This window comes from Saccopteryx leptura, chromosome 1 (assembly GCF_036850995.1).
Source record: "Saccopteryx leptura isolate mSacLep1 chromosome 1, mSacLep1_pri_phased_curated, whole genome shotgun sequence".
Taxonomy (NCBI): domain Eukaryota; kingdom Metazoa; phylum Chordata; class Mammalia; order Chiroptera; family Emballonuridae; genus Saccopteryx; species Saccopteryx leptura.
In genome coordinates this window covers 297,361,330-297,487,895 of record NC_089503.1, presented here as the reverse complement: position 1 = coordinate 297,487,895, position 126,566 = coordinate 297,361,330, and the positions used below count along the sequence as shown (strand labels likewise).

The 126,566-nt window shown below is 38.6% G+C and overlaps 3 protein-coding genes and 1 long non-coding RNA gene across 10 annotated transcripts; 2 read left to right on the top strand and 2 right to left on the bottom strand.

The window, feature by feature from the left end:
* The first annotated feature begins 1,612 nt into the window (after positions 1-1,612).
* Positions 1,613-28,685, top strand: ACTR6 (actin related protein 6). Its single transcript, XM_066356935.1, has 11 exons — positions 1,613-1,754; positions 4,846-4,963; positions 5,499-5,567; positions 7,456-7,579; positions 8,711-8,846; positions 8,937-8,993; positions 15,581-15,679; positions 15,772-15,850; positions 23,188-23,359; positions 25,125-25,263; positions 28,131-28,685. Exons 1-11 carry the CDS (start codon positions 1,687-1,689, stop codon positions 28,258-28,260), a joined length of 1,191 nt encoding a protein of 396 aa, XP_066213032.1. The 5' UTR covers positions 1,613-1,686; the 3' UTR covers positions 28,261-28,685.
* A 956-nt stretch (positions 28,686-29,641) lies between these two features.
* Positions 29,642-33,815, bottom strand: LOC136385746 (uncharacterized). Its single transcript, XR_010747865.1, has 2 exons — positions 31,508-33,815; positions 29,642-31,258 (listed from the first exon to the last, which is right to left on the bottom strand). It is a non-coding gene; the product is annotated as an uncharacterized lncRNA (long non-coding RNA).
* A 1,835-nt stretch (positions 33,816-35,650) lies between these two features.
* DEPDC4 (DEP domain containing 4) lies at positions 35,651-61,665 on the bottom strand. 2 transcript variants are annotated; one of them, XM_066357144.1, is made up of 9 exons: positions 61,474-61,665; positions 59,874-60,285; positions 58,788-58,933; positions 53,847-54,033; positions 50,780-51,003; positions 50,049-50,191; positions 49,832-49,957; positions 45,405-45,483; positions 35,651-37,690 (listed from the first exon to the last, which is right to left on the bottom strand). In XM_066357144.1, exons 1-9 carry the CDS (start codon positions 61,595-61,597, stop codon positions 37,515-37,517), a joined length of 1,617 nt encoding a protein of 538 aa, XP_066213241.1. In that variant the 5' UTR covers positions 61,598-61,665; the 3' UTR covers positions 35,651-37,514. The 2 variants fall into 2 exon arrangements, with proteins under 2 accessions (XP_066213241.1, XP_066213247.1); XM_066357150.1 differs by lacking the exon at positions 59,874-60,285 and having other exon boundaries at positions 61,474-61,611.
* A 71-nt stretch (positions 61,666-61,736) lies between these two features.
* SCYL2 (SCY1 like pseudokinase 2) lies at positions 61,737-118,607 on the top strand. 6 transcript variants are annotated; one of them, XM_066357086.1, is made up of 19 exons: positions 61,737-61,952; positions 65,131-65,261; positions 75,285-75,487; positions 82,910-83,067; positions 84,561-84,705; positions 90,927-91,076; positions 92,624-92,845; positions 93,274-93,390; positions 94,003-94,128; positions 95,340-95,516; positions 97,523-97,645; positions 99,693-99,806; positions 103,843-103,975; positions 106,252-106,370; positions 110,500-110,600; positions 112,259-112,325; positions 112,470-112,562; positions 113,633-113,752; positions 115,374-118,607. In XM_066357086.1, exons 3-19 carry the CDS (start codon positions 75,311-75,313, stop codon positions 116,016-116,018), a joined length of 2,787 nt encoding a protein of 928 aa, XP_066213183.1. In that variant the 5' UTR covers positions 61,737-61,952; positions 65,131-65,261; positions 75,285-75,310; the 3' UTR covers positions 116,019-118,607. The 6 variants fall into 6 exon arrangements, with proteins under 6 accessions (XP_066213183.1, XP_066213142.1, XP_066213159.1 ...); XM_066357045.1 differs by having other exon boundaries at positions 112,467-112,562; XM_066357062.1 differs by having other exon boundaries at positions 65,131-65,269; positions 112,467-112,562.
* Positions 118,608-126,566: the final 7,959 nt, after the last annotated feature.

Below are 126,566 nucleotides of genomic sequence, written 5' to 3'. Positions count from 1 at the left end.
TTGTAGTAGGGTATCTTATCAATTTAATATTACAGAAAAGAGAATGACTAAAATTTGACCAAAGTAATTTTGAACATTCAGTGTCTTTCTTGATAGAAGGAGCCATAGGCACCAATGGAATCAATTGAGTGCTTGATTTCAAAGAGTTTGCCATCTCTATTCAAGTTAATAGAGAATGATCATATGTTAAAAGGATGATTATGATGATGGATTATGATGATGGTGGTGGTGATCACTACCAGGTACTTGACTTCTACCATTTATTCTTCATAAAACAATTCTGCAGGTAGTGTTCTTAATATTATTCCATTATATTGATGAAGAAACAAACGGATATAGAGAAGTTAACTAATGTGTTCCAGCCATCTAGTGGCATAGCCAGTATTTGAGCTAGCAGTTTAATTCAGAGACTGCACTGTTAACCATCTCTTTGATATCAGTAATAGTACCTAATTCAGAAATTGTAAAGATTGAATTAGTTAACACGTGTAAAGCTCTTAGAACAGCTTACCCACACTCATTAGAAGCTATGTATTAATCATTATCATCTTCATTGCCCATGGTTACACAGCTATTTTGTGGCTGGGTTTGAATTTCAATCCAAATTTCATTTTCCTAACAATTATGATACACAGGAGTTGACCAAGAACATTATAGGGACACATAGGAGGAGCACCTAACTTTAGGAAGGGAATGGAGACTGTGTCAAATGTCCAACAGATATTTTATTTAAATGTTTTTAAATGTATTGATTATAAGGAGGGAGGGCATCAATATGTTGTTCAACTTATTTATGCACTCATTGGTTGATTCTTTTATGTGCCCTGTCTGGGGATGGAACCCGCAACCTTTGTGTATCTGAACAATGCTCTAACCAACTGAGCTAAGGGGCCACGGCCGAGAAGAATTTTTTTAGATAAGAAAAATACAGAGCCTGACCTGTGGTGGCGCAGTGGATAAAGTGTCGACCTGGAATGCTGAGGTTGCCGGTTCAAAACCCCGGGCTTGCCTGGTCAAGGCACATATGGGAGTTGATGCTTCCTGCTCCTTACCCCTTCTCTCTCTTCTCTCTCTAAAAGTGAATAAATAAATAAAATTAAAAAAAAATACAGAGCTCTGTCCTGAAGAACAAGTAGACAGGGTAAGTATGTCTGAGTAAAAAAGGAAGGCGCTTGACGAAACAGCATATTTGTAATTTAGGGTAGTTGGATCCTACTGTAGGATGGGCAATGGCGGGGAGTGAGGCTGACGAGACCTTTTATCCTATACAATGCTAAGCATGGTTTTGCATTTTATTCTACATAATTGTCACTGTCTGAAGAATACTATCCAAACACACACACACACCCACACACCCACAGCTGGTTCGCTTCAGGGATTAGAAGGAAGTTACAGTAGCGAGTCAAACTGTGAAGTAAAGGGAAAATTCGCAATGGGCTAAAGCAGTTAGCAGTTTCCGCTTTGGGATCTTGCCACGTCGTAAATGGTTTGGACTAGAACGCACAGTGCTGACTCTGGTTGATGAGAAGGCGGCTGGGCTTGCCTTGCTTCCGGGCGTCCTCCGTTGTTAAGGGAGACCGGAAGCGCGTCCTTAAGCTCCACCCAAGAAAACCATAGAGTGCCGGAAAAAAAACGTGAGAAGAAGGGTCGAAAAGAGATAGCAACCGCTGCATTTTTCGTGCTAAAATGACGACGTTAGTGTTGGATAACGGAGCCTACAACGCCAAAATCGGTTACAGCCATGAAAGTGTCTCGTAAGTGCTGGTTTTCTCCGAGGGACAAGGCGTAGATGCCTAGCAGTTTCACACTCTGGACTGCGCTTCATCTTTGGGACGTTAGTAAAAGGCCTTTATCCAGGGTTGCGGGTTAGATCCCCGGTTGGAGCACACAGAGGAGTCAACCAATGAATGCATAAATAAGTGGAACAACAATCAGTGTTTCTCTCTCTTAAATCAATAAATGGAAAAGGGTGGTGGGGAAGGTAGAAGGGGAGAAGGGGGGATAGATGGTGATGGAAGGATACTTGGGGCGGTGAACGCAGGGTGCAGTGTACAGGTGATGTATCATGGAATGGTACACCTGAAACCTATGTAATTTTATTAACCAGTGTCACCCCAATAAATAAATAAATAAATAAATAAATAAATGGTCAGTGTCCTCGGGATGGACCTAAACTGAGACAGTGGGATGTTCTGGTTGGAAACTGGGATTTAGATGTTAATTTTGGGCTCTGCGGTCCCGGAAGTGGCACATACAGTTTAGTTTTGGAACTGGAAATTGCTAGGTAAAATATACTGCTCACAAAAATTAGGGGATATTTCAAAATGAATATGAAGCGATTAAAAAAAGCATTTGGTTTTTTTATATAAAACAAGAGCATCAGAAAACAAAGTCAAGCCTGACCTGTGGTGGCGCAGTGGATAAAGCGTCAACATGGAAATGCTGAGGTCGCCGGTTCGAGGCCCTGGGCTTGCCTGGTCAGGGCACATGTGGGAGTTGATGCTTCCAGCTCCTCCCCCCTGTCTCTCTCTCCTCTCTCTCTCTCTCTCTGTCTCTCTGTCTCTCTCCTCTCTAAAATGAATAAATAAAAATAAAAACAAAAAAACAAAAACATCCTAACTTTAAAAAAAAAAAAAAAAAAGTCAAAGTCAAAGAAAGTTTTTTGATTATGCAAATGAGATGCAAAACCAACTTTTATTTCATTGGTGAAAATGCACTATAAGGCTGAAAGTATTGTAGTATCTGCACGGTCCCTGATCCCCTAATTTTTGTGAGCAGTAGGTTCCTAGAGAAGCGATTTGGGACTAGGGGTGTGGGGAGCAGGGGCATACCCAAAGTTCATGAATCTTCAGGAGTCGTGCGAAATATTTTGTGTGTAGATTCATTTACTTGGAGACGCGATTATAGCTTTCTTCATACCCTCAGATAACTTCCTCCTTCCCTTCCCCTGCCTCCTCCCCAAATGTAAAGATACTGTCTTAGTGGCGGGAGAATTTGAAAGCTGTGTCTAAAACCCATCAAAGTAGTCATTGGCTGACCTGGTTGATTCTAGAGTCAATTAAAGAAATGCTACCATAGCATTCATAAAATATACATTTTGCATAAAGAATAAATAAATTTAAAGACATGCTTTTCTTCTATCATATTCACAGAGGATTATTTTCTTTTCCTTCTTTACTTTTTTTTTCTTTTTTAAGAGGACAATCCAACTGCTTAGGAATATAAATTGTTAGTCTTCTGGAAAACATGTAGCAATATGTATCATTATTTTATCCTTTGACATAGCAATTCTATTCTTAGTTACCTAAGGAATAAATTAGAGATGTTGATATGCATAATTACAGATGCTCTGAATTATTTATAAACTTTGTGTATGGTAGCAAAAAAAAGCACTAAAATAATGAAGACTGCCAAATTGATTAAATTGTATAATTGTGCACCTGAAACCTGTATAATTTTGTTAATCAATGTCATCTCAATAAATTCAGTTAACAAATTTTAAGAATTCTAATACAGCCATACAGTGCAGCTTTTTTTTTTTTTCCCCCTGTGACAGGGATGGAGAGAGTCAGAGAGAGGGACAGACAGACAGGAAGGTAGCTAAAAGAGAAGCATCAATTCTTTTTTTTTTTTTTTTTTAATTTTTTTTTTTAATTTTTCCGAAGCCGGAAACGGGGAGAGACAGTCAGACAGACTCCCGCATGCGCCCGACCGGGATCCACCTGGCACACCCATCAGGGGCGACGCTCTGCCCACCAGGGGGTGATGCTCTGCCCCTCCGGGGCGTCTCTGCTGCGACCAGAGCCACTCTAGCGCCTGGGGCAGAGGCCAAGGAGCCATCCCCAGTGCCCGGGCCATCTTTGCTCCAATGGAGCCTCGCTGCGGGAGGGGAAGAGAGAGACAGAGAGGAAGGAGGAGGGGGGGGGGGTGGAGAAGCAAATGGGCGCTTCTCCTATGTGCCCTGGCCGGGAATCGAACCCGGGTCTCCCGCACGCCAGGCCGACGCTCTATCGCTGAGCCAACCAGCCAGGGCCGAGAAGCATCGATTCTTAATTGCGGCACCTTAGGTGTTGTTCATTGATTACTTTTTCATATGTGCCTTGATGGGGGCGGGCTATAGCAGACTGAGACTGAGTAACCCTTTGCTTGAGCCAGGGACCTTGGGCTCAAGCTGGTGAGCCTTTCTCAAATCAGATGAGCCGGAGCTCAATTTGGCAACCTCGGGGTATCAAACCTGGGTCCTACGGATCCCAGTCTGATGCTCTGTCCACTGCGCCACCGCCTGGTCAGGCAATGCATCTTTTAAAGATCATGTATTTAAACATAGAGAAAAATGTACATGTGTGTTTGATTGACAGTGACTCTAGTTTGTCTTCCTAAACATTGTAAACTCATGGTGGATAGCAACCACATTTAAAGCTACTTCCTACTTCTCTATTTCTATAGCATCTTTGCTGATTGAAAATCTTTGACTTCATGGAAACTCAATTTTATGGCCAGAATTTTGAACTTGTAACTCTTTCACCAAAATGTTACTAACAATTTACAAATTAAAGCCAGAAATATCAGGAACTTTACCTAGGTCCCATTTTCATCTTTGTGGTGGCAGAACCAACACCAGCCTGTAAGGATTTCTTGAGGATTATTTGAGAAAAAAAAAGGGTCCAGTATAGAGCCTGGTATATACTAGAACCGTAAAAAAAGACATTTTAAAAAATTATTTGAAAGCAATGAGAAACATTGGTTTTGGGTAGTTTTTGGCATCCAGGGTGGAAGTTAAGTAAATGGATTTGTAGTAACTAAGTATTTAAGGAATAATTATATTAATTGAATTTTTGTTTATAGGGTTATTCCTAACTGTCAGTTCAGGTCAAAAACAGCACGTCTTAAAACCTTTACTGCTAACCAAATAGATGAAATAAAGGACCCTTCTGGACTCTTTTACATCCTTCCTTTTCAAAAGGTAATTCAATTATATGTCATTTCTAGCATTATAGACCTAATTTAAAGGTAATTTAAAAATGTATATGTAAGATTTTGTATATATGGAAATATTTTTAGATATCTGAGAAAAAGTCACTTAAATTTTCAATAAGATCTTATTAAAATGAAAATTTGAAATTGTCTTATAAAAAGTAAATGACCATGATTTAGTTACTGATTGTGGTTATGGGTACTAAAGTTTGCTTCTTTCTGTTAAAGCTAAATGAGATAAAAATATTTTAAAAAGATAAATGAGATGAACACATTAAAGAAAATAAGTAGAGAAGCATGTATACACTTTGATATACCTTTTCAATCCTTGAAATTTTGGTTATTAATTTGTAATTTTTGAACTTTTATAAGGAAAATAACATAATTAATTTGAAATTCAAACAGCAGTAGATTGATGAAGGTAACCGTAAAGAGATAGCAGTGATTTAAAATATATTAATCTTGCTTTTTAAAAACTTGTTCAAATATTTTTGATGATTAAGTTTATTTTAAAACCTTTTTAGGGTTACTTGGTGAATTGGGATGTTCAAAGACAAGTTTGGGATTATCTTTTTGGAAAAGAAATGTATCAGGTAACAAATTAGAGTATGTATTCAATTTTTTTTTTAATTTTATTTATTTTTTATAGAGACAGAGAGTGAATCAGAGAGAGGGATAGACAGGGACAGACAGACAGGAACGGAGAGAGATGAGAAGCATCAATCATTAGTTTTTCATTGCACGTTGCAACACCTTAGTTGTTCATTGATTTCTTTCTCATATGTGCCTTGACCGCCGGCCTTCAGCAGACCGAGTAGCCCCTTGCTGGAGCCAGCGACCTTGGGTTCAAGCTGGTGGGCTTTTGCTCAAACCAGATGAGCCCGCACTCAAGCTGGTGACCTCAGGGTCACGAACCCAGGTCCTCTGCATCCCAGTCTGACGCTCTATCCACTGCGCCACCGCCTGGTCAGGCTATGTATTAAAATTTATTTTCATGTCTTATTCAAATGAAAAATTAAAGCTTATATTTTAAGATTTATAAACTTTTGAATATGTTTCAAATATATATATGTTAATATTCTTTGCCTAGCTTTGATTTTCTAAATATTAAATACGTGCAAGTGAACAGAATTTCTATATTGAAGTGGAATTTGAGGTTGAGAAGAATTAGTCTGTATGAAACTTAAGATTAAAATTTTTACTTCAGATTTCTACTATTATTAGACCAATTCAATATCTTAATTTTATTTTCACAATAAAATATTTTTCCTATATATCTGAATGTGTGAATACTACAATGTGAGAAATTTTGGGGGTTTAATGTAATGTGATTTAAAATATACAGCGAAAATGTTCAAATTTTAATACTGCTTAAGATAGTGTGGCTAGGCCCTGGCCGTTTGGCTCAGTGGTAGAGCGTCGGCCTTGCATGCAGGAGTCCCAGGTTCAATTCCCAGCCAGGGCACACAGGAGAAGCGCCCATCTGCTTCTCCACCCCTCCCCCTCTCCTTCCTGTCTGTCTCTCTCTTCCCCTCCCGCAGCCAAGGCTCCATTGGAGCAAAGTTTGCCCGGGCGCTGAGGATGGCTCCATGGCCTCTGCCTCAGGCGCTAGAATGGCTCTGATTGCGGCAGAGCAACGCCACAAGATGGGCAGAGCATCGCCCCCTGGTGGGCATGCCAGGTGGATCCCAGCCCGGTGCATGCGGGAGTCTGTCTGACTGCCTCCCCTGTTTCCAACTTCGGAAAAAAAAAAAAAAAAAGAATGTGTGGCTAACCTGTGGTGGAGCAGTGGATAGAGCGTCGACCCAGAATGTTGAGGTCGCAGGTTCAAAGCCTCGGATTTGCTGGCTTGCCTGGTCAAGGCACATATACAAAACAACTACAAGCTGATGCTTCTCATGCCTGTCCCTACTTTCTCTGTCTCTAAAATGAATAAATAAAATCTTTAAAAAAATTTTTTAAATAGTATCTACTTTGTAACATTGTTAAGAATATTAAATATAATAATTTTAAAAAAGAATGCTGGAGAGAGTTATGTAAACATTAAATATACTCAAGTTTCTCACCTTTTATCTTTTAAAAGCAAAATAACAACAGCCCAATGCTTATAGTTATATCATTCATTACTTTTGCATTATTATCTTGGAACAATTTATAGTACCATTTTAGCAATACTACTATTAAGACAATTAAAACTGAAAAATAGTTAAAGAACATGAATTCTGTAACCACACTTCCTGTGTGCATATCCTAGCCATGTCACTAAATAGTTATATGAACCTTGGTAACTTACTCAGTTTGCTTACCTATTTGTGTGCCTCTGTTTGCTTATGTGCCTCTGTTTGCTCACCTATTAAATGGGTATAATAAGACCTGTCTCCTAGGATTTTTATGAGAATAAAATAAGTTTGTTTATGTAAAACATGTGTTTATAGTTATAACCATGTAGTTATAAAACTTTTGGGGTTTTTTTCCTCTCAGGTTGAGTTTTTAGATACTAATATTATTATCACAGAACCATATTTTAACTTTACTTCAATTCAAGAATCAATGAATGAAATCCTATTTGAAGAATACCAGTTCCAAGCAGTATTAAGAGTAAATGGTGAGTTAAAGTTTTGGTTGAAATTGAGTTATGTGGCAATGGATGTGAATAGGATAAAGAAATACAGTACTTAAAATCCAAGACTATTGGGTGACATTCTTTTAGATGTGAAGAAAATAAAACATGGAGTTTAAAAACTAAATGGACTCTTAGAGATTATTTAGTCAGACTTCTTTCATTTTTTTTTACTAATATATTTCTCCACTTATTTCTAACCTCTAAAAGTTATTCTAAGGTATTTATCTTTTCTGTTACAATTGTGTTTGCTACTGTTGTTACTGTTGATTGAAATAATGCTAATCATTCAGGCTGCCAAGATGAGGAAAAGCAATCTGTAAATATCATTCAGAAGTAAGTTAATTAATGGTTAGAATTATATTATATGGCTGTAGAATGAATGTATTCAGATATTTAGCTTGCAGAATTTAAGTCTATATAAAGCAACAATATACTACTGTATAATGGCTAAGAGCTGAGTATCTAGAACAGTGTTCTCAACCAAGGGTGATTTTGCTCCTCAGAGGTCTTTTGGCAATGTCTGGAGACATTTCTGTTTGTCACAACTGGGATAGTGCTACTCGCATCTAGTGGGTAAATGACACAGATGCTGCTAAACATCTTACAATGCACAGGAAAGCCCCAACAACAAGCAGAATCTAGCTCAAAATGTTAGTACTTTCAAGGTTGAAAAGTTCTTCCCTAGAGTCACAATGCTTCGGTTTGAATCCTGGCTCCATTAGTTTCTCATTGTGTGACTTTGGGCACATTATTTGACTTCTCTGCGCTGCAGTTTCTGTAAAATGGGATTGTTGTGAAATTAAAACGCATATTAGTGCCTAATATGTAATGAATGATTAGTAAAATTATCTGCTGTTACAGTAATTATTATAAGCTGTGAAATGAATATTTACCTTTAAAAATTGATCACAAATTTATCTTATATTTACCACAAAGACTGATGTTTTCAAGTTTAAACATTGCAAAGAACTTCTGACAATTCTGAATATTATAAATTACATTTTACTTATAAATAAAAAAATTTTGTCTTTGTTTGCCGTAGTTTCTATATTTATTGCTTTAAATTAATTATACTTAATGTTTATTTTTCTCTTTATCTTTTTTTTTTAACAGCTGGGGCTCTCAGTGCACATAGGTATTTCCGAGATAATCCTTCTGAATTATGCTGTATCATTGTGGATAGTGGGTATTCTTTTACACATATAGTACCTTATTGTAGAAGTAAAAAGAAAAAAGAAGCAATTATTCGGTGAGTTGCATTTAATTTTTATGTTATTTCCTATGATAAAAGTGAAAAATGTGTGATAAACTGATCCACATTTGCATTCTCCCTTTTTAGGATAAATGTGGGAGGAAAACTCCTAACCAATCATCTAAAGGAGATCATATCTTACAGGTAATATTTAGTTTTTGTTTTGGGGAGGATGGGATGCTGGCAACGAACTTTTTCAAGCAATTTAAAATTATTCTTTACCTCTAGTTGTAGTTTCAGGGAGCATTTCTGTACTGTTACTGCTTAAAAAACTATGTCATACATAAATGTCATACTAATAATGCTTAAGTTGAAAAGTTTTTGAGCATATAAAATGGTAGGGTACAACAAAACAAGATGTTTCTAAATTTTATAGAAATTAGTATATTAGTAATAGTTTAAAATGATAAGTGTTATACATGTGCATTATAAAACAAATTTTTTTTTTTTTTTTTTCATTTTTCTGAAGCTGGAAACAGGGAGAGACAGTCAGACAGACTCCCGCATGTGCCCGACCGGGATCCACCCGGCACGCCCACCATGGGGCGACGCTCTGCCCACCAGGGGGCGATGCTCTGCCCATCCTGGGCGTCGCCATGTTGCGACCAGAGCCACTCTAGCGCCTGGGGCAGAGGCCACAGAGCCATCCCCAGCGCCCGGGCCATCTTTGCTCCAATGGAGCCTTGGCTGCGGGAGGGGAAGAGAGAGACAGAGAGGAAAGCGCGGCGGAGGGGTGGAGAAGCAAATGGGCGCTTCTCCTGTGTGCCCTGGCCGGGAATCGAACCCGGGTCCTCCGCACGCTAGGCCGACGCTCTATAAAACAAATTTTAAATGTGTTTGAAATAAGGGTCTAAAAAGAAAATGAATCTCTGCCTCTACTTTCTTGGCTTTCTTTTTTTTTTTCCCCCTTAAGTGAGAAGCAGGGAGGCAGACAGACTCCTATATGCGCCCCAACCGGGATTCACCAAGCAAGCCCCCTGTGGGGTGACGCTCTGCCCATCTGTGGCCGTTGCTCTGTTGTTTGGCAACCAAGCTACTTTAGCACTAAGGCAAAGCCATGGAGCCATTTTCAGCACCTGGAGCCAACTAGCTCCAACTGAGCCATGGCAGTGGGAGACGAAGAGAGAAATAGAAGGGAGAGGTGGAGGGGTGAAGAAGCAGATGGTCGCTTCTCCTGTGTGCCCTGACTGGGAATCAAACCCAGGACATCCACATGCCGGGCCGACGCTCTACCACTGAGTCAACTGGCCAGAGTTCTGCCTCTCCTTTCCATGTCTCATGTCAGTATAATATTTGAACTGTATTTATCTTTATTTTTTAATTTCTATAAACCTTAATAATATATTGACATTTCTGTTTCTGGATTAAATGCTATTAGTTGACTGTCCACTATTAAAAGATGAGAATTAGTATACTTAGCCACCTTCCAACTCTTCTCCTGGTTCTTAAAATTTATTCATGCTATTATTTTTAATTTTATTGTCTTTTTTTTTTTTTTGTATTTTTCCGAAGTTGGAAATGGGGAGGCAGTCAGACAGACTCCCGCATGCACCCAACTGGGATCCACCCGGCATGCCCACCAGGGGGCGATGCTCTGCCCATCTTGGGGCGTCGCTCTGCCGCAATCAGAGCCATTTAGCGCCTGAGGCAGAGGCCATGGAGCCATCCTCAGCACCCTGGCAAACTTTGCTCCAATGGAGCCTTGGCTGCGGGAAGGGAAGAGAGAGACAGAGAGGAAGGAGAGGAGGAGGGGTGGAGAAGCAGATGGGCGCTTCTCCTGTGTGCCCTGGCCGGGAATCAAACCTGGGACTCCTGCACACCAGGCCTACCACTGAGCCAACCGGCCAGGGCTTTAATTTTATTGTCTTTAAAAATGTAAGTAGAATTCTTAAATCTCAATTTCATGCTACATTAACTTTGGCTGATATCATATTGTCAGTATGTTAGCTCCCCTCTATGTTACATGAGAAAATAAGTGAATCTACATTTCCTCTTTCTTCCCTCCTTTACTTTCTTTCTTCTGTCAAATAGATGTACCATTACTTTTAAATTAGCTTTATTGAGATATAATTCATAAACCATACAATTCACCCCTTTACAATGTACAGTTTCAGTGATTTTTAGTATATGCATCCATCATCACAATTAATTTGAGAACATTTTTATTACCACCAAAGAAACCCACTCCCAGTATCTTCAGTCCTCATCCACCCAGCTCTGGTACATTTAAAGAAACTTTCTATTTGAAAGAAATAATGATAAACTCAGAAAGTTGTGAGAGTAGTGTATAGAGCCTGGCATACCCTTAGCTATATCTAATATAACTAGTATGATTTCAAACTGATAAAATTGACATTGGTACAGTGTTGTTAACCAGACTACAAATCACATTTAATCTTTACTAATTTTTATATACATTTGAGTAGGTGCAGTTTTTTGTGATTTTATCCCATGTATAGGTTTAGGTAAACACCATCACAACCAAGGTACAGAACTTCTCCACCACTTCCAGGAATTCCTTCGTGTTACCCCTTCATATTTGCTTCCCTCTTCTGTCCCTCTTCCCTGGCAATTACTATGCTTTCCATTTCTTTAAGTTTGTTATTTTAAGTATGTTATAGAAACAGAGTCATATTTGTAATCTTCAGCATAATACACTATATCATTTCTTTTTTTGTTGTTTTATACAGTTCTCTCAAAGGTTTTTTTATTATTTTTAAAAATTTACTGTGTTAACATGATTCAAGTCCATTTCTTTTTAATTATTGAGATTTACAACTTTTTTTTCAATGAGAGGAGAAACAGTAAGGCAGACCTCCTCAGGCACCCCTACCAAGATCCACCCAGCCTTCCCATCTGTGGCTGATGCTTGAGTACCAGCTATTTTTAGCACCTGAGGCTGATGTACTGCAACAGAGCTGTCCTCAGCACCTGGGGCCTTCCTGCAATGTAGCCACTGGTGCAGGAGGGGAAGGAAAAAAGGGGGGAAAAGGAGGGATGGAGAAGAATATGGTCACTTCTGCTGTGTGCCCTGACTAGGAATCGAATCTGGGACATCCACATGCTGGGCTGACACTCTATCCACTGAGCTAACTGACCAGGGCCAAAGTAACATTTTTACAATCCACATTATTGGAATTTTTTTCAAGAGATAATGTTGTAGATTTGTGATATGGGCCTTTTATTTCCTGCTGATCTTAGCACAACTTGAAATAACTTTTCTGGTAAACAGTTTGACAGTATACCAGGAGACTAAGAGAATTTCATATTGTATATCCGAGAGTATGAATAAATAATGAAATAATCAGAGATATAGATAAAAAAATACCTATATTTCATTGATCCTAAGTTGTATTTTTTTTTTTACATTTTTTTTCTTTCTTTTTTTTTTTTTTTTTCATTTTTCTGAAGCTGGAAACAAGGAGAGACAGTCAGACAGACTCCCGCATGCGCCCGACCGGGATCCACCCGGCACGCCCACCAGGGGGCGATGCTCTGCCCATCCTGGGCGTCGCCATGTTGCGACCAGAGCCACTCTAGCGCCTGAGGTAGAGGCCACAGAGCCATCCCCAGCACCCGGGCCATCTTTGCTCCAATGGAGCCTTGGCTGCGGGAGGGGAAGAGAGAGACAGAGAGGAAAGCGCGGCGGAGGGGTGGAGAAGCAAATGGGCGCTTCTCCTGTGTGCCCTGGCCGGGAATCGAACCCGGGTCCTCCGCACGCTAGGCTGACGCTCTACCGCTTTTTTTTTACATTTTAACCTTTGAAATTCAAGTGACTCTTTCAATCACTGGTACCTTAGATTTGTCACAGTTTAATTAGCATTTTTTCTTCTTATTGGTACAGTTTTGCATCTTGGAGAAGGTGGTATATGGTGTATATGATGATGTTTGTTAAAAGCAAAAAGGTGGAAGCAATAATCATGTTTTTTTATTTATTAAGTATAAGAACTAGGCTAAACACTTTACATGAATGATTAGAATGATACACTTATAGCTGTGTTAAGTCATAGAGTTCTTTTTTTTTTTTTTTTTACAGGGACAGATTGAGAGTCAGAGAGAGGGACAGACAGGGATAGACAGACAGGAACGGAGAGAGATGAGAAGCATCAATCATCAGTTTTTCATTGTTACACCTCAGTTGTTCATTGATTGCTCTCTCATACGTGCCCTGACTCTGGGGCCACAGCAGACCGAGCAACCCCTTGCTCGAGCCAACGACCTTTGGTCCAACCTGGCGAGCTTTTTTTTTTTGCTCAAGTCAGATGAGCCTGTGCTCAAGCTGGTGACGTCGGGGTCTTGAACCTGGGTCCTCCGCATCCCAGTCCGACACTCCATCCACTGCGCCACCGCCTGGTCAGGCAAGTCATAGAGTTCTAAAGAGAGAAAGTAACTTGCCTACTAATTTGGTATTAAACTTGAGTCTCTGGCTCCAAAGTCCATGTTTATAAACACACAAGTATTTTTCCTTCCTGATCTAAACTTCAACACTAGAGACATTGATAAATACATTTTAATAGATCCCTTTGATTGAACATTTTAGGGCAGTAAAAATCATTTTTAAAAAACAAGAACATAGGCCCTGGCCATTTGGCTCAGCATAGAGCATCGCCCCAGCATGTGGAAATCCTGGGTTCGATTCCCGGCCAGAGCACACAGGAGAAGTGCCCTTCTGCTTCTTTACCCTTCCCCCTCTCCTTTCTCTCTCTTTATTCCCCTCCTGCAGTCAAGGCTCCATTGGAGCAAAGTTGGCCTGGATGCTGAGGATGGCTCCATGGCCTCCCCCTCAGGTGCTAGAATGGCTCCGGTTGCAACGGAGCAATGCCCCAGATGGGCAGAGCATTGCCCCCTAGTAGGTATGTCAGGTGGAACCCAGTCAGGTGCATGTGGAAGTCTGTTTCTCTGCCTCTCTGCTTCTCACTTCAGAAAAATACAAAAAAAAGAAAAGAGCATAAGAAAATGTTCATGAAGGCTGTGGTCGGGTAGCTCCGTTGGTTAGAGTGTCATCCCGATACACCAAGGTTGCAGGTTCTATCCCAGGTCAGGGCATATACAAGAATCAACCAATGAATGTGTAAACAAGTGGAACAACAAATTGATATTTCTCTCTCTTAAATTAAAAAAAAGAGATGTTAAAAAGATAATCTTTAGTCTAAAACATAAAAAGTAAACATGTATATAATCTATGTGCAGAGAAAAATATTCAAAGAAAATTACTTTATATATTTTTTGTTTATTTATTTATTTATTTATTTATTTACAGAGACAGAGTCAGAGAGAGGGATAGACAAAGACAGACAGACAGGAATGGAGAGATGAGAAGCATCAATCATTAATTTTTCGTCACGCATTGCGACACCTTAGTTGTTCATTGACTGCTTTCTCATATGTGCCCTGACCACGGGCCTTCAGCAGACTGAGTAACCCCTTGCTCGAGCCATTGACCTTGGGTCCAAGCTGGTGAGCTTTGCTCAAACCAGATGAGCCCGTGCTCAAGCTGGCGACCCTGGGGTCTCGAACCTGGGTCCTCAGTATCCCAGTCCAATGCTCTATCCACTGTGCCACTGCCCAGTCAGGCTTTTATTGTATTTTTAAAAAAATCTGTATGTTAAGTCTGTTTTCTTTGATTCACTCATCAAATATTTCTTAAGCATCTACTATGAGCCTGGTACTGTGTGCTGATTCACAATACTTCTATAATCAGAAAAGAAAGTGCAAAGATGTAAGGCAAGATTCTCTTCAGAATGGTTGGAGAGAAAAATTTGCTCTTTAATTAGGTTTCAATTTCCTTCTGTAAACTGGACTTAACATACCTCCCCATGTATAAGGCACTCCCATGTATAAGACGCACCTTAATTTTGGGGCCCAAAATTTGAAAAAATATGCATTACATAAAGTTATTGAACTCAGGTTTTACTCATCATAAAATTCATACAACTCTTCATCACCGTCAAAACTCCCATCCATTAGCTTGTCCTCATCTGTGTGTATTGACGAATCACTGTCTTCATATATTGCCTCATCCTCTGTTCCATCTGTGGCATTTGAAATGCCACATTTCTAAAACCACTGTATAAGATGCACCGTGTTTTTAGACTCCAAATTTTTCGGAAAAAGGTGTGTTTTATACATGGGGAAATACAGTATGTTTGCCTTCAGAAGGATATGTGGAGATTAAATAAGATAATGGAAATAAGTATTCCATAAGGTTATAAATATTTTACACATTCAAGAATTTACTAATTAAGAAAATTAGTTACATGAAAATTTAACTCCAGAGCCTGACCAGGCGGTGGCACAGTGGATAGAGCATTGGACTGGGATGCGGAGGAGCCAGGTTCAAGACCCTGAGGTCGCCAGCTTGAGCGCAGGCTCATCTGGTTTGAGCAAAGCTCACCAGCTTGGACCCCAGGTCGCTGGCTCCAGCAAGGGGTTACTTGGTTTGCTGAAGGCCCGCAGTTAAGGCACGTATGAGAAAGTAATCAATGAACAACTAAGGTGTTGCAACACGCAATGAAAAACTAATGATTGATGCTTCTCATCTTTCTCCGTCCCTGTCTATCCCTCTCTCTGACTCACTCTCTGTCTCTGTAATAAATAAATAAATAAATAAATAAATAAATAAATAAATAAATAAATAAATTTAACTCCAGAAAAATATATTCTAAATGATAATTGTGAGTTATATTTAAATTGTTTCCATTTTACATTCTACCACTTTTACTTCTGTTTAGGCAGTTACATGTTATGGATGAAACACACGTGATTAATCAAGTGAAAGAAGATGTATGCTATGTGTCTCAAGACTTTTATAGAGACATGGATATTGCCAAGTACGTATTGGTAGTCTAAGAATTGGGAAGTTGATTCTTGGGAATGTTATACATAGTTAAAATATTTCATAAGTGTCTATTTTGTTTCCCAGGTTGAAAGGAGAAGAAAATACAGTAATGATCGACTATGTTTTGCCTGACTTTAGTACAATTAAAAAGGGCTTTTGTAAGGTAATTTGAAAAATCTTTAATTATATTTTTTTCGGTGACCACCTCAGCTAGATTTGGAAGGAATGCCACTGGGACTGGCAGAATTGTTGATGATGGCCTTCCTGGAGCCAATTCTCCAGGCATGGGTGCATAAGTGATTAATACAAATCTCATTAACGTTATTTAGAAAAAGAACTGTCTGCTGAATGATGATAGCATGTGGAAAAATCTGGAGATAAACAGTATCGTTACTTGTATTGTGGTTAACTTTTCTGTTCACATAAGAATTAGTTTAAATCCAGTTAGAAGTTGGGTACTTGTCTGAGGTGACTATTACTGATACAGTTGACCCAGGGCTGAATTTTACTCATGTTTGATCTACTATAATCAGACTGTAGTTGGAAAGGGCAAAATCCAATGTTCTTCGAAACCGTTAAAAAGCAGTTATCTTGGATGTGAAAATAAAGTAATTTCTCCTTATCTTTGATCAGCTCAGGTAAACTATCAGTTCTGCCTTTGGGAAAACTGTGAAGTTTGCTCTTCTAGTGACTGGCTTGATAAGGACTGCTAGGAAGTTAAAAAACTTTGGTTAGAAATGTAGGCATATTTGTACAAGGAAACATTTATGATAATATTCATTGCACTATATTTAAAAGAGTAAAAAATTGGAAAGAGCTTAAATCTCTAGGTCGATACTGGAAATATCAGGGCAAACACTTTGTAATACATATGATTGACCCCTATGCTGTACACCTGAAACTAATACAAACTAATATTGAATGTAAACTATAATGGAAAATTTTTTTTTTAAATTAAGAAAATTGCAGCATATTTGCCAAAGTACAAAACTAAGTTAACATTACAAAAAATCCACTAATGGAGCCTGACTGGCGGTGGCACAGTGGATAGAGTGTTGAACTGGGATGCAGAGGACCCAGGTTCGAGACCCTGAGGTCGCCAGCTTGAGCGCGGGTTCATCTGGTTTGAGCAAAGCTCACCAACTTGGACCCAAGGTCACTGGCTTGAGCAGGGGGTCACTCGGTCTGCTGAAGGCCCACAGTCAAGGCACATATGAGAAAGCAATCAATGAACAACTAAGGTATTGCAACAAAAAACTGATGATGATGCTTCTCATCTCTCTTTGTTCCTGCCTGTCTATCCCTCTCTCTGACTCTTTGTCTCTGTAAAAAAAAAAAAAAAAAAAAATCCACTAATGGAAAAATAAATAATTTTTTTTTTTTTTCTGAAGCCAGAAACCGGGAGAGACAGTCAGACAGACTCCCGTATGCGCCCGACCGAGATCCACCCGGCACGCCCACCAGGGGGCATCACTCTGCCCACCAGGGGGCGATGCTCTGCCCCTCCGGGGCATTGCTCTGTTGCGACCAGAGCCACTCTAGCACCTGGGGCAGAGGCCAAGGAGCCATCCCCAGTGCCTGGGCCATCTTTGCTCCAATGGAGCCTCGGCTGCGGGAGGGGAAGAGAGAGACAGAGAGGAAGGAGAGGGGGAGGGGTGGAGAAGCAGATGGGTGCTTCTCCTGTGTGCCCTGGCCGGGAATCGAACCCGGGACTTCTGCACACCAGGCCGACGCTCTACCACTGAGCCAACCGGCCAGGGCAGAATAAATAAATTTTGGTATATTCATATTATAAAATAAAGCAGTAGTGAAAATGAAATGTCACAAAAAGATCATCATGGAGAAGTCTCACAAACATGTTTCTATCTAAAACACTTAAAACATCATGATGAATACAAGTAAGTTTTTGAAGGCTATGTACAGTTTCAGACTATGAAGAGTAATAATTTGTTGTTTAGGACTATATAAATATGAAGTAAAAGTATAAAACTAGGTATATGAATGATAACACCAAATTAAAAAGGCAAGTGTTAATTTATCTGTAAAACTGCATTAAACTGGTTGATAGATACACGGGTTGTATATAATTATTTATACTCCTTTGCATTCCTGAAATGTAAAAAAAATTGGGGGGCTAGATTATTGAGGTGAAATGCAAGTCAGAATGTAGAGAATGCTGCCCAGTGCCTTATAAAATCGAAATCATCCTAATGTCCTCAATAGCAGATCATTGTGGAAGGACATAGGCTGTCTTTCAATAGTGGGAATTGGCACAGAGTATGGGATCAGGTTGCCTGGAGGATATGAACTAGGGAGAGAAACTGGAAGCCCAAGTCCTACTCTGCATATGGAAAGTGTGTTTATCTTTATAGACTGTTCCAAATATATAGCTATCAAGCTGCTTTCTCACTAGGTGCATTTGATTGTCCTTATATATTATAGCTGTTTAAAACACTCCAGTGATATAAAATGCCTTATGATTTATAACACTTTGTAGAATTAATGGTAGATGTAAAGTAATCCATATTTCTATGGATGTGGACCCTGAGTAAAGTTTTTCAGTTTCTCCAAACTCATCTGATCATAGGAATCACCTTGGAGAATAGTCTGTATTCATGGTTCTCAGTTCCTGCCCCTGGACATGCTTAGTGCCTGAGTTTGAAAATGTAAACTTAATAAAAACAGAAAAAGTCTCTTCCAGATGACTGGACTGTCAGCTGGGTTTGGAAATCTGTTTTTAAAATGTAGTTCTAGCCCTGGCCAGGTAACTCAGTTGTCCCAATAGGCCAAGGTTGTGGGTTCAAACTATGGCCAGGGTACATACAAGAGCCAACCAATGAATGCGTGAATGAGTGGAACAACAATTTGATATTTTCTCTCTCTAAAAATCAAAAAACAATTTATTATTTAGTTCTCCCCTGCTCTGCAAATGACAACTTGTCTATTTATTGGCCATTATCTGCTAAACGATGCCAGTTTCCTCTCTGCCCAATCATAAGCCTGTTTTCTCAAACCAGCACCTTTCATAGTGAGCCAACAGAGTGGTCTTTACGTTGGCCATTGTTTTACTGCTTGTCCTTGGAGAAAGAAGGCAGAAGCCACTTTACGTTGTTTTCAGCTCTTTTATTGGCCTTTGGCCTCCTGATCAGAATCCTGTTAATACACTGGGCTTCATTAACTCTGTATAGATTTGTTATTGCTTGTGTACTTCAATATCAATTGAATGATCAATCAGTTGGCCTGGATTTTTGTCAGATGATGGAGTGTTACATTGAATGTTTATTTTTAAAAAAAGGTGTCCAATTTTAACTCTGTCAATTAGTGTTAAAATTTATACTTTATTCATAATACATATTGAATGTTTCACATCTTAATAATTTTTAGAATTTAGAAAGTTATATTTTGCACATTAGGATTACTCCTAAAATGTATATTAATTTAATATTTGATTAACTTGTTTTCTTTGTTGCCTGATATGTAATAACTTGGATGAGAGCTGATAAATGTTTATGAAATTAGAAAAATAATACTACAGCCCTGGCCGGTTGGCTCAGCGGTAGAGCGTCGGCCTAGCGTGCGGAGGACCCGGGTTCGATTCCCGGCCAGGGCACACAGGAGAAGCGCCCATTTGCTTCTCCACCCCTCCGCCGCGCTTTCCTCTCTGTCTCTCTCTTCCCCTCCCGCAGCCGTGGCTCCATTGGAGCAAAAATGGCCCGGGTGCTGGGGATGGCTCTGTGGCCTCTGCCTCAGGCGCTAGAGTGGCTCTGGTCGCAACATGGCGACGCCCAGGATGGGCAGAGCATCGCCCCCTGGTGGGCAGAGCAGCGCCCCTGGTGGGCGTGCCGGGTGGATCCCGGTCGGGCGCATGCGGGAGTCTGTCAGACTGTCTCTCCCTGTTTCCAGCTTCAGAAAAATGAAAAAAAAAAAAAAAAAAAGAGAAATAATACTACATACAAAGAAATATTTGAGAGCCTTTACACTTAGGATATTGTTAAAATTTGGACCTTGGTAGCTTACTCAAAACTTATTTTTAAATACTTGGGGGATAATTACATGTTGATTTTTCAGTAATGATGGTAGTAACAATAACAACAATAAGGACTAAAATATTGTTATGCCTGGCCAGGTGGTGGTGCAGTGGATAGAGTGTCGGACTGGGATGTGGAGGACCCAGGTTCGAGACCCCGAGGTCACCAGCTTGAGCACAGGCTCATCTGGTTTGAGCAAAGCTCACCAGCTTGGACCCAAGGTCGCTGGCTCCAGCAAGGGGTTACTCGGTCTGCTGAAGGCCCATGGTCAAAGCACATATGAGAAAGCAATCAATGAACAACTGAAGTACCACAACAAAAAATTGATGCTTCTCATCTCTCTCCCTTCCTGTCTGTCTGTCCCTCTCTCTGACTCTGTCCCTGTCAATATATATATATATATATATATATATATATAGTTACTGATCACAACTGGTAGAAGTTCCAGGATACTTATTAAAGTATAATGCACTTGACTGGCCTAATTGAGAAAAATGGCTTCATAATTAAGATTATTACTTTCTGCAGAGCCATTATAATTTAAACTGATCATTTCTTTCATGGCAGCAGAATGAAATTTATGAGGGTTGTGCAGTATAGCCACTCCCAGCAGCCCTTATACATTCCTCCATTTGTCTGTGTCTAAAACAAAAATCTTTTTTGGAATTGTACTCTTAAAAGCAGAAAGCAGAAACTATTTGTAGTTCCAGATTACATATTAACAGTTAATGGTTTTAGAACTCACATTGAACAAGGATATTTGGTTTTGGCCCTTTTCCCTAGTTAGAAATTTAATCCAGGGTAAGTCACATGATCCTCTGTAAAATCAAGGCAATTGTCTAGATAACCTCTAATGTTTTCTCAACTGAAATTCTCCAAGTCTGCATCTATTTCAAATTATTTTGAGTGTTGACAAAATTAGTTGTGTCCTTTCAACACAAGCTAATACCACTTTTCAATGAATTTGTAAATTTATAGTAAATATTTTTCATTCTACCTAAGAAAGAATACTTTATAAAGAAATATTTTTTTGCCCTGGCTGGTTGGCTCAGTGGTAGAGCATCGGCCTGGTGTGTGGGAGTCCCAGGTTCAATTCCCGGCCAGGGCACACAGGGGAAGCGCCCATCTGCTTCTCCACCTCTCCCCCTCTCCTTCCTCTCTGTCTCGCTCTTCCCCTCCCGCAGCCAAGGCTCCATTGGAGCAAAGTTTGCCCGGGCGCTGAGGATGGCTCCTTGGCCTCTGCCCCAGGTGCTAGAGTGGCTCTGGTCGCAACAGAGCAATGCCCCAGATGGGCAGAGCATCGCCCCCTGGTGGGCATGCCTGGTGGATCCAGGTCGGGCGCATGCGGGAGTCTGACTACCTGTTTCCAACTTCAGAAAACTACAAAAAAAAATAATAATTTTTTCTTTGCTAATATAACAATAGTTTAATTGGGTTAGAAGTGTTTGTAGTTTTCCTGTTCTTCCTAAATTACTGTTAATATTGTTTAATTTTTAGGATATCATTTCAAGCATGGAATTTCCAAATGATAAAAACTTTGTTGGCTTACATGCTATTGTTCAAGAATTTATTGAGTACTTATTGTGTATCAGTACTATGCTGTGCATAGTAGATATGTGACGGCGTACAATATAGTTTATCAAGGATAATGTAGATTGATAGTAGAGAATAATGGAGGGACCTTTTATTGGGAAGTCATAAAAAGCCACTCTGAGGCCTGACCTGTGGTGGCACAGTGGATAAAGCGTCGACTTGGAAATGCTGAGGTCGCCGGTTCAAAACCCTGGGCTTGCCTGGTCAAGGCACATATAGGAGTTGATGCTTCCAGCTCCTCCCCGCTTCTCTCTTTCTGTCTCTCTCTCTCCTCTCTAAAATGAAAAAAAAAAAAAAAAAAAGCCACTCTGAGGAAGCTGAATCTGAACAGAGATGACATTATATTAAGAAATCCATAGTCTTTTGTTAAATCTTATTTTTCACATTTTATGTGTAGTATTTTGTATTAGTTTCCAGTATACAGTACAGTAGTTAGCATATTCTTTACATACTTTTCCGTAATTATTGACATTTTTATATATTTTAAGTTTTTTGTTGTTTTTTTTTGTATTTTTTCTGAAGCTGGAAACGGGAAGAGACAGTCAGACAGACTTCCACATGCACCCGACCGGGATCCACTCGGCACGCCCACCAGGGGCGACGCTCTGCCCACCAGGGGGCGACGCTCTGCCGCGACCAGAGCCACTCTAGTACCTGGGGCAGAGGCCAAGGAGCCATGCCCTGGCCGGGAATCGAACCCGGGTCCCCCGCATGCCAGGCCAACGCTCTACCGCTGAGCCAACCGGCCAGGGCTATTTTAAGTATTTTTATATAACTAAAGGATTAGGATATGTTCCACTATGGGAGGAAAATTGCATTTATGAGTCAAATGAATGTCTGTAACTGAGTCTAGAAGAGCTGAAGATTCTTAGTAAAATTAAGAGGGAATATTACTTTAAATCTTTTTTTTTTTTTTTTTTTTTACAGAGACAGAGAGAGAGTCAGAGTGGGGGATAGACAGGGACAGACAGGAATGGAGAGATGAGCAGCATCAATCATTAGTTTTTCGTTGCGCATTGCGACACCTTAGTTGTTCATTGATTGCTTTCTCATATGTGCCTTGACCGTGGGCCTTCAGCAGACGGAGTAGCCCCTTGCTCGAGCCAGCGACCTTGGGTCCAAGCTGGCGAGCTTTTTGCTCAAGTCAGATGAGCCCGCGCTCAAACTGGCAACCTCGGGGTCTCGAACCTGGGTCCTCCACATCCCAGTATGACGCTCTATCCACTGCGCCACCGCCTGGTCAGGCAAGAAGGAATATTATTTTAATAAGGTGGAATATTGTAGATTATTTCTTCTGGCCCCTACAGGAACATAGTCACAGATGGGTGGGTTAGCAGAAAATAAATAACGAGAATTTTGGTGATAATGTCCATTTATTTGCTTAAATCATTTGGAAACAGATTTTGTACTAGAGATTGAATAAGTAATAAATTTTAAAATGTTGGCTTTTCACACATGGGAAAGGAAAATCCTAATAGAATGGAACCACAGTATTCAATTAGCATCTAACATCGGGGAGTAAAAGTAAATAGTGGAAGAAACATAAGACTGTTTTTATTGAGAGTATGTTCTTTGTTCTCTAGAAACCTGAATCAGTCTGTTCTTATAGGTAGATTAATAAGTTCTCTCTCATCTGTTCTCCTTTCTGTTTCAAAATGTGTGGAATAAAGCCAGATTATCTTGGGGGAATAGCTATATTAGAGTCTGTAATTATGTGTGTAGTTTAGGCAACAGGAGAGAAGACCACTTTTTTTCTAATTTTTGAGAATTGAAACTTCCAAGAACATGTTAATATATTAATATTATATATTACTAAATGTTATCAGTCGTGTGAGCTAGATAACGTAGCTTATATGTTTTATCTTTTTTTTTCTTTAAGCCAAGGGAAGAAATGGTGTTAAGTGGAAAATATAAATCTGGGGAACAAATTCTTCGTCTGGCCAATGAAAGATTTGCTGTTCCAGAAATACTCTTTAATCCTTCTGACATAGGCATTCAAGAAATGGGAATTCCAGAAGCTATTGTCTATTCAATTCAGAACTTACCTGAAGGTACATCATTAAAATATTGAGTAGTAATGATATTTATAAAAAACCGTAAGTTTCTGTGAACTGTAAAGAAATCATGTGTTTTTTCTAAATAATTTCAGGAAATGACATTTTTTTTTATTTTTGTAGAGATTTCCCGATCCATTAATGTATTTTAGTAATTCTTTATTGGTCTTAGATTATAAATCTGATATAGGAAAAGTCCTTATGGGCCACTTAAAATTGAAGAAATTTATTTCTCCATGAGTATTAAATTGCCATATCCATTTTAGAAAAAGTTTTAATGGTTCTCAGCTGTTGGTGGGACAAGTTTATTCTTCCTGTTTATATTTGAATTGATATGCAGGAAGTTAATTTTAATTGAGATCGAGTAAGGTGCTTCACAATAATGTCTAGGTTCTCCTGAATCATGATTTAGCTGATGTTCTAGAATTTTAGAGTACTTTTATATTTTGAAAATGTCTTTTAGTTCATAAGGAACACTCTAGGCATTGGAGAAATTCTAGCATATGCATATCCTTTCCTCCAATATGTGAAAAAAAATGATGAAAAACAAAGTTGCATGATGTAAACATCTTTATATAATTATTTCACTATTTTCATATTAATATTTCATACTCATTTCACACTTCATATAAATTTACAGTCATGAGGCATACAACATTTTATAGAACACTCCCTTAATGTCATTCCAGGAGACTCAATGTCAACATATGGAAACTCATTCATTGTTTTGTGAACAGAAGCATAAGGTTGGAAGGCCAGTGCTTTATAGTAATTCCTGACAAATTTCCCAGAGGTGCTTAGTAGGCTTTTAATACTAGATAGCCATATGGCACTTGATGTTTGCCATTAGATAACTTTAGTGAGTGTAAAACATAAGATCTTTTTTAAAATTTATTTTTTTTTATTTTTTTATTCTTTGTATTTTTCTGAAGCTGGAAATGGGGAAGCAGTCAGACAGACTCCCGCATGCGCCCGACTGGGATCCACCGGGCACACCCACCAGGGGGTGATGCTCTGCCCATCCGGGGCGTCGCTCTGTTGCAACCAGAGCCACTCTAGCGCCTGGGGCAGAGGCCAAGGAGCCATCCCCAGCGCCCGGGCCATCTTTTGCTCCAATGGAGCCTCGGCTGTGGGAGGGGAAGAGAGAGACAGAGAGGAAGGAGAGGGGGAGGGGTGGAGAAGCAGATGGGCGCCTCTCCTGTGTGCCCTGGCCAGGAATCGAACCCGGGACTTCCGCACGCCAGGCCGACGCTCTACCACTGAGCCAACCGGCCAGGGCCAAGATCTTTTCTTTAAATGTTATACATAGATTATGAGTATTTTTCACTATCAAATGTAAGTATTACACAGGACTTATAAATATCTACATATCTCAGAGTGAGAACATGGAAATTACAGTTTCAGCCTACACACAAAGACCCCCTTCCATTTTAGGGAAGAACAATTATTATCAAATTCAGCCTAGAATGTTACTGATTTATGTATAGCTTACCTGTATATATAATATAGTAAATAGACCTTCACCTTTGTTTTAAATATCCATGCGGTCGTATTTCTGTTTAGTGCATTTATTTGTGTAAACTATAACCTCATTACAAAATCTTAGAAATTACCATTTATATGGTTATAAAAATTATGATTTCCCAACCAGTAATTAGAACCCGTAGCTACTTTTACCCTTATCCTTATCATTCCAGAAAGATAAGTAACAGATTTTCTAATACATTTCTTCTTCCCTTTCTCCTCTTTTTTTCTTTTAAAGAAATGCAGCCACATTTTTTTAAGAATATTGTTTTGACAGGAGGAAACTCCCTTTTCCCAGGATTTCGGGATCGGGTTTATTCAGAAGTTCGATGTCTCACTCCAACAGATTACGACGTTTCTGTTGTGCTACCTGAAAAGTAAGTGTTGGCTTACATAGAAACAAAACCTGGGAGTCATTTGTAGAGAAAGTAGTCTGTGTATAGGCAGACTTGAGTTTAAAGCTGGTTCTACCATGTTGGCAGTGTTATTTCACTTCTGAGATCCTCACTTCCTTTTTCTCAAAATTTGAAGTGATAAACCTTCCATTTCAGTGGATTCAATGGGATAAAGTATGTAAAGTGCCCACTATAATGTTTGGTACACGATGGGTACATAGTTAATATGATCACTTCTGTTTAGGAAGTCAAGCCTCTTTCATAAGAGATTTTTACAAGCAACACAATTAGTTATGTGGCCAGAGGTGTGTCATTTCCTGAGAGAATATCAAGTATAGAAATTTAAGAATTGACGCATTAAGCCTGACCTCTGGTGGCACATAGTGGATGAAGCGTCAACCTGGAATGTGAGGTCGCCTGTTCGAGATCCGGGGTTGCCTGGTCAAGGCACATACAAGAAGCAACTACTACAAGTTGAAGCTTCCTGCTCCTTCCCTCGCCCTTCTCTGTCTCTTCTCTAAAAATCAATAAATAAAATCTTTAAAGAAATATAAATAAATAAAAGAATTGACGCATTAAGATAGGTAATATCAATTCATAAGTCATTTTGGAAAATTTTAAAGATAATTTAAAGTATTTTAAATTAACTTTTACATTTAACTAGTTTTTCTTAAATTCAAAACTATTTTATATGTGTCTGCCCTGTCCTGTTTTATTAGAATAAAAGCAGATACCATTTCCACTTTAGTGGTAAAAAAATTAAGGTAGAATTTAGAGCTGTAAGACAGGCTTACATATCATCCTGTTCAATGCTCTTACTTTGTAAATAAAGAAACGAGTTCGTGAATTGGCAAAGCGTTCCAGTGAGTTAATAGCAATGACCAGACCAAACCCAAGTCTCTTTACCTTGAGGCAGAAGCTCTTACCAAGTATATGTCTAAATAAGTGCTCCCTCCCAAGTCTTAAGTGGCAAACAAAACCCCACAAACCTGACTTAATTTTGTTATAAAGCAAAAGTAGAATTTTTCAAAATCTATAGCAGTTAATGGAAGGCCCTCATCTGATCACTTAGTTTTATAGCTATCAGGTAAAATAATAAGCAACCATTAAATATTGAAATGATTTTTATCAGCATTAGTCTTCATACACTCTATGTAGGGTATAAAGCATGTTGGATTTTTATCATGCATTTTATTACTTTTTAAAAATTTTTTTAAAAAAGATTTTATTTAGATGCTTCCAGCTCCTCCTCCCTTCTCTCTGTCTCTCCTCTCTCTCTCTCCCTCTCCTCTCTAAAATGAATAAAAAAATTTAAAAAAATAAAATAAAAAGATTTTATTTATTCATTTTAGAGAGGAGAAAGAGAAAGAAGGGGGGAGGAGCAGGAAGCATCAACTCCTACATGTGCCCTGACCAGGCAAGCCCAGGATTTCGAACCAGCTACCTCAGCTTTCCAGGTCACCACTTTATCCACTGTGCCATCACAGGCCAGGCTTATCCTGCATTTTAAATGTAAATTGTGCACACATTACAGGCCAAGAAATGCACAGAAATTGTTATATTCTTTATTCATCAAATCTTCCCAAGGTTAGAAAATGCAATAAATATAAAGGAAAACAGCCTGACCTGTGGTGGCGCAGTGGATGGGGCGTCGACCTGGAATGCTGAGGTTGCCGGTTCAAAACCCTGGCCTTGCCCAGTCAAGGCATATATGGGAGTTGAAGCTTCCTGCTCCTCCCCCTTCTCTCTCTCTCTCTCTCTCTCTCTCTCTCCCCTCTAAAATGAATGAATAAATAAAAATAATAAAAAGTTTTAAATATAAAGGAAAACATTTATGAATTTTTTTCATTCTCATTTTTTAGATTTGAAATTGAATTGGGGATGAGGAACAGTAGAGATAGGATTGTCATAACACAAAGAATAATGTCACTTGTAAATGAAGCCAAACTAAATGTTTACCTTGCTATTGTTTTACTTATTGTCTGTGCCCTACCATGTAACTGTGTATCATGTACTGTTTTCTAAATGTCTCCTTTATTAGAGGCAACAGTATTTAGCCCAACAGCACAGACTTTGAATACACTCCCAGGTTAAATCCTACTTCCAGACTTAATTTCTCTGAACCTCCAAATCTATAAAATGGGAGTTTTAATAGCTATTTCATGGGTTGCTGTGTGAATTAATGAGATGACATATCTTTGCCACGTACAGAAGTTAAGACTCGGGTTATGACAGTATTTTGTATTTTGTGCATTTTTTATCTTTTGCTTGTATTTTTTTTTTTTTTTTACAGAGACAGAGAGAGAGAGGGATAGACAGGGACAGACAGACAGGAACAGAAAGATGAGAAGCATCAATCATTAGTTTCTCGTTGCGCATTGCAACACCTTAGTTGTTCATTGATTGCTTTCTCATATGTGCCTTGACCGTGGGCCTTCAGCAGACCGAGTGACCCCTTGCTTAAGCCAGCGACCTTGGGTCTAAGCTGGTAAGCTTTGCTCAAACCAAATGAACCTGCGCTCAAGCTGGCGACCTCGGGGTCTCGAACCTGGGTCCTTGACATCCCAGTCCGACGCTCTATCCTCTGTGCCACCGCCTGGTCAGGCTGCTTGTATTTTTTTTTAATTAGAATTCAGGGCATGGGGGAAAAAAAAAAGTCCACTTACTTGTAGTGTTGACCAAGGTTCCTTTCTTTCTGAGTTTGCTTTAGTCCCGTGAAGTTTATGCTTATTTTCACACTTTAAATGATTTTTTGTTGGGTAGAGCTTGCTACATTTTAGTTACTAAAGTTTTGGGCTTTTTAGTTCTATAAGATCAACTGGATACATTTGTTTTACCTTTATTTTTAGCCCTATTACTTATGCCTGGGAAGGTGGAAAATTGATATCAGAGAATGACGATTTTGAAGATATGGTGGTAACAAGAGAAGATTATGAAGAAAATGGACATAGCGTCTGTGAAGAGAAATTTGATATTTAAGAAACATTTCTGAATGAAAGTTTTGAGTGCTTGTGCCAAAGGTTAAATTTAAATGTTTTTTTTTTAAGAAGGTTAAGGACCTGTGCTACCTTTTATCTTAAGATAAAGACTTGAACTTATGTAAATACTTTGATCCACAGCTAATTTTCAAAGCTAGGTTATTAAGTAAACTGTAACTCAGCCGATATGTTCATTTAGGAGCTAGACTACTGAAACAATGCTTATGCTGTTTCTCAGAGTGGGTTATCTTTCAGTAGAAGATGAAAGAGTAAATGTATTTTAAGTTTAATTCTTTGCAGCTCAAAGCAGAAACTTAACTGTCTCACTGGTCAGTTTTCCTTCAAAGGTAGTTTCATGTGACTGTGACTAGGAATTAGCTCAAGTGTTTTCAGTCGGATATGAACCAAGTCTTTTAGAACCAAGTATTTTACTTTAAAATTGTCATGTCCGTTTGTATATACAAAAGTTGGAAAAACCAATCTTATGTGTTTATTTTATACTTAGAGTAAGTTTGAAAGCATAGAGACTAAAGTCAATTGACTAACGTGTTTTTGGCCCCTACTGTGTTGGCAGAAATGTAATATCTCAACTCATAAAAATACTACATTATTTTGGGGGAGGAAAATAAATTTGAAGTTACCTCAGGGTTGTTCAAAAACTGGATACAAATATTAGTGTTTAGTTTTTAAAAACTTATATAATCTACAGTAAGCATATTAAGGTGTTAAAGGCTGTAACTTTCCTATTTAAGTAACCAACATACAGTGACATTAGAGAATGGGCCAGGAATGCGTCTTTGACTGCAGACAGTACAAACTCATTAGGATTATCCTAAGTACTGTAACACAAAATTTATCAACAGAACAGAGGACAGCTCATAAAACCTATGAAAAAGCTGGATCAATAGCCTTAAGAATAAAAACCAAATAACCTTAGGTATCTAGGTTATAGAAAACACAAGGGGCGATCTTTTTAGAGCCCTGCCATCAAAATATCTCAGCTTCTGCATTTTATATCTTTGGCCTGTGCTCCTGAATCAAATCCGTATCAGTCTCTTCCCAAGTTAGGATCATGCACCTACCCCATGGCTTCAGGGACTTCAATAGTCCTACTGAGAGAGCCTAGAGTGAAAGAAGAAAGTTTCCCAAGGGAAAATTAAGATGAAGAAACAGATGCTGGGCAGGGTGAAAGAGGTGTGTACCGTAATTATTAGATCATACTGGGTTAGGGCCAGGTCAGTCCTTCCTAGACTTAGGCTGGTTATCATTACAGAGGTGCAAATGGAATGTATTTGTCTGATACCTAGTTACTAACATATAATCTATGGACAGTGTAGTAAGAAAATGCTCAGGGGCATAAAAGAAGTTTTTGCAACCATATATTGTAACAGTGCTAGAATTTCAAGGTGATGTGGTCAGAGGTAAAAAGATAAGCCTGCATTTAAAGGGCTTTTCTTTACTTTTCAGGCTCTCATTTTAGACAGGCAGAATACTGTCATTACCAACCAGATGTTTTTGCTGAGGAACTGGGGCATTTCTCCAAGGTGCTTTCCCAAAACAGGCTCTCACCTGAAGTCTTCTGTTATGCTCTACTGAGAATTATGCATATGTATTCACATCCTTACTACAGTAACCTGTAATTTCTGTATATGTTGTGGGTCTCACATGCCCATTTTTGAGACCATACAAATCCATTCTTAAATTAGTGAACATGGACCCTAATCTTTTATCTCTAGAATCAGAACTCCTATGCATTTCAACACCTACTTAATTTTGAAAGCTTTATTGCTAGAGATAATGTTTTAACAGTATACAGTAAGTTGACTTCAAAGAGAACATTTAACATTGACGCTGAATAATAACATTGTTTGAGATGATGCATTAAAGATCTCAAATTAAAGATTATGGAAAAACTGATACTTTTTGAGAGTAGTTGATGATCTTCATTTGAGACTTACTAGACATAGAGAGAGAATTTAGCCACATTAGGGCTTATAATTTTTATTGTAATTTGCATGTATAGAAATTAGATGTTTCAGTGTTGGCCATGCATAATATACAGTTTAAGACAGTTGAGGATTAGGATTTACAATAATGAGTAATCAAGGTAGAACTGTCCTCTTAAACACTTTTCTACCTTAGTTTTGAATTTTTTAATTCAGTGATGATTGCCTTGATATAGAAAACTGATTATGTTCATCTGCTTCTCTGCCTACCTCAAATCCCTTTAAACATTTGCAGTGGAGCCTGACCTGTGGTGACACAGTGGATAAAGCATCAACCTGGAACACTGAGGTCGCTGGTTTGAATCCCTGGGCTTGCTCAGTCAAGGCACAGACAGGAAGCAACTACTATGAGTAGATGCTTCCCGCTTCTCTCCCCTCTTTCTCACTTTCCCTCACTTGTTCTCTCTTCCCCCTCTCCAAAAATCAATAAAAAAAAAATTTGCAGTGGAGAAGAGAGGTTAAATGAGATCAAGGAGGAGTGCACAGGGAACACTTAATGGCATACTTACTACTTGGCCATAAAAAAGATGAAATCTTACCGTTTGCAGCAATATGGATGGACCTAGAGAGTACTAAGTGAAATATGTCAGATGAAGAAAGACAAATACTGTATTATTTCACTCATATGTGGAAAAAACCCTAAGTGAACAAACAAAACAAAACAAAACAAAAACTCATGGAAGCAGACAAAAAACTGGTGGTTACCAGAGGGAGAGGGATGGAGGGAGGGCAAAAGGTAACAAGGATAAATTGCATGGTAATGCATGGAAACTAGACTTTTGGTGGTGAGCATGATATAGAACTCAGATGTCAAATTACAACACTGAAACTTACATGATCTTGTAAAACATTGTTACCTCAATTTTAAAAAAATTAAAAAGTGTAAGTCAATAAATAAAAAATTACAGGAACAGCTGATTGTGGCACTATCTTGGGCTAACAAGAGCTCAGACCTCATTAGAAAGAATTCTGACACAGCAGGGTCCTAGAGAACTTAGCACACCTTCCTCTTTTTTTTTTTTTTTTTAAATCTTACCTTTTTTTTAAAAATTTTTTTTATTTTAGAGAGGAGAGAGAGAGAGAGAGAGAGAGAGAGAGAGAGAGAGAGAGACGGGGGGGGGGGAGGAGCTGGAAGCATCAACTCCCATATGTGCCTTGACCAGCAAGCCCAGGGTTTCGAACCGGCAACCTCAGTGTTTCCAGGTCGACGCTTTATCCACTGCGCCACCACAGGTCAGGCACACCTTCCTCTTGCTGAGGAAAAGCACCCAAGTTAGAACTTAGATTTACCAACAGGGAAACAGACACCCAAGCATTAAACATCTGAGGGGTGCTTAACACCACCAGAGAGGCACCGAATCCAATAAACAGTAATGAACCCTACGGAATAAAATAGGCAAAAGGCACTTTTATAAGTAATATTCTCTGAGAGACTGGTGGAGGAATTGCATCTATTATAAGAACAGGTTGCTATAACAAAGATAAATCTTGGAAATTAAAAGTAGGGGTTACTTATGCTTAATTGATGGGTTGAATAGCAGAATGGACACTACTAAAGACTGAAAAACAAGCTGAGGGAATTTTCCCAGAATGTAGCACAACTGGACAAGGACTGTGATGGCTGGAGAAAAGGCTAACATACCCACAGTATAGGTTATGCAGTCCACCTATAGCCTCCCCTACAGAAGGACTTTGATGAGCTTTCACACAGGACACAAATATCCTTGCACTTGGGGCCTATTCTGAGATGTCCATTCACATCTTTCCTAAAGCTTCTAGTTCCCAGGTTTCTTGTCTTTAGTTTTCAAGTCTCTCATCCTCTAATCAACCCATCAGCCATCGTTTCCAGCCCTGTTGTTATGCAAACTTAACAACTGGAAATGCAACTCTCAGTTCTGCTTCTGGGGGTCATTCCCTTCCCTGCTGCCTGTTAGGCACGCAGCAGCATGCCATGGGCATGCCATGGTCGAGCAGAGTAGTATATGCAAGTTTCGACTCAGGTTGGACAAGTCAATTGCATGAGCTCACACTGAACGTATTTAGTCTTCCTTTACTGTTTACCGTTCCCTCATCTCACATCTGTGACCTCGTGGAGGTTCCCTAATACCAAACAGAAGGAATTAAAACCTGGTTTATAGGTGGTTCTGCATGATATGGCTGGAACTAGCAGAAGTGGGGTGCTAGCATAGATCATAGATCATACACCTGTCAGTGATTCAGCAAAGTTGCCTAATTGTGTCACGGATGACAGAGTAGGAGCTACAACACTAACTTCCTGGTTTTCGTATTCAAGAAATCTTTCTAGCACACAAGCAATTGTATAGTAAAAGCACCTCCAAATACACTTGCAGAGAGTACAGGGAGGAAAGTTTTCCAGAAAAAAGTCTCAAGAATGGCTTTTAATCTTTTTGTTGTTATGATTGATTGATTGATTATAGAGACATGGAAAGAATCATCAATTTGTTGTTCCACATATTTATGCATTCATTGGTTGATCCTTATGTGATTAAACCCACAACCTTGAGTATGTGAGGATAATGTTCCTACCTACTGAGCTACCTGGCCAGGGCTGGCTTTCAATCTTGAACGTTATGTATATAAATTATATGAGAGAAAAGTTTGTTTCAACATTTATTTCTTTGAGTTCTTAAATATTTTATTTACCTGGATAGTACCTGAGAGAGTGAATAACCAAGAAGCTTAAGCAGTCTTAAGCACTGTGAATCAGGCTAATTCTCTTGGAAATTTACTGAACATTCTATAAAGAGATAAGCTTTAGGATTCCAAGATAGCAGTGGAGTAGGCAGACGCACAGACTGCCATCTCCCACCACCAAACTGGATTACAAATTAGGAACAATCATTGTGAAAAACCAACTTTGGACTAAAAGAACAGGACTCCAAACCAAGGAGCACAGAAGATTCCACACCAATCCTGGTAGGGAGTGCGGGGGCACGGTGGGGGCTCCCCTGCTCCCAGGAGCAAGGGGAGGCTGAGGCTGAGGGTCCAGAAGGGCTCTCATTACAAGGAGAAAGACCCTGAGATGTGGGGGGTCCTCAGTCTCAGAACCAGAGACCCAGCCTAGAAGCCCAGGGACTGGAGGAGACAGCCAGACAGCATTGAGTGGGGAGAAGAGCGAAAGTTCTGTATGTGGGAAGCGGCTGAGGTGCCTTAAAGGGACAGAACAGAAAATATCACTCATAGCTACTTGCCAGGGGCTTTGGGGGCGTGAAGGACTGAGCGGACTGACTGGTCACGCATGAGGAAAGTGGGGAGAGCAAGACAAATGGTGACGAGGAGAGGAGTGCCTGGGCTGACCTGAATTAAGCTGACTCATTCTCCAGTGCGGAGGCAGCCATAGCTGGGTGAGGAGTTGATCCCTTCACCCAGCACAAGCCTAAAGTAGATCCAGGTGTCTCACCTCCAAATAGCTCTCCAGCTCCAATCAGCGTGAGACACTGCGGAAAGAAGGAAGTAAGGGGGAGGGGCAGTTACTCAGGTTTCCAGGGAGACCTGAGCTACACCTCCCCTTTCATACTGAGAACAGGCCCAACCCCCCGAGCGTAACTGGCAGAACACACCTTCAGATTCTCAGCGGTCATACCTACCACATTCCTGGGTACAGTTTATTTATTTTTTTTTCATTTTTCCAAAGCTGGAAACAGGGAGGCAGTCAGACAGACTCCCGCATGCGCCCGACCGGGATCCACCCCGCATGCCCACCAGGGGGCGATGCTCTGCCCCTCTGGGGTGTCGCTCTGTCGCATCCAGAGCCATTCTAGTGCCTTAGGCAGAGGCCACAGAGCCATCCTCAGCGCCCGGGCCATCTCTGCTCCAATGGAGCCTCGGCTGCGGGAGGGGAAGAGAGAGACAGAGAGGAAGGAGAGGGGGAGGGGTGGAGAAGCAGATGGGCGCTTCTCCTGTGTGCCCTGGCCGGGAATAGAACCCGGGACTCCTACACACCAGGCCGACGCTCTACCATTGAGCCAACTGGCTAGGGCCCTTGGATACAGTTTCAACTAAGTCCCCTGATGAGATCAATAAACAAGCTCCCTGCTGAGTTAAGCAAACAGACAGCAGGCAAATCAAGACTTTAAAGCTGCTCTACTAGTTAAGGAGACCACAACTTGAACAAGCCTGCAAACCACACAATGGGAAGACAGAGGAACGTAAGCCATATGAATCAACAAGAAAAATCCCCAGAAAAAGAACTGGATGAAATGGAAGTAATCAAATTACTGGATGCAGAGTTTAAAATAATAATTGGTAGGATGCTTAATTATCTAAAAGCTACAATGGATGGACTTAATGAGCACCTAAATAAATTGTAAGCATCAAAAAGGACACTGAAATCACAGAAAAGAACCAGACAGAAATGACAAATACAGTATCAGAAATGAAGACTATACTAGAAGGAATTAAAAGCAGGCTGGATGAAGCAGAGGATCGAATCAGCGACTTAGAGGATAAGATAAGCAAAAGCACGGAAGCAGAACAGCAAAAAGAAAAGAGGATCAAAAAGTCTGAGGAAACTCCAAGCTCTGTGACAAGAAGAAGAGAAACAATATCCGCATCATAGGGGTTCCTGAAGAAGAGAAAGAACAAGGTATAGAGAACCTGATTGAAGAAATCAAAGCCAAAAATTTCCCTAAATTATGCAGGAAAGTCACACAGGTTCAAGAAGCACAGAGAACCCCATTAAAAAAGAACTCAGGGACCCACACCAAGACACATCATAATCAAAATACCAAAGAGGTAAGCTTTACAGTGATTGGAGCCAGTTTATTTATACAGGGGAAAAATATTTGCATATAGTAAGTCCTCAAAAGGTTTTGCCTAAAGTCAAATGACAGTACCCTTGGGAATTCCATTTAAGCCCAATGACTAAAATTTATAGAGCTGTCCCTAGGTAGAATGGTATTTCTCAGGAACGTCTCCTTAGGAATCAATGCCTCAACCTTCAAAACCACTCAGTAGAAGACATTTTTTTTTTGTAAACAAGTTTAATTGAATATATGTTGATGAAGATAAACTCCATTAGGAAATATCATTCAATATAAATAATAATAAATAATTTCAAGCATTAATGAATGATTCTAACGTCTGGTAATCATACTACTTGTAAACTGAATTTTAACTTAATCTAGGTAAAATTATCTTAATCACTTGTTAAAATTTTCGCTCTGAACCCAATTAGGTCACTAGTAAAACCAGGCCTCTGACTCCAGGCTACCACACAACATGCTCTCCCTCATACCTTTGACAGTTCTGGTCTAGCCTTATAAACACAAACCTATACATATATATATTTTTATTCTAGAGAGTAAAAACAAAACAGCCTCAGAGGAAGTTATTTACTTAAGGTTATAATCTTTGGGGTGATGAACACAAAATACAGTGTATAGATGATGTGTTGTATACCTGAAATCTCTATAATTTTGTTAACCAGTATCACTCCAATAAATTCAATTTAAAAAGGTTATATACACTGCTCACAAAATTTAGGGTATATTTTATCACTTCATATTCATTTTGAAATATCCCCTAATTTTTGTGAGCAGTATATAACCTTCCAATCAGCAGATCCAAGGACATGGTAATATACTTAATGCAGTGGTCCCCAATCCCCGGGCTGCAGACCGGTACTGGTCCACAGAGAAGGAATAAATAACTTACATTATTTCCGTTTTATTTATATTTAAGTCTGAATGATGTTTTATTTTTAAAAAATGACCAGATTCCTTCTGTTACATCTGTCTAAGACAGGGGTCCCTAAACTACAGCCCCGGGCCGCATGCGGCCTTCTGACGCTTTTAACCGGCCCCCACCGCACTTCCGAAAGGGGCACCTTTCATTGGTGGTCAGTGAGAGGAGCACAGGCTGCAAAGTGCGGCATTGCTCACATACAGTACTACTTCCGGTGACGCGGGACACAAGTGTCATGGCTCCGGAAGCTCATCATATCACTTGTTACGGCTAGCAGTGACAAATATGGAACCGGACATTGACCATCTCATTAGCCAAAAGCAGGCCCATAGTTCCCATTGAAATACCGGTCAGTTTGTTGATTTAAATTTACTTGTTCTTTATTTTAAATATTGTATTTGTTCCCATTTTATTTTTTTACTTTAAAATAAGATATGTGCAGTGTGCACAGGAATTTGTTCAGTTTTTTTTATAGTCTGGCCCTCCAACGGTCTGAGGGACAGTGAACTGGCCCCCTGTGTAAAAAGTTTGGGGACCCCTGGTCTAAGACTCACTCTTGATGCTTGTTTCGGTCACATGATACATTTATCTGTCCCACTCTAAAGGCCGGTCTGTGAAAATATTTTCTGACATTAAACCGGTCCGTGGCCCAAAAAAGTTTGGGGACCACTGACTTAATGCACTTCTCTAAGTGACAACCATTCCTAGTGATGGAGGAATCCCCCACCTGACTGACTTAAGGCAGAACATTAGAACGGGAACTTTCCTAATAAGGAGACTCTCCCCCCACAACTCCTCCAATTAAGAGAGACAGAAGGGAGGGAAGGAGGGAAGAAAGGAGAGAGGGAGAAAGAAGAAAGTCACAAAATACTCTATGGACTAAAGAATTAGAGAAGGCAAAATCATGGTTTTAGATATTCATGAATTTTAAATCTGTGGCTTTTAAAAATCAACTTTCTCTAAGTCTTACTGCATATAGATGATTCCCAATTTTAAATTACAGTAGCCTAAGGGAGTAGCTTACAAATAACACATCCTAAGGAAAGTGAATGTTTTCTTCAGAGGACTCATGTATGAAATGTGCCTTTTCTGTGGAAAAAAATTTCTAAAGATAATCAATGTACCATATCTGACTTTAGCAGCATAATAATTAAGTAAATCATCATACATGAATTTATAATCCCTTTTAAAGTTAAAAAAATCCCTAATATTTAGAAAAAGATTTAAAATGCAATGTTCAAATATACAACACAGTATTACTAACTATAATCGCCATGTTGTGAATACATCCCCAGGACTTGTTTATTTTATAGTGGTCATCAGTGCCTTGGACCACCTTCCTTGACATCTGAAGCATGATTGCAGGACTTGTTTATTTTATAGTGGTCATTAGTGCCTTGGACCACCTTCCTTGACATCTGAAGCATGATTGCACTTTTAAGCGTGGACACTCTCCTGTTCCTGAAGTGCAAGTATGGCAGTCTGAGAAAATCACCAGACATTCGTTTACATTGACAAATTGTAGTTTTCTGCCACAGAAATGTTACTGCAAAGCCTCTGGATGGTGCTTTTGAAATTCCTTAATTAATTTCTTTCTTTGTTTCAAAGAGATGCTGGGGTTACTATTAATCTCAAGAGCCAACTGTTGAAGATATTGAATCGTCCTTTCCTTTTGTTTTTCAAATTCCTTGTAAGTCAAGCGTTGGCAAAATGTGAAGCCTTAAAAAAAAATACAAGAGGAAAAGCAAGTTAAAAAACCAAAAAACAAAACCCAAAATGTACTTAACCAAACTGGCCTTATGTCAGACTTATTTTTTTCCAAAATATGGTAGATAATTTTACTTATTATGCTAAATTTTTTTTGCTTCAGAGTAATAATACTGTATCTTTACAAGTGCTCTGTACTTAGTAAAACACAATTTTATTTTATACATATTATTTTATTTGATTTCCGAAAGCACCCCATGCAGTATAAGAAAAGTGAGGAACTACTATCCAAGTTTCAAGATGAATGCATTAGGAATTTAAGTGACAGTTCATAAATTGAAAGTGTCGGGTAGGAAAAAAGTTTTCCTTGACCCTCATTGGGTCCCTGGCTGTTCTCTAAACTAAACTGACAAAGCAGGAGCAAAGCATACAAATTTATTTAAAAATATAAATTTTCTAGCCCATTGGCTCAGTGGTAGAGCATCCACCAGGCATGTAGATGTCCTGGGTTGGATTCCCAGTCCAGGCACACAGGAAAAGCGACCATCTGTTTCCCCACTCCTCTCCCTTCATCTTCTCTCCTTCTCTCTCTTCCCCTCCTGCAGCCATGACATAACTGGTCAGAGTGAGTTGGCCCCGGGTGCTGAGGATGGCTCTGAGGACGGCTCTGTGGCCTCCGCCTCAGGTGCTAAAATTAGCTGTGGTGCTGAGCAACTGAGCAACAGGCCCCAGATGGGCAGAGCATTGTCCTGTAGGGAGCTTGCCATGTGGATCCCAGGATCCCAGTTGGGCTGCATGTGGGAGTCTGTCTCTTTCATCCCCTCCTCCCCTTAATAATAAATAAATAAAGTATGTTTTATATAACCAGGGAGTTTTCAAAAGAAAGGAAGACCTGAAGAAGTGGTTGGACCTGTGTATTTTTCTGCCATGTTTAATGAAAAGTGCACAGTCATGGAGGATAAGGACAGAATAAAGAGTGTGTAACTGTAATAAAGTGGGGGAAACTTAGCAAGGCCTGTTTGTTCAGATTCTTCTGCAAGTCCCACAGTCCCTTTGTCTTGGAAAACAAGACAAGGAACATCACAAGAAAAATAAGCATGTTCCTTTCTTCTGAGAAATGCACTTCCCACATGCAGTTTTCTGGCCTGTTTCTGACAAGAAGGGCAAGGAGGTCAGAATGACCTGCCTGCTTTTGCTATTTTCTCAAACTGCTTCAGCTCAAGATAGTCAATATGCCAAGTGCCATATTTGGGGGCAGTGTGTTCTGAACCCTATCAGAGGCATGTTCAAAACATGAACAAATAATTTCATGAACATGAGCAATGTTTTCAACACTTCTCTGTGAGCTATCTTTGCACGTGCAGTCAATCAAGCCTCTTCCTATGCTGACCTGTAGACGAAGGCACCCAGCCTTTACACACACCAAAGCAATTCTCAGTGGAACCTTTGATACCCCAAAGCCTGTTAATATGAGGGTTCTGCCTATCTTCACTGCAATGGCCTTCACTTAAACACATCTATGTGATGCCCTGGTATTGCACTGCCTCTGAAAAAACTCTGGCAGGTAACACTGTATTCAGAATTTATCTACTGTCTTTCAAATAATAATAATAGCTTATAATCAGTACTTATCTGCCACACTTTTTGTATTTTCTCTCATTAAATCTTTAGTCCTAAGGTATAGGTGTGTAGGTATTGTTATCAGCCCTACCTTATTGATAAAGAAACAAAAGCTTGAACTTTATATGGCTGGCTTGCAACTGGCTGAGGTAGGTTCTGAACCCAGAATCCTGGGCTTGGGATCTTTACCACCATGCCACACTGCCTTTACTTCTGTTACAATGCCCATCAAACTCAGGGCATTGAATCCTGATGTGCCACTTTTCTTTGCTCAACATCTCTTCTTTCACATACAGAGTCAAACACAGACCTGATCACTAAAATCACTTTTCATTAATGTGTGCCATCAATTCTGCTGCACTGTAATCTTTTTGCAACACCTAAAAAGCAAATCCCAGATGTGGTTCCTTAGTTGTTCATTGACTGATTTCTCATATGTGCATTGACCAGGGGCTACAGCAGACTGAGTGACCCCTTGCTCGAGCCAGCGACCTTGGGCTCAAGCTGGTGAGCCTTCTTCAAACCAGATGAGCTTGCGCTCAAGCTGGGACCTCAAGGTCTTGAACCTGGGTCCTCCACATTCCAGTCCAACACTCTATCCACTGCGCCACTGCCTGGTCAGGCACAAATCGCAGATCTTAATCAATGCTAAATCTAACCTTTCCACTCCAACATTCCAGTAAGTGCTGCTGAGCAAAATCATCCTGTCCAAATTGGCACCACTAAAATATATAAACTCCTTCATCTGTGTGCTCATCAATCTACTTGTTTGTCCTTTCTCAATGGCTTTTCCCATTCCCCAACCATCTATTTCAAACTATTCTCCTGTCATCTATTCAATGGTCTCCCTACAGTCTCTATACAATATGGTCTTCTCCTATTCGTCAAGGAAAATACAGTGTGTCCGTAAAGTCATGGTGCACTTTTGAGCAGTCACAAGAAAGCAACAAAAGACGATAGAAATGTGAAATCTGCACCAAATAAAAGGAAAACCCTCCCAGTTTCTATAGGATGATGTGGCAACATGTGCGTATGTGCAGATGATGACGTAACACTGTGTATACAGTGGGGCAGCAGCCCATGGCCATGCCAGTCAAGATGTGGACGGTACAGAGGAAAGTTCAGTGTGTTCTGTGGCTCGGTAAATTTGAATCCATGACCAAAGTGCAATGTGAATATCGGCGTGTTTATAACAAAGCGCCACCACATAGGAATAACGTTACTTGGTGGGATAAGCAGTTGAAGGAAACCGGCAGTTTGGTGGAGAAACCCTGTTCTGGTAGGCCATCAGTCAGTGACAAGTCTGTAGAGGCTATATGGGATAGCTACCTAAGGAGCCCTAAAAAATCTGTGCGTAAGCCACATCGAATTGCACTGAATAGGTATGAAACTGGGAGAGTTTTCCTTTTATTTGGTGCAGATTTCATATTTCTATTGTCTTTTGTTGCTTTCCTGTGACGGGTCAAAAGTGCACCCTGACTTTACAGACATACTGTAAATTCATCACTTAATGATTCCCCTCAACTTCCTGCCTTGGACCAAGACACTTATTTACACCCACACACATTGTCAACTTTACTCCACTACCCCGTCTCCTGTTCCAAACAAACCCCTGGTCCTAGGCCCTTGAACACATTTCTTCCTGTCTCCTCCAGGACCCGGCTACAACAGGCATCTTTCTTTCTTTCTTCAGTATCTCTTTTCTTCTGTGATCTTCCTCTTAGCCGGTCAGTGTGCTCAGATCTGTGTGGTGACTTAGTACTTTACCAGCAATCGCTCAGTTTGTCTCTTCCACTTATCATATCACTTTTTAGTATCCTTATCCATTCATTCTTTTTTTTTTTTCTTTTTTTTTCTGAAGCTGGAAATGGGGAGAGACAGTCAGACAGACTCCCGCATGCACCCGACCGGGATCCACCCGGCACGCCCACCAGGGGGCGATGCTCTGCCCCTCTGGGGCATTGCTCTGTTGCGACCAGAGCCACTCTAGTGCCTGGGGCAGAGGCCAAGGAGCCATCCCCAGCGCCCGGGCCATCTTTGCTCCAATGGAGCCTCACTGCGGGAGGGGAAGAGAGAGACAGAGAGGAAGGAGAGGGGGAGGGGTGGAGAAGCAGATGGGCGCTTATCCTGTGTGCCCTGGCCGGGAATCGAACCTGGGACTTTTGCACGCCAGGCCGACGCTCTACCACTGAGCCAACCGGCCAGGGCTCATTCATTCTTTTTTTTTTTTTTCCTTTTTTTTTAAAGTGAATCTTTTTTTTTTTTTTTTATTCATTTTAGAAAGGAGAGAGAGGGAGAGAGAGAGAAGGGGGGAGGAGCAGGAAGCATCAACTCCCGTATGTGCCTTGACCAGGCAAGCCCAGGGTTTCGAACCGGCAACCTCAGCATTTCCAGGTCGACGCTTTATCCACTGCGCCACCACAGGTCAGGCACATTCATTCTTTTTTGTCCCACTGCAACCCAGCTTTTACCTCTCCAGCTACTGAATCACTCTTTCTAGTTGGATCCAGATAGTCAGTGGCAGTCCTAACCTTCTGCCACATGAAATTATTCTTAAAATGATGTTTCCTTTGGTTTATGTGCCCAACTTTACCTAATTTTCCTCCCAACATTTTATTTTTGTCTCATTCATAGATTCCTAAGTACTTACCTCTTGAGGATTAGTGTCCCTGAACGACCTCAATTTTCACATGCTCCCAGATATTAAGTTTTAGGTCCTATATCTCCCCTAAGCTTCAAAATTGCACAGCCAGCTTCCCTGTTAAACATCTTGACCAGGTTGTCCCACACGAATCAGAAGCGCAAAAAAGATTCAGTCATTTCCCTACATCTGTTCCTTTGCCTGTTTTTCTATCTGAATTGGTGGCAGTTAACCCAGCTGGAAACTTGAGTCATCTTTGAGTCACCTTTCTCCCTTGACCCCCACATACAACCAAGTGTTGCCAATCTGACTTTCTAAATACCTCCCAAACTTGTTCTTTCCTCTTTATCCCTCTGGCCTCTGCCACAGGCCAGGCCTACATCCTTTCCCAGTTGGACCACTTGTAGTCTCCTAATTAAGAATCCTGCATCCAGTCCCACTGGTCAACCTTTTCTCCAAACTGCTGCTAAGCAAACTCTACATAAAATATAAATCTACCCATATCACTTTCTCAAAAATATCTTTCAAAATCTCCTAAATGCCTAGGGAATTCCTTGGTTGCTAAATAAGGCCCATCATAATCTGACATCTATCTATTTCTCTAGTTTCAATTCCTGGCTATGTCTAGTACTTACCTAAATTTGCTCACAATGTTCCTTCTGTCCAGAATAACCTCTCCTTCACTATTTTTTTGGTTTAGCTGACATTACTAATTCTTTCAGACTCCTACTAAGCTTTACTTCTCCCATAAGCCTAGCCTGATCCCCTCAAATGAGATCAGGTAATTCTCCTTCTCCAGCCTTCCATAACCTCCTCTGGCATGAATACACCTCTGTTATATTTTATTCTGATTGCTTTATAATAGTTATCTCTCTCATGCATCAATTCTTTCACTGACTTCATTTATCCAACAAATTTCTATTAAACATCTATGTGGTAGTTACTTTTAACATTGGAAAATAAGCTTATTGCAAGCAGAGGCATTATCTTATACATCTTAGTAGTTTTTGGTGCTTACAAAGTCTGACACATAATAAACATCCAAAAAAATGTTTGGTGAATAATTGAATGAATATTTGTTATTAGGAGCACTTTATAGCAACACATGAATATCAAATCATCAATTACTTGATAATCCATTCAAGTACAAGGAGTGAGCATACAGCACAAAACATAGAGATGACTTAAAAATTCATGAAGTTAGGCCCTGGCCGGTTGGCTCAGTGGTAGAGCGTCGGCCTGGCATGCGGGAGTCCCGGGTTCGATTCCCGGCCAGGGCACACAGGAGAAGCGCCCATCTGCTTCTCCACCCCTCCCCCTCTCCTTCCTCTCTGTCTCTCTCTTCCCCTCCCGCAGCCGAGGCTCCATTGGAGCAAAGATGGCCCGGGCGCTGGGGATGGCTCCTTGGCCTCTGCCCCAGGCGCTGGAGTGGCTCTGGTCGCGACAGAGCGACGCCCTGGAGGGGCAGAGCATCGCCCCTGGTGGGCATGCCGGGTGGATCCTGGTCGGGCTCATGCGGGAGTCTGTCTGACTGTCTCTCCCTGTTTCCAGCTTCAGAAAAATACAAAAAAAAAAAAAAATTTCATGAAGTTGTATACATAGTGTAACAGTTTTACTGAATGAGGGACAGACTTCAGGAAGAGACAAAATACTTAAGCTATTTAGAGAAAAATCTCAGCTAACAGCACATGGCACTGTTCAAAGCACTCAATAGAATATGGTTGAATGAAGGTTGAATGCAAATATTAAAATGCGTGCAATCCCTTCATTTTCCTGTAAAGCCAAAAGTATTGGAAAATTGAATGTGAAAAGCTAATATAGTAATGGCAGCCAAATGCAGTTTCTTTTGAAGTTAGATGAGATCAAATTAATTATAAAGGATTCCTGATATTAGGTTCAAAATACTTAGCATCATTGTATAATTACATCAAACAAACAGGATGCATGTGGTAACGTATCTGCTGCCATATGCCCTGTGTTATAAGAATGGCATTAGAGAAAATAGCATATATTAGCTATGAAATTACAAGTAAATCAGGCAAATAAATGTATACTCTACTTTATGAATATTTTTCTACACATTAGTAATGCTTTTGGAAATGCTTTTTAAAGAAAAAAATGTTACCTACTTTTCTAGTTGCCAAGTTACTCTCTAAGCTTTGGTTACTTTATATATAAAATGGACAATAATAGTACCTACATAGATTACTGACAGGATAAATAATTTCATACATCCATATTAGCGCTCAGCACAGCGTCTGATATATAGTACGGCTCAATATTAGTGTCAACTAATATTAAACATTAATAGTATTTTGTATTTAAATAATAAATAGCTTGAATATTTATATTGTTTATAATATAAATTATAAGTATTTAACAACTACTCTAAGAGGTAATAGATATTATTACTTCCAATTTGTAAGGGAGGCTGCTGAGGCATAAAGGGGTTAAATGACTTGCTCAGACAATTTGGCCCTGGCACCCATGGCTGTATCAATCATGCTAGTTTGTGTCTCACAGGACATTTATATTAAAACTACTTTATAGTTTAATGAAATTCTAACTTGAGGAATCAGATCAATTGCCACAAGACACTTAATGAAAAGAATTATGTAGTTTATTCACTGTGAGTCAGGCTCCTTCTCCATAAAACTTGGTCCTTCCTAAAAGAGAGGGGGAAAGGGAGAGAGCATGAAAAGCAACAGGAAAAGGCTGAGAGCCAGAAGCAGAGAGAACAGAGAGGGTACAAGCAGGGAAGCGGTGTGCAGGTAACGAGCTGGAGGGGAAGTGAGACTTGGGAGCACATTGTGAGACACTGTGAGACAGAAAGCGTTCACCTTTTTAAAGGTAATCTAATAAACAGCTTCCAAAAAGAACTAGAGAAGAGCTTGATTGGGAGATATTAAAAAACCACCTTTTATAACATTATACATTTATTCCACATTCACCCTTGGCTTCCATCCAACTTATTTGGCTTATAACAGTCTCTGATAAAGAAGGGACAAATCTGGCCCTGGCCGGTTGGCTCAGCGGTAGAGCGTCGGCCTAGCGTGCGGAGGACCTGGGTTCGATTCCCCGCCAGGGCACATAGGAGACGCGCCCATTTGCTTCTCCACCCCTCCCCCCCTCCTTCCTCTCTGTCTCTCTCTTCCCCTCCCGCAGCCGAGGCTCCATTGGAGCAAAGGATGGCCCGGGCGCTGGGGATGGCTCCTTGGCCGCTGCCCCAGGTGCTAGAGTGGCTCTGGTCGCAACATGGCGACCCCCAGGATGGGCAGAGCATCGCCCCCTGGTGGGCAGAGCATCGCCCCATGGTGGGCGTGCCGGGTGGATCCCGGTCGGGCGCATGCGGGAGTCTGTCTGACTGTCTCTCCCTGTTTCCAGCTTCAGAAAAATGAAAAAAAACAAACAAACAAACAAACAAAAAAAAAAAAAAAAAAAGAAGGGACAAATCTGAATCAATACCTGATGTGGCATCTGGATCTTCTCCATGTAGAAGCTTCTTCAGTTTCTTACTAACCAGGTCTAGTAAAGTAACTGGTGTCTACAAATAAAACAGGTATTTTCAAATATTTTATATAAATATTTTTTTCTAGCCAGGAATCCAACATAGAACAAAATGAATATTTTTGACCAATGAGCAGGGGAAGAAAATTCCAGTTGGGGAGAAGAGGTGGGTAGCAGAAGGCCTGGCCTCTGTGAAAGTATGAATACTTGAAATTTCTTTAAAATTCTTAAAATTCTATTTTCTACTTTTATGTGTGAATTATATCTGAAACTAGGTTAACCAGTTACTAGTCTGTTTTCCTATAAAAAAATGATTTGTGAGCTTGACCAGACAGTGGCGTAGTGGATAGAGCGTTGGACTGGGATGCATAGGACCCAGGTTCGAGACCCCAAGGCCGCCAGCTTGAGCGCAGGCTCATCTGGTTTGAGAAAAAGCTCACCAGCTTGGACCCAAGGTTGCTGGCTCAAGCAAGGGGTTACTACTCAGTCTGCTGAAGGCCCGCAGTCAAGGCACATATGAGAAGGCAATCAATGAACAACTAAAGTGTTGCAATGCACAATGAAAAACTAGTGATTGATGCTTCTCATCTCTCCATTCCTGTCTGTCTGTCCCTGTCTATCCCTCTCTCTGACTCTCTCTGTCTCTGTAAAAAACAACAACAACAACAACAAAAAATGATTTGTGGTTCCATAATAGCACTGATCTACATAATCTAACACTGTAATTACACGGTCTATATGTAAATAATAGTTCTAACATGCAATAAATATTATTACATTAAAATAAATAAATGCTAAAAAAATAAATATAAATAAATAAATAAATAAATGCTGCTTTCCCAGCTTTGGTTATACAAAGGTAGTCCCAGATTATAAGTCATGAAGCTGTTTCCATTCATTCATTCTGTCATTCAATAAAAGTTTAGTGACTGATTGCCATGTTCCAGACACTGTTCTATTATAAATAAATAGATCAGGTTGGCCCTGGCCGGTTGGCTCAGCGGTAGAGCGTCGGCCTGGCGTGCGGGGGACCCGGGTTCGATTCCCAGCCAGGGCACATAGGGGAAGCGCCCATTTGCTTCTCCACCCCCACCCCCTCCTTCCTCTCTGTCTCTCTCTTCCCCTCCTGCAGCCAAGGCTCCATTGAAGCAGGGATGGCCTGGGCGCTGGGGATGGCTCCTTGGCCTCTGCCCCAGGCGCTAGAGTGGCTCTGGTCGCGGCAGAGCGACGCCCCGGAGGGGCAGAGCATCGCCCCCTGGTGGGCAGAGCATCGCCCCAGGTGGGCGTGCCGGGTGGATCCCGGTCGGGCGCATGCGGGAGTTTGTCTGACTGTCTCTCCCCGTTTCCAGCTTCAGAAAAATACAAAAAAAAAAAAAAAAAAAAAAAAAAAAGATCAGGTTTCTGAACTCTTGGAATTTACATTCTCATAGAAGAGAAAGACAAATTTAAAAAATCAGCAAACACAAATGGTAGAGAGTCGGCCTGACATGCAGGAGTCCCAGGTTCAATTCCCGGCCAGGGCACACAGGAGAAGCGCCCATCTGCTTCTCCACTCCTCCCCTTCTCCTTCTTCTCTGTCTCTCTCTTCCCCTCCCGCAGCCAAGGCTCCACTGGAGCAAAGTTGGCCTGGGCGCTGAGGATGACTCTATGGCCTCTGCCTCAGGAGCTAGAATGGCTCTGGTTGCAACAGAGCAATACCCCGGATGGGCAGAGCATCGCCCCCTGGTGGGCGTGCCGGGTGGATCCCGGTTGGGCGCATGAGGGAGTCTGTCTGACTGCCTCCCTGTTTCCAACTTCAGAAAAAAAAAAAAAATAATAATAATAAAAATAAAAAATCAGCAAACACAGAATATAATTTCAAGTAGTGATTCAAACTATTAAGAAAGCATAAAGCCAGGTAACAGGCTAGAGTGAAGAAGATGGATAGCCATTTTAGTTGGGAAGGGCTTCTCTCTGAGAGAGTAACATTGTAAACAGAGGCCTAAACAGATGTGAAGAAGTGGCCTATAAGAAGATTCTGGAGAAGAATGTTCCAGATAGTAGTAGTTCCAGATAGGAAAAGCCCTGTAACAGGAAGAAACTTGGCATGTTTGAGAGCCCCTATCATAAATACCCCCATCTCAGCCTCCCTAAAATAGTTCAACCTACAATCTCCAGGAACCAGTCATCAAAGTGGCTTTTCCTGCTTCCTGAATCCCACATTCCCACTTTCTCCAGCCCATGTCAATTACTTTTCTCTCTTTTGTGGCCTGATACAGAATTTAAACCAGTGTTTCATTATGACATTGCTAGGTCTGACATGAAGGGTAGGTAAAAAATGAAAAATTGTTTCTAATTTCTTGGCCATGTGTAGGAAAGAGTAGAATTCATTTATCCAGAGAAGGCAGGGACAGAAAGAGGAAGTGGAAAGGCTAACTGGTAAGGAAGAGGGGAGAGGATATGCTCTAATTCCTGCTGAGAGCTGAGACCTATTTTACAAGGGAACTATATACATAAATTCTGGTTTAGTGACTATAGAATTAAACATTTATGTAGCCTGGCTCCCTAACTTCCATTTATTGTATTTTTTGATAAAAAGAAAAAGTAGGTACAGAATACCTAACAGCTGACTTACAAATGAGTTTTCAGAATATATTTTATTCAAAATTCATAAAACCAGTATTGTCTCTATTGGCTGGTCTTAGTACCACCTTTTTCTCTAAAAATAATGGAAAAGCAACTTCAGTGAAAGTTGACAGAATTGTTACAAAATGTGAACCAATATATTTCTTATGACATGAAATATTTTTAAGCAAAATAAAAAAAATTGAAGGTAACAATTCTTTGTAGAGGCTTTGGAGAAATACCACTAAAAGTACCACTATCAGTATAAAATACAGTAGTGAGGCTAAAAAGCAATCTTTTTCTTGATATATTTAAAAAATCTGATAAGAATCTGACCACATTTCACTAACTCTATTGCTACCCCTCTGTTTCAGTCACTGTATCTTTTGCCCAGATTATTATAACAGCCTCCTAAAATGTGTTCCTGCTTCTCACCTCGCCCCTCAACAATCTATTCTCAATACAAGAGCCACAGTTATTTAAACAAATTTTTTTATTGACTGATTTTAGAGAGGGGGGGGAGAGAGAAAGAGGAACATCGATCTGTTCCTCTATGTGCTCTGACTGGGGATCAAACGGGAAACCTCTGTGCTTCAGGATGACATTCTAACCAACTGAGCTACTGGGTCAGGGCAGCCACAGTTATCTTTATAAACATCAGTCAAATCAGGCCACTGTTATGCTCAAACCTCCAGTGGTTTCCCATTTTTTAAATTTTTATTTTATTTCTTTTTACAGAGAGAGAGAGTCAGAGAGAGGGACAGATAGGGACAGACAGACAGGAACGGAGAGAGATGAGAAGCATCAATCATCAGTCTCTCGTTGGGACACCTTAGTTGTTCATTGATTGCCCTCTCATATGTGCCCCGACCGTGAGGCTACAGCAGATCGAGTAACCCCTTGCTCAAGCCAATGACCCTGGGTCCAAGCTGGTGAGCCTTGCTCAAACCAGATGAGGCTGCGCCCAAGCTAGCGAGCTTGTGGTCTCGAACCTGGGTCCTCCGCATCCCAGTCCAACGCTCTATCCACTGTGCTACCGCCTGGTCAGGCTGGTTTCACATTTTATTCCAAAGAGGAACAATGTCTTCACAATGGCCTACAAGGGCCAGCACCTCTCTGATCTCATCTCATACTACCTCGCCTCTGCTCACCACTTCCTTTCTGTTCCTCAGCACTCATGCCCGCATCACCCCCAGGGCCTCTCCCTAGGAACTGCTTTCTCTCCCCAAAACCATGATTCCCCCTATAGTCATTTGATTGACTCCCGGTCCCTCTTTCAGTCTTTGCTCAAACTTTGCTTCCTCATTGATCCCAATCTTGGCCACCCTATTTCATACTATAAGCTCCCAATCATCCCCACCCTAGCACCAATAAACCCTCTAAACCTGCTTTTCTTTTTTCTATTGCACTCATTGCCTTTTATCAAATCATTTGACCTGACAATTGTTATTTTTTTTAATCATCTGTAATCCTCACCTGAATGTAATCACCTCAACGGTCTGCATCTTTGTGTTTTGTTTGCTCATGTATTCTCAGCACCTAATTAAAACAGTGGCCTGGGTCACAGTAACACACTAGAAATGGGTTGAAGGCATTAATATATTTTCAAATATCAGTATTAAGTCTTTTTTCTTCTCTTTAGTCAGTAGGAGAAGACAGCCTTCTTTCAAACTTTGCACATTACAGGTACTCAATAAATTATTTATTAAGTGAATTATTTGCCTTTTGCTTAACAGAAATAGCTGAGTAATAAATGTGCCTGGGCAAAATGCCAGAGATACCTTGAAGAGCTCAGAGTGATACTCCAGGAGAAACCCGATGAGCTGTTCTGCCTGTACTTTCGATAATGATTTGGTTTGCAAAACTGCTTTGGCAAGAGTTTTCAGGATCACCGTTTTGTTATCATACTGTAAACAGAAAGATTAACATAGCTTAAACGGTTTTTAAAAGGAAAAAGTAGCAGAAAATTGTACAATTGTTATTGCAATATTTTTTAACCTGTTTTTGTAACTTGTAGGCATTAGGTTCTGATGCAATAGCCATAAAAGTAAGTAGCCGTCGCAATTCTTCTTTGATGTTGGGCAACAAGAATCTTAGATATAATTGTATTGCTTCAAGGGCTTCTGTGCTTTTCTCATTTTCTGTTATATGGGTTACAAAGAAAACAAAGCACGGGACAAAAAGTGGAGATTATGATCCTTAGTAGTCAATTAAAATGCTAAGATGTTGTATTTGGTTTATGGATTGTTATTTTTAACTACTTAAAAGTTTTTGTTATGAAATATTTCAAACATAAATGAAAATATCTATATAATTCTGCAACTATGCCAAAAACCTTGTAACTACATCCGGCATTATCAAACAGTATTTTGTTTTAACATGGAATTACATGGCCACTAAAAAAGTGACACGATATTATGTCAATTTTTATCTTGCTAAAAGGTCACCAAATATCTCAGTTCTCTAATCCTGTACTATATCAAAATTTGTTTCTTAGAATATCTCTGTGACATAATTACCTTAAATCTAATGTCCTTAGTACATTAGTTAAATTTGATAGTACAATTCACATGGCAGACATTAGTAAAGTGAAAAGACTTCATACAGTACCTTGACAATATAGAAGAAAAAGATTAAAATGTTATACTCAAATAATATGACATTTTCTTCAACGTGTATCTTTTAAAATGTTTTATGTAAAACATTAAAGTTTAAACATCATCTCTTACCTATAAGTTCAATAATTCCTGAATGAATATCAAAATACTCATCAGTCAACAGGCAATCTCTCTCTTGAGTATATTTTACTATGATATCAAAGAGTATCTTCTTCTGTATGGTCAATCTTGTCTCTTCATTTGTATTTTGTGCTAATTGCTGACTAACTGAAACTATGAACTGGTCAGGGAAATATTCCAAACATTCAATTGCTGCATAAAGCCAGTTATCAACCCTGGAGGAAAAATAGAAAACAATATAAATCAATGGTTAATATTTCCACTTACTACTTAAAGTACTGTTTGATAAAGCATAATCAAATTTAGCTTACATTTAACCAAATCTAAGGAAGGAAGAAACTATATTTCAGAGAATCATTTCAATAAATTTTGCAGGATGAAAGAGTAAAGAGAGAATAGCTTTTTTTCCTCACCATATTCTGCCATATCTTTCTATATCTTTATTTTCAAGGAGTTAAAATATTTTTTGGCCACCTTTTCATTCTTTATTTCTAATTTTGTTAGATTTTGTTCAAAGATGTTCATCTGTACTGCTCCTCTTCACTCATGGTTTCCCTCCCTTTTCCCACTATATTAGGTGCATATGATTCTATTATTATTTGAAAATAAGATGCCACATCTTTCCCCAACAAGATGCACTGTTTACCCTACCACACACTGTATTCCCTTTCTTCTCATGACACTCCAATAAGACAAGAAATTTAGGATCCTTTTACTCCTCTCTTCCTACAGTGATGCCTCTGAAAGGCCTTTCATCCCCTTCTCATCTGCCACATTCCCAACCCTCAGGTCATGTTGTGATAGGTTAGTATTTATTATAATTCCCCTTATTAGTGTGTCCCTTCTATTTTGACTTCTTATTTAGTGCTTATATTTTGCACATTCTCATACAATCTTACATATCGACTTGGACTTACTGCGTGTACGTGTGTGTATGTGCACGTGTGTGCACAGAATGAGAGAAAATAGTAAGAGAGTACAGAACAAAGTTCATTGTCTAACAATGTTTCTTTCCTCTTCATCACCATCTTGGGATTCTGGTTATTTTTCTTTCTTTTTAAAGAATTAATTAATTTATTTTTAACTCATTTGTTATTTTTCAATCACAGTTGACACACAATATACTAGTTTCAGGTGTACAACCCAGTGATTAGACGTTACATAACATACTATATGATCATCCTAATAAGCCTCACCCCCATTTGACACCATCCATCGTTATTAGAATATTAGCTATATTCCCTATGCTATACATTACACCCCTGTGACTATTCTGTAACCACCAATTTGTACTAATCCCTTCACTATTTTCACCCATCCCCTTAACCCCCTTGCCCTCTGGCAAATGAAAAATATTCTCTGTATCTCCAAGTCTGTTTCTGTTCTGCATGTTCATTTATTTTGTTTTTTAGATTCAACTGTTGATAGATATGTATTTATGACCATTTTATTGTTCATATATTTTACTTTTTTAAAATTTTTTAAATTCATTTTTAGAGAGGAGGGAGAGAGAGAAAGAGAAAGAGCGAGAATAGCGGGGAGGAGCAGGAAGCATCAACTCCCATGTGCCTTGACCAGGCAAGCCCAGGGTTTCAAACCAGCGACCTCAGCATTCCAGGTGGACACTTTATCCATTGCGCCACCACAAGTCAGGCTTTTTTCTTCTTAAAGAAGACCCTTCCAACGTTTCATGTATAATAATAGTGGTTTGGTGGTGATAAACTCCTTTAGCTTTTTCTTGTGTGGGAAGCTCTTTATCTGTCCTTTAGTTCTAATTGATAGCTTCGCTGGATAAATTTGATAGTAGGCCCTTGCTTTTCATTACTTTAAATATTTCTTACTACTTTCTTCTGGCCTGCAAAGTTTCTGCTGAGAAATCTGTTAGCTAACAGTCTTATGGGAGCCACCTTGTAAGTAACTAACCACTTTTCTCTTTCTGCTTTTAAGATTCTCTGTCTTTAACCTTTTGCCTTTTTTTTTTTTTTTTTTTGTATTTTTCCAAAGCTGGAAACGGGGAGGCAGTCAGACAGACTCCCGCATGCGCCCGACTGGGATCCACCCGGCATGCCCACCAGGGGGCGATGCTCTGCCCATTTGGGGCGCCGCTCTGCCGCAATCAGAGCCATTCTAGCGCCTGAGGCAGAGGCCACAGAGCCATCCTCAGCGCCCGGGCAAACTTTGCTCCAGTGGAGCCTTGGCTGCAGGAGAGAAAGAGAGAGGCAGAGAGGAAGGAAGGGAGGTGGAGAAGCAGATTGGCGCTTCTCCTGTGTGTCCTGGCTGGGAATCAAACCTGGGACTCCTGCACGCCAGGCCAACGCTCTACCACTAAGCCAACCAGCCAGGGCCACCTTTTGCCTTTTAATTGTGATGTGTCTTGGTGTGGGCCTCTTTGGGTTCAACTTGTTTGGAACTCTCCATGCTTCCTGGACTTGTATGTCTATTTACTTTACCAGATTAGAAAAGTTTTGTCATTCTTTTAAAATTTTTTCATTTTTTTAATGAATTTATTTTAGAAAGAAAGGGAGGGAAAGAGAGAGAGAAAGAAGAACATCAATCTGTTCCTGTGTGTGCCCTGACCAGGGATTGAACCGGCAATCTACAGGCTTCGGGAAGATGCTCTAACCAATCGAGCCATCCAGCTAGGGCATGTCATTAGTTTTTCAAATAGGTTTTCAATTTCTTGCTCTCTCTCTCTTCTTCTTCCAGCACCCCCATGATGCTAATGTTGGTATACTTGAAGTTGTCCCAGAGGCTCCTCACACTATCCTCATTTTGATAGAGCTTTGGAAAACATTCAGGGCTGGTGCAGGGAGAAGATGACTATCAAATCATGACTGAATTCATATGAATGAAACCACTCTAATTTCCAGATCTTCTCATCGGTCATAACCAGTGATTTCTTTGTTAGATCAAATGAAAATTCACAGTGATTCATAAAACAAATAATGGTGTTTGCTTATATATTTGGACATGTTCTTACCTCCTAAAATACCAAAGATAAAATATGTAAAAAGATTTTTAAGTTATAAATGATTTGACAATAAAAACAGTCACTTACTCAGGTACACAGAACCTTGGTATAACCTCTCTGTCTAGGCAAGTATTTGAGATAACAAGATCTTCCTCTTTACTTAATTGAAGATTTTGTGTTTTAACTGGTGGCTCCAAAATATTTTCCAAGAATGGAAGGTCAATCAATTGAAGCATACGTAATAATGCTTGTTGTTTCCAAACATTTTCTATAGCTTAGAAAGAAAATAGCACTATGAGATTGAGAAAGTACATTCAACCAATATTATAAAATTTTCCATTTCTAAATAATATAAAAGTTACTTTAATGTATGTAAGGGATTAATTTAATGCTGGGATAATTTAAATTTTCTAAATTACAATTTTTTTTTTAGGATTGATCTTTAGACATCAGTTATGAGCATAGTGATTGTATGTTTTGGTTATGTGGATTAAAATGTGATAGCTTTTAAGGCCAACAATAGGTTAATTCCAAATATAAAAAATTGCTGATCACGCTAATAAATTAATTGTATATTTTTGAGAATATGAGACTGCAAATTATTTATAATTTTATTCAAAGTAGCACAGATTATTGTAGTTTATTTTTTAAATTAAAATACAGTATCAGGTTAACCTTCACTTGGGTTTCTGGTCATTCCTGTTAAGAGTTAAGTTGTTCATTATCCTAATCATCATATCATAATTAATGTTTTGTTTTTCCTTTAAATAAAACAAAATCATAACAACAACAGCTATAGCAAATCTCTGGTGAAGTTCCTATGGTTTAAATTCAATACTGAGCTGTGATTTTTTGGTTATAAGAATTTTGAATAAAATTAACTGTATAAAAATGGGAGATTTCTATTATGTCAAGCTTTTTTAAAAACAACAACCAGCTCTCATAACACTGGGCTTGAATGAAGGCCTGGTCAAAGTCAGCCGATACGGGTCAGTGGGCCCCTTTGCATCTGCATGTCATTTCCAGTTCACCGAGAACCCCACCCTCCCCACTGTATGCCAGTGAAGTTGAGTGTCATCTAATGTTTTCATGGTATTGGTTTGTTGGTTTTCTAAGATACAAATCGATTTCCCTGTACTTGTATCTTTGTTTTAAGTGGAGATAGAAAAAATAGCCTGAGAGAGCCATATATTTCAAGCAAAACAACAGTACATTTTTTCCCTATATGTTTGATAATTAAGTATTCACTTCCTCTCTGAACTGCCTGGCTCCTAAAGTCATCTGAGTTTGCTATCTTTAAGTTATTAGCCAAAAATAAATCGAATTAACAATCTTTCAGAAAAGACTTGAGATTATAAATCACCTCTAAGCAATCAGTCCGCATTTGTCAATACCAACCTTTGGGCACAGCACTGAACCAGGTGCTATAACAATACCTAGGCCCATGCCTAACCGGGCGGTGGCGCAGTGGATAGAGCGTCACACTGGGATGCAGAGGACCCAGGTTCAAAACCCCGAGGTCGCCAGCTTGAGCACAGGTTCATCTGGTTTGAGCAAAGCTCACCAGCTTGGACCCAAGGTCGCTGGCTCGAGGAAGGGGTTACTCAGTCTGCTGCAGCCCCACGGTCAAGGCACATATGAGAAAGCAATCAATGAACTAAGGTGTCGCAACGAAAAACTAATGATTGACGCTTCTCATCTCTCTCCGTTCCTGTCTGTCTGTCCCTATCTATCCCTCTGACTCTCTCTCTGTCACTGCAAAAACAAAAACACCCTAGGCCCTGCCTGACCAGGTGGTGGTGCAGTGCATAGAGTGTCAGCTTGGGACACTGAGGACCCAGGTTGGAAACCCTGAGGCTGCCAGCTTGAGTATGGGCTCATCCGGCTTGAGCGTGGGCTCATCCAGCTAGAGTGCAGGCTCACCAGCTTGAGAGCGGGGTTGTCGCCTTGAGTATGGGATCACAGACATGACCCCATGGTTGCTGGCTTGAGCCCAAAGGTTGCTGGCTCAAGCCAAAGGTCACTGGTTCAGCTGGAGCCCCATGGTCAAGGCACATACGAGAAAGCAATCAATGAACTAGTTATAAACTAAGGTGCCACAACTATGAGTTGAAGCTTCTCATCTCTCTCCCTTCCTGTCTGTCTCTTTCTCTCTTTTGCTAAAAAAAAAACCACCATAGACCATGGCTGGGTAGCTCAGTTGTTTAGAGGTTTGTCCTCATATGCCAAGGTTGTGAGTTTGATGCCCCATCAGGGCACATACAAGAATCAACCAATGAATGCATAAATGCATTAATATGTATAACTATAAATCGGTATTTCTCTCTCTCTTTCTGTCTCTTTATACCCCAAATCAATTTTAAAAATGACATAAAACTTAGTGGGCCTTCAGTAGCCACATCCTAAGTAAGGAGGCAAAGATAGGTACAATATGAAAGGGGTGAAGGCAAATTTGATCAAGTCACCAAGAAGTACATGTGATGTATTATGAATAAGTTCAAAAGTGGAAAAAAGACTATTCTGCAAGAGCATCAAAACCAAACACTTGCCCCTGACTGGGTAGCTCAGAGCATCATCCCGATACACTGAGGCTGTGGTTAGATCCCCAGTCAGGAAATGTACAAGAATCAACCAATGAGTGCATAAACAAGTAGAACACAAATTGATGTCTCTCTCTCCCTTCTTGTCTCTCTCTGGCTGAAAAATGAAATAGTCTTAAACCTACATATATTTCTAATATTTTTTTTTCCTGTATTTTTCTGAAGCTAAAAACGGGGAGAGACAGACAGACTCCTGTATGCACCCGACCGGGATCCACCCGGCACGCCCACCAGGGGGCGACGCTCTGCCCACCAGGGGGCGATGCTCTGCCTCTCCGGGGCGTGCTCTGCGTGACCAGAGCCACTCTAGCGCCTGGAGCAGAGGCCAAGGAGCCATCCCCAGTGCCCGGGCCATTTTTGCTCCAATGGAGCCTCGGCTGCGGGAGGGGAAGAGAGAGAGAGAGAGAGGAAGGAGAGGGGGAGGGGTGGAGAAGCAGATAGGTGCTTCTCCTGTGTGCCCTGGCCAGGAATCGAACCCGGGATCTCTACATGCCAGGCCGACGCTCTACCACTGAGCCAACAGGCCAGGGCGTCTCCTAATATTTTTTATTAGATAGTATATTAGACATAAAATATTATAAAAGCATAAAGTATAAGAGTTAAAGTGCTTGGGAGACAGATGTGAGGAAGGGAAGAGACTATCCTTTGTGGAAAAAGTAACAGATGTATCCCAAACTGAAAAATCATGAAGTAGCAAAACAAGCATGCCATTTAGAGATATGACATATGAGTGGTAAATGGCTGTCACTGAGGAGTTGGTAATGGGTGAGAGGAGAAGGATAGGCAACTGTTATTTTTTAGTAACAAAATCTATAGGGTCATTTAAATGTTTTACATTTTGTACATGTATAAAAAAGACAAAAATTAAAAAAAATTTTTTTAAGAACATAAAAATGCAAGCTTTCCTTCTGTATTTGTCTTATTTATTTATTTATTTATTTGTTATTTTTAGTGAGAGACAGAGACAGGGACAGAGACATGAAGGGAGAGAGAAGAGAAACATCAACTCATAGTTGCTGCACTTCAGTTGTTCATTGACTGCTTTCTCATACATGCCTTGAGCCTCTGGGCAGCTCCAGCTGAGCCAGTGACCCCTTGCTCAAGCCAGCGACCCTGGACTCAAGCCAGTGACCATGGGGTCATGTCTATGATCCCACACTCAAGCCAGTGACCCCACACTCAAGCCGGAGACCTCAGAGATTCAAATCTGGGTCCTCAACATCCCTGGTCGACACTCTATCCACTGCTCTACTGTCTGATCAGGCCCTACTGTCTTATTTATTTATTTATCCAAGTCTTAGTTTCCCCAACTATAAATGGAGTTTTACCCCATTGTTAAATTATACACAATAAATATAAAATAAAATGCATATCAAATTGCTTATTGCTTAGCACTTTCCAAAAAGGGGAAGTCGTTTTTATTGGCATCTTTGAGTAATTACACCCATTTTTAGTTAGGAATTTCTAGAGATTCTCATGGAAATTGATGAGACAAGTCATTTGTTCATTTGTAGCAGATAAAAACTGTCCTTCAGATGGCTCCTCTTCTTCTGCCTATCCTCTATGTTATAGTTTTCCTTAGAGTTTTCTCCTGGCCCCTCTTCTCACTCCACATCCTTTCTCTGGTCTGCTGTATTTCCCTTATCACACTGATCCTAACCAGTGCTGACAGCCTTTGCTCCTCCAGCATGCAAATCATGTTTGTCTTGCTTCTATCATGGTTTGACTAAATGCAGTGAAGGGTGTAACCATTCATGAATTGCATCCCCCTTGATTGCCTGGGTATGGGGGGCTCTTCTTTCCACAGTTAGTGACATATTAAGGAGAAAACAAGAAGATGAAGTAAATAGTCAAGAGGAGTAAACTGACAGGTCACTTAGAAAGTTCATTCTGAAAGGCAAATGGCAGGGAGATGTTTGGGAGGGGTGTATACAATGGACAGGGGATATGTTCATTAGAAAATGGTATTGGATTATAAATAATAAGGACTGCTAGTAAGTCTACATATTGTTTCTGGACTACAGAACTTCCAGTTAATCCTGTCGTGGTTTTTACAAAAAATAAACTAAATGTTATTGGATCTAAATTGCCTCACGTCTTGTCTTATGTAATCACTACATAGGAGGAAACTCTTACAGGGAAGAGAATAGCGAGTCGATACACCAAACACACTACTTTTATTATATCTGAAAAGTAAGTTCTTGGAAACAGTAAAAAATGGTTGCTTGCCAGGTCATGGCACATATGACAAGCAATCAATGAACAACTAATGTGAAACAACTATGAGTTGATACTTCTCATTTCCCCCACATCTCTCTTTCCTTTCTTGCTGTAAAAATCAATAAATAAAATCTAAAAAAAAAAAAAAAAAAAAAAGACTGTCCTTCCTTACAAAGTTCTGAAAAAAAAAATAATGAAAACAAATTACCTTCTTTTGAAAGTGGGTAAACAGGTTTGTCAACTGTGATATTTGGAGGTAAAGCCAGATTCCCACACATTGTATGAATAAGTTCCTTAAGTCTTTCCTCACCAATCTCTTGTGCTAAAGGATTTGCAATCATTTCATCTTCTGGTCTGTAAGAAATAATACGTAAATTTTTTCATTATATACAGGACCAAAATTTCAAATATACATTTTAACTTATTGGACTTACTCATACATTCCCTATTTCAAAAAAAGAAAAGGCCCTGGTCAGTTGGCTCAGCAACAGAGCATCAGCACGGCGTGTGGAAGCTCCGTGTTCAATTCCCGGCCAGGGCACACAGGAGAAGCGCCCATCTGCTTCTCCACCCTTTCCCCTCTCTTTTCTCTCTCTCTCTCTCTCTTTCTTCCCCTCCCACAGCCAAGGCTCCATTGGAGCAAAGTTGGCCCAGGCACTGAGGATGGCTCCATGGCCTCTGCCTCGGGTGTTAAAATGGCTCCAGTTGCAACAGAGCATCGCCCCCTGGTGGGCTTGCCAGGTGGATCCCCATCAGGCACATGCGGGAGTATGTCTCTCTGCCTCCCTGCTTCTCACTTCAGAAAAATACAAAGTAAAGAAAGAAAATAAAAAAAGAAAAACAATTTCAGGCATTATAATAAAAGACATAAGTAATAAAGTTATTAGATAACAGAATATCATCAAAAGAGGACAAAGTAGGATTGTAAATAAAGAGAATGAATATATGCTAATTATAAGGTGAACATTGTTGCTATGATGAAAAATTTTTGCTCTGAGTTTCCAGGAAACCTTTTCTTTTTTTTCTTTGGTTAAATCAGTTTCCAAATTCAGAAAGCACACAATTCATGACAGTATATAATTTTCCCTGGTATAAATTCTGAAAAAATTTGAGATAATATACTCTACAATGGTTTTAGAACAAATGCTGAAATGGATTCATTTTACATGGCTATTTCTTTTATTGACTTCTGAAAAAAATAAAACTGTAAGTATAACATTCAAGTTTAGCTCAATGACAACTGTTTTGCCAGAATATAAACACAATACCTTACAGTATCTTGATTAACACTAACCTTAAAGATTCCTTTGCATTTACTTTATCTGCTAACCCATTCTCAGTACCCTTTTTTCTTTCACAAAAACCGTAAGATGTTTTATTGCCTATAAACCTGTAGAGACTATTGTTTGAATCTTCAAATTCTAATTCCTTCTCATTTTTGAATAGCTTCACTCCTACTGGTTCAAATACTTTATGGTTCATTAGAACTTGGCAAAGACGAACTCCTTTAAGACGAGAGATATCATTACTGCTTAGGCACATATTTTGCATAAGATGACTTAATACTACATCAACAGCATCAGAACCAATAAAACAATCTTTGTATGTTCGCAAATGATGCCTCCTTCTTTTTATTTCCACTTGAGTCTGAAGGGAGTGAATAATACCGTCCCATAGCTGAGTAGCTTGAAAAGGACCAGAACATCCTGAAAAAACAAAAACAAAACCAGTGTTTCTAGCCAACACATACTTAGATTACACAAAAATATTTTAAGGTTTTCAGTTTTGACAACTTTATGCTTTTTATTTTTTTTAAGTTTTATTGATTCACTTTTAGAGAGAGAGAGGAGAGAGAGAGAGAGAGAGAGAGAGAGAGGAAAGAGATAGAACAGGGGGAGGAGCAGGAAGCATCAACTTCCATATGTGCCTTGACCAGGCAACCTAAGTATTCCAGGTCGACGCTTTAGCCACTGCACCACCACAGGTCAGGCATATGCTTTTTTTTTTTTTTTTTACAGAGACAGAGTCAGAGGGATAGACAGGAACAGACAGACAGGAACGGAGAGATGAGAAGCATCAATCATTAGTTTTTCATTGCACACTGCGACACTTTAGTTGTACATTGATTGCTTTCTCATATGAGCTTTGACCGTGGGCCTTCAGCAGACCGAGTAACCCCTTGCTCAAGGCAACGACCTTGGGTCCAAGCTGGTGAGCTTTTTCTCAAACCAGATGAGCCCGTTCTCAAGCTGGCGACCTCGAGGTCTTGAACCTGGGTCCTCCACATCCCAGTCCGAGGTTCTATCCACTGCGCCACTGCCTGGTCAGGCAACTTTATGCTTTTTATATGGCATATCCACTGCCATTGTCATAAGTTTCTACTCTCCCCATCTTCTGTAAACCATAATAACTATATATTTATATTTACTAAGATTGTCCCATGTAGGCACAGTGAATAAAGCATCACTATTAAACAAGTAGGCTAGAAGAAATGGCCCTAGTGCTCAATGAACTTGCCATATAGAACTCCAACTCCTTGTAGTTCTAAGTGTAGCCTGTCGAAAAACAGCATTGGCATAATCTGGGCACTAGGAGAAACGCAGAGTACCAGACTAATCCTGATTCCAAATTGCATCTTAACAAAATCCCCAAATGACTCGTGTGCACAATAAGGTTTGGAAAGCACTGCTTTCCTGGACTTCCCGAGGAAAGGAGTTCGGCAAAGCCCAAGTAGCGGTTCTAGTCCAGGACCAAGGAGGCCAGGTGCGCCGCGAGGGAAGGAGCGGGACCAGAGAGGAGCGGGCCCCCGAAGCCGGAGGCGCACAGCCCAAAGCACCGCTCCCCTCAGCTGCCCTCCCTTTCGGCACACATTTGGTTAGGATCTAGAGAGTTACCTGTCCTCCTTTTCCGGCAGAAGCCACCTCTACGGCTCACGAAACTTGACCCACTCCAACCTGGGCCCGGAAGTTCGCTCTGGCTGCCGAGGCGACGGAACCGGGGAGTCAAAAGAACCGCCATGAGCTCTCCCGCGGCCCTTCCCGGGTCAGTGACCCCGCCTCCACCGGACCCTCCGAGCCAGGGAAGCTCTAGCCCCGCCCCTTCCGAACCAGCAGGAAGTGACGTAATGCCCTGGCCGGCCGGTCTTTCGTTCTTCTTCCCCCTCCCTCACTCTTCCTCCCCAGTCCCTCCCCTCCCCGGTCCCTTCCCTCCTCCGGCTCCAGCCCGTGAGGCCGCGCGGTTGGAGGAGGAGGCTATGGAGTGAGCCGGCAGCTTCCGCTGGACGCTGAAGCTGAGCCGGAGCAACCAGGGGGCGTTCGGCGGGGCGGGGGAAACGTGCCCCAGCACCGCCCCTCCCGGGAGGAGAGAGGGAGAGGTGAGTGCCTGCCCCAGGGCACCGACTGACCGCTCACTGTCGCGCTCCCGGCTGGGCGTCCGAGGCCGGCGCGGAGGGAAGGGGGAAGGACCCTCGCCGGGGTAGGCCTCCCGACAGCCCTAGTGCTGGCGACTGTTGCTAGGTGACAGGCCGAGGGCCGGGCTGGCGGGGCGGTGGGCGCCCGCGCCGAGCCGAGCTCCAGGAGCAGTGAGCTCTGAGGAGCGGATCCAAGAGGCCCGAGTCCCCGGAAGAGGCCTCCCGGTGACGGGAGACCAGGGGCCGGAGCCGTCTGCCGCAGGGAGAGCCCCCCGCTCGGACTCGGGAGCTTAGGTTTCCGTCGTGGAGCTCTTGGTTCCCTTTTGGGAAATTGGACACTCCTCCGGGACTGGTGAGACAGCTCCCTTCAGTCCTGAGTCCGCCTCTGATCACCTGGCTTACCCACCGGGGCCCTCCAGCCCGGCGTCCTTTTCTGACAGTCGCTGTTGTTCTGAAACGGAAGGTTATTGTGTTTGGGGTGGGTGGGGCAGGTGTTTTGTTAAGGCTAAAATCCGCGTCGGCGGCTTCTGCACTCGTGTTCTAAGCGGAAGAGAAAGGATGGAAGAAGGTTTAGACCGATGAAGCTTGCAAAAACTTCTTGGGATCCGACTGCATACATACCTGTCTGTGATTAGTAATTAAGGAGACCAGTATTGTCAAGTCAGCTCCTGTAACAGTCTTCATGAGTCTCCAGGCTCAAGAGACTTTAAAGGCGTTCTGTCTGACGTGACTTATACAGTAGTTGTAAATCGCAAGCTGTGTTTTGTAAGTTTCAAGCTGCTTTTTTTTTTCTTGTAGTTCAAATTCAGGAATTATGTGTATGGTGATTTGTTTTACAAATTGGATTCTACGAGTAGGAAAATTTCTAAGAGACATTCACATGCCTCTCCATTCTGGAAAATTAACTTAGTTTTACAGCCCGTAACTGTGAAACCCCAGCATGCTTTGATAATGGTTTGGACCGACAGATGCTTGGAACCTCCTTTTGAACTTGGCCGGCTCTTTTTGATTGGCTTACTGTCTTACTCTTTAGTATAAATGTTAGTCTCTAAAAACGTTAGGAAGAATTTATCTGCCAAGTACAGGTAGAATTCTTGTTAATATCAAACTGTAGTCATAAAAGACGCCTTCGGGAGGAGGGTTGTGTAAAAGGAAGGAACCTGTGGAAGTAATAACCTTCATTCTTTTCAGATACACTATACACAGATGCAGAAACCTATTCTTTTTGTCTCTAAGATCCACTAATAACCAATAAAAAAAGAATACAGGCGCATTGTACTTCTATACAACAGAGTATTTTTTTTTTACCAATCAACCTCGTTAATTGGGAATAATTACTCATGCTCAGATGTTTGAAGTTCATGATTTACCCTCCAAGAAAAATAGGTCTTCTTGTGTTTAACTCAAATGAGTAGATTCGTGTCCTTTTCTATAGATTCGTCTGTCCTTTTCTATAGAAGTGTGACTGCTTCCTCTCTCTTGTGCCTGATTATCACTCCCTCTTAAGTTCTGTTAATTTTGCTTCTGGAATAGCTAAGTCTTCCACTTCGCAGCTAATAATCTAGTTCCAGCCACCATCATCTCTCATCTGAAGTATCACTAGCCTCCTCATTATGGTCTACCTGCATTTACTGTGGCCCCTCTAGGTTTCCACACCAGACCAAGTGGCATTTTAAAAATGCAGATCTAATGATGATGTCTCCAAAGGAAATCATGGTCACCTGATTTCCTTTCCAACCTCGTCTCCACAGTGCTTTCTAGCATTCCTTTCTCCCCAAGTCACTCCATTCTGCTTCAAGTACATAGCTTTTGGTTATGAAGCTTCCTTTGCTTGGAAATAGATTCCTTTCCTTTCCATCCAGTTAATGCCTACTCATCAATCAGCTCCCTTCAGGAAGACTTTCCTGATTAGAATAGATACCCCTAATTATATGTTCTCTTAACACCATTACAGACTTGACATATTTATTAATACTTAATAATTTAATGATATGTTCCTCATCTTCTGATACTGTATAAGTGCTTAATAATTGTTAAATGAATGAATTCATTGAATGCTTACTAAATGTTCCAGAAATTGTACTAAACTTTTTATGTGCCTCATCGTCTTTACTCCTCCTAGAAATCACTTTAGAAATGGGTGGCATTTCCCCCTTTTTAAAGGTTAGAAATAGTGTTGGGGAGACTAGTTGGTCACAGTGCAAGCAGTTAAGGGTGATCAGAATTGGCATTTGAACCCAGGTTTCCTTGCCACTGAAGGCTGTGTACTTAATCATATAACTCTTAATTTTTTCACTGTACTTGAGAATCCCTGGGGGAGTTGCTCCAACTACAAACCCCAATTGCACATTTATAGATTCTGATTCCAAAGGTTTGAGATATTACATATGCATCTATATGGTTTAACAAGGTAATCAATCATTAGAAGTTATTAGATGTTCACTAGAATTTGAAAACCATTGTCTGAGACAACACAAGTACTTTATGAGTGTCAGTTTTCACATACTGTATTACAGTGTATTTCAGATTCTATATGTTCTTAAATCAAGGAAGAACTGTAGATTTAAGGGAGTGATATTAGTGGTCATTTGTCAAATTTCCTACCTGGTATTCCTTTTCCCCGCCTTTCCAACCAAAGGGGCTGAATAGTAAGACTACCACCCCTGTGCTGCTACTTTTTTTTTTTTTTTTTAATCACAGTAATTTCAAGAATCTGATTGAGTCTCTGTAGGAAAAACTATACCAGGTACATGGGCTGGACTGCCTTCAAAAGAGTTGGATATAATCTCTTCTAAGATTTTACTGATTGTTCAAATTACTAATTTGATATTTAAGCTTATGTTTCCTCATAATTTCTCATGTTTCTTTTTAAATCTTATTGTACAATGTTCTTAAGTTTGTGAGTGACGGAAACTGATGTTTTACCTCATGTTTCTCCTACTGTATCTAACATGGTGCTTTCTACTTAGTAGGTACCTAATAATTTGTTGAATGATGTGTACTTCACAGTACATTGCTAAATCTTGTATTTTATGTTTGTTTCTTAAAAGCAAGATTATCTTCTGTAAGTAAGAAGTTTTTTTTTTAAGGAATATATTTTTTTAGATTTTATTTATTCATTTTTAGAGAGAGAGAGAGAGAGAGAGAGAGAGAGAAGAGGGGGAGGAGCAGGAAGCACCAATTCCTGTATGTGCCTTGACCAGGCAAGCCCAGGGCTTTGAACCAGCAACCTCAGCATTCCAGATCGACGCTTCATCTACTGTGCCACTGCAGGTCAGGCAGTAAGAAGTTTTTTAAACTTCTAATCTCTGAGTGCTCCCACAGGAAATAAAAAACATGTATTTCAAAAATGTATCTCAGGATCATCTTACTTTAAATATAAATAGACAAGCACTGCAGATAGGAGTTTAGGTACAAGAATTTTCCCCAAATATTATGAAGCATTTTATCAAAGGTATCTATGTCATGTTAACGTGATTCTTATTTCAATTTACAAAATTTTATTTTATGAATGCTTAACTATTTAAGTGACTATATAGACTATATAAGTGGTATCTTCTATTTTCAGACATTTACACAGTAAGAAATCTCAGACCCTGGTGCCTTTTAAAGTAATAAACTATTTTGAGTTCATTTGTATTTATTTGTATTATTCTTCTTTGTAGTCAATGTGCAATATTTTGTGCTATTGAAAGTCTAGTCTCTGCTAGGTGCCATGAAACTAAGTTATTAAATGTAATTTTATTGTGAGATATAATTATAGTATTTCTTTATATTTGCATTACACTATTTCAAATAAAATGCAAGTTAATTATACTTTTCAATACTTTCTTCTTGGCAAATTAAGGGACTTTTTTGCACTTGTGTTACTTGAAAATTTAGGAAGTCAGTTTTAGCATAAATACAATTTTAGCTACTATATGTTCTTACTATGTCTAGACTTTATGAACAGGCAGAAATGAAAGAATTGCTAGTTCCTTTCAACTACCTGCCATCAAGTGCTGTAATACTTAACCCACCTTCTGCAAGGTGCATGTAAAATCTGGTAATGCAACAGATTCACCTACTGGTTTAACTAAAAGCCAAGTGATGACTGAGCCAGATGGTAGAAAACTATAATCTTGAGATCGTAGTGAATCTGTCCCAAACCTTATTTTGGCTGAGATTTAGGAGGGGAAGATAATTGAATTTCAAATGAATTCTACTAAGTGATATACAAAGGTAAAAGGCTTATATGAGGAAATATATGTATATTTCTGTCATTTATAACTTTGTCTTTGGAAGAAATGTGCTATTTCTTTATTCATTAATCAAGTGAAAATTTTATAAGCTGTCATTCATTTTAAGAAAAAGTATTTAGATGCTAGGTTTCTTATATATCAAAAGGCTATTGGCTAATAATTCAAAGTCTTATTTTACAAACTCATTCAGTTAATTCTGTTCTTAGCCTTCTGTTGCTCTCATGATATTCTTCTTGGATTTCCTTGGGTCACCATATTCAAGCCCATAGTCTTAACTGCTGTACTGCCTGTATGCTCATGGTGCCCAAATTTTGATCTTCAATCTGAAGTTTTTTTCTATATTTTTGACCTACGTACCTAAAAACCTACTGGATATATCTCTGTATGAATGTAATTAAGGTAACTCAAATTCAACATGTCCAAAATTGAGTTCTTTCTCCCACAAAAGAAACAGTTGTCTCCTTTAAGTCCTGCCTTGGTAAATGGTTTCACTCTCCACCTAGACTATGAAATTAGAAACCTGATTGATATTCCTAGTCTTGTCCCTTCCCTTTATCTAATTGCAAGTTCTCTTAGTTCTTATACTCATTTAAGTTTTCTTTCCTTTCTGCTGTTTCCTTAATTTAGCAACCTCTTTCTATTTTAAAATTTTGGTGCACAGTATAATGTGTAAAAGTGCATAATGGAGTTAAATATGTAATTATAAAATAAACATCCATGTAACCAGCACCTTTGAAATACCTACTTCACTCAACTATCTCTTCTCTTTCTTCTTTGTCCCCATTTCCAAGTGTCTTTTTCTTTGTTTTCTTGCTCTATATGTTCTCTCTCTTTCTCTTTCTCCCTTTGTCTCCTTTACACACACACACACACACTCACTCTCTCTCTCTCTCTCTCTCTCTCTCTCTCATATGCACATATGCACGTTTGCATTCTTCCCTGAACTACGTATTGATGTTCTCTTTAGTCTTGCAATATATCCTTTCATTCCTAGTGTATTATTCACTCTGCTTAATGGATTGATCATCTTACCTAATGCTTGAAATCCTTTTGTAGCTTATTATAGCTTGATTTCTTACAACTTTATACCCTTGATGATCTGGTTTTTCTAAGCCTTCTTTCCCCTACTTTCTTCTTATTCTCCAGCTTTTATCTGAACTGCTTTGTTACTATACTTCTACCATTCACTATCTAGGTCACCTATACACACCTTTACTGAGAGAGACAGGCAGGCAGGCAGGAGGGGAGAGAGATGAGAAGCATCAACTTGTGGCACTTCAGTTCATTGATTGCTTTCTCATATGTGTCTTGACTGGGGAGCTCCACCTGAGCCAGTGACCCCTTGCTCAAGCCAGCAACTTTGGGCTCAGGCCAGTGACCATGGGGTCATGTCTATGATCTCATGGTCAAGCCAGCATCTCCATGCTCAAGCCAGGTGAGCCTGTGCTCAAGCCGTCGACCTCGGGGTTTCAAACTTGAGTCCTCAGTGTCCCAGGTTGATGCTCTATCCACTGCACCGCCACCTGGTCAGGCACTCATACACACCTTTAAAGACATCTCAAGTCTTACTGTTTTGGGCAAACTCATCTGTTTCAATTCTTTTCCTTCTATAACACTGTACATTTATATTCTTTGGCATTTTATCACTGTAGACTAATGCTGTGGTTGGTTTATTTCTCTGTCTTTTGTCACTTTGATGGTAAGATCTGTCTTTCATAACTTATTTTTCCTTCTTTCCTCCCAGTTTTATTATATGGCATCAGGTACATAGTGGGTACTCAATAAGTAATTCACCAGATGAATTTCCACGTCTATTCCTACCTTGTGCACACTAGTGTTGACTCTGGATGATGGATAGGCATCTCACATTTGAATATTAACTTTGGAAATAACCTTTGTTTTCATACTGAACTATTTGTAGTTTTCAGGTCACATCATAGTCTTCCTACCCTTTGTGTCTTGGCACATTTATTCTGGAATGCTCTGTCCCACTTATTCTTCCTGAAAACACTTCAAAAGTCAAAAACAATTCATTTTCGAGCCAATTTTTGTGTCCCCACAACATGGTTCATTCATTCCTCTGGTTAATTGCCATAAATTTTTTTGTAGGTATAAGTTTGCTATTACACTGAATCCCTAAAGAGCAGATACATTTCCATTTCTATATACAGTTACAAAGGATCTGTTTTTATATTATTGTATATTTTGATTATGTTTTCCTTTAATGAAAACCTTGAAGTTCATGCTTATTTAAATAAATTTGTTCCTAAACATTCCTGTGACATTCATCTTGTTTCTTAATTGTAATTCTCTGATAGGTAAAGCATGGGGCCTTTCTGTTGATATCTGGTGTGGAAGAAATAAAGTATTTCTTACCAAACTTCTTTTTGCTTTACTCATAAGGAACTTTCTCTCAGGATTAATGCATTCTCCAGTTGTCTTCTTCATACCCTCCAAAGTTTTTTATGCTTAAGTCAATGCTGTATGGTAAGACTGGGATGGCTGAGCAAAATACTTTTCTTTGGTAAAGTGGGAGAAAATTGTGGAGAAAGAAAGAGTTGGTTAAGGAAAACTTTCAGGACACAGACATGTTCACGTGGGAGTCAATTATAGGAAAGAGTACATATGGAAGATGCATAGTTGAAGAGTGATAGGGTTTTAAACTTTTTGTACCATGGACTCTTGACAATCTAGGGCCTATGGATCCCTTCTCAGAGTAATATTTTAGGGTCAACTTGTTAAAAGCTTCTGGAATTTTGATTTGATTGCATTGAATTTATAGCTTGATAGTTCCCCATGTATTAACATCTTAACACTATTGAAGCTTCCAATTCATGTACACAATCTTTTCATATATTAGTCTTCAGTTTTCCTCAGCAATTTTTTTTGTTTTTATTGTACAAATCTTGTATATCTTGCTAAATTTATCCTTAGGTATTTCATGTCCTTGAAATGGTAATTTTTGAAATTTCAATATTTAGTTGCCAGTTTCTAGTATATGGAAAGCTGTCTTTTTAAATGTATTGTTCTTGTATTCTGCAGTCATGCTAAACTCACATATTATTTCTAGTAGCTTTTTTTTTTTCTCCTGAGAAAGGCAGACAGGGACAGAGGGACAGACAGGAAAGGAAAGAGATGAGAAACATCAACTTGTAGTTGTGGCACCTTAGTTGTTCATTGATTGCTTTCTCATATGTCCCTTGAATGGAGGGCTCCACCTGAACCAGTGACCCCTTGCTCAAGCCAGTGACCTTGAGTCATGTGTATGATCCCATGGCAACCTTGGGGTTTTGAACTGGGTCCTTTACGCCCCAGGCCTGGTCAGGCAGTTCTAGTAGCTTTTTTGTAGATTTCCTCTGACTTACGTTACAGGATCATGTCATTTAGGAATAAAGAGTTTTACTTCTTCCCAATCTGAATGCCTTTTATTTCTTCTTTTTATTGCTTTGGCCAGGACCTCCATTAGAGTATTGAATAGAACTGGTAAAAGTAGATACCCTTGCTTTCTTCCCAAACTTAGGGAGAAAGCCATCAATCTTTCATCTTTAAATATAATATTAGCTCTAGGTATTCAAAGATTCCATTTATCTGGTTAAGGAAATTTCTTTTTGTTCTTAGTTTGCTGAGAGTTTTTATCATGAATGGGTATTGAATTTTGTCAAAATTTTTTATTGTTTTTACTGATACTAAGTAACTTTTAATCACCTTTACTGAGATGGTATGTTTGCTTCTCTCTATTATTTAGTTAATACAATAAATTACATGGATATGTTTTTTGAACCTTAAATCATCCTTGCATTCCTGAGGTGCTGGATTTGTTGGATTTGGTGTGCTAATATTTTGTTAAGGATTTTTCCATGTTGATGAGGTATATTAATGTCCATATTTCTTATGTCATTATTTGATGGTAGTATTAGGGCAGCACAGACTATAAACGTGAAAATTTCTGGAAGAGCATGTATGGACTTGATATTATTTCTTCCTAAAATGTTTGCTAGAATTAAACAGGGGAGTCCTCAAGTCCTGGAGTTTTCTTTGTGGTAAGAATTGTAGCTATGAGTTGAATTTCTTTTATATGGAACTCTTCTGGCTTTCTGTTCCTTCTTGTGTCAATTTTTATAGTTGTGGCTTTCAAGGAATTTTCCAGTTCATCTAAGTTGTTGAATTAATTGGCATAAGATTATTTATTTATTTATTTATTTATTTATTTATTTATTGCGACAGAGGAAGAGAGAGATAGGGACAGACAGGAAGGGAAAGAGATGAGAAGCATCAAGTCTTTGTTGTGCCACTTTAGTTGTTCATTGATTGCTTTCTCATATGTGCCTTGACCAAGGGCTACAGCAGACCGAGTGACTCCTTGCTCAAGCCAGCGACCTTGGGCTTAAGACAGTGAGTGACCTTGGGCTTCAAGCCAGTGACAAATGGGCTCAAGCCAGAGACCTTGGGGTCATGTCTATGATCCTATGCTGAAGCCAGCGACCCTGCGCTCAAGCTGGCAACCTCGGGGTTTCAAACCTGGGTCCTCTGCATCCCAGTCCGACACTCTATCCACTGCGCCACCATCTGGTCAGGCACATAAGATCTTTTGTTAGTAATACTTTATACACTTAGAATTTAAAAGACGTAGAGAATTAGAATCTGTAGGGTTTCCTGTATTTTGGACATTGGTCATTTTTCCTTAATGTAGACAGAGGTTTGGGGCTCCATTGATTTTTTTTTTCTTTTTCTTTTCTGTATTAGAGTATTAAATTACATTAAATTTAGTCTGTTTTGGTGATTTCTATTCATTATTCCCTTTTCTTCTATATATTTTGGGTTTAATTTTCTGTTTTCCCCCTAGCTTCCTAAGGTGGAAGCTTAGACCATTGATTTTGTATTTCTTTCCTCTAATGTAAATACTTAAAGCTATAAATTTCCCACTAAGCACTGCTTTACCTACATCCCACAGATTCATTTTCATTCACTTCAAAATATTTAAAATTTTTCTGATTTCTTTTTTAACCCTTGGATTATTTAGTAGTATTAGATTTTCAAGTATTTGCATGTTTTCTACATATCTATTTCTGATTTCTAGTTTAATTTCATTGTGATCAAAGAGTATATATTATTTTAGTAGTTTTAAATGTTGAGATGTGTTGAATGGCCCAGCATATAGTTTGTGTTAGTGAATGTTCCATGTATATATGAAATGAAAATGTATGCTGCTGTTGTAGAATGTTTTAGGTCAGATTGTTTGATAGTGTAAGTCAGGTCTTCTATATCCTTACTGATTTTCTATCTGCTTAGTCTATCTGTCCAGCTGTTACTGAGGGTAGAACCACTGAAGTCTTCCAACTATAATTGTGGATTTGTCTATCTATTGTTTCAGTTTTATCACTTCTTGCTGCATTTGTTCTAAACTCTCATTCATCATATACACAGGTTTGTTATGTCCTCTTGATGAATTAACAACCTTATTTTTATGAAATATCTGTCTTTGTCTTGAAGCCTATTCTGTCTTGTTATTAATATAGCCAGTCCAGCTTGGTATATTTTCATATTCTTTTACTTTTAAATCATCTTGTAAAGTGGTTTCAAAGTGAATTTCTTGTAAGCAGCATAAAGTGGGGTCTTGCTTTTTTATCTAGGTTGACAGTCTGTACCTTTAAATTGGAATTTAAAATGATTTACACTTAAAGTAATTATTTATATGGTTGTATTTAAATCTACTATTTTGATACTTGTTTTCTATGTCACATTTGTTCTCTAGTCCTTTCTCGTTTCCTACTTCCTTTTGTATTCAGAATTCCATTTTATTTTCAATACTGACTTTTTAGCTGTATCTTTATTATTTTAGTTATTACTCTAGGTTTTATAATATGTCTTTAACTTGCCTCACTCTACCTTCACATGATGTCTGTCCTACTTCAGATACAATGCAAGACTCTTTCAAAATTATATTCCCATTACCCCTACTGTCCTTGGTTTATTTTGTCATATTTTTTACTTAAGCACAGTACACTTTGTTTTTGCTTTCAGTGATTTGTTTTTTTGTTTATTTTGTACGTGTGTGTGTGAGAGAGAGAGATGAGAAGCATCAACTTGCAATTGTATCACTTTAGTTATTCATTGATTGCTTTTCATACATGCCTTGGTTTGGGGGGGGGGGGGGGCTCAAGCCAAGCCAGTGACCTTGGGCTCTAACCAGCGACTTTCAGCTTCTTGCACTCAAGCCAGATGAACCCGTTCTCAAGCCAGTGACCTTGGGGTTTCAAACCTGAGTCCTCAGAACCCCAGGTCTGTGTGCTATTCACTGTGCCATTACCAGTCAGGTAGCATTCTGCTATTTTTTAAAGACAACATGAGAAATTCTTTTATATAGCCATATAATTTTTATTTCTAATGTCCTTCATTCTTGTTGTAGATTCAAATTTTCACCTGCTTATCTTTTTCCTTCTGTTTAAAGAACTTTTTAAAATTTACCATATACTGAATATCACTTGGCAGTGGATTCTCTTAGAGTTTGTTTTCTTGAAGAAATCTTTATTTCACATTTATTTTTGAAAGTATTTTTCCCATGACTTAACAGAATTTGAGGTCGACTCTTTTTTTAGGAAGGGGTGGAAGCATCAGCTCATGTAGTTGCTTCAGTATGTGCCTTGACTGGGCAAGTCTGGAGTTTCAAACTGATGAATGACCTCAGCATTCCAGGTTGATGCTTTATCCACTGTGCCACCACAGGTCAGGTGACAGTTTCTTTTAGTCTTCATTCATTTATTTTCTGGCTTGTATAGTTTTTGATGAGAAGTCTTAAGAAAAATTTTTATCTTTTTTCCTCTCTATATGATTTATCTGTTCAGCTGCTTTTATGATTTTATTCTTAACCACTGATTTTCAGCTATTTGATATGACATATCTAGGCATGGTATTCTTTATGTTTATCTTGCTTATGGTTCATTGAATTTATTGCTGTTTGCATTGAATTTGGAAAAGTTTTGGTCATTATTTTTCCAAATATTATTTTTCCCTTGTCCCCCTCAAATTTTTTATTTTTCTTTTTGTATTTTTCTGAAGTTGGAAACGGGGAGGCAAACAGACTCCCACATGCGCCCGACCGGGATCCACCTGGCACGCCCACCAGGGGGCGATGCTCTGCCCATCTGGGGCGTCGCTCTGTTGCAACCAGAGCCATTCTAGCGCCTGAGGCAGAGGCCACAGAGCCATCCTTAGCACCCGGGCCATCTTTTGCTCCAATGGAGCCTTGACTGCAGGAGGGGAAGAGAGAGACAGAGAGAAAGGAAAGGAGGAGGGGTGGAGAAGCAGATGGGCGCTTCTCCTGTGTGCCCTGGCTGGGAATTGAACCCGAGACTCCCACACGCCAGGCCGACGCTCTACCACTGAGCCAACCAGCCAGGGCCAGCTTTTTAATGCCTTTATTAATTCTGTAATCTGTCATTTTGGAGTCTTTATTGGTTGCTTTTAGTCTTATGATCACATTTTCTAGCTTCTTGGCATGTCTAATAATTATTGAGTGCATGCTGAACATTGTGAATATCGCGTTGTTTAGTATCTAAATTTTTTTTTTTTAATAAGTATGGGGATTTGTTCCATTAAGTCAGTTAAATAATTTGTGATTAGTTTCTTTGAGGATTGCTTTAGTTTGTTAGGGCAGAGTTAGCATAGCGCTTACTCTAAGAATAGTCTGTTCTACTAGTCAGGCCTGATTCTTGTGAGATTTCTACTGAATGCCTTTAGGATAAACAAAAAATCTTCGCTTTCACTGGTGAGAAATCAAGTAATTGGCAGATCTGTGTGAACTCTGGAACTGTTTAACTCTCAGCTCTCTCTAGTTGGTCCTTGTGTGATCTGTCTAGTTGGTCCTTGAGTGATCTGTTGGAGTTTCACACCATACATGTACATCTTAGTATTTAACAGAGCATCAAGGGAACCCCTATTCAAATTTCTGGAGCTCCTTTTCAGTATAATAGTTTTCTTCTCTCTCTCTCTTTGATTTTCTTTAAAAAATATTTACTCCCTTCTCTTTGAAATTCTACCCCAGAACTCTCATTCACCTCAGCATCCCTGAATTTTAATTTGCCATCTTAACTTTTTAACTCAGACTGCTTCTTGGAATTCTGCTGCTTATTGGTTCACATTGTGCCTCTAGGCAGAAAGCTGGGGGAGTCTTAGGATTCACCTGGTTAGTTTGCTTTCTCACTGGGATCATGTATATACCTGTGCTGCCTGCCCAGTGTTTGAAAATGTTTATTTCATATATTTTTGTTTGTAGTTGGTTAAAGTGAGAGAGTAAATTCAGTCTTTGTATCTCTGGGATGGCCATGAGCGTGTAAAATTTTAAATATATTTTTCTTTTTAAAAAAATTTTCTTTATTGATTTTATAGAGGGTTGGGGGAGTAAGAAGTATCAACTCATAATTGCTTCACTTTAGTTGTTCATTTCTCGCCTGCTGCTTGTTGTCTGTGCCTTGACCAGGCAATTCTAGGGTTTCAAATCAGCAACCTCAGCATTCCAGGTTGACGTTCTATCCCCTGCACCACCATAGGCCAGATTTAAATATCTTTTTATGACCTGTTGCTTATGCATATTTTTATTGTCCTTTTGTCATCAATTCTTTAAGAAAATATTCTCAAATTATTTCACAGTGTAATAGCAATTATTTTAATGAACAAAACTTTTATAAAATATGCATTTATTGCTTAGTATAGCATTAGCTTTAGTTAAGTTTTATATGGTTGTTTTTAGTGCGAAGGAAGATTCAGACCCTCTATGCCACTTTATGTCTTAAAGGATCCAAATTATACAGTTGAGCAACATTCATATCAGTGTCAGGTGTGAATATGTCTTTTTCTTCCTGGTCTGTGACAGTTGAGGTTCCTAGACTTAAATTTACACGTAAGTTATATTGGGTTCTGAGAAGACCAAACCGACGTATGGCTTTTATCTCTAGGATTGTTTGGGTATATTAAGCTTTTTAGACTAAATGATGAATGTAAAGTGCTTAAACAAATAAAAGCAAATGATCAGAACTCCCTTAACTCCTTGTGTTTTTAGGAAACTAACTACACAATATTGCAGCCATGGAGTCCATGCTTAATAAGTTGAAGAGTACTGTTACAAAAGTAACAGCTGATGTCACTAGTGCTGTAATGGGAAATCCTGTGACTAGAGAATTCGATGTTGGTCGACATATTGCCAGTGGTGGCAATGGGCTAGCTTGGAAGATTTTTAATGGCACTAAAAAGTCAACAAAACAGGTAAGTTTTAATTGAGTTCAACTGGAAAAAACATACATGCTAATAATAAGTATCATAATGTGCATGTGTGCATTTTTATGTTAAGAAATGCCAAAAGTAATGAGTTCTTTAGTTTTCATTTCATCTAATGAAGTCATATAAAAACGAATGCTTTTAAGCATTTTCTGAATCTATGATTATAAATATATTATTTGATATTTCATCTTATAATTTAATTTTGCTTAATAAAGTAAACATAGCAGCTGAGCAGATGAGTATGTAGTGTCAGATTTTAACCTTTTGAGTAGTATGAACGTTCATGTACATACTCGTGCTCCCTGACCATCCAGAGTATGAGCGTACAAAAATTTTTACTTTAAAAATGTGTAAGGCAACATTAAAAAAAGGCAAATGTATGTTCTTCTTGTTTCTATAAATTGGTTGTCAAACAAACATGATTTTAAGTTAATAAAACTGGAACTGGAACTAATTTTCATTTTTTTGTTAAATTTTATTCATTTTAGAAAGGAGAGGGAGAGGGAGAGAGAGAGAGAGAGGAGAGAGATAGAGAGAGAAGGGGGGAGGAGCAGGAAGCATCAACTCCCATATGTGCCTTGACCAGGCAAGCCCAGGGTTTCGAATTGGCGATCTCAGCATTTCCAGGTCGACGCTTTATCCACTGCGCCACCACAGGTCAGGCCCCTAATTTTCATTTTTTGGAAAAAAAATTCACTCCTGGGAATCAGTGAACATGAAAAAAACTCACTACTCAAAGAGTTAATATTTAACAAACTGTATGTTTTAAATGAAAAATTATGTTCCTTTTCATATTTGTTGGTAAGTTATTAGTAAAATACCCACTTAATTTTTCCAACATGAAATGCATTCTTATTTAGTGCATTCTTTTTTTTTTTTTTTTTTTTTTTTTTTTTTTTTTTTAGCGAGAGTAACAGAGAGAGGGACATAAAGGGACAGACAGGCAGGAAGGGAGAGAGATGAGATGAGAAGCATCAACTCTTCGTTGTGGCACCTTAGTTGTTCATTGGTTGCTTTCTCTTATTTAGTGCATTCGTATTCCCTCTTTTATTCTCTGCCTTCTAGAAAATAGACTTCTATAGAGTTCTTGTGTTTAACCTGATAGTTTTTTACCATTATAAGGGGATATATTTATAGGGTATAATCAGAAATGTGTCTTGATATATGTTGATTTCAAAGGTATTTTAAAACTAGTTGGGAGTTTAAAACTCTTTTAGTGAAGAGAAGTTTGAATGAGGTATATTATTTTTTTTTAAATTTGACTTAAGGAACTAACAGATTGTTCTTAGAAATGTGAAGAATGTGTTAAATTTTACTAACAGCTTTCTGTTAAAATTGTTAAAGAATTGAAAAATTTTCACATTTAAGACGTCTGTAGAACTATGTTATTTCAAAGGAAAAATTACCATCTCCAAAAGTACTTTTACTTCCCTACAACTGAAGTATTTGAATTGTATTGTGGAACTGTGCACCTGAAACCTGTATAATTTTATTAACCAATGTCACCTTAATAAATTCAATAACATTTTTAAAAAATAGTAAACAAGCCTGACCAGGCAGTGGCACAGTGGATAGAGCTTCGGACTGGGATGCAGAGGATCCAGGTTCGAGACCCAGAGGTCACCAGCTTGAGCGTGAGCTCATCTGGTTTGAGCAAAGCTCACCAGCTTGGACCCAGGGTCGCTGGCTTGAGCAAGGGGTTACTCGGTCTGCTGAAGGCCCACGGTCAAGGCATATAGAGAAAGCAATCAATGAACAACGAAGGTGTCACAACGAAAAACTAATGATTGATGTTTCTCATCTCTCTCTGTTCCTGTCTGTCCCTATCAATCCCTCTCTCTGACTTTGTCTCTGTAAAAAAAAAAAAAAAAAAGAAAAAGTAAACAAAACTACAAAGACTTACGGGATTTATTACATATCCTTTCTAGTGACCACACAGTCATGTAATTGTGGTGGATATGTGTTACTTGTCACTCTTCCAAAAGCAGCCCATTTCCCAAACAAGTCTGTTAAAGACTGAACTGGTTTTTATTATACTTCTGTAAAGTAGAAATCTTGGTCCTGTGATAGATAGATTGCTTGTGTGCGGTTTGTACGTGACCTATAAATCTTGTTTTTGTTGCCATTTGGTGGAAGTCTTTGTGTCCATAGTTGATCTATATCTTCAATGCTGATTGATTTGTCTTTTTTTTTTGATTTGTCATTTTTGAACATTGTTTTCTCTTTCAATTCACCAGAAGCTCATCCACAAAGTAAATGGCTACTTAAAAAGCTGTTAGTGAGCTCATGATATTTGTAAATACCAATCTCCAACACTAGCACAAATTGCTTTTACAATCAATAATATAAGGGGAAAGTGAAAAAACACCAGATTTACTCAATTGTACATTATTTATTAAGGATGTGGTGACATAATCATGTTTCTGTGCTAACTAAATAAGTTCTAGGTATTTGTGTTTATATTAGTAATTCATAAGCTAACATCCTCTGGTAATGTTGGAGCTTCTGTTGCTGCTCATAGAACATGAAAATGAGGCACAAATAATAGATAATTGATTGGATATTGTATAATAATACAGCACTTCCAACTGCTGACTACCCAAACTGGGTTCTTCTAGGAAACTTGACTACATTTTTATCCCCCCCCCCCCAATTTATTGCTTTGAGTAAGAAAGGTAGTTTTAGAATATTTCAGTGTTCTCTATGAATATGATTTTGAACTTTTTTCTTTGCCTCTTTCACACCTCATGGGGTAGAACTGATTAACCTATCTGCACTACTGGCTAATTCCTGAACTGATAGCAGAGTCTCTACCTACCTAGTCACTGAAGCCTCATTTAAATTTTTTCTTTAATTGAAAAGTTCTAATTCCTTTTAAATTGCCTTTTTATTAAAAGGGGATAATAGAAAATAGATCATCTAGAGCAGAGGTCTCAAACTCGTGGCCTGCGGGCCGCATGCAGCCCGCCGAACAATTTTTTGCGGCCCGCAGACTAATCCACGAACTACAGTTTCTGGTCGTTTTGTGACACTGAAAAGTGTTGTGTAACAGTTGCATTTTGTAGACTTAGTGCGGCCTGCCGAACGACTGTGATCTTGCTCTGCGGCCCACATGCTGAGTTGAGTTTGAGACCCCTGATCTAGAGTTTCACTGTTCAATATGATAGCCACTAGCTATATATGACTATTTAAGTTAATTGAAATGAACTATAATTAAATTTATTTCTTGAGTTGTACTAGTGACATTTCAGATGCTCCATAGCCACATGTGGCTAGTATGAGATATAGAACCTCCTGTGATCTTAGAGAAGTTGGGCAAAAAACAAAATGGAAAATGATATACTCTTTAGTCCTTCTTCCTCCCCTATAAAGGAACATTGAGACTGAGGGCATCTTTCTTCTCTCTCACCCTTTCCTGATCTAGCATACAGTGTACTTGATTGCACTTGTGTTCCCTGGAAAAATATATTATCTTCAGTTTGACTTTGACTTTGAGGTAAACACCAGGTTAGGGACATTGGGCTAGGAGATTCTCCTGCCTCGTTTAATAAGTAAAAATACATAAGGGTATATCTTTTTATCTCAGTCATCTCAAAACAACATTATTTTTAACTTAATCTAAATAAAAATTTAGATTTTGTTTTATCATTTTTTTTTTTTCTGAAGCTGGAAACAGGGAGAGACAGTCAGACAGACTCCTACATGCGCCCGACCGGGATCCACCCAGCACGCCCACCAGGGGCGAAGCTCTACCCACCAGGGGGCGATGCTCTGCCCATCCTGGGCGTCACCATGTTGCAACCAGAGCCGCTCTAGCGCCTGAAGCAGAGGCCACAGAGCCATCCCCAGCGCCCGGGCCATCTTTGCTCCAATGGAGCCTTGGCTGCGGGAGGGGAAGAGAGAGACAGAGAGGAAAGCGCGGCAGAGGGGTGGAGAAGCAAATGGGCGCTTCTCCTGTGTGCCCTGGCCGGGAATCGAACCCGGGTCCTCCGCACGCTAGACCGACGCTCTACCGCTGAGCCAACCGGCCAGGGCCTTGTTTTATCATTTTTGAGAAAGGAACATTGTCCCAAAATCACATGAATAATGAAGAGTGTAATGCTTGGCAGTCACCACTGGTCATTCATAAAAGGTTCATAAAATAGAGATCACAGGGAACCTCTGTGTTTCAAACTCCCATCTCTGGTGGCTCTGACGGATATGTTAGTGGAGGTCACGATTGCTGTTAGGGAGTCCTAGACACATTGGTGTATGTTAACTTAGATTTTATTACGTAAGCTCTCTTGTTTTCAGCAAGTGTTCAGCTTTCTAATAAGCAAAGCACTTTAAAAAATTATATATTAGTCCTATATCAAAAGAAATATACAGCCTCCATTTTGAGAAGTGTTAGTCTTTAGAATAAATAAGTTACAGCCTTTTGTTTAAAGATAGGCTATTAATAAAAAATACTTTTTAGTGGGTAACTTTCTTTGCTAATGTATTTATTTTTAATATTTATTGTATTGGTTTGAGAGAGAGAGAAAAAGGAAGGGAGAGAGGGACGGGAGTATTGATCTGCTCCTGTATGTCCCCTGACTGGGGATCAAACTGGCAACCCCTGCGCTTTGGGAAGACACTCTAACCAACTGAGCTATTGGGCCAGGGCTCTTTGTTAATTTATTTTAAAGAATATGAAGTGAATAAATAAATAGTAGAGTGGCTAACATATCATTTTAGTAATTTTTGTACAAAAAGCACCTCAATTTTTATTTAGAGTTAACAGTTCTTGAATCTTAAGTGGAAGATGTGTTGGATGGTTTGGTTGAAAATTTTCATAACAAAAAGTTGAAAAAGATTTTAACTCAAGATGATAGTGAAAAGCTTCTGGTAATCGTTTATCTTTATTGACTACCAGTAGGCAGTAAACATCTGAGTGTCTTCTAGGTGTGGGGTCCTGTGGATGATACAGAGATACTTAAGGAATGGTTTTTTTCTTCAAGAAGCTTTTTTTTTTTTTTTTTTTTTTTGACAGAGAGAAGAGTCAGAGAGGGATAGATAGGGACAGACAGACAGGAAGGGAGAGAGATGAGATGCATCAGTTTTTCTTTGCAACACACTTTCATTGCTCATTGATTGCTTTCTCATATATGCCTTGACCACGGGGCTACAGCAGACCGAGTGACCCTTTGCTCAAGCCAGCAACCTTGGGCTCAAGCTGGTGAGCTTTGCTCAAACCAAATGAACCAGTGCTCAAGCTGGCAACCTCGGGGTCTCGAACCTGGATCCTCGGCATCCCAGTTCGACGCTCTATCCACTGTGCCACCACCTAGCCAGGCTCTTCAAGAGGCTTGTAATACATATAAGGTGGCAGGAATTTTACACAAGTGATACATGTTAACGGAGAGGTTAGTATGTTGAAATACCACTAGAAGGAAAACACGTATTAGAAATTAGATGATAGTCTCGATTCTGAGGAAGGGTTTTGAGGTACAGGCTAAGAATTTAAGGATGTGGGTATGAGGCCTAAAGGGGTAGTTAAATTAGAACAACTTTGTTGAAATTTATTTAAGTAACTGACTGGAACAAAGAAAATAATTTTAAGGTAGTTGAAATCCTCTTTGGACCTATGTAGGAATCTTTCATCTTTGACCTAAAACAAATGAAGGAGAATGTTATATTGTTTCTTCTTTATGAGCTGTAGTGTTCCTACCTCCTCAAGAGTGATAAAACTGCAAGAGCTCAAGAGCCATTTCATATGATCTTATTTTAAAGGCTTAAAACATCTTGAAAAAATAAATTTAAACTAGACGCATTTATAAAATGTGTTATAGCAGAACACTTACTAAAAAAGATTTTGCATATGACTAGTGAGAGGAACTTGAACTTCTAGGTCATTTGTTTTCAGTTCAAATTAATAGTGTATAATGTTCTTAGCTCCTGATTATCCTGTGTCTCATATGATTGAAAGACGTAAGATAATGTGTTTATATATGTGTGCTATTTAAAGTTCTCACTCACATTTATTGTCTTCCTGAAGGCGTATGTCATGTTTCACTGGGGTACTCCATATATATTGGCCATGTTTTATTTCTGGGGAGACAGAATGATGTATTGGCTAAGAATGTGGGCCTAGGATTAGACTGACTAGGTATGAATCTTGGTTCTTTGTTTTATCAGTTGTGAAATCTTAGATAATATATTTACCTTTTTCACAATGCCCTTATCTGTGAATTGAGGATAACTTGTCTCATAGGGTTGCTGTGAGGAAGGGAATAATTTCTAAAAAGTACACAGATGCTTGAGGAATGAGATGTTAAAATTCAGTTACTGAATATTCCCTTTATGTTACTGCTTTTTGGAGATTCAGTTCTGTAATACCCTTAACTCGTGTGTGTGTGTGTGTGAAACCCCCAACTTAAAACAAGTTTTATATGAGAAATTTATTGGTCTGGAATTCTGTAGTGAATCTTTGTTATGTGCATAGGTTGCTAGCTAACTTGTGAAAACAATAATAATAATGTGGCAAAATAATTAGAACTAGGAGTTGATACTTCCTGCTCCTCCCTCCCTCCACCATTCTCTCTCCTCTCTTTAAAATCAATAAATAATATCTTTAAAAAATTGTTTTAGAAAGCCTGCATTGATTTTTGCTTCTACCGTTATTTTTTTTATTTATGGAGATCTAACGGTAGTAATATCATAGCTATCAATATGGCTATTTTTTGACTGATTTGTTGAGATTAAATAACTGGGTGGGAACTGTTTTTCCTTGGGTAACTGAGAGAGAATGTAAACAAGACAGCAGTTAGGAAGATGTATGATTTCAGTTGTATACAATAAACTGTGAATGATCTCAGAGAGGCCATTGGGGAGCATCTTTCTGTACCAGTAACTATTCCAGTTACTGCCCCTAACAAGATGAGGATAAGGTGCAAGGAGAGAGAGAAATGATAGGTTATATATATATAAAAAATGCTTATAAATTAGTTTTGTATAAACAGTCCCTGATATGTACAATCTTCCTTTGAAAAACAATTTCAAAATTTTGTAGTATGCTTCAAGATTATCATTATGAATAGCATTTTGAATTTTTAAACATTTTAACTTATTTGAATTCTGGTTATATAAGAGATTACTAAATAGGGGACAACACATTACACAGTTTATGTTTACCTCTGATAACAGAATTCAGATATGGAGATTTTCATGTTTTCCCTAGATGAGGGCTCTGGGTCTCACATCTTTAAAATATTTAGACTTACTAATCATGAAGGAACAAACCTTTCATATTAGAAAAGGATTACAGTGATGCTAAAATTTTAATGGTATTAGTTTTTACTTACTTTTAGACTGTCATGACACTTAAATAAAATTTTTGTTACTTTTATATATTCTTGATTAAACTTAGTCACACAATTCTTTTATTAGGAAGTGGCTGTTTTTGTCTTTGATAAAAAGCTGATTGACAAATATCAAAAATTTGAAAAGGATCAAATCATTGATTCTCTAAAACGAGGAGTCCAACAATTAACTCGACTACGACACCCTCGACTTCTTACTGTCCAGCATCCTTTAGAAGAATCCAGGTAAATTTTTTATAAAAACTGATATAAGAGATTTTCTGAACAAATAATTGAAAATAACTTTTATATGAAATGTCTATACAGTATACTTCAGTGAAAAATGTTTATAAACTTGAGTGTTGGGTTCTTAGGGAATAGTTATTTCCCTAAAATTTAGTTACATATTCTATGTCTATTTTTGAAATCTTAATTGAAGCTTTCTTCACATTTGCCATTGATTCTGTTTGCTTATTCAATGCTCAGCATTACAGTAGTCTTAAGTGGAAGATGCAAAAGATATATAAAATACAGCCCCTGTCTGAAAGTAGCTGTCCTTGTTAATTTGCTAGAAATTCTTGTCCTCTCTTCATTGATTCACTATTTGGGGGCTATTTTTATTTGTGTTACAGACACTATTCTGGACATTAAACTTTCTACTATGCCCTGCATGTTAGTCCATAGCCTGAAGTTACTCTACCATCTACTTTTGCTCAAGAATGAGCTTGGGAACTTTTGCTGAAAATGATAAGAAAATGAAATTTATGTTGTGTCATCTTAACTGGACTCTCAAGCTTGTGGTGCTTTGAATATTCCATAAATACTCTAGCTATGTAAATTCATAACCCCTAATTTATTCCTTTCTTCCGTCCACACATAGAGGCTCGGTATAATTTTGTTACTACAATACGTTACTACAGTTATAATTTTATTACTACAGTTCTTCAATGCATTATCTCATTTGGTCTTCACAGTAACCCTTTGTGGTGGTCTTTTATCACCATTTTACAGATGTACAACTTGAGGCTTAGAGCCATGGTGTCCAAAGTCATCATGTGAACAACTAGGGATACTAAGACTTGAAGTCAGGTATATTTGTCTTCAGTCTGAGTTCTTGATCATTACTCCATAAAGCAATTGAATGTTATTATCTTAACTTTAATTTCTAAATATTCTTACATATCAAAGAGCAGTGATTTAAAAAAATTTTAAATTCTGACACCTTTCAAAGTGAATATAAAATAGATGAAAGCAAAGCTGCTCCAGATGAGCTGGTTATCGGGGACCTAGACATATGCCCTGGCTCTCTTTCTGACTTCTCTTCCTCCAAAGGCATCTTTGGGAAATCTGTAGGTTCCTTTGAGCATAGTCTGAGAATTATAGAATAATATCATTGATATAATGTAACTATTTTAAATTAGTTCATTAGTTTTCCATAAGGAATACTAGTCATTCAAAAAACACAGTTGAAGTGTTTTATTTCTTGACTTTTTAAGTTTTAAAAAAATGTATCACAACTGTTACAACACTTTAAAAGACTGTTGAATGATTTTTCTACTATACTTCATAAACAAAGCTTCCTGACTTCGTTCTGTTGGTTTAAGTTGTTATGTTATTGCTGAAAATAAATCTAATATAGTTTCCATTCTTGTTGATAGTTTAATAGGACCAATATTATATTTGATTTTGATAATATGGAAAAAATTATAGCTATTAATTCTTTTTCTTTTGTAAAACAGGGATTGCTTGGCGTTTTGTACAGAACCAGTTTTTGCCAGTTTAGCCAATGTTCTAGGTAACTGGGAAAATCTGCCTTCCCCTGTGTCTCCAGACATTAAGGATTATAAACTTTATGATGTAGAAACCAAATATGGTTTGCTTCAGGTATGTATTTTTATTCATCATGTGAAAATAATATTTTCTTCAAAATTGTGGCTATTTCAAATTTATTGGCCATATAAACTACTTTATATAAACTTTTGTGCCTTTTCAGTAATTTAAAAATTATTTTTTCTAGAATTTTCTATAGTTTATTTCTAGGCTTATATTTTAATTGTTTAAAAAATGTGTGTATGTGTGTATATATATTTCATTTTTTAAGAAACTGACAAACTGGTTTCCAAAGTAGTAGTACTGTTTAATATGCCCACTACAGTGTGTGAGAGTTCATTTTTTTTCACATCTTTGCCAAAATGTGGATCTTTTTTATTAAAAAAGTGGGTCTTTTAATTTCAGCCATTCTAATAGGTGTGCATGGTATCTTGTAATTTTAATTTGCATTTTCCAGATAAATAATGAGAATAAACACCTTTTCATATGCTTTCTTTTGCATCTACATATCTTTTTTGGTGAAAGTCTGTTCAGATCTTTTGTTATTATTTTAACGAGTTGTTTTCTATTACTGAGTTTTTAAATTTCTTTACATGTTATGGTCACAAGTCTATTGTTAAATATGTGATTTACAAATATTTTCTCCAGTCTATGGCTTATCTATTCTCTTAACAGTACCTATTTTCAAATTGTGGTAAAATGCATTTAACATTAATTTTACTACCGTAACCATTTTTAAGTGAGCAGTTCAGTGGCATAAAGTGCATTCACATTGTGTGCAACCATCATCACCATCCATGCCCAGAACTCTTTCACCTTACAAAACTGAAGCTGTATCCACTGAACAGTAACTCTCAACATTCCTCTCCACCCCACCCCCAACCCCCAGTCCCTGGCAACTACTATTCTACTTTGTTTCTATGAATCTGATTACTTTAGGTACCTCATATAAGTGGATTCATAGTATTTTTCCTTTTGTGACTGGTTTATTTCACTTAGCATAATGTTCTCAAGGTTCATCATGTTGTAGTGTTCATTCATTTTTTGAGGAATAGTGTACTATTTTCCATATAATACAAAAGGGTTCTAATTTCTCCACATTGTCACCACCATTTTCTGGTTTTGATAGTAGCTATCCTAATGAGAATAAGATGATATCTTGTTGTGGTTTTGATTTGCATTTCCTTAATGGTTAGCAAATTTTAGCATCTTTTCAGTGCTTATTGGCCATTTGTATAAGCTCTTTGGAGAAATGTATTTCAAATCTTTTGTCCATTTTCTAATCAAGTTGTTTTTTTGCATTGTTGTTGTTGAGTTGTAGAAATCCTTTATGTTTTAGATACTAACCTATTGTCCAGATACATGATTTGCAAATATTTTCTCTTTTTATTTTTTTGCATTTTTCTGAAGCTGGAAACAGGGAGAGATAGTCAGACAGACTCCCGCATGCGCCCAACCGGGATCCACCCGGCACGCCCACCATGGGACAACGCTCTGCCCACCAGGGGGCGATGCTCTGCCCATCCTGGGCGTCGCCATGTTGCGACCAGAGCCACTGGAGCGCCTGAGGCAGAGGCCACAGAGCCATCCCCAGCGCCCGGGCCATCTTTGCTCCAATGGAGCCTCTGCTGCGGGAGGGGAAGAGAGAGACAGAGAGGAAGGCACGGTGGAGGGGTGGAGAAGCAAATAGACGCTTCTCCTGTGTTCCCTGGCCGGGAATCAAACCTGGGTCCTCCGCACGCTAGGCCGATGCTCTACCGCTGAGCCAGCCAGCCAGGGCAAATATTTTCTTTCATTCTGTTGATTTTGTCCTTTTTGGTTGTGCAGAAATTTTTTTATTTTTATTTATTTATTTGTTTATTTTTTGTTACAGGGACAGAGAAAGACAGAGAGAGGGACAGATAGGGACAGACAGATAGGAAGGGAGAGAGATGAGAAGCATCAATTCATTGTTGTGGCACCTTAGTTGTTCATTTATTGCTTTCTCATATGTTCCTTGAACGGGGAGCTATAGCAGACAGAGTGACCCCTTGCTCAAGCCAGTGACCTTGAGCTCCAACTGGTGAGCCTTGCTCAAACCAGATGAGCCCACGCTCAAGCTGCCAACCTTGGGGTTTCAAACCTGGGTCTTCTGTGTCACAGTCCAACGCTCTATCCACTGTGCCACCGCCTGGTCAGGCAGAAGATTTTTATTTTGATATATTTAATTTATGCTTTTTTTTTGGTTGCCTATGCATTTGGTTTCACATCTAAGTCATTGTCAAATCCAGTGTCATGTGGCTTTTCTCTGTGTTTTCTTCTAAGAGTTTTATAGTGTTAGGTCTTATGTTTAAGTCTTTGATTTGTTTTAATTTTTATATACAGGGTGGGGTAAAAGCAAATTCATGGTTCATATGGAAACTAATACAGTACTTAATAAATAACACAAGAATAAACTCTGTGTTTCACATACTCACAACTATAAACCTATTTTTGCCCTACCCTGTGTAGTTTATGATAAGGGTACAACTTCATTCTTTTACATGTGGCTAGTTAATTTTCCCAGCACCTTTTGTTGAAATTTCTGTTCTTGCCAAATTGAATGGTCTTGGTACTTTCGTTGAAAATCATTTGACCATATATACTAGATTTATTTCTGGGTTTCCTATTCTGTTCCATTAGTCTGTATATCTGTTTTTATGCTAGTTACCACACTATAGCTTTGTAGTAGGCATGTAAACTTTTATCCCCAACAATAAAGTGGTTCCAAAGATAAACAGATAATTATATAAAAGCACCTACCAAATTAGTGCCTGAAATATACAATAAGCATCCAGTAAGGTTTTCTTGTTATAAATTTAGGAAAACTTTTCTAGGCTTGAAAAACTTTATGTTTTATAAATTATATTTAAAGAATAAGTATTTTTTTTTTTTTAAGATTTTTTTTCTTTTTTTTTCATTTTTCCGAAGCTGGAAATGGGGAGGCAGTCAGACAGATCCACCCGGCATGCCCACCAGGGGGCGATGCTCTGCCCCTCTGGGGTGTTGCCCTGTTGCATCCAGAGCCATTCCAGTGCCCGAGGCAGAGGCCACAGAGCCATTCCCAGCGCCCGGGCCATCTTTGCTCCAATGGAGCCTCGGCTGCGGGAGGGGAAGAGAGAGACAGAGAGGAAGTAGAGGGGGAGGGATGGAGAAGCAGATGGGCGCCTCTCCTGTGTGCCCCAGCCAGGAATCGAACCCGGGACTCCCGCACGCCAGGCCGACGCTCCACCGCTGAGCCAAACCAGCCAGGGCCTAAAGAATAAGTATTTTTAAAAATTAAATCGTTCATGAATTTGCCTGACCAGGCGGTGGCGCAGTGGATAGAGCATCGAACTGGGATGCAGAGGACCCAGGTTCGAGACCCAGAGGTCGCCAGCTTGAGCGTGGGCTCATCTGGTTTGAGCAAAAAGCCCACCAGCTTGAACCCAAGGTCGCTGGTTCCAGCCAGTGTTTACTCGTTCTGCTGAAGGCCCGCGGTCAAGGCACATATGAGAAAGCAATCAATGAACAACTAAGGTGTCACAACGAAAAACTAATAATTGATGCTTCTCATCTCTTTCCATTCCTGTCTGTCCCTGTCTATCCTTCTCTCTGACTTTCTCTCTGTCTCTGTAAAAAAATAAAAATAAAAACAAAAACAAAAACAAAAGCTTTAAAAAAAAATCTTCCATGAATTTCATGGTTTCAAATGTGTTACAGTTAGAGAATGTTCACTTGAAAACATTAAGCTCCTAATTGCTATTGTACTAGTCACTGTGGATAATGTCACCCCTGTGTTGGTGATAGGGAACACCAAAGGATTTTTAAGTAGGCACATGACTTGGTCTAATGCGCATTTTAGAGATACTATGCTAGAAGACTGGAATTTTGGCATAGGGAAAACATATGAGAAATAATCCCTACTTCAAAGGATTATTTTCCAGAATCAAATGTGTAAATTTGTAAGTACTTAGCATAGTACTTGCATGCAAAAAATAGTTAATGTTAATTTTTTTTTAAAGTCTTGGTCAGAAATCATCGGAAGGACTAGCAGTGCAGAGTAGAAGTAGAAAAGGCCTGGTGACTGACTGCGGGCATAGGAGTTGGGAGTAGCGTGAAGTCTAATATGATTGCCCACATTTATTACGAAGTTGATATACCACCAATTGAAATAATTTGCCAGATATGACCTACACAGGTTCAGTGACTTGCTCAAGCTGCAAGGCTAGTAAGTGATAAAGTGGGGACAGAAATCCAGGTATCTTTTAAAATAATACTCTGGACACTCTTTACTGTTGACTTGCCTTCATGTTGAAAACTAGAAGGGAGTTTTTAGAGAATTCATTCTCATATTTGTTCATTAAGCAAATATTTACTTGTCAGCTATATGTCTGGCACAGTTTTGGGTGCCGAAGGTATGGCAGTGAACAAAACACTTTTGGAACTTCCATTTTTTGGGTAAGAAAGGCAATAATATATATTACATTAGATTATAATGATAAATGCTTGTGGGAAAAAGAGAGTGAAGTGGGAAGGAAAGGAGAGTTTGGATGGGGCAGAAAGAGGAGTTGCACTTCTGAATGGGGTAGTCAGGAAATCTATCACTGAAAAAAGACCTAAAAAGAAGCAAACCATATAGATACCAGGGGAAAGAGTGATCTAGGCTGAGAATAAGTGCAAAGTTTCTGAGATAGAATCTGCTCAACATGTTCAAGGAACAGTGAAATAGCTGGAGTGGTGCAGAGGAGTCAACAAGAGATGAGTAGGCGGAGATCAGGTCAGAATGCTAATGAGTGACTAGGTATGCTAGGCCCTGAAAGCTGGAGGAATACTTTGGATTTTATGAGAGAAAGAAAAGTCTTTGGAAGGTTTGAGCAAGAAAGTGGCATGGTCTGGGTTATGTTTTAACAGAATTAGTCTAGCTGCTAATTTTTTTAAATAATTTTTTTGAGAGGAGGGGAGATAGTGAGACAAACACCCACATGCACCCCAACTGGGACCTACGTAGCAGCCCTTGCCTGGAGCCAACACTCGAACCAATTGAGCCACTGGCTGCGGGAGAAAAGAGAGAGAGAAGGGGGAGAGAGAGGGAGGAAGAAACAGATGGTTGCTTCTCCTGTGTGCCCTGACTGGGAATTGGACTTGGGATGCCCATATGCTGGCCTGGTGCTCTATCCACTGAGCCACTGACCAGGGCCAAGATGCTATATTTTAAGAATTAAACTATGTCATAGAATAACAGCAGAAGCAAAAGAGATGAGATAGGTTGGCTGCCACGGTAATACAGACTAGAGATGATGATGTTCCAGGGAAGGGAAGGTGGTAAGAGATAATCAATTTCTAATTATAATTTGATGATGAAATTACTGAGATTTACAGTATAAGAAGTATAGTGTAAGATAACTCAAAGGTTTTTGTCCCAAACAACTGGAAAATGAAGCAGCTGTTAAGTGATGTAGGAGGACAGAATTAAATTGTTGGGAAGCTCAGATTTGGATTGTTCTAAGATTGAGATGGCTAAACATTCAAGGGGTGAGAAGTCAAGAAGGAAGATAATCAAGTCTGGACTTTAGAGTTATTTGAGGGTAATCACCATATAGATGGTGTTTAAAGCTGTGAGAATACTGAGAAAGAGTAGATGGAAATTGAGAAGTTGAAATACTGAGTTCAGGAGGTTGAGATGATGAGGACAAACCAGTTAGATAAACCTAAAAGCTGTCACACATGGAGTTGGAAGTCAAAGAGCATACAAATCCCCTGATAATCCTAAGCACAGATATAAAAATTAACGCATACTTATCCAGTGTGAGAATGAGAAAACATTAGTTAATATTTGAAAACTGAGCACAGTGCTATTTAGAAAAACCAAATTTCAGTATGAAGTGTAAGTAGATATAAAATATTAAGAATTAGAATCAAATTGACAAAGATGTCTCTTGATATTTATTATCTTTTACTCAGGAACCAAAGTTTTCCTCACTTTTCAAAGTCAGGAACTGAGTAAATTTGAGTATTACCTTTTTTTGTGATTAGGTACATATAGAAAGAACTTAATAAATACTTGTATTCTGGTTTTATACCTGTGTTTTCCTCACTGTTGGTTTGTTTTTCCTGGCACCTAAGAATATCTACACTTTTGCATTTATGTTGAAATATAATTGTTACCTGATATGTAAAAAATCTTTTATTGGGAGGAGCAATTATGATTTATGAGACATTTTCTTATTGTAATTGAAAAGAATTTTAATGTAAAAATGGTTATTTTTCATTTACAGGTTTCTGAAGGATTGTCATTTTTGCATAGCAGTGTGAAAATGGTTCATGGAAATATTACTCCTGAAAATATAATTTTGAATAAAAGTGGAGCTTGGAAAATAATGGGCTTTGATTTTTGTGTCTCATCAACCAATCCTTCTGAACAAGAGGTAATGAAAGTGTTAGTCTTCTAATTTTTTAAATCTTGGAACTTTGTGATTGATTGCCTCTGGAATGGATTAGACAATTTATAAGCCTGATAAATGTTTAGAAATATGCAGCATGATACAATGGTATGTTTAAATGTATGGAAAATTCCTAGAGTTCATTGTACCTAAGAGTATTCTTCAGCTCATTAATTTCATAACTGTTAATGTTACTTGAGAAAAAGATGCTAGAATTAAGCAAATTTGAGAACTATTGGGTTAATGTGTTTTTCTTTTCACCCTCAGAATGTCAAATACACTAACAAATGTGAACCTCTAGCAGTATTTCCCCAACTTACTGAACCACAGAAGCTTCTTTAGGGAGCATGGTAACAACAGTAGCAATGATAACGTTTACTGTAGCACTTTTCTATTTCCTATTTTTATTTTTATTTTTTGACAAAGACAGAGAGAGTTAGAGAGAGGGACAGATAGGGACAGACAGACAGGAAGGGAGAGAGAGATGAGAAGCATCAATTCTTTGTGCGGCTCGTTAGTTGTTCATATGTGCCTTGACTGGGGGCTACAGCACAGCAAGTGACCCCTTGCTCAAGCCAGCGACCTTGGGCTCACACCAGCAACCTTGGGCTTCAAGCCAGTAACCTTTGGACTTAAGGCAGCTATCATGGGGTCATGTCATGTTTATGATTCCACTCAAGCTAGCAACTCCATGCTCAAGCCTGGTGAGTCTGCGCTCAAGCCAGATGAGTTGACCTCAGAGATTCAAACGTGGGTATGCTGCGTCCCCGTCTGACACTCTATGCACTGCGCCACTGCCTGGTCAGGCTGTAGCACTTTTCTAAACACTTTTTATTTATTTACAGACAAGGAAGTTAGGTCTATAGAATAAAATAACCTGCCCAAGATAGAGCTAGGATTTGAATCTAATCTTTCTGGTTCCAAAGTACCTGTAAGTAGTGATTATGATACCTGCCTATTTATGCTTGGAAAACACTGCAATATTTCAAGTTTTTACTGTATAAAAGGACTTTGATTTGTTCTAACATAGATTTGTAATTTAAGTAAATATTTTTAAGGTAAGCAGAAAGAATTCATATTGATTATGTATTGCGGGTAAAACACTGTGCTAGGTTTGTTTTCCATACATTTGTTTAATCTTACAAAACCTTTTGAATTTATTAACTAAATCACATAGCAAGTTAGTGAAAGACCAAGGTTTCAAATAATCTTTTTGAGCCTATAAAACTTGAAGCCTGTGTATCATAAAACATAGATCATATATTTCCATATTCATACTGTATCACATATTGATAATTGTTTTCTGGAAGAGAGCTTCAGTAATCTTAAAGTTAGAATTCTTTTTATTATCTCCTAATTTGTTCCATATACTTTTCAGATTTGGGAATTTTGGAATTTTAGGATTTAAGGTAGGGGTGACAGTTTTTACTTGCATGACTGAGTATAAATTTAAAACTAGATTGTTGTTGCTTGATAGAGGTTTGCTTTAATATGAAATATTTAAGCTGTGAAATCTCTTTTCTGTCTTATAGCCCAAGTTTCCTTGTAAAGAATGGGACCCAAATTTGCCATCATTGTGTCTTCCAAATCCTGAGTACTTGGCTCCTGAATACATACTTTCTGTGAGCTGTGAAGCAGCCAGTGATATGTACTCCTTAGGAACAGTCATTTATGCTGTATTTAACAAAGGGAAACCTATATTTGAAATTAACAAGCAAGATATTTACAAGAGTTTCAGTAGGCAGTTGGATCAGGTATTTGCCTTTAAATATTTGCTTGCATTAAAAATGTATTAAGTGCTTCTCTGAATTTTTAAAAAAATATTCAGAAAATTCTCTGAAATGAGTGCCTTATATTTTAAATTTGCATAAAATCAACCTAACAAAAGTAATTCTATAATTAATGAGGATTAGTTAAAGTTTATTACAACAACTGTAATCATGACATGTATTTACTAGGCTGAATATTGAAGCATTGTCTAAAATACTGGGCATTTTGTTTTAAGAATAGAAACAATTTCAGGTAATAAAGAAGTATTTTGCAACAGTAGAATTAGTAATCTGTTTTAATCTAAAAATATATCTTTGAGTAGATTTTAAGTTGGTTAAATGGACTTGACAGTATAAATGCATCTCTCTGAATATTTTATATTCATATTTAATATTATCATTCTTTTGACTAGTTGAGTCGTGTAGGATCTAGTTCACTTACAAATATACCTGAGGAAGTCCGTGAACATGTAAAACTACTGTTAAATGTAACTCCAACTGTAAGACCAGATGCAGACCAGATGACAAAGGTGAGTGATTGATTATATATTGTATATTAATTCCTGCCTTAGATGGAGGAACTAAAATCAGTTAAAATAGATTAACAGCTTCTAAAACAAGATTTAGTCAGATATAGCCCCCAGATAATATCTATGTTCTCAAATGTATTAAATATTCAGCTTCCTTTACTCTTAAACATTTAAATAATTTTTGTATATAATTGTTTTGAAACAAAATTAAGATCTCAAATAAATAAGGATTCTCACAGTCACAGCTATGCAGAAGTTTTAGACACCCCAAGAATTTATAGCCCTCTAATTCACTCATATAAGCATGGATTTTAATAGATAAATGACATTCTTTTTACCTTCAAGATATTTTACTTAATCTTATAATATTTTACTAGTTATGTAAAGAAAATGTTACTTCAGCCAACTTAATAGTACTGATTCTGAATATTTAAACTTGGAAAGAAAACTAATTTATTACTTTCTTATTCTGATTTTTATAATTAGAATTTTTATGAAGTGATCTTTAGTATTTTGCTAGATGTTCTGAATATTATTTTTACCAAACTGGTAGTTTGAGATATGAGAAGGATGTTAATATTTATCAAAATAATTTTATTTTCCTGTGTTTAGATTCCCTTCTTTGATGATGTTGGTGCAGTAACACTGCAGTATTTTGATACCTTATTCCAAAGAGATAATCTTCAGAAATCACAGTTTTTCAAAGGACTGCCAAAGGTTCTACCAAAACTACCTAAGGTTTGTTGTTGATCAGTTTCTTATTATAGTAAGGATTTTAGAATTTAAAGTTTACTGTGACTTGTTAAAATAACTCTTCTAAAGAAATAAACTTATGATTATAAAAGACTGTAAGCTGAAGCCAAAAGTATAGTGGGCCTTTTTTTGGATCATTCAAAAATAATTAAATAGCATAAAAAAAATAGAAGGATAAATGTCAGAAGAGAAGCCTATAATCTGTCATTGTGATCATTGCTTCGACAGCAATTAAGGGGATACTTTTGTACTGATACTAGCCTCTCTAATTCCTTTAACTCCCCCTCCCTTTAAATCATGAGTGTAAGATAGTCTAAACACTGTGAATGCTAAAGAAACCACTGGTTTCAAAATTAATTTCTGGTTACAAAATTGTCTATCCGATATTTATTGTTAGGTGCTGCTTGTCTAGCCCTTTACTTAGAAGCTATTGAGAATAGAGGAAACAAAAGTTGTACTTGCCTGACTAGTGGTGGCGCAGTGGATAGAGCATCGACCTGGGATGCTGAGGTCCCAGGTTCAAAACCCCGAGGTCATCAGCTTGAGAGCACTCATCCGGTTTGAGCATGGAATAGTCAACGTGATCCCATGGTCACTGGCATGAGCTCAAAGGTCACTGGCTTGAGCGAGGGGTCACCTCAGTTGGAGCTGCTGTTCCCCCCAAGGCATGTATGAGAAGCAATAAATGTACAACAAAGTGCTTCGACTATGAGTTAATGCTCATCTCTCTCTTACACGTCCTCTCTCCTTCTCTATCTCCCTCCTCTCTCTCTTTATCTCTCACACTCGCGCTTAAAAAAGATTAAAAAGAAAGTTCTCAAGGCCTTTACAGTAAGTGTAAATAGGGTTAACATGCATGAAGCAAGCAACAATTAACAATATAGGACAGTGTTTAAATTGTGTGTTATAAATCATGAGTAATAAAGGAATTAAAAGGAAAAACATATTCATGAAGACTATCTAGGGAAGGTTTCCTAAAGCAAAGGTGACTGTATGTCCCTTTTTATCTATGACATTACCAAGTTAAGCCTTTTGTCCTGGCATAAATAGCAATAGCACCCCATTTTACTCTTAAAAGTGTCCCAGTTTCAAGCATAAATTATATGGTCACCTTACCCAAAGGAATTGTAACTTCAACGTTAATACTAAAGTACTAAAATAAAATTTAATTTTATGAAAACGTTTTTGCCTTTCAGCGTGTCATTGTGCAGAGAATTTTGCCTTATTTGACTTCAGAATTTGTAAACCCTGACATGGTACCTTTTGTTTTGCCCAACGTTCTACTGATTGCTGAAGAGTGCACTAAAGAAGAATATGTCAAATTAATTCTACCTGAACTTGCCCCTGTCTTTAAACAACAGGAGCCAATACAGGTATGCACATAGATATTTTTTCTGTTTATCTGCTGTTACTCAGAGATGTTAATCAACAATGACTATCATTGAAAACAAAAGGAATGAATATGGGACTTTTTCAAGTTGAGGTAAGTATAAGAGACTTTTTCATTAATCAGCTATTTTGATGTTGGAAATAAACCATTTTTAATATTATAATTGAATTCTCCAAATAAATGTCTGCAGCTTTCCATAAGTTACCATCTCAGAAAATTAATTGTAATGAGATGTTGCATGTGTTATGCTGTTCCTGTTTGCCTAATTGTAAATTATTGGTTTGGCAAAAGAAGTACTTATTTTTCGCCTATACTTCTAAATATTTGTATTTGTTTTTGTTGTTGTTGTTCAGGGTCTTTCATTTATAAATGGTTTATCCCAGTATTTTCTCTTTATTTTGCTGTTAATGAATAGTTTCATCAGAAAAGGGAAAATTCTTTTTTTTTTTAATTTAATTTTTGTATTTTTGTATTTTTCTGAAGTTGGAAACAGAGGCAGTCAGACAGACTCCCACATGCGCCCGACCGGGATCCACCCGGCATGCCCACCAGAGGGCGATGCTCTGCCCATCTGGGGCATCGCTCTGTTGCAACCAGAGCCATTCTAGCACCTGAGGCAGAGGCCATAGAGCCATCCTCAGTGCTTGGGCCAACTTTGCTTCAATGGAGCCCTGGCTGCGGGAGGGGAAGAGAGAGACAGAGAGGAAGGAGAGGGGGAGGGGTGGAGAAGCAGATGGGTGCTTCTCCTGTGTGCCCTGGCCGGAAATCGAACCCGGGACTCCTGCATGCCAGGCCGACGCTCTACCACTGAGCCAACTGGCCAGGGCCAGAAAAGGGAAAATTCTTATAGCATCCAAACATAAAATGTGTGTGTATTGTAAGTGCAAAACATAATTAGTCTCTGATGTAGACTCTATTAAGAATATTTGCCAGATTCAAGATGGTCTTGGATTTAAGAGCGGTAGGATCATACACCTGGATTGGAATCTGCCCTTCATCTCCTTATTTGAACAAGTTATTACTCTTTTAAAGTTTCTATGATTTCTAAAATAATAAAAGTTTGTTGAGAATAAATGTAATTTTCTGGCAAGTAGTAAATATCATTACCTGCTTCTGTCACTACATGGCAATAGCTTATTAGTAAACTATCAATGATACCTGATTTAATGGTTTGATGGCAGGCTCTTTGCAGTCCTTCCCTTAAAAGAGGAGACAGAAGGAAGTCTGTGGTGATAAGGGAGGAGTTCGTGTGGCTATGGAAAGGGCAGGGGAGGGAGCTGTAGGCTTTGAAGCAGCCTTACGCAAATACTCCTACTACATTAGGAGGGAAAGCAGTGGAGCCAGGTGTCTGTCCATGTCCAGACAGTACCCTGAGGACCCACCATCTGAAACTCTTATTTGCCTCCATTTTTTGGTGCTCTTTTTTCCCTTAGTCCAGCTAAAAATTTCTTTGGAAGTTTTTTAACTGAGCCATGGCAAGAGTAGGTGTTCTTCATATCAACAGAAGGGGCAGTTTGTTCCTTATAATTTAGGTACATGGTGGCAGCTAGTGAGAAAAACTAATTGAAATGTTTCTTTCTAGAAGTTTTCCTTTTTATTCCTGTACCTTTTCTTCTCTTGAGCTTCATAGAAGCCCCATAATAAAAGTTTTTCCTTTAGGCTGTGTGAATTGGCCCTCAAGCCTTTATTTTTTTACCTAGTTGCTTTCCAGATAGTTCTTGTGAGTGAGTGATATATTATTGAAGATATGTGAGAGTTAAGAAATTAGTCTTTATTTAAGTGTCTAAACTGAGAGCAGATGTTAAATATTGCGCTTCCAGAAATGTAAGAGACTTGATTTGTATGTTTTTGTCTTCCATGCCCTCAGGCTAGCAACATGGTGAGTGTCAAAATATAGAACTATTCTTTAGAAGATACTTTAAATTTTGGCATATATAAAGTCACATAAAGATTTTGAACTTCAGTACTTTGTTCCTTTTCTCTACACAGATTTTATTAATTTTCTTACAAAAGATGGATTTGCTACTAACCAAAACTCCTCCTGATGAGATAAAGAACAGTGTCCTCCCAATGGTTTACAGGGCACTGGAGGCTCCTTCCATTCAGATCCAGGTAGAATATTTGAGTTTTTCCAGTATTTGAGTTTTTTGTCAATAGTGATTTTGATTTTTAACGCAAAGGAAAGAAGTAAAGTATATTTTGGGTTTAAATCATAAAATCTTTTATATAAAACTTGATAGTATATATTATATTAATCCATTGACTTGTGTTACACACTGTTATTAAAATATACCCAACCTTAAACTAATGTAAGGAATCAATTGGCAAATAGTATTAATGAAGTAAAATGATTCATTGCCTTTATTAGTCAGAAATGTACTATTCTGGAAGATTTTATTGATTATAATTAAGTTGTAATTTAATTAAATTATATATTTATTATAGTATATATAACATATATATATTAACTTATTGTTTATCATATTATATTATATGCAAGTATATAATTAATTATTATATACTTTCTTCCTAAGTGAGTACTTAAAATGAATGAAATTGTTAAATATATATATGCCTTTTTCTTCTGAAAGTAATAGTAGGTTCTTCCTATACTCATAATTTTCTTTCATGCTTGGTAACTTAATCTTCTATTCAGAAATGTTGTTCCTTCTAGTTTGAAGCTAATTTGTATAGCAGGTAGATAGAAAAGCAAACGGTAATTTAGTGCAGTCGTTCCTAATGCATTTGTACTCATGCTTTTGACACAGAGGTGATGTTGAAGCATCATGTACTTTGCCAAACTTAGTTTTGTAACTTTCCTATTAAAATTTGGTTCTAGGGCTATCTGGCAAAAAAAATTTTGGATCACTATTAAAAATGTAATTTAGTTCTTTAGGTTTTGTTGTTGTTATTGTTTTTACATTGGAAAATAAATACTTATGTTAGGAGCATCCCACTATGAAAATGGTTTCATATTTAAGAGTTTATAGTTTTTTTGCTACTATAAAAAGTCTGTACAGATTATATAGTAAAGAAAAACAGAATTTTATTGACCAAAGTATTTTTTTTTAATTTGAGCTTTCTACCACATGTATAAGGTCACTTTTAGACTCATTTCAATCTTTGTCTACTAAGTTCTTTTATTATTTAGAGTTATGAAGTTGAGATTAAAATGTTTTTCTTTATAAGGCCATATCTTTTTCAAGGTGAGGATATACTGCCTTTGTCCAAATGACATGGGATGATTGGTGAAGATGTACGTACTATTTTTTAGCCCTTTCCACAGGAGGTGTCTGTGATAGCTTCTTGAAACATTCCTGCAAACTGGTTTTATATTCAGTGAGATTAGGAAGGAGGGAGAAGGTCAAGTGACATGAAAGGCCATTTTTCTTCATAAGATGGTTAGTTTTGCTAAAAGGTATCAGCCACTATTTTATTGAAATATATAGTTAAACCAACATTTATGATATCATTCAATATAAGTGCTTAGTCATCAGTCCAATTAACTAGTATCAACCTTGCTTGGTAAGAGTCTGAGAATTTAAGCTCTGGGAGAGTCCTAGGTGTATCATTCCAGTATTTTTTCCTAAAACTGTAGATAGACACATTTATATACACATTTTGAAAACTGGGACTATACAGTGTTTTCTTATTGCATTTTCTTTCCAACATCATTAAACATTATTTTAAAATATATTTTTTAAATGTTTGTATTCTTTCAACTGGATATATGTAATAGCTAATAAATCCCTAATTTAATAGGAACAATTTTACATGACTTTGTTTTTAATTTTTCCTCTTTGTGAAAGTAGCTAAACTTAGGTGTTCTGATATTTTATGTTTTAAAAAAATAAATGAAAAGTTGTATTATCAGGGGGAGAACTTAGGAATGAGACCAGGGGATTTGGGTACCATATGCTAGTTTTGTGAGGTAGTGTGATACTGTGTAAAGTCTTCTGAGTCTGTTTTCTCATCCTGTAAAATTGAAAACTGAAAATAACTATTCTTTTAAATAGTTGTTGAAGGACCAAATGCTATAACATATATAAAAGTTTATTTTAACTATGTGACAAATCAACCATGCATATGCAAAATATTTTTTTAATATGTGAGACAAAAGGTGAGTCCCTAAGATTGATCCAGTTAATTTTCTTGATAGGAACTCTGTCTAAACATCATTCCAACCTTTGCCAATCTTATAGACTACCCATCAATGAAAAATGCTTTGATACCAAGAATTAAAAATGCATGTCTACAAACATCTTCCCTTGCTGTAAGTAATTGCATATTATTATATTTTATTTCTCATTGGTTTAAATTATTTTCTTACTGCTTAATAACCCTTCTATAGTTTGTTCATATATTTTGTATTGACTATAGGTTACCTATATAGAACTATAAAAGTGATCAGTAGCTATAGTTTTCCCTTATTTCCTATCCCCAGCTTCAGTAGAAAACTTAAGTAATTTCTTTTTATTGATCCTTTTCTGCTTTAACTCACAACTTATTTTGTTGGTAGTTTTAAAGTTATCATGAGTTTAATTTGGTATATAAACCTAAAATCTTTTTGAATGAATTCTTTTTATTAAACTGCCTTTATTTTTAGTTATCTTCTCTAAATTTTTAAAATTTCTCACTTATTTACCTACTTTCAAAAAAAGTAAAAGGTACAATAAAACAAATTAATAAGAGTACAAGTGGGGAATATAGTTGTACTAGAAAAATTTAGGGTAAGGGTAGTTGCCTCCTTTGAATACAAAATTTTCTTGTTAAAGTTATTTGGTAGTTAAAGAGGTAGAATAAATAACTTGTCATTATAATGACAAGTCTCATCTCATATTGGAGGCAATAAATGTCCCCAACCTTTTCTCTAACATTAAATCATAAGAATTATATCATTGATATTTCTTTATAGATATAACATTGAATACTCTTTTCATATAGGAGCTTTAGAAAAAAGAGAGAAATAGTTTTCCTTCACCTGATCAATTATATTGATGTTTGATGATAGGCATATTATTAAATTTGCATTTGGAGAGCTCATTCATCTTTTTGGAGGGAAATATGAATTTAAATAAAAATAAATACATTATTTGTGCTTTTATAGATTTATACGCAAAAACAATTTTACCTTAGAGTCATCTAATCCATTTTAGTTCATAGATATTTTTATTTGTTTGTTTGGTAGAAAGGCTCTGAGATGGAAAACAATACCAGAGTAAGAAAAAAATTATTGTTTTCTAAAGTGAACATGTAAAAATGGGAGTACAAAAACCTGAGTTTCTTATTCTGACTCTGATGCTAATTATCCCTGTGGCCTTGGACAAGTTACTGTACCTCTCTGAGTGTCTTTCTTAATCAAAATTTAAAGGATTCAAAATGCCGTTCACTTCTCTGAAATTTTCTAATTCTAAGTTTAATATAGCTTAAAATTCAGTTTTCAGAATGCCCTTTAAAAAATTTCATAAGCCATACTATATTTTATGGCAGCATTGATTTTGTCAAAGTAGATGGTATAGTTCAGTTCTAACTATGTATTCAGAGTGAGATGGGAAGCATGGATACTTAAATGATCTGTATTGATGCCCAGGGATGTTTATATCCCTTTTTAAGATGGCAACAGAGCCCTTCAATTCATGTTGTTTACAGGGAATTATAATGAATAGATTTAGAACAGTAACTGAAATGGATTAGCATTTTATGTATCACATTCAGTGCTCTTTGCCATTCAGAGGAGTGGCAAAGGTGAATTCCTGAATTGCATTCATGGACATAGGCCTTGGAGGTTTAAATATTTCAACTGGGAAATTCCTGAAACATGAATTATGAATTAGAATTGTATTTTAATACAGTTCCCTGAAAATAAAGAAAAATGAATTAATGCTCTAAGAGCTCTATTTCTTCATGACTTATATGACTAATATTTTATACATCATAAAAGAAAATAAAAGTAAACTGACTTTTCCAGTTTCTCTTTATATGTGTGTGTGTGTGCGCACGTGTGTATACACACACACACACATACATCATAAAGAATGCAGCAATTCCTTTTAGAAAACTAAGAGCAAGTTAGTCTTTAGATATCCCTTTGAATTGAGAGTATCAATTCAAACATTGAATTGAGCCCCCAGTCAAGTCCTAATCACTTTAAAATGATACAGAATTAAGTCATTTCTTACTTGTAGCTTTGTGTTTGAATTTTAAAACACATTTATATACTTTTTCAGAAAAATATTTCATATTCCTTGCAGAAATACAGTGCTAAACTAAAGTGTTTGCTGCTTTTTTTAGTTTACTTTTCTTTGAAAAGTGGCATTTTCTAGATAATGATCCTGGCTCAGAGTATGCTATCTTTAACATTCCAACTAAAAATATACTATAGGATGTGAAACATTTAGAAAAGTAGTCAAATGATAGAATTTTGATAAAAGAACTCCTAAATATTAGGTTTTAGTAACTTTATTAAAGATATATTTATTTTTTTAAATGTTTATTTTTTATTGATTTTAGAAAGAGAGGAAGGGAGAGAGAGAGAAATAGGAACATCAATCTGTTCCTGTATGTGCCCTGATCAGGGACCTAACCCACAATCTCTGGCTTCAGGACAGTGCTCTAACCAACCAAGCTATTCAGCCGGGGCTAAAGACATATTTAGAAATGACCAGTGGTGGTGCAGTGGATAGAATGTCAGTCCAGGACACTAAGGTCCCAGGTTCAAAACCCTGAAGTGAACCAGCTAGCTTGAGCATGGGCTCATCCGGTTTCAGCACTGACTCACCAGCGTGAGGATAGGGTCATCAACATGATCCCATTGATGCTGGCCTGAGCCCACGGTTGCTGGTTTGAGGAAGGGATCACTGACTTGGCCTGATACCACCCCCCCCCCCACCGCCCTGGTCAAGTCAGGTATAAGAAGCAATCAGTGAACAACTAAAGAGTCTTGCAACTATGAGTTGATGTTTCTCATCTCTCCCTTTCTCTCTCTCTCTCTCTCTCTCTCTCCCCCTTAAAAAAAAAAAGAAAAGATATATTTAACCTGACCAGGTGGTGGCGCAGTGGATAGAGCATTGACTTGGGACACTGAGGACCCATATTCAAAACCCCTAGGTTGCTCGCCAGCTTGAGTGCAGGGTCGCTGGCTTGAGAGTGGGACCATAGACATGACCCCATGGTCACTGACTTGAGCCCAAAGGTCGCTGGCTTAACCCAAGGTTGCTGGTTTGAGCAAGGGATCATTGGCTCAGCTGGAGCTGCCAATCAAGGCACATATGACAAAGCAATTAATGAACTACTAAAGTGCTACAACTACAGGTTGATGCTTCTCATCTCTCTTCTTCCTATTTGTCTGCCCCTATCTGTCTTTGTCTCTCTCTCTCACTAAAAAAAAAAAAAAAAGAGAGATATTTAGAAATAGAAAACTTTATGTGGGACAAATAGAGATTCTCTTTACATGTTGTTAATATACTTTTAGTTTTAGAATGAATTGAACCTGAGTTAGAGAAAAATACTAGAAGATCAGTAAAATTGATGACTTGGTAGAAGAATGTAGTTCTTTTTATGATTTAAATGTCCCCAAGGAAATGTTCTTAGTAAACACATAGAGTAAAGCTTCTCAAGTCCTAATCAGTCCTAATCACTTTATTTAAAATGATACAGCTTTTAAACCATTCTTTACCTGTAGCTAACTTTTAAACCATTTTTTACCTCTAGCTTTACTAGGGTCCTGGTAAAGCCATCATATATTCTTTTCTGAAACAAGTCAGGTCCCTGGCCAGTTGACTTAGTGGTAGAGCTTTGGCCTGGTGTGTGGATGTCCTGGGTTCAATTCCTGTTCAGGGCACACAGGAGAAGTGCCCATCTGCTTCTCCATCCCTCCCCTTCGCTTCTCTCTCACTCTCTCTTCCTCTCCTGCAGCCATGGCTCAATTGGAGTGAGTTGGCCCCAGGCGCTGAGGATGCCTCCATGGCCTCCGCCTTAGGCGCTAAGAAGAGCTCAGTTGCTGAGCAATGGAGCAACACCTCAGAAGGGCAGAGCATCGCCTCCTAGCGGGCTTGCCGGGTGGATCCTGGTTGGGGTGCATGCAGGAGTCTGTCTCTGCCTCCTCTCCTCTCCTTTCTCACTGAATTAAAAAAAAAATGAAACAAGTCAGAAAATAGTAAATATATATATTTTTCTATATGATGCGAGCTTTTACACCTACTTTTATTCTTGAGTTTTCAATGTCTATGTGAAGATTAAATTTACACTTAAATATTTTGTTCTCGATTGCAGACTTTTAAGTGACTAATGCAACTTACCTCTTTTAATAGGTTCGTGTAAATTCATTAGTGTGCTTAGGAAAGATTTTGGAATATTTGGATAAGTGGTTTGTACTTGATGATATCCTGCCCTTCTTACAACAAATTCCATCCAAGGAACCTGCAGTCCTCATGGGGATTTTAGGTAGCTGAAAACTTAATGTCATTTGATACTATTTTATTGTTGTACTGTCATGCAAATCCATTTTTCAGTCTATAGAATCATTGTCCTCTCTTTTCATGTGTGTAGCATTTAGTAATTGCAGAATGATGGGATAAATGTCATGATATAACTTTTCTTTTTGTTAATTTTAGCAAAAGCGGTAGAACCATGACATTTACAAAGGAATAAGACATTTGGGAATCCTAGCTTCACAAATACCGTGATAGCAGATATTTTCCCTGTGAAATGGTACCAAAAAAGTGAGGCAAACAAAGCCACTTGAAATACTGATCCTAGTCTTACTAGTAGTATCTAATGTTTATTTGGTACCAAATTTGTCAGAGGCACTATGCTAAATATTTTCTCTGCATTATCCTATTTTGTCCTCCCCAAAATCCAGTGAGATAGGTACTATTGTTTCTGCTTTACAAAAGCAAACTGAGAAGTGAAGTAAGTTATTGAAAATTACACAACTAATAAGTGATAGAGTTGGGTTTTAATTGAGATGTGTTTAAATCTTCATCACTGCCTCACTGCTAAGTGATGTGCTGATGAAGCATATTAATTAGCCTTACAGCACATTTATTCTGTTGGCATAATTACCGATTGCTGCATCAAGACACTCTGAAACTGTTTGTAAATATACTCACAAAAACTAAGGGATATTTAATCACTTCATATTCATTTTTGAAATATCCCCTAATTTTGTGAGTAGTATAGTTAAAGCTGTGAGAATCCTTCTGGAAATGCTGGAGGTCTGCAACGCTAATAAAACAGACATAAGTATAGAATCACAAAAGAAAAGTTCACTTCTTACTACGTTTGAAGTTCTTTTTGAATTTTGAAGAAAAACTATAGTTGGTCATGTGTATTTAACGCCTACTCTAGTGTCTAGTCTATAGAAAGCCCTCAGTAAATATTACAGGAATGGTCAGCAAGTATTTTATTGCAGACCTCTGGAGCTGTAGGGATATGGTATGACACTTTTGGGCTCAAAGAAATTAGTCTTCTTGAGGAGTCTGGCATAGTGGAAAGAGTCCTAGCCCCAGTCCATTTCTTCATCTATCAAATGAGGATAAGGCCGGTTGGCTCAGTGGTAGAGCATCAGCCTGGTGTGCAGGAGTCCCGGGTTTGATTCCTGGCCAGGGCACACAGGAGAAGCGCCCATCTGCTTCTCCACCCCTCCCCCTCTCCTTCCTCTCTGTCTCTCTCTTCCCCTCCCGCAGCCAGGGCTCCATTGGAGCAAAGTTGGCCCGGGAGCTGGGGATGGCTCTATGGCCTCCGCCTCAGGCGCTAGAATGGCTCTGGTTGCAACAGAGCAATGCCCCAGATGGGCAGAGCATTGCCCCCTGGTGGGCATGCCGGGTGGATCCCAGTCGGGCGCATGCGGGAGTCTGTCTGACTACCTCCCCGTTTCCAACTTCAGAAAAATACAAAAAATATATATATATATATATATATCATCATGGTAAATGGAGTCTTGTAAGAATTAAGTGAGACAACAAAAGAGAAAGTAATTAACATGGTGCTCAGCAAATAAACATTTAGTTAGATTCTCAATAAAGTTATCCTTTAATTATATAAGTGAACAGTATGCATTAACAGGAGAACAATAGGAGATGGTGTGCTTTAAAGCTTTGGATTATACCCAAAATGTTTACTACTCAGTGATATTTAGAGAATGTTTTTGTGCTCAGTTGACCAAATAAAGGCTTTGTGGACTAGTTGTAACCCATGGAGTCTTGAAATTACAGTAAATGGGTGAGACAATAGGGACGGATTTATGGAGTTGAATTAAATTATTAAAGTCAAACATGTTGATTCTCATTGGTTAAAGATGTGAATGAATGAGTAAGACCTGTACCTGTACATTTTGAAATAGATGTCTCCAGTTGACCGAGAGGTCTGAAATATATATACTTAAATGTTTTTAGGGTAGAGGGCAGAGGGCATTATGTAACCTTACTGTTGTGCTGTGAGAACTGAACCTGGTTCTGATAGACTTTTATTGTTATACTATTTTTAAATGTGTCCTTATATTAAAACAGTACAGGATAAATATGTCATGGTGTTTAAATCTAAACTGATGGTAAAGCTGAACTCATTCTGATCTTAGAATAAGGATGTAAAAGCACCCTTTAAGCACTGATAAGGAAAAATTTATAACTATACTGATATTCAATATGTATGTAGAATAACTGTTTATCTAATTTATATTAATTTGTATTGAATTATAAAATTTTCTCATTTTCTATCAGGCATTTACAAATGTACTTTTACTCATAAGAAGTTGGGAATTACCAAAGAGCAGCTGGCTGGAAAAGTTTTGCCTCATATCATTCCTCTGTGTATTGAAAATAATCTTAATCTCAATCAGGTAGGAATTGTTTTGTGTTTTATTCCATTTATTCAGCTTCCCATTTCTTGGCATTGAATATATAAATATATTACTACAAGGAAAATATGTCACAGAGTTAAGTGAACGCTCGTGGGCTCGTAGTAAAGAGTATGTGAGGTGGAAGGATGGCTTGTTGCAGGCTTCATTGGGAGATGGTATATAAGCAGAATGTTGAAAGATGTATAGGATTTGGGGTTACTTCACATTTGGGTTGGGAAGTTGGCATGAACAAAGAAATATTAATGTAATGTGTCTAAGAGTGTGTATTCATGATTGCTGCACAGCAAATCACCACAAACTTGATGGTTTAAAACAACAAGCATCTATTATCTCACAGTTTCTGTGGGTCAGCCAAGCCAGAGAGTGGATTCTCTGCTCAGTTTCTCTTACTTCTGCAGCCAAAGCTAAGTTCTCATCTGAAGGCTCAGCTGGTGTAAGGATCTGCTTCTAAGCTTATTGCATGGCTATTGGCACGATTCAGTTCCTTTTGGGCTGTTGGACTGAGGGCCTCAATCCCTAGCTTTCTCTTAGCTGGATGCTACTGTCAGTTCCTTGTTAATGGGTCTCTTCAACATGGCACTTGTTTTATCAAAGTTGGATAGAGAAAGACTCTGCTACAAAGATGGAAGTTACAGTCTTACAATGTAAGCAAGGAAATGGCATCCCATTTCCTTTGCCATATTCTGTTGGTTACAAGCAGGTCACAGGTCCTGCCCATGCTCAAAGACGGGATTACACAAAGGCACGAGAGCAGAATGAGATCATTGGAAACTATTCTAGTCTGTCTGCCACAAGGAATAAATAATCCAGTTTGATTGAGAGATACCTATAATATTATAGGGCCATGATGGCAAACCTTTTTATAAAAAACGCCCACTTTTGCAGTGCTGGTCAACCTGGTCTCTCCCACCCACTAGTGGGCGTTCCAGCTTTCATGGTAGCACTAGAGAGCAACCAAACAATGCCGCAATTGGCCCACCCTAAAAGCTGGAATGCCCACTAGTGGGCGGGGAGGGACCAGGTTGATCAGCACTGCAAAAGTGGGCGGTTTTTATAAAAGGTTTGCCATCACAGCAATAGGGGAATAGTAGGAGAAGGATGAATTGAGATTAGAATAAGTAGATTTTAAATGTCTATATGATTTAGGTATTTGAACTTTCAAGATGTGGTAAATGTTTAAGCAAAGGGGTAATGTGTTCAAAGATTATTATTATAGAACTCTCTGTATACCTCTATCACTGTAGTTATCATGCCATGTACTTACTTTCCTGACTCTCCCAGAAGGCTGCTTATTATAGCCTATTCTTCATTCTTCTTTTTTTTTTTTTTTTTTTTTTTTTTAGCAAGAGAGGCAGAGAGTCAGATAGGGGCAGACAGATAGGAAGGGAGAGAGATGAGAAGCATCAATTTTTTGTTGCGGCACCTTAGTTCATTGATTGCTTTCTCATATGTGCCTTAACCAGGGGACTCCAGCCAAGCCAGTGACCCCTTGCTCAAGCCAGCAGTCTTGGGCTCAAGCCAGTGACCATGGGGTCATGTCTATGGTCCCAAGCTCAAGCTGGTGACCTCTGGGTTTTGAACCTGGGTCCTCTGCATCCCAGGCTGAGACTCTATCCATTGTGTCACCACCTGGTCAGGCAGCCTATTCTTCATTCTATTCCTGACAGTTAGTGCAGTGCCAGAAACAAAAATATTTATTGAGAGAAAATTTGAGGTACAAAGTAATGACACATTTTGTTCATAACTGAACTAGTGTTTAAGGAAGTATACTGGAAAAGACTGGGAAGGATTGCTGTTAAACTGAGAGTAAAAAATGGATAGACAGGAAAGATTTGGAATTAAGGACTCAGAGTGAATTAGAACAAAGCTGGGAGTTAAGCAAGAGAGCTTTGGGCATAGGGGAGACTGCTGAGTGAAGGTGGTTTTAGAATTAGAGAAATGTACAACATGAATCAGATCCAGAATTTCATTAAAGTGGTAGGATTAGCCTTTGAAAGTCTGTGTTTCCGGATTTGGTTTCTGGCATGATAGTTTCTTCATATATTGGGCGGCATGGTTGAGGTTACGATTGGCAAAATAGGGACATAGTGAATATTGGGGAAGAATAAGATAATCATATGTCTAGATAGTCTTCAGCTTTGGGTCATTTCTGTTCTTAGTTCTTATGTTTATGATTTAGGGTGTTTAAAAATATTCCCAAAAGCTTATTTTAGGAAAAATAACTTCATCTCAAATGCAGTGTTAGTTTTCTTCAGCTTTGTGATATTTGATATTTTTAGGGGCCTATATTCATCAACAGAAACACTTGATTCACATCTTCTGGTATTTTTAATAGTTAGCATGGTCTAACTTAGAGTGATCTGCTTTCCTATTCATTTTATGGGCAGGGTTCCTAATTCAAGACTGCCCTCTTCTGTCAGTCCTGATTTAAAATAATCTAAGTGTACTATGTATTATGTGAAAAAGATAAGGTAATTTAGGAAAATACATTTGTAGCATTTGATTTAAAAACAGCAAATTCAATGCAGCAATCAAATCACAACTAGTGTTCAGGGAGGGTTTCTGAGACCACCCCAGATTCAGTGGCTCAGTAGGAGGACTCACAGGCCTCAGCATGTAGGTGTATTCATGGGTGATTTCTGGTGGTAGAAAAAAAAGCAAAATCAGCAAAGGGAGAAGGCTCATAGAGCGAAGTGGGGGTTGGGGTGCAGGCTCTAGCTTCTAGAGTCATCTCCTGCTAGAGTCACACAGAATGTGGTTAATTTCTGGGTAATGAGTTGTGACAATATGTGTGAAATGTTGCCATCCAGAGAAGCTCATTAGAGACTCAGTGCCTGGAGGTTTTACTGGGAGCTGATTAAGTAGCACCCTCTTCCTGTCATGTACTCAAATTCCAGACTCCTGGAAGGAAGCAGGTGTTCAGCATAAAACACATTATTTGTATAGTTTAGGCACAGTGAGCCACTATCATCGGTTAATAGTGGGAACCCTCTGAGTTCCTGGGCCAGCCAAGGGCCAACCTGGTACATTGGCCTTTCCAAGGATAGCAGATCAGGCCTATGTGAACTCTTTTGCACCAACTGCATGCAACGGTATGGATGAATCTCACAAACAACACAGAGCAAATGAAGGCGGGATCAGAAGAGGATCTATGGAATGATTTCATTTATATAAAATACAAAAAAGTCAAAACTACATGTTAGAAGGCAGAGTAGTGTTTACTCATTGGGTGAGGGTGGTAAATGACGGGAGGAGGGCAGGGGGAAGTATCTGGTGCGCTACCGATGCGCTGTTCCTTTATATGTCTACTAGTTGAACTCAGTTTGTGACTTTTATGAGATATGCACTTTTCTGTTAGTATGTTATACTTCATTAAAAAGTTTAAAGAAGTAATCAGAGGATCGGTCATGGTAAGGTAACATGCCTTTTGTTCCTTTCATGGTAAGACACAGGGTACACAGATGGTAGAGCATGGTGAGAGGCAATGTGGTCAAGTAGGAAACAGCAAAGCTTGGGAGACAATAATTCTACTTCTGCCATGTAAGTTACTCAGTGTCTCTGAGTAAGTTACGTTTTCTTGCTGAGCCTGAGTTTCCTCATTTATAAAATAGAAATATTAATAAAATGATTTGGAATAGTTATTTCCAGCTTTTTAGAAAACAAAGTTTATTTTGCAAAGCATTTTTATAACAATCAATACAGAGTAATCTTTTATCCTTTATTAGGCAGATTGTTTCTAAATATATACAAAATTTAGATGGTCAATTTTGGATTATTCTAGAAAAGTCAATACATAATAACTACTGGGGATGAATTTTTTTAAGACCCCCTGAATAATAATTTTTAGATAATCAGGATATAAAGTTAATTGAAACATGTTTTCTGGAACTTAAAAGTCTAATCAGCTTCATCACCATACTAAAGTATTGTAAAATCTTGCTGAGATACACTGAGTTTAAATATACATTTTTGTGACATCATGTTATGAATAGGTCATATTCTGGTAAAAAATAAAGAATATTGTGATTAACTTATTGAATTATCTTATTAAATAACATTTGTTGCTAACTCAAAACATTATAACCATATGAATTTCTTGTTATACCAGTTCAATTCTTTCATTTCCGTCATTAAAGAGATGCTTAATAGATTGGAGGCTGAACATAAGACTAAATTGGAGCAACTTCATATAATGCAAGAACAGCAGAAGTAAGTAGGTTGCACATAACTTGCACATGGTTTAGGCATGATTAAAATATTGATTAATTTTCTGGAATATGGACTACCAAAATTGATGCATTTCAGCTTGATTTCATGGAAAACAGTAAAAAAAAATTTCTAGCCTATTAAATTAAACTGAGTTAAAATAGACCCTGTGGAAAATCTAATGTCATTTCTGAGTACAAAAGTATAGCATAATCTTAGCATTCTCTCTACATAGAGAAAATTTGCTTCTGAGAGAATCTTTCATCGGCATTAGCCACTGACGTGGTCAGTTCGGGGTGCTGATCATCTAGAGCGCCACTTATAAATATTTTTCAAACCTATAAAACTGTGGTGTCTTTATTTCTCCCTTTTCTCTTTTCTCTAACTCTAGAAAGACTTACAGAGCATTTATTTCATATTCAAAGAAAGAAGGAAAAAGTGAAAATTATACACTGGAGAATGCCGGTTTATTAAAATCAAATCTTAACTGTATTCGTTGCCCCCAGGGGAGGAGGGAGACACATTGTAAGATACCTGTTAAAGTCTATTCCTGAGCCAAAAGAAATCTGAAAATCAGTAAAATTGATATATCAATCATGACCAAGGCTCCTGAATAGAAACTTTTTTGCTTCTGCCTCAATGTGACATGAAGGCTTCTAGAAGTAAATGCACAGGTGTTTTGTAGAATGATGTGAAGTAGCCTTTGTGTGCTCTGAGTGTTCTGTGATGTGTGATCTTATGATGTTGTATGGATTGACTATATAAATATAGAAACCCTAAAAATAACTTTTAAAAAATTATAACAAGTTTTTAATATCTAGTATTTATATTTGAGGTATAAATGAACCTTCTTTTTCTTCTTCCAACCTAAATTTTGTCTTTATTTTCAAGGTGTAGATCTGGTCCATATCACAGTGACTATAGTATTTATTAAGAGTCACAGATTCTGAACTTTTTCTCATATCATATCAGTGTATAAACTGATGGTAAGAACCATGCTTGCCTGGTTTTATGACATCCTGAGTCAATTTTCCAGTAAATCTACAATGTTGAGTTAAAATAAAATACAACTTGTTTACAAATGTTAATTTTGGGGGCAAGCACAATTACTACTAGTAAATAGTGAAAAAGATTTATGACTCTCCTTAAAGAGTGAAGTTACAGTTTAGGTCAGGGGTTTCAAACTCAACTCAGCATGTGGGCCGCAGAGCAAGATCACAGCCGTTTGGCGGCCGCACTAGGTCTACAAAAGGCAACTGTTATGCAACACTTTTCTCACTGCAGTTGAAAACAAAAAAAAATCAGTACAACAAGCACAATCGTACATGCAGTTTACTCAGTGTCACAAAACGACCAGAAACTGTAGTTCGCATCACAACTGCTGTTAACTAAGCTAATATCTAGCTAAGATGCTAGAGAAATGAAAAATACAAGTAGGCCCCTAGGCTTACTTAATTTTATCCAAAATATTTTGAACTTCGTGGATTAGTCTGCGGGCCGCACAAAATTGTTCGGCAGGCCGCATGTGGCCCGCGGGCCGCGAGTTTGAGACCCCTGGTTTAGGTTCTAATAAATTCCATGTGGATGAACTATTTTTAGTATGAGTATTTTTAAAATATGCATTTCTTTGTATTTTATCATAACTCTCAACTCTTCTACAGATCTTTGGATATAGGAAATCAAACTAATGCTTCTGAGGAGACAAAAGTTACAAATGTTGGGGCTCAGGTAAGAAGATATTTAGATTATTTAAGTTTTTGTATAAAGTGCTTGATAGTGAGCTTCATTTGGGGGGCATTGATCTTTAAGAAGTAAAGTCACAATTTTTTTTTTAACATCATTCAAGCAGTTGACTTTTATCTGTGTCAGCAGATTGACAAAGTCTTTAACAATATTGGAGCAGACCTTCTGACTGGTGGTGAATCAGAGAATAAAGAGGATGTGTTACAGACTAGACATAAAAGAGTAAGTTTCTTTACTACTCTTCTTTTTATTACTCATATATATCTATTGCTCACAAAAATTAGGGGATATTTTAAAATGAATATGAAGTGTTAAAATATCCCCTAATTTTTGTGAGCAATGTATTACAGAACTTCCTGTAAATCACAGATTTCTTTTTATGAAACACTATTTAGCATCTTAACAAGAAATATTCTTTAATTATTTTTATGAAATTTAAAAGTTATCAGTGAAACATGAGCTGACCCATGATGAAAATAAATATGCTTAAGATTTTTAGTTGCTTTGTTACTCAACCTCCTACATGGTAGCATTTCTAGATTGCCTGACTCCTTTGTCTTTTCTGTGTTTTCCCAGTCACCCTGCTTGGTAAATAAAGTCTGTCTTTTTCTGCATCTGATTTTGAATAATAAACTACAAAATTATACTTTCCAATTGAATTATTGGTTAGCATCCAATATAAACAATATATCAATTTTGAATTTCTGCTGAGGGAAGTTTTTTTCTTTTCATTCAACAGTAAACTTTGATGTGTGTAAAAGCCATGGAGCCACTGGACACTGTGGTTCACAAATCATAAGGGAACATACTGTGAGTTTATAGTATAGTGAAGTTGATAAAAGAAACAAACATCAAATTTAATGCATCCATTGTGGAAGAAGCTGTTTATTTCTTCCTTACCATTTTAATGAGTTCCTGAAATATTTTTGGAGTGAGACAGACTAGAGTTGAACAAGAATATCCCAATTTTATAAAATGAAATCACCTAATCTTATTCTCATTGTCTCTAGAAAAATATGACTCTAATGAGCAGTTTTAAAATACTAATTGTTTCCATACTGGAATTATTTTAACACAGATTCTATGACTTTTTCCTAAAGTTAAGTATTTTTTGCAGTTGGTTTAAAGTTAATTCAAATCGTAACTGTGGCAATCACCAGTGTAGGAGTAGTTTGCAAACTATTTGGTATTGTCAAGCATATCAAGACATACTTTACAAAGAAAGAAATCTTCGGTTTTACAAATGGAGTTATGAAGTTGCCAGCTAATTTTTTGTTTTGTTTTGTTTTAAGGCATCACTTACACTTGAAGAAAAACAAAAATTAGCCAAAGAACAGGAGCAGGCACAGAAGCTGAAAAGCCAGCAGCCTCTTAAACCCCAAGTACACACACCTGTTGCTCCAGTCAAACAGGTCAGAGTTCATTTCTTTCTTTTCTTTTTTTTAAGCATACTATTCTTAAGGAGTAAGATGATATATGACTTCATCTGCTTATTGGGGTTTATATAAAAATGTCTTTTAAAGAATACTTTAATATGCAGCTTCTAGGAATTATGGGCATAAAGGATTTCCCAGCAACTCCTCAATAGCTTGCCTAGTGTATAATGTTTTGTGATAGTGCTTCTTACCAATTAAGAGGAAGCTAGATGAACAGGAGGAGTTTTTATTTACTTAATTTATTTGGTGAATATGACGTCTCATGGTACTAATTCAACAATATTCACTTTGAAATAAATGATCAGGAATATAATAGTCACATTTATGTATTTTTAAGCAAAAAATAATTTTTAAATTTTGGCTTTTTAATAATAGTTGGATTTGTAACTTGATTTAGGAATACTTTTTCTGTATCCTGACCAGTATTTATTTTACTATGTTCTAGGCAGTGTTCTAGGTGCTGGTACTCTGGCATTGATTAAAGTTTCTCCTTGTAGAGAGTTTTATTCTTACTGGTTTCAGAAATGAATTTTTCTTGTTAATTTTTATCTCTTAATCACAAAATCTGAGAAAAATTTTTGTGTGCCAAAAGGCAAAATCCAGAATATTTTGTAGTTAATTTATGTAATAATAGAGAAAACAAATTTTACACAATTTTAATAAAGTTCAAAATATGAAAATATTAAAGAATCCTTTTTTGTAATACAGATTTGCTAATGAGAAGAATGCAGTTCTGTATTTTAGGATGATGGGGGAAACAACATTTCATTTGAGTTCAAAATTAGTGTTCCCTGTTAGCCAGTTGATGGATTACAAGTGTTGATCTGGAAAAAAACATGGAAGAATATGTATTGGCAGGCTAGATTTGGCCTGCACCAACTTGGTGTAGACTGTTGAGCTTAATTTTTACTTGTCTTTTTTTTTTTTTTTAACAGAGACAGAGAGAAAGTCAGAGAGAGGGATAGACAGGGACAGACAGATAGGAACAGAGAGATGAGAAGCATCAATCATTAGTTTTTCGTTGCACATTGCGACACATTAGTTGTTCATTGATTGCTTACTCATATGTGCCTTGACCGTGGGCCTTCAACAGACTGAGTAACCCCTTGCTTGAGCCAGCGACCTTGGGTCTAAGCGGTGAGCTTTTTCTCAAACCACATGAGCCAGCGCTCAAGCTGACAACCTTGGGGTCTTGAGCCTGGGTCCTTGGCATCCCAGTCTGACGCTCTATTCACTGCGCCACCGCCTGGTCAGGCAATTTTTTTTTTTTTAAATGTTATGAAGGTTTTTTTTTTTAATTTATTATTCATTTTACAGAGGAGAGGGAGAGACAGAGAGAGAGGGGAGAGACAGAGATAGAGAAGGGGGGAGGAGCTGGAAGCATCAACTCCCATATGTGCCTTGACCAGGCAAGCCCAGGGTTTCGAACCGGCGACCTCAGCATTTCCAGGTCGACGCTTTATCCACTGCGCCACCACAGGTCAGGTCTGGTCAGGCAATTTTTACTTGTTCTTTATAATACAATCTATCAGGTGTTTACTAATTATGAAGTTATTTGTAATTCTTGGAGATGAAGTAATTCCCTCATATTTTTCAGACTAAGGACTTGACAGACACATTGATGGATAATATGTCATCTCTGACCAGCCTATCTGTTAGTACCACTAAAAGTGCTGCTTCAAGTACCTTCACTTCTGTTCCTTCCATGGGCCTTGGCATGATGTTTTCAACACCAATTGATAATACAAAGAGAAATTTGACAAATGGCCTTAATGCTAACATGGGCTTTCAGACCTCAGGATTCAACATGCCAGTTAATCCAAACCAGAACTTCTTCAGTAGTCCAAGTACATCTGGAGTGACCACAATGACATTGGGAACACCTTCTACTTTGCCAAACTTCAATGCTGTGGGGGTTCCTCCTGCTGGTGCAAAGCAGACTTCACAAAGACCCACAGATATGTCTGCTCTTAATAATCTCTTTGGCCCTCAGAAACCCAAAGTTAGCATGAACCAGTTATCACAACAGAAACCAAATCAGTGGCTTAATCAGTTTGCGCCTCCTCAAGGCTCTCCAGGTATGGGCAGTGTTGGAATGGGACCACAAATGAACGTGATGGGACAGGCTGCCTTTGGTATGCAGGCTAATCCTTTCTTTAACCCACAGAACTTTGCACAGCCACCAACTACTATGACCAGTAGCAGTTCAGCTAGCAATGATTTAAAAGATCTTTTTGGGTGAAGTATATTGCTCTTATTTTTGAAGGATTATTTCAGTTTTAATCATGGGGGAACCGACTTACATCTTTTTATAGTTGGCTTGGCGGAACTATACTTCTATGGGAAGATGAGTGGTTCTAGGACAGAAAATCTGTTTCCATGCCAGCATGGTAGCTGTACGGACTCCTCTAACAGTTGAGTTTTTTAAAGCATTGAGGAATTTTTCCTTTTAACATACTTTCTTCAGATTTTTAAAAGACCCAACCTGTATCAATCTCAAAGAGAAAATAAAGATACCTGAGTATCTTGAATAGCAGAATTTTTTAATCATATGTTTATTTTGCTTGTAAATCTTGGTGTTATTTTTAAAATTGACTTGATGATAATTGCAAGTTTTATCTATTAAATACTACATGGTACAGTCTACCTTCACAAGTCATTAGTCTTCATTTTAATATGTGAAAAATCTTGATGCTGTATTAATTTTTTTTGCATTTCGTGAGAAAATAATAAGCATAACGAGGAAGGGATCAGGTTACTTGCTTTTTCCAATTTATTTACTTCTCAGAAGAACTGATGCTTAGTACAAAAGACTGAGCGAATACTGAAAAATTTAACTTAATGTTGATTTCATTGGTTCAAACTGAAGGCATTGTTAACCATGTTAAATGCAAACTAATCATTGTAAATTCTATTTTAGCATGGTCTGCCTCAAATAGTAATGTATTTTTCTGCATTTACTTGGCTACCTTTAGAATCACTTTTCCTATGGTATCACAGACTGAAGAGGTAGGTACTGATTTGTACACATATTTGACAAAGCTTTCTAGTATGACTTCCCTGACTACTGCCTTCATATTTCATTTGAATTCAAAATTCTGAGGGTGCAGTAAATATGAATTGCATTTTCAAAAGAAGATTTGTAAGAATTAAACTATATTTAATGAGTAAACTTTTGAGATTTCTGCTGTATTGTTTCAAATGTAATAAACTTTACTTCTATAAAAGTGAACAGTTGTATCTTCTGGCTACCAGGAAATTAATTTTGAGCTTATTGTGATAAAGTCTGACCTCATCACTTACTATAACTGAAGGTTACTTCTTTTCTAGGAATTTCAGAAACATTTTGTTCAAACATTATAAGTAGATGTTTTTAGGAAGGAAAGAATAAATTCTTTTAACAGAAAGCATTCTTTATTTTCATCACCTTTTTCTGACATTTTTCTTTGATTTGCTGATTATTCGTTCAATTGCAGATGAAGCCTTATACTATGTATAAATGTGATTTGAATTTTGTTAAATCATATTCCATCATTAGAGAAATAGATATGTATTACAGTTGCTGCCATAGAGTTTGTGGTTTTTAAAATATCTGAAACCAGCAATTATTTAAAATAAATCTTATGCAGTTTAGTGTGCTAATACCAAGTTTATTCATTGAAATATATGTGTGCACACACACTAAACATATCATTAACCATACAGTACTTGATTATAAAGTATAATTTGATGATAGTATTTCTGGCAGCATTTAGTAAGGGATACTTTAATAAAAAGTCAGCTTTACATCTGGTTTCTGTATGAGCTGTACTTTGTTACATGGTTTTAGAAAAAGGACTCAAAGGAATGATGAAATGGCCAAGAAATGGAAAGCACTTTAAGATCAGGTGTTTTTTGTTTTTGTTTTTTTGTCAAAACAGTTACACCTTGAGCAGATTGTCTTGATTGTAACACAATAGTAATAATTCTCTCGAGAAAAGTTTACATGTGGAATACAATTGCTTACTGTTAAAGACTTTTTTCTTTGTAGCAATTTATTAGACACTGTTTAGTAGGAAATTGCTTTTTATTTTGTAAAATAATTTAATGTTGAATTTTTTAGTTAGAAGGAAAGCTTACTGTAATAACATACTTTGAACTTCTAAGTATAAAAATAGATTATTTGAAAAAATATAATATGTAATTGTTAGGTAATTTTCACATCTTGAAATTTGCTTGCTTATTGAGGTAACGGTGCTACATTTTTAGAAAAATTTTCTCTACACTTCTTTTCTATATCCTCAAAAGTATTTTATTTAAATAATTTCCATCAGTTAAACTGTTACCATTGCCTTTTTCTGTTGAGAAATTGCCTCTGAAAAATAGTTCTACTTCCAGACTGTATTTCTGTGTGAACAAAATTTTCAAAGTGCTAGATCACCTTGAAAGTTATTTCAGATATTGACAGCATTTACGTTCATTGTGCTTAGACAATTAGTAGGTTAAAAAGCACCTATAGAAAAAAATGACAAGAAAGATTCCCTTTTGTTTGAATTGGCTTTTCTAATGCTAAAGTATATGATATATGTAGAGGATGTATAAGAGGAAACGGAAATAGACCATGTACTTGGTTGGGTTTGACTTGTTTATTTTTGTTTTTATTTTGGAATGCTTATACCCCTCTTTTCACTTGAATAAGTTAAGGAAGTAGGTTTTTGTTATGTTTTTTTTTTTAAACCTGTAAAATACCTCACATGGTTGCTTTTACGTAATAAAGGAAAAGGTATATGTGAAACTACCTGATAGAAAGCACAGCTTATGCACCAAATAAATTTTAGCTTTGATAAAACTCTCCATATTAAGTTGTGATGTCATGCTTTATGATTTACTGGTCTTGAAATAATTTTAGAGCAAAATAAATCTGTAAGAATTCAAATTACTATATAGTAATTTAGAAGATTACGTCAGTGGTTTTCATACTGAAACTGACATTCACTAATAACTGTATCTTCTAATGCAAGCCACATGAAATATATCCCTTGTTGGTCAAATAAGTTTGTAAAATATGATTTTTATGTTTGCTCGCTTACAGTTTGCTTTGGGGACTGGGTAGCGCCAGGTATATGTGGGTTTGTGAAATCGCAAATTACCTTCCTGCTTGGAAAGGGCCATTGTTTTGCTAATGTTTGCTGGAGCAGAGGTTTTTTGTGCCAGAAAGTTTTGCCTAGAGAGAAGAAGAAGAAGAGGGAGAGAGAAGCCATGTTTGCAAAGTGAGATCAGAGAGAATGAAGGGTGCTGTGGAAAAAGCCATATTGACAGGGAAGGAGAAGGTGTGCAGATGGGAAACCAGAGGTGAGGGGCTTTGGGAGCCCTACTGAGGTTTTGGGGGCCTTTGATTCTAGAAGAAACTGGAGAAGATTCTCCTGGTTGTGGAACCGGAGACTGTGTCAGGGCTTTGGGAGCTCTGAATGAGTAAAAGGAAGTGTTTTCCCTGTGTGTTCCTCTTTGGCCAGTGTGATACTTTAATAAAGTAATGGCCCACCATTTTTTGGCTCCACTGTTTCTTTACTCTCTTCCCTAATCCAGTGTGAACCTGCATAACAATGACCAGAACAGTGGCAACTACTGGCCATACATAACTGAAACAAAAGTTTCAGGAAAAGTCTTGTATTTTTTATTCTGCATGTTCCCTGATCCCCTAATTATTAAGAAAAAAGCTGGCCCTGGCCGGATGGCTCAGTGGTAGAGCGTCGGCCTGGCGTGCAGAAGTCCTGGGTTCGATTCCGGCCAGGGCACACAGGAGAAACGCCCATCTGCTTCTCCACCCCTCCCCCTCTCCTTCCTGTCTCTCTCTTCCCCTCCTGCAGCCAAGGCTCCATTAGAGCAAAGATGGCCGGGGCGCTGGGGATTGCTCTGTGGCCTCTGCCTCAGGCGCTAGAGTGGCTCTGGTCGTGGCAGAGCGACGCCCTGGATGGGCAGAGCATCGCCCCCTGGTGGGCAGAGCGTCGCCCCCTGGTGGGCATGCCGGGTGGATCCCGGTTGGGCGCATGCGGGAGTCTGTCTGACTGTCTCCCCATTTCCAGCTTCAGAAAAAAAATAAAATAAAAAAAAAAAAAAGAAAGAAGCTGGTTACAATCTCTAAAAGGATTTCATGTTAGTTTGAATAAAAGTGAAATACACTGTTCAAAAAAATTAGGGGATCAGGGAACATGCAGATATTCTAGTACTTTCAGGCTTTTGTATAGTGCATATAAGGCCAGTAGCCGCAGCCACCATCAAAGCCAGCTGGCCCGTGTACCTTTGCATTTAATCTGGACAGATCGTCAAGAAACTGCGGAGCCAAAAACTGGTGGTCAATTTTCTTCCAGACTCACGCTTGGCAAGTGAGTAAAAACACACAGTGGGAAAACACTTCCCTTTCCCTTCAGGGCTTCCAAAGCCACTGCCTCATCCGAGTTTACCTAGAATCAAAGGATTCCACCTCACCAGCCTTACTCTGTTCCCCATTTCCCTCTCCTGCACAAACTGGCTTCTCCTTCCCCATTCCGCCATTTTGGCTGCCTCTATATGGCCTCCCTGCCCTGCTACAACATGGGCTTTTCCTCTCTGTACCCTGGAACAATGTGGTCTCCTCCAAATGGCCTCCTAGCTCCTTCTTTTAAAAACTTTTGGTGCAAAAGTCCCACATCCAACACGAATTAGCATAACCAAGCCCCTTCCCAAGCAAGAAGAGCAATTAGCTGTATCACAAAGAGCATCACCACATGAGAGCAGCAGCCATCTTTAACAGAGTGAGCATAAGTTAATTTATCTGCCCAAACAGTGCATTTTCACCAATGCAATAAAAAAGTTGGTTTTGCATGTCATTTGCATAATTGAGCAACTTTCTTTGACTTGTCTTTTGCTTTTCTGATGTTGTTTAATAAAAAAAATCAAATGCTTTTTTTTAATCACTTCATATTCATTTTGAAATGTCCCCTAATGTTTGTGAGCAGTATAGTTCAGTCCTATCTTTCTCCAAGCAGAGGACCAGAGAGTTACATAGCCTTTCCCTAGTTGGTCAGAGGAGAGCTACATTGTTGAACTCTGTAGTCCCATGCTGCGTCCTTTATGTCTTTTTTTTTTGTATTTTTCTGAAGCTGAAACGGGGAGAGACAGTCAGACAGACTCCCCATTGCGCCCGACCGGGATCCACCTGGCACGCCCACCAGGGGACGACGCTCTGCCCACCAGGGGGCAATGCTCTGCCCCTCCGGGGCGTCGCTCTGTCGCGACCAGAGCCACTCTAGCTCCTGGGGCAGAGACCAAGGAGCCATCCCCAGCGCCCGGGCCATCTTTGCTCCAATGGAGCCTCGGCTGCGGGAGGGGAAGAGAGAGAGAGGAAGAAGAGGGGGAGGGGTGGAGAAGCAGATGGGCGCTTCCCCTGTGTGCCCTGGCCAGGAATCGAACCCGGGACTCCTGCACGCCAGGCCGATGCTCTACCACTGAGCCAACCGGCCAGGGCCTTATGTCTTTTATTTATTTATTTATTTATTTATTTATTTATTTATTTATTTATTTTTCTGTTTGATGTGTTTTCAGTTTGTTTTTTTTAATAATTTTATTTTTTTTAATGGGGTGACATCAATAAATCAGGATACATATATTCAAAGATAACAAGTCCAGGTTATCTTGTCGTTCAATTACGTTGCATACCCATCACCCAAAGTCAGATTGTCCTCTGTCACCTTCTATCTTGTTTTCTTTGTGCCCCTCCCCCTCCCCCTTTCCCTCTCCCATTCCCCCCTCCCCCCCATAAGCACCACACTCTTATCAATGTCTCTTAGTTTCACTTTTATGTCCCGCCTACGTATGGAATAATGCAGTTCCTGGTTTTTTTTTGATTTACTTATTTCACTTCGTATCATGTTATCAAGATCCCACCATTTTGCTGTAAATGATCCGATGTCATCATTTCTTATGGCTGAGTAGTATTCCATAGTGTATATGTGCCACATCTTCTTTATCCAGTCATCAATTGACGGGCTTTTTGGTTGTTTCCATGTCCTGGCCACTGTGAACAATGCTGCAATAAACATGGGGCTGCATGTGTCTTTATGTATCAATGTTTCTGAGTTTTGGGGGTATATACCCAGTAGAGGGATTGCTGGGTCATAAGGTAGTTCTATTTTCAGTTTTTTGAGGAACCACCATACTTTCTTCCATAATGGTTGTACTACTTTACAGTCCCACCAACAGTGTATGAGGGTTCCTTTTTCCTTATGTCTTTTATCGTATGAATTCTTCTGGAGTTGCTTTTGTTGAAACTGTGCGTTCAGTAATTATTGGGTACCATAAATATATGGAAATATATGGGTACCAAAAATATATATTGGAAAATTTGACATTGAAGAGGCACAGAGAGATTACAGAACAAATGTTTAGTCAAAATCAGCCTTTGGGCTTCTCTGAACTGTGAGTGAGGGAGTGGGTCAGCAGTGCTTGTGGCGTATGGCAGAACTGAAGCATCTAACCTGGGAGGGGAGGGTGCAGTGCAAAAGGCCTCCAAAATGGAGTTTAGTGGGTACTAGAAACTTTGTACAGAGCAGCCAAGTTGCTACTCTGGGTGTTACTCCACTTCTTAGAGAATTTAACTACCTGGGGTGCAAGGCACATAATATGCTTTTAAATTTCCTAGTAACCAAAAAAAAAAAAAGGTGGAATTAATTCTAGTAATATACTGTATTTAACTGAATGGAGGCAAAATATTATTTTATTATGGGATTGATATAAAACTTAATGAGATACTTTACATTCTTTTGTATACCTGGTTTTAAGATCTAGTTTATATTTTGCACTTAGCACATCTCAATTCAGTCTAGTTACGTTTTATGTACTCAGTAGCCAGTGTCACTAGCAGCTACTGTAAGTGTGGGTGTCTATAAAAGCTAAGTAGCCAACAGAGTGAACTATAGCAATTACCAGTTTACTGTCTCCCAGCTCTAAATCCATCCCTTGGTGCTGCTTTGTAACCCTGAAGTGGGACCCTGTAAACGTGTCTGCTCTGCCAGGTGGGCAGAGTGGGAGGCTTCAAAGTCCCTCAGGTGGGACTGCCAAGTAGTAGCACCAAGAACATACTTCACTCTGGGTTCCGGTTCTCCACTTCCATTTGTAGGAGCCCCGCGGTCCCAGCAGAGGAGCTGCAAGTAACTGCGCCTCAGGTCATGCTGCCAGCCTGGCTGCTGCTTTGGAGCAGCGCCCGGGGGCTGCCTCTATGGCAACTTGGCCATTTCCTCAGGCAACTGTCTTCCCACTCTGTGGTGGGTACCCTGGGACAGTGTCCTTCAGCACCAGCAGGCTGTGTTTCTGTGGACACTACACCCTCTCCAGAGAAACCTGGCGCCTGCCTGGGGGGTGGGGAAGAGCGCCTCTTCTAGTCTGCAGTTCCTTCATTTACTTTCTCTCACCTTAAAGACAGTCGCTGCTGGTTTTGCAACTGTTACTTCTGGATGTTCGCATCCTCTTTTATCCTTTTAAATAATCAATCACCTACTAATTAACAATCATTCCATTAAAATTTTCCTGTTCCGATATCTAGCATGGTTTCTCTTTCCTGATCTTACCCCATGACATACTCTTGAATCTACTAAGCTATTTTAAACTAGGGCTAAATGGTATATACTTATGCTGCTAGCAAAAGCCAGGGTGAATTATATATACCTAGCCTATATTAAAGCTTTCTTAACCCTTTGAGCAGTGAAATTTTTCATGCTTGTTGACCCCTGGGAGTGAGTTTTTTTTTTTTTCAAAAAATGAAATTACGTAGTTCCAGTTAGAGTTTTATTAACTTAAAATCATGTTTGTCCCTGGCCGGTTGGCTCGGTGGTAGAGCGTCGGCCTGGCGTGTGGAAGTCCCGGGTTCGATTCCCGGCCAGGGCACACAGGAGAAGCGCCCATCTGCTTCTCCACCCCTCCCCCTCTCCTTCCTCTGTCTCTCTCTTCTCCTCCCGCAGCCAAGGCTCCATTGGAGCAAAAGATGGCCCGGGCACTGGGGATGGCTCCTTGGCCTTTGCCCCAGGCGCTAGAGTGGCTCTGGTCGTGACAGAGCGACGCCCCCTGGTGGGCTGCCGGGTGAATCCCGGTCGGGTGCATGCGGGAGTCTGTCTGACTGCCTCCCCGTTTCCAGCTTCAGAAAAATAAAAAAAGATAAAAAATAAAAATCATGTTTGTTTGAGAACCAATTTATGGAAAGAAGAAGCTACATTTGCCTTTTATTAATGTTGCCTTACACATTTTTAAAATAAATCAGTCGCACTCTGGATGGTCAGGAGGCATAAGGACGTACATGAACGTTCATACTGCTCAAAGGGTTAAGAGTTCTTTTGAGCCTGACCAGGTGGTGGCGCAGTGGATAGAGCATCGGACTGGGATGCAGAGGGCCCAGGTTTGAGACCCCGAGGTTGCCAGCTTGAACGTGCGCTTATCTGGTTTGAGCAAAGCTCACCAGCTTGGACCCAAGGTCGCTGGCTCGAGCAAGGGGTTACTCGGTCTGCTGAAGGCCCACGGTCAAGGCACATATGAGAAAGCAATCAATGAACAACTAAAGGGTTGCAATGAAAAACTAATGATTGATGCTTTTCATCTTTCTCCATTCCTGTCTGTCTGTCCCTGTCTATCCCTCTCTCTGACTCTCTCTATGTCTGTAAAAAAAAAAAAAAAAGTTCTTTTGAAATGCGCCTGTAATGAAATACAGTTTAGCTACTTTAAACCTCTTTGATGCAGTTCCAAAATATATATTTTCAAGAGAGAGAGGAAGGTAGAAAAATACCAATTTGTTCCATTTATTTATGCATCCATTGGTTGATTCTTGTATGTGCTCTGACTGGGCACCAACCCTGTAACCTTGGCATATCGTGATGACGCTCTAACCAACTGAGTTACCTGGCCAGGGTTTGCAGTTCAAATTTTATCTTTTTTTTTCTTCTACTTTTTGGATAAGTTACTTTGTGTGATGGCCTAGATTGCTAGGAAAGCCAGTGTTTGAGTTTATATAAAAGTAAATGGGATTGAGACTTTTAATGTCTAGAATTTGAGTGTAGGAGTCAACATTCATGCAGGTCTCTTCCAAGTCTCTGTTCTTAAAGCCTGCCAGTCTTTCCAAATGCAATCAGTGGTCAAATGAAAGTCAGATACAGGGCATTCCGTGGGCACATTAGAAGCATATCGTGTGCATAGACTTAGACTTTGGAGCCAGATAAAGTTGTTTTTTGTTTGTTTGTTTTTATAACTCAGGTGAAAAGTATATAGCATTTATACTATATGGGGGTGGGTCGGGATTCTTTAAACAATTGTTCATATTTTGGAACAGATTCAAATTGTTTTTAAGAAAATCTTGTCTCCAACAGTGGGTACTCCTAAGATCACTTTTGTCAAGAGACGGAAAGACCTCTGATGAAGGTGGTATCCTTGCTGGATTGCTCAGTTTCAGAAGGGGATACCATGTCCATCCCACACTCCAAGGGTCACATGGGCCTGCTCTTCATCAGCAATAATGTCTGTACCCCATGTACTTGTCAGAAAACAACCTTTAACTCTCTATTGTCTAGTGTTCAAAATCTCACTTTTGAGGCGTTTATGGAGGAAAACAAAAATTGAGTAATCCATCCATTGCTCTAGACTAGGGGTCCCAAACTTTTTACACAGGGGGTCAGTTCACTGTCCCTCAGACCGTTGGAGGGCCGCCACATACGGTGCTCCTCTCACTGACCACCAATGAAAGAGATGCCCCTTCCGGAAGTGCGATGGGGGCTGGATCAGTGGCCTTGGGACCGCATGCGACCAGGTGGGCCGTAGTTTGGAGACGCCTGCTCTAGACATTCGGAATGAAATGAGGCCCACGGTGGGGACCTTTGTGCCTGGTTGCCTTGTTTGGGCCACGTATTAAGTTCCTTTACCACACTTGGCTCTGGACTGTATTGTGAAATTTATATTCATGCCAGGAATGGTGCAGGTTCTCTCTAACATATAGTAGCTTCTTTGAGGACCCACAGGAGAAATTTTAGTTCAGAAGAAAATGTGCTTCTAAGTCTCTGATTTGCCCTCTGTGAAGTACTGTAATGAATTGCATATTGAGAGTTGGGAGGTTCAGCTAAATTTGTAGGCTATCCATAGCAAATGTATAGGACATTAATAGTACTTACCCTTTCCCTCTGGCTCTGATTTTTAAAAAATCTTGTCTGCTTTATTCTGATTTCCTTTTTATTTTCTTTTTCCAAAGTTTTGTATTTATTATGTTCTTAGAAATTCTCAATTTAGAATTAGGTAAGAGTATAAATAAATAATATGGATTGAATGAGTTTAAATCTATCTCTTTCACTAACTGACCAAATTAAGTTTTTCCAGCTATGAAATGAGAATCACTCCTTACAGGCTCATTAGAAGTCAAATGAAGTAAAGATCGTGAAGCACCTGGCAAGGTTCCTGGCACGTGGTGAGTGCTCAGTAGATGCCCCACCTTCCTTATGAGCGACAGAGCCTTCTAAAATAATACCTGCTGAATGGAGAACAGATACGTCACCAAGCGTTATTCAAATACATTTATTTTTCAAAAATCAAGTGAAAAACTAGGTTGTGGGCGTGACAATGTGAGGTACTTGGGCACAAAGAATAATGAGATCTAGGCCTTCCCCTCAAGGGTTTGTACTATGATCATAAAGGTGGCTGAATAAGCAGACTGGTATGGGGGACAGTGTGACACATGCTGTGACCAGCTCCCAGAGGAAGGACGCCCTTGCCTACTGGCAGAGTTGGGAAGGCTTCTCCAGAGGAGGTG

Coding starts and splice junctions, on each gene's coding strand:
- ACTR6 (XM_066356935.1), top strand. CDS start 1,687: ATGACGACGTTAGTGTTGGATAACGGAGCCTACAACGCCAAAATCGGT. Junction 4,964..5,498: donor ACATCCTTCCTTTTCAAAAG/GTAATTCAATTA, acceptor AAACCTTTTTAG/GGTTACTTGGTGAATTGGGA. Junction 15,851..23,187: donor TTAAAAAGGGCTTTTGTAAG/GTAATTTGAAAA, acceptor TTTTTCTTTAAG/CCAAGGGAAGAAATGGTGTT.
- DEPDC4 (XM_066357144.1), bottom strand. CDS start 61,597: ATGGCGGTTCTTTTGACTCCCCGGTTCCGTCGCCTCGGCAGCCAGAGC. Junction 58,934..59,873: donor AATGCAAAGGAATCTTTAAG/GTTAGTGTTAAT, acceptor TATTTCTTACAG/ACCAGAAGATGAAATGATTG. Junction 49,958..50,048: donor CCTACAAGTTACAAAAACAG/GTTAAAAAATAT, acceptor TTCTGTTTACAG/TATGATAACAAAACGGTGAT.
- SCYL2 (XM_066357053.1), top strand. CDS start 75,311: ATGGAGTCCATGCTTAATAAGTTGAAGAGTACTGTTACAAAAGTAACA. Junction 99,807..103,842: donor TACAAACATCTTCCCTTGCT/GTAAGTAATTGC, acceptor CTCTTTTAATAG/GTTCGTGTAAATTCATTAGT. Junction 110,601..112,258: donor ATAATGCAAGAACAGCAGAA/GTAAGTAGGTTG, acceptor ACTCTTCTACAG/ATCTTTGGATATAGGAAATC.